The 129200-nt window shown below is 40.3% G+C and overlaps 1 protein-coding gene and 1 long non-coding RNA gene across 5 annotated transcripts; one reads left to right on the top strand and one right to left on the bottom strand.

Annotated features, from left to right (window-relative positions):
- The first annotated feature begins 64674 nt into the window (after positions 1 to 64674).
- Positions 64675 to 125457, top strand: PRKCD (protein kinase C delta). 3 transcript variants are annotated; one of them, XM_017819940.1, is made up of 18 exons: positions 64675 to 64811; positions 97470 to 97604; positions 101707 to 101906; positions 103171 to 103231; positions 111602 to 111758; positions 112409 to 112440; positions 113132 to 113217; positions 113560 to 113689; positions 114299 to 114399; positions 115602 to 115698; positions 116852 to 116979; positions 117628 to 117801; positions 118354 to 118445; positions 119941 to 120003; positions 122122 to 122260; positions 123072 to 123260; positions 123511 to 123639; positions 124918 to 125457. In XM_017819940.1, exons 2-18 carry the CDS (start codon positions 97490 to 97492, stop codon positions 125074 to 125076), a joined length of 2052 nt encoding a protein of 683 aa, XP_017675429.1. In that variant the 5' UTR covers positions 64675 to 64811; positions 97470 to 97489; the 3' UTR covers positions 125077 to 125457. The 3 variants fall into 3 exon arrangements, with proteins under 3 accessions (XP_017675429.1, XP_017675428.1, XP_017675430.1); XM_017819939.1 differs by having other exon boundaries at positions 116849 to 116979; XM_017819941.1 differs by lacking the exons at positions 64675 to 64811; positions 97470 to 97604; positions 101707 to 101906; positions 103171 to 103231 and adding an exon at positions 106256 to 106388 and having other exon boundaries at positions 116849 to 116979.
- On the bottom strand, positions 114863 to 123607 carry LOC108499764. 2 transcript variants are annotated; one of them, XR_001875644.1, is made up of 5 exons: positions 123467 to 123607; positions 120567 to 120670; positions 119233 to 119323; positions 115740 to 115799; positions 114863 to 114967 (listed from the first exon to the last, which is right to left on the bottom strand). It is a non-coding gene; the product is annotated as an uncharacterized LOC108499764 (long non-coding RNA). The 2 variants fall into 2 exon arrangements; XR_001875643.1 differs by lacking the exon at positions 123467 to 123607 and having other exon boundaries at positions 120567 to 120792.
- Positions 125458 to 129200: the final 3743 nt, after the last annotated feature.

Raw genomic sequence — 129200 nt, 5'->3', positions numbered from 1 at the left:
TAGCGCAGCGTGAAGGCGTTCAGCGCGAAGGTGACCACCCGGAACAGCACCTGTGGAAGAAGCCGCACGGGAAACACCTGCGGGGCACGGCCGAGCAGGAGCAGGAGGAGAAGAAGAAGGGTTGAGGCGGCCCCGCACCTGCAGCAGGGCGCTGGACGAGGCCAGCCGGGCGGTCTGACCGAGCACGTCCTGCGCCGCCATCCCCGGCCCCGCCGCAGGAAATGGCGCGGCCGCCGTCGCGCCGGATCCCGTCAGAGCGGGGGCCCCGCCCCGGCCCGCCAGCACCGCGGGGACACCGCCCCGGCACCGGGACGGGACCGCGGGGCTGAGGGGACACCGCCCCGGCACCGCGATGGGGCTGAGGGGACGGGATGAGGCAGGAGGGGAGTGGCCGGTCCGGCGGCGCTCGGGACAAATTGGGAACGGTCCAGGAGCTCCAAGCACCCGCCGGTGCCAAAACTAAGCGCCAGCCAAGCAGGTGTCCCTCCAAAGCCACCCCTAAACTCCACACTGGCTTAGGGGAGGAGATACCCTGGTAAACAGTATTTTCTGATAAATGCTATTTGTTTTTCCAGAGATTTCTGAAAAAAAATCTCTGCGCGAGTTCCATCAGTCCCTTTCTAACTTGAGGGTGAACCCTCCAGCCTTCCCTGGCTCTAAGGAGAAAGGCAGCTGAAACAGAGGTAAAACACACTTCCTGCAGGACCAAGAAAGGTTCTTACTTCATTCTGTGGAGAAGAAAAAAAAAAAAAAACAACACCACCAACAACGAAACCGGAAAACAAACAAACAAACAAAAACCCAAAACACAAAACCCAGCACAACCACAAAAACAACCAAACAAACCCACGTAAAACCCACAAAACCCCCAAACAAACAAAAAACCCACCACCCAAACACAAAACCCATTCCCCAAAGCCAACACACCTTCAAATGGCACAATGCAATTTAACCATAACAGATCAAATTTGGTAATATAGTGACTTGAACCCTTATAAGTAGACAAGACTTTAAGACTTCAGGCTCATTGTAAATCTGCACAGTTCCAGACTATTTCAGATTACCATTTAAGCAGCAAAATATAAAAAGAATGTATCTTTCCATGTTACAGAACATTCCCTTCAAAAGCACGGCGCTTCCAGCTCAGAGGTCACATTTTTCCTAGCAATGCTACAGTTGAGCTAAAACTTTTCATGTCTAACAGCAGCTGTTAGAGGAGGGGGCAGGAAGTATTTGAGCCCTACTTGATTCAGCTTCTTAGTGACAGAATATGAACAGCAACAGTTTAAATCATGGTCTTAAGAGAAACTAGATAATCAACTAAAATTCTTCAAGTTCATGCAAAGCAGCCATCTCTCAATCAATTGTCTTCTGCATGAAACCCCCTCCTTCTCTGAGCCGTTTCATGCACTACTTTTTTCCTTCAATGTTCAGAGTAAAGTTTTCCAGGTTTTTTGTTTTGGTTTCCTTTTTTTTTTCCCCTTTGGTCATTTTTCCTAATAACATTATTTAACTAATCTGGAAGTGATGTTTAAATGTAGACATATATGGTATCCTATGATAAAAACAAACAAACAAAAAATGCCACAAAAAAAAATAAAAAGGGGTTATTATCCCATTGTAAAGATCAGGATATGGGGACAGAGAGGAGAAATTAATCTGCATTGGGTAATTGCAGAGACAGATTTTGTCTCATAGAAGAGTATTGTAGCTAGAGGGAAGGAAACATTGCCATTCCTTTTTTCTTTAAGCAGTTTTCCACTTCTCAGATGGAAAAAGCAATTAAAAATATTGCCCTAACTCAGGCTGTGGAGTTTTCTTAATGACAGTAATGGTGACAGAAGAAATCAAAAGACTTCTAGCATGTTCTGGCTTGTGCAGCCTGATCCAATGCTTGAGAACCCTTTCAGTGTAAAATTTTTCCTAATATCCATCTAAACCTCTCCTGGCACAACTTGAGGCTGTTTCCTCTCATCCTGTCACTTGTTTCTTGGGAGAAGAGACCAACACCCACCTGGCTACAACATCCTTTTGGTAGTTGTAAAGACGAATAAGGTCTGTCCTGAGCCTCCTTTATAATTTTGATCAGTTATAAGCTGCCTACTTACAGCCTCTCCTCATAAGTCTTGTGCTCCAGACCCTTCACCACCTTCATTGCCCTTCTCTGGACACGCTCCAGCATCTACCAACACTCCAGTAAGAAGGACTCATGTTCTTCTCCGTCTGATTATGAACGTTTTCATGATAAAAGTAGGTAACTTCAATGAAACACGAGAAAACAATGTGCTAACTGGAGGCAATCGTCTGACCTTTTCAGGCATCTGCCATGGGCAGAAGTGACAACTCATTGATGTTTTGTTGGACAGTTCGGCTTGTCACCTCATAAAGCCGAAACAGAAGCAGCTGCAAAGCCTGGAGGTGGTGGAAAAAGAAGAGAAACAACTGTAACTTGAGCTGGGTTTTTATAGGAACCAGCTTTGCCCCTCGGCCCCTTCGGGCACTGACGCCGCTCAGCCGCCAGGTGGCGGCACCGGCCCCTGCAGGGCCTGAGGGGACGGGCCGGGGCCGCTCCCGCTCCCGCGGCGGCTCCAGGCCTGCCCCGGGCTGTGTCCGAACGACAGGCAGAGCAGGCCAGGTCCTGATCGGAATGTGGCACAGCACCAGTCCAAATCAGAGCAGGAGCAGTGTTTCACAGAATCATGGAATGCCCTGGCTTGGAAGGGACCTTAAAGATCATCTCGTTCCAACCCCTTGCCACGGGCAGGGACACCTTCCACCCCACCAGGTTGCTCAGAGCCCCATCCAGCCTGGCCTTGGACACTTCCAGAGATGGGGCATCCACAGCTTTTCTGGGCAACCTGTGCCACTGCATCACCACCCTCACAGTAGAGAATATTTTCCCTAATACCTCATCTAAACCTTCTCTCTTTCAGTTTAAAGCCATTTCCTCTTAGTCCTGTCACTCCATGCTCTTGTAAAAAGTCCCTCTCCATCTTTCCAAGTTTCCTTCCGTTACTGGAAGGCCACAATTAGGTCATCCTGAAGCCTTCTCTTTTCCAGGCTGAAAACCCCAATTCTCCCAGACTTTCCTCATAGCAGAGCTGCTCTATCCCTCTAAACAAGTTGGTGTCCCTCCTCTGGACTTGCTCCAACGACTCCTTATCCTTCCTGTGCTGGGGGTCCCAGAGCTGGAGGCAGCACAGCAGGTGGGATCTCACCAGAGCGGAGCAGAGGGGGAGAATCCCATCCCTCACCTGCAGCCCACGCTGCTGGTGATGCAGCCCAGGACACAGTTGGCTTTCTGGGCTGTGAGCACACATTGCCAGCTCATATCCAGCCTCTCATCCACCAGCGCCCCCAAATCCTCCTCAAAAAATAAATTGACCTATCAGTTAAATCAATTTTATTCAAAACCACGTGTGAGTATGCTTACCAAGTGAGTCAACAGAAAATGCTTACTTTTAGTAATATAATTTGAGAATGAGTATAACTTAAAGGAGGACCAAGTTACTGAACTGGCACACAGTGTCACAACAGTTTCATGAGAATATGAAGTCAAAACAATTGCTCTCCAATTCCCACATCAGGCAATGCCTACTTAGAGCATTCCTGCATCGTCTCATCACAACATATCTTTTGGTTGTCTTGAGGCAACTGTTTGTGGCAGGATACTCTAAAATAGTTCACTTTCCTTAACACCAAAGAAGGCAAGATTAACTACTGCAAAGATCTTGACTTCCAAAGTTAGGCTGCATCTGGAACTAAACTAGGCTGGATGTTCCTCCAGCAGTCCCCATACACTCCTTGACTTGGGACAATGGGATAAACATGTTATTAGAGGTAAGCAGAACCTCTACATCAGAGACAACTCCTTCGATCTACCCCAAAGTTTAATGAGTCCAAAAAGGCCCGACAGCTTTATATACAGGCCTTAGAATGAGTTGGGACTGTTCCTTCAGAATTTAAAAAATGAAAAATCTTTGTGTTTCAATAGCTTCAATCTGTGTTTACACCTGGGGAACTTGGGGTATTTAATTATCCTGTTAATAAGGTATTTCAAGATGAAAAGTGGACTTTGATTTCAAATCACACCTTTTATACAGACTGAAAATTTAAAACCCGTTGGAACAATTAGAGAACTTCCATAGTATCACCTCCCTCAGAGAGGAAATCCTCTTCAGCTAAAACATTATAGCTAATTTCCCTCAGGACAAAATTTCCCAAATTAACAACAAGGTGACACTGGAAAGCAGGAATCTTTTGAATCAGCAGTGAGTCCTTGAAAGAAGTCTGATCAGTTCTAACTTCTTATCTGTCCTAAAAAAAGTCTCATTGCAGAACCAAATTCCAATCCAGTATAAAGGATTGTGAGCAATTTTTTATATTATTAATCCAAATAAATACTGCAGTTTAGAGTTAGTAATATATTTTAAGTTCTTCATTTTTATTTGTGGCTTTCCATTCCCTTAAAGGTCCCATGAGGAATCAAGCTAGAAAATCAACTGTGCTATGAAATCATAGGCAGTTCTCTGCTGCTGCCTGATACCTCCTGGAATAGTGCATGATGTAACACAAAATGACAGACTAGGCTGTGAGCTAAAGACTGTAGATTTCTACAGCTGCTTAAAAAGCTTTTAGCTTTGGAGTCAGGACCAATTTTAGAAATGAGCAAAACAAATACTTAAAACCCCTGATGCTGCCTGAGCAACCTTCCCCCCTCAACAGCACCTTGCCCAATTTCTTCAGCGCAGAGAGACCAAGATCCCCAACATCCCCAGGGAGCAGCCAAATGCTGCTGCTCGTGCACCCAGCCCTGCTCTGGGCCTCTGCAGCTGGGGGGAGAGGCAGTGAAGGCAGCAGGCCCTGAGAGCATGGACTGCATTAACAGATGGATACACACTGCTCTTCCCATCCCTCTGGCCTGCATCAGGATTCTGTCTCATGGCTGGACACGTGGATTCTAGTAAAGCAGAGGAGTGGGTACAGAGCTGGCTCTGCACAGCTCACTTATCACAACACCCCCACCATGCTTTGTAGTGTGATGCTTAACACAACTGCCCTGCCTCTGCTACAAGTCCACACTTTGCCATTTAACTAACAAGGACAAAATACTTTTATTATTATTTTCCCTATTCTGCTCAGAAGTCTTTTGCCAGCACAAGACAAATTACATTAAGTGTGGGTTTAATTTTCTTTGGTTTTTTTTCCCGAAAAGAAAGCATAGAAGAGATCTGTCTCTTTGTTCCTGATCATATAAAAGCTTGTTCCTTCACAGAAATAAGTAGGAGGTTTGGGTCAAAGCAGAGAGTCACATGGAGACTTACCAGACTAGGCACTAAATCTCATTAAGATTTCTTCCCTCCTCTGAGGACCCCTCTTGGATCAGAGCAATATCTGGGCTTGGGGATGTAACATTTCCAATTCAGTGCAGAACTGCAGGAAGAAAAAGAAGAGAATCACAGGCCATTCACCAGCTAAGGACACATTAGGAGCTACTGCTGTGCCAGATTTTCTTCCCTCCAACCAAAGTGTCCCCAGAGGGATTTTTAGACTAATTCCCCAGGCCCTGTGGACTGAGTTAATCTCCCTGTGCATGTTAAATGGTTAAACAAAAACTTGCTTTTTTTTTTCTCGGCTGCCTTATTAGTTCAGCAAGGATTTCATTTATATCCTTTCTTTGGGATGAAAGAATAAAGGGGCTTTTTGAAGTATGCAGAGCAGTGTTTTTTCTGTGATATGCAACATTTGAAAACACAGTGTCCCAGCTTTACAGAGTAGCCCTTGACTTTGTAATGTTCATTTTGCCTCACACATTTTCACAGTGCCTTTAATGCACTGTTTATATGTAATTTGATCAACCAGTTTTTATTACCCTATCAATTTCACTTTTGAATTCAACTTTTATTTATTGAAATATTTTATGTATTAAGTATATGGAAGACTGACACTTTTTATACAAGTAAAATGTAACAAACCAATGTTCAACTCAAAGGAAAGGCAAAGAAACGTAGCAAATATACAAGTCAGATAGTAAAATATTAAGGATTGGATAGTGCTAAATTTTCAAAAAGCCTGCTAAGTTATTGAACTGCATACTTCACAGTATATTAGGCAGATTTTAAGAAATCCCATGTATTGATTAGAAGAGCAAAACCAAGTGTTTTGCTGTCTGCTTCCAATAAGCTCTACACTTTTCTTGGTCTCTTTTCAATTCAGAAATCTGTAACATTCAATAAACATTCTAAAAATCTACAAAAAACACCTCCTGGTTAGTTAATCTGGGGGATGTAATAAATTAAATTATTTTGTCGCAAAAACTGGCAAGCCTCTTGCTTAGAATTCTTGCAAAATTTGTACATTCCTTGAACATGTACATAATCAATTGTGCACCATCTTTACTGTCCTATGTGTTGTAAATACTAAACATTTCCTTTGTATGTATTTGCATATGTTCAACAAAAGATCATTTCTGTCTTGCTTTTCTTAAGGCTAGAAATTCCAGTCATTTTTGCTACAATCTAAGTCTCTGTCTTACCTGTCTCTTAACTGGCTTAGGGAGCTTCGTATCAGTCCCTCACTTTGAGCACTGATAGGCAATTTATCTAATTGCTGTGTGCTTTTGAAGCCTATCAATATATAAAATAAGAAAAAATATAATGGAACAGCTCCCGATCTTCTTGGAACATTTCTCATGTCAGCAGTAATCATTGATAAGAAGTTCTCTGGTGGATTGTTTCTTTTACCTTGTAAAACCTAACTGCCTTCATTTATTGCTCATGTCAGGTATGACAACTTCAACTATCACTATGATCAGCACTGTTTCTGGAAGGTAGGAGATCCCAAATCCTACCCTATAAACCTGAATTGTAAAGATGGTGGTGAGTAGGTGTACATTTTACCTCGTTCCTATGCATTCTGTAGGATTAACCTCACAGTAACACTTGCTGCTGCAGTTTTGGTGCTAATGCATTACTAGTGAGCAGCCAGCCATGTTTTCTGGACATAACAGCCACAGTAAAGTTACAGAAATAAGATTTTGCAGCTGTGAGCACTTGCACTTGAAAACCCTTCACTAACTAGTGCTGGGCATTTTTACACTACAAAATCATTCCATGAGCTCCAGGCTACATCCCTTGAGAAAAAAAATGTACTTGAAAGAGAGGTGCAGAAAGTCTGCTAGCTATACAAACACATATGTTCACCAACACTATTTGCTTTAATAGTCATATAGAAATAAGGCTCTGTTCATTAAAACGCTTCACAGCTGCCAAGTATTCATGGAGAATAATCCTGTATTTTAGAAATCAACAAGAAGTGTTATTAAACTTACTTTGACCTCAGCGTGATTTGTTTGTGCATGAAATAACCTTAAGACTTTTGAAATCAACAGTGACAATAACTCAGTGAACACAGTAAAATATGCACAGTGGAAGGACTCGACTGGCAAGTGCTTCTGAAATACACATCAGAGGAATCTGGATTCTGCAAATGCACTGAATGCAAGATATTCCTGAAAAATATTCCAGTTTCTCTTTCCTTTTCTTCGAGTCACTGAGAGACTTACTTTTGAAGTAGATGGTGACGTGCAGGAGTTACTTTACAACCAGGAGGATATCTGACGTGAAACGGAATCAGTGCTTTTGCTACCCTAAGTAATTCAGCATCCAGGAGGAGAAGGATCACTCAATGCAATGCCTTACAGAGGCTGAGAATACAGCCTTTGTGAGTCACCATACACTGCCTTCAAGTTACATTCATATGATATTATATAATATTGTGCATGATCACCTGTCTATCAGAGTTAATTATCAGTCAGGGATGTCTTCATGTCATTCACTTCCATCTCACTTGAGAGCTGACTTTCATTCTCCACTGAAATAACCCCTCTCAGCAAGACAGTGATTAGTGTGACAAATTGACAGAATAAAATACCTTCAGATGCTTTATGGGACGACCTCTAGCATTCATGACAGCTACAGCTAAGTGGAAAACATTTTTTGGATTCCTCTTATTCCTTAGTGCCAAACAAGGGATCTCTTAAAAAAGACAGTCCCAGCATATGTTTACCTATTCAGTTTCAGAAAATCCCATGTTATCCTTCAACAGTTAAACTTCACTTTCAGTACAAAACCCTGAAATATTAGAAAAAAAAAACTCACTAGCAATATGGGAAGCAGAACTTACACTGTGCACAGCAGAGTTCTCTCAATTAAAAATAAGGGTAAAGGAGAGCTCCCAAAAGGCCTGTTTACCTTTACCTTACCTAAAAATAACTTCTCAATATAGAGAAATAATATTGAGAGCCAAAATTATCTCTGCCTCTAATCCAGATGTCCATATAGTCAAGCTACTGAGCTTCATTGCCTCCATTTCAATCAAAAACATTTTATTGCATATCTTTCTCTTCAGATAAAAGCACAGCTATTCTCTTCATGCTCAAGGAGGCCCAAGGTCATAAGACAACTCACCTTGAAAGTCCAGCTGTTCTCAGTTCATCAGGAATAAGACTCTGCTCCAAGTTTAGCTTCACTGCCATCCTTGCTGGCTCAGTCTGTAGACTTATATGGAACAAACAAACATAGGATGTCTTCAGCTCTAAGGACACCAGCTGTCCTCAAACATCACAGTTACGGTGACAGAAAAACAGAAAAGACAAGTGAGATTAGTCATCACATGAGAGATCTTTCTGCAAGTCTTCAAACACAAGATCTCATGTCATGCTAACAATAGGAAGGGATTTCCCCAACCTTGTCCGTTAAGGAAATGTAAAGTAAAACTCTTGCTTCTTTACTGAACAAGCTGCTCTAAAAGACCTTTTTTTTTTTTTCCAGCTTTGCCAATCATTCTAAGTTTGTGTGCTAAGCGTTCAAGTAGAAAAAAAATATTTCCCTTTGTTCAGCCAAGTTGTAACTGTATTACAACTGAACCGTGATGTGTCAACAGTTTGTCTGAACTTGAAAGAAAGAGAAATTAATACATCCACTCTCATTACTGAAATTTGGTTGAGGAGGTGATTGAGGGGGTTTTTTTTAAGCAACAGGTATATTAGCCTAAATTCACAATTGGAATAAAGCCCCCAAAGATAAGAGCAGCAAACTGTTACCTCAACTGGACTATTCACTTTTGCTTCCTCTCTCCCTCTGAAGGCTCGTGTTTTAGTTGCAGAGGGTAAAAATTTGCCTATTACAATAGAAGATGTTGTCATCCATTAATGCATTCCTGACCTTGCCTAAATCCTGGTGAAAAGATTGCTGGTAGTGCTGTGAAGACACCTGGGCATAAATTATTAGGCAATTTACACATAAATAGTAAAGGTAGAGCTTTAACATGAATAAGAAGGCACTCAAGACACATTCAGTGGGCTCTATTTCCTTCCCTCATAATTGCATGAGGGCTGAATGGGCACCTTGATGCTCGTATTTCTATATTCACTATACTTTCCATGTTCCTAAGAATTTATGCTGTGGAAAGAGTTCTATTTCCTACCAGATATTACATTGCACCAGAAAATCTGCATCCCTGCATCAAGAGTCATGGTGTGACTTCTTGCCCCATAGAACAGAGGTTGGAAACAAACACAGTAAACTCTACAGCCCATAAGAGAACAGAAGTAACTCAAATAAAAAAAAAAAAACAAAAACAAAAAAACCCCACAAAACAATAATAATAGTAAAAAAGGTGGGCCTTCCCAGGTTTATAGGAGTTCAAAATTCTTGACAAAGATTATTGTCCTTTCCAAAGGGGAGAAACGGAATGAGCAGCTGACAGAACTGCTCAGATCCAAGGAGCTGGGTATCCCTCTCACAAATGCTGGTGTCCACACAGAGCAATGCACATGCCTGGCAAGGAAAGCCATACCCTGGCTCTTGTATTCTCTCTTGCATCTATGACCACTGCTCCCATTAAAGAGGAACACCATTAAATGGAAGAAGTTTCATTTTCCTGACTTCACAAGCATTCCATTAGAAAGCTAAAGGCACAGCACACAACTCCTACCAATCTGGAGCCTTAACCTTTCTGCAGCTTGCAGGCCGTGGTTCACACCACAGTTCTTTCATCAGAAGATTTCAGAAGCCCTGTGTACTTCACCATGTGTTTTTAGACCTCCATGTCTGTCCTACCTAAACATAAACTTAAAATTCTTTTCTTAGAAACCAGTAATATCAGAGTCTCACTGAAAGAGAAGTCACAGGAGTTGTTTCAGGTTTTCATGTATGGGAGAATACTCCCACTCACATCCTGAAGAATGTGGGGAGGTTCAAACAAAAGGATCTGACCACATGTCTGAGACTAAACCAGCAATGCATATCTTCTTCTGCCCACACCCTACTCCTAAAACTCAATCTGTTACAAAACAAGTTCCTTTCCATCTGCATGCAAAGCTCACTATTTTATGTTATCAGTCTCACTAAAAGTCCAATAGAAAGAGCCAGAAATTGCTAATGGCAAAGAGTTAGTAGCAAAATTTGAAATCCTTTCAGTCAGACACACAGAGAACACTGTAACATTCCTATAGAAACATCTAGAACACATGTCCCTTCTGACCATTGCACTGACACTGTATCCTCAGACTTTGACTTCAATCACTTCATCCTTTCTCAGATACTAAAATCGTAGTGGGCTTTGTTCTGTAAAACTGTTGATAATGTTTTCAGATCTATATACAGGGTTACTGTGGCCTGGGAAAGTGCTAGTCAGGAAATTATGTAAGAAATTAGGTTTATTTTGTTACTACAATTCTGGCAGTTTTCCATGTCTTTATGTCACTAATTGCATGCGATTATCAAGAAAGAAAACAGAGATCTTCTTATCGTGACTGTAATTAATTCCATTATTCAGGTACAGAATACATATTCTGCAACAGTATAGGCCCAAAACTTGAGGTACTCTGGCAATCTGTAATGACATAAAGCAAACAATCCTTTTCTTCATGTAATTCCGGATTTTTCACTAATCTTGTTTAAAACTGCTCCTTTCCTTGCATGTTGATTTTTTCCAAACATGCTTTTATTCAAAACAACACTTACATAAGCAAGATGGAACCTGTTGAGTCCAACTTAAAAAAAAATATCAGGCAATTTTAAAATAACTTCATATTTTTGTATCACCCACCCCTCACCTCCACTACCCAAGAAGAACTGTCTGCTTTTAAAAGACCATCACCAGTTGTGACTGCCAGTTGTATAATTACTTCTCTTTATGGGTAGAACTGTTTGCTTTCAAGTACCATTTTCCCATTTCTTCCCTAATATGACACCGTATATTTTTTCTTTACCAAAAGAAGTGAAGTGGTTTGGGGTGTTACAGGCCACTAAAACTGAAATCTGTGCTGGTGGAATTGCTTCTGAATACTTCTGTAATAAGTCATTGTAAATTTGACAATGGAAAGCACTGCCAAAGTGGTGACAGCTGTTCAAAACCTCAGATTTTGTTCTAAGCATATTACTAAAATCACAGGCTGTTTCCTGCTTTGTGTGTAGATAAAAAGCACATGAATATTTGTGGGGAGCAGGGGAAATAAAACTCATTCACTTTACTTGCTTTTGCACAATCTAGACTTACATTCAGTCCCTTTTCACTTCTGAGACAGAATCTTGCACCACAAAAGAGAATTAAGTCATTCATTTAAAGGTAATTCCATTTGACTACTTCAATAGTGCAGGAGCACACGAAGAAATCGCAGCTGGGTAGTGCAGTGTAAGAGATAAATGCTCAAAATTCAGCTAAGAAACCAGTAAATCTCTGCTTTGCTACTACAACTACTACTGCCACTGCTTTTGTTCTACCACTACTACCAAAGAACCAAGCACAGCTGTGTAAAAAACAAGCTCTGGGCTAATATTGGGGCTACTCATGCCTGGCTACTCTTCCAGTGCCAAAGGAATGTGGTCTTTGCTACTGTGCTTTTTGCTTCAAAACTGGAGATACTTCTCAATGTGCAGTAAAACAAAGAATGAAACGTTTTCAAAAGTGACTGTGGGGAATGGACAACACAAGAACACTCAATACTTCACTATATTGCAGAAGGAGAAGGAAAGGTCTTAAAAACAAATAAGACTTGTTGCATCAATAATTTTAAAAAGAATTACGATTCTATATTTAGAAAAGAAGTCAGACACTGGATTTCACAACCATATGTGGAAAACATTAAAGGGAAAACTGGGTGGGATTGCCAAGGCAGAACAGGGCCAAGAATTGCCCTTTTTTTTTTTTTTTTAACTCACCCCAAAACACTGGTGGGGGGTGGGGAAGTTCCACACAACTCTCCTCTACAACTAGTGCTAAAGTAAATTTGACTAGCAATGTGCAAAAACTGGCAGTGCTGGACTGCTACAGACTGAATTATGCTGACAGCACCAGAACCACTTGGGCAATTTTGGGACAGTTTCTGCTGTTACTGCCCTTTTTTGGCTGGTTTGTGAATAAATAGGAAATTTCAGTCTTCTTATTCCAATGCAATTTGTAAGACGAATAGTAGATGGAAGAGCAAGACTTCCCTTGGGAGTGCCCAAGAGGATTTCCAAGTCAATAAGGAGTGCACATTAGCCAGTATTTTATTGCAAGCTGCAGAAAATTTGTGAGTATATTGTCAACATAGATAAAAATAAATGGCCTGAACATGCAACGTTGGTGCTTTTTCTGAATGTTTGTACCAACAATAGCAAAAAGGGTCTTGCTCATAGCCCTCAAAAATATTACTTCATTATTAGTTTCTAACTTTTTGAGAAAAAAATTAACACCCAGTGAAAATCTGTACAACTTAAAAAGCCAAACATTCTTTCTTTGAGTCCATCCAGTTCTGCCAAAAGGCATATGGTCGTGTTGGCACTTACTCTATTCAATGCTTCACACATCCAGAGCATCATTTCAATATTGATTAATTGTCAGAATGCTCATATGAGACAAGCAAATAGAAATCTGACAGCCAGATGCTACAAACAGCACTGCAGTCAATCGGATCATTATATTATTATCACTGCTTTTCCCTAGTAATTCCAGTCTGAATAGTGTAACTTCAGTTGCATATTCTCAATAAGCATTACAATACAGTACATACCTACAGAACCAACTCCAAAAGTAAAGGAATCATGGGGCTGGGAGGGAAAGGAGCAAACAATTCCTTTGTAAGAATAAGAAACATCTGGGGAATTTTATTTGTAAACTATGCCATGCAATTCCTAAACTTCATTTTCATCCCAATGTTTCCCAGATACTTTGCCCATCACAAGATTGTATTTGCCTCTGGGGAAAACACAGTATTTCCACTGTTCAAGCACTACAACTTGGCAGGAGAGAAGAGGAAAAAGCACATCTAACTACTTGAACCTGAAAGTTGTGTTTACAGATTGAAATAATTCAGAGATCCTGAGAGTAAATGTCCTCTTCTTAAAAAAATAAAAATCACATAGAGGTTTTAAGAGCCACAGCTTGTCTGCTGTCTTCCTTTTTGTCACCAACGGATCATGCTGGCTCCTTAAAAGGATGTCTGTGTGATACTTCCCTTCTCCAAGACAAAATATGAGAGGGGTCAAATGACTCATTATGGATCAAGACCTCACAGGACCTGCTAAAGCTGCATCCCCAAGCAAAGAGTGAGCACATGTAGAACTCCTCACAATACTCCCATGGGAAGATCCATCCTGAAGAAATTGCGTGAATAAATTGGGGAGCAGACTGAAACCTGCCACCCTGGGAATCAGATTGAAAAGGCTCAGACTCTGAAAGGACAAAATACATGGGTTTATTTTACTAGTTTGCCTTCTCAGCAAAACAGCATTCACAGCTTGTCCAGAAATAAAAGCAGTTCTGGCACCAAGTCCCACTCCCACTACCTGGAATGAGGGTGTTGGGGCTTAGTGATCTGTGCTCATACACTGTTGAAAAATGGGGAGCAAACCTGCACATGTCAGAACCCCAACAAGATTTCACAAAAAGTATCTTGATATTCTCCTCAAAAATCAGCCAGGATGGTCACGTTTCAGAAATGAAAGCTGTCTCTCTCACTGATTTTTAGAATAACTACCCATGCAGTGACTCTTTAGCTCTTTTCTGTCACACTACAAAACTCTAAGTATTACATATCCTGTGTACGCCTGCACAGAGAAAAGTACCTCCCATTTACTTAAAACACATCAATACAGGATGTACTCCAAATGAGTCCTTACATCACCTTCTGAAGGCATTGGCTTTAAGAGATTACACAGTATACTCCTACACTGACATAAATGTAGCATTTATCTGGGTACTCACTTTAATTCTAGACTCTTTTGCTTGCCAGCTGTTATCCCAAGAGACAGATAATATAAATAATTAACAGGCAGTACATTCTTCCAGCTGCTAATGCTGTAAACTAATTTCTCAGAAGTTATCCCAAAATTAGATTTAATACTGATTATTAAGCACTTAATAATAATGCGTGGCAAAAGACAGACAACTGTAACAGAACAATCAGTGTCCAGGAAATGCTGATTTTTATCTGACTGGCTTTCTGCCTCTATTTTCACAAAGCATTTTTTGCATGCAGGCAGTAGTTTTCTGGCCCTTCTTCCTGCACTTCAGTCACATCTCTGTTAATAGTGATGTGTCTTCATTAACAACGGGGCATCAGTAGCTACTGTCACAACCAAGTGACATTAAGGTGTGCACTGCTGCTCAGGAACAGAGGTTTCCCTCGTACAGCAAACCAGGCAGGCTGACTGTTCTATCCAAGATCTGTTCACACAGCTGGGCTGACCAAAGAGACAGTCATCAGTACCCTCAGACCTGTTCCATGTACGTGGCATTTTTGTGAGTCACCACAGATTTCAGGGGTGGAATCAACCAGGATTTGTTTTTTTTACACTCAATTGTCAGAACAGGTGGACCCTTCCCTGAGGCTTTCTCAGCCCTGGGAGCCACAGGAACATCTCCTATCACTGGTCACAATGGAAGAGAAGTTATTTTAGCCCTTGCATGAGCCAAGCATTTCATGTAGGCTTCTGAGCAGGTATTGATACCAATGATGTTGCTGGTACAGACACAAACTTGGCCATGCCTGGAAAAACAAGCCTTCCACAAATGTTTCAGACATCAGGCACTCTGCAAGGATCTGACTCTCATCATCACTTGCAGTAAATCCAAGTTAATGAAGACTCACTATTTAGCAAAGAAATCAGTTCACAGTTAAAACTACACTTGTAAAATGGGAGTTGAAAATTAGCATTTGCTTAGAGGTTTTTAAGCTAGAGTACCCAGAAGCTGTAATATAAATGGACTGGAGAATGTTCTAGTAACTTATATAATTAACAAAGACACTAAGTTCTTAAAAAATAAAAACTGCAGCCCCATGTACTGTCTCCAACTTTGTCCAATCACCCTAATAATCACATCCACCCTAGTACAGTTCTGGACTCCAATTTTAAAAGCATTAAACTGATTCTAATCTAGTGACATACTGTGTTGACTTTGTTGAGAGCATAATTAGGCTACTGCTACTTGAAATCTTCACCAAAAAGTCTCCAAGTTTGTTTTAATGTCACTTGATACACTGACAAAGCCAAAAATATCCATTATTCTGTAAGAGCTAAGTGTTATGGATAGAGAAAACCTTAAGAGCTGAAGGGATGCAGTACTTGGATGTAACTCCTGGAAAAGTTTCAGGAAGCTCTTTCATTAACAGCATTAAATCAGCAGGTATCATAATTATTCGAGTTACACAGTTATTAAGCTGATTTTTCAGTACCTACAGAAGCTTCAAATGTCTTTAGTAAAACTGAACTACCAATTCTGACTATCACAAGGTTACTGGATTACATTTTTCTTACACAGGAACAAGTGCATTGTGTTCTGAGTACCTGTGCTATTGCAACTAAACCAACTGACCTCTACTGAAGTTCAGCTCTGCAGGACAGTATTTAAAAGTACTGTTCTGGGGCAAATGCTTAAAGATGAGGTAACTCCTGTCTGAACTTGACATATTATATGATAGCCAAGCCAGCAGAATGAAAGTGTTAGTAGGTAACAAACTCACTTTGCTCTTGAATGACCTCTCACTCCTAGCTGGAAGAATCCCAGATGAAGGTGTAGCAGCCCTAGGATCTGAGAGGTGGTTCTTTTCTTCAAAAGCCACTTTTGTATTATAATGCTGCTACCAGGGAGCAGCTGAAAATTCTAAAATTTATAATTACTTCCTAAACAGAAGCCAGTGGATGGCAACAATAGGAATCCTTCAACATTTAATTTAACAGAGTTTAAAAAAAACAAACCAAGAAACAGCTAAGTGATAGAATTTGTTGGAACATGAGAGGCTATGAAATTCAGAGGTTTATCCAGGCTACAAACTATCCAGTAGTGCTTTGCCTTCATAGGTTTTCTCTATATGACCTCCATAATGTAAAAAACCAAAACCACAAAACCCAAACAAAACCAAACCAACTCCCCACACAAAAACCAAACTGAGGAAAAAAGGACTCATACCCATCCCTCAGTGAAAAGCAGCTCTTACTTATAAACACTGTGAGGAACAAAAATCTCCTTCAAAGAAGCAAACAGCTGTACCTTAAGGCTGGGAAAAGAGAATGATATTTGCACATGATAAATCTCAGTGTGATTTCAAACATGTTCTGATTAATCACATTGCATAATTAAGAGTGTTTTAAGTGTCTCTATCAATTAAGTGCCTCTACCACGGCCTCATAAGGTGGTTCATATTAAACTGTGACTGGATAGAAGCTTGACTGTGCTGATAATCCAGTTATGTTTTGGGAATTACTGTGTCCCAGTTGATTAGATTAAGAGATGAAGAGTGAATTAGGTACCACTTGCCACAGCTACATCATTGTAAGCTCCTGGATGTGTCACAGGCTCTGCTGGAACAGACTACACAGAATAATGCCAAAGATACAGAGCCTTCCTTTGTTGTTTAGGTTGATCTGTGAATAAGCAAGGCAGGAATTTAAGGCAGAGGTATTACACTCCCTTTGATTAACAAAGAGAAACGAGCTGGCCTAATAAAATAAACACACAAGCCTCATTTTCAAAATTTTGTCCTGCTTCTCTCATCACTGGAACAACCAAAATAAGTCACATCATCAGGAAGTTAATTCTTTTGCCTTCTGTAACTGCACAAAATAAGCTGTGTTGGTGTTAGGGGGTATGTGTATACTTTTATCAGCCATAACTCTGCTGTCATTACCTAAGAGTACGTTAAAACAAAAGCAGCAAAAGGATGTGATCCCGTGATTAAGGGACTGGAGCATCTCTCTTATGAGGAAAAGCTGAGGGAGTTGGACCTGTTCAGCCTCAAGAAGAGATGACAGAAGGGACCTCACCAATGTACACAGGCACCTGCAGGGAGATGTCAGAGGATGGAGCCAGGCTCTGCTCTGTGGTGCTGAGCAACAGGACAAGAGGGAAAGGGCACAAACATGCACAGAAAGTTCCACCAGAACATGAGGAAGAACATCTTTCCTGTGCAGTGACTGAGCACTGGAACAGATTGCCCAGAGGTGCTGTGGAATTTCCCCTCACTGGAGATATTCTAGAACCATCTGGACACAATCCTGTGCCACGTGCTCCGGGATGGCCCTGGTTGAACAGGGGGTGGGACCAGATGAGCCACTGTGGTTCCTTCCACCATGACCCATTCTGTGATTCTGGAACCCATGCACACTGTCACACTACCAGACATTGCATTTGCAGTTTCTACAATTAAATAAACCATAGATAAATGTCTAGGTTAACACTGCAACTCTACATTTCTCTCTCACTATAAAAATCACAGCAGCTCTGCAAAATTTATAGTGGGAAAATTACATGCATTAATTGACTTTAAAAAAGACATACTTCTGGTGGCAGGACAGATATTTGCAGCTAATTTGCTTCACATCACATTTTTCAGAAGTCTCTCCTGAGTATTTTAAGAGTGATTCAGCAGTAATTCCAAAACAATTCTTATAAATTCTTTACCATGTATGGACATAGAAACTTCTCCCCCATTTTTTTGGAGCATGCTCTGCAACTTGCCAGATGAGTATAAGATTTCTGAGGCAACTTGAAACTGGACTGTGTTCTAGGTTTGCAAGTGATTGGTTATTTCAGTTTGGGTTTGGTAGTTCCCCATTCAAGAAGAAATGTTAATGGTTAGAGTGCTGCAAGTCAAGACACCAGGCTCAATTCCCAGTAATGTTTGAGACCTGACTTCAAGTACTCATCCACATTTTAAGTGCCTTATTTTCCATTGTACACAAAATACTCCACAAAGATAATGCAGTACAGGACAAGACATACTACATACATGCAAAAAAAATAAACAGGTTAATAGTAAAAATTCTGAGACTCACTGAGAAATATTAAGAACTGAGTTGTCATTATATTCTATAAAACATTCATAAATATGCATGGAGTTGTTTTGGGGAAAAAAAAGAACTGCTACTGAAACGAAAGCTCAGGGCACACAGCTCTTAACTCTTCACTGATGAATGAAGATAAGATGCAATTTCTTTCTAGGAAAATTGTAAAATGTCTGATTGCTAAACAATGAATTAAATTTTCACTTATGTCATACATTGCTGTTGGATAGCTTACTCTAGGATGACACAGAATCTATCTGTAACTAACCTCCAGTCCTGATATTTCTATAAGGTATATAAAAATTGACTGCATTAAATTAGTTATATTAAAATTGGGTTTAAAACAGAGTCTATTACAGACTTCAAAAAAAAACCCTAAAAAACAAACAAAGTTGTCTTTGCTACTGTTAGGAGACTGACTTTTAAACAACAAACCATGAAAACTGTGCTTTGTTTTGTGAAGGGAACAGTCCTGCCTATTCACTACCTGGGTGATGGTATTTCTTCTAGAGATGTGTATGGGTTAATGCCTTGAGCAACAATTCCACGGGCAAGAGTTATGGCTTTTAGTGGCAGTAACCCAATCATGATACAAAAAAAGCAAAAAATAACCTCTTTCTGTAAGTCACTGACCTCCCCAGATCCAGAGAGGGGGAGGAATTTAACAGATGGCCTCAAGGACCATAAGAATCAATAAAAGACATGAACCATGAATACTATTAAATGCTCAGTTTTGAGACTGGGCATTGATTTTTATTGTCAAACTGCATTATTGCTGCAGGCACAAGATTAGCTGCAGACTTCTGTGCTGCATTGATTTTGTTGAACAGCAATCAGAAGTTCAGTATTTAATGTCATGGAGCTCAAACTGAAATTCCTGCTTACTGCACAGAGGTTTTAATCAATTAAATCTTCCCATTACATATTCTCATTCACTCTGTGTAACTGCCTTGCATAAAAACATTAAAGAATGAGAATGTCATTTTGTTATCATTAATACTCTAGGAAATTCTTTTTATTAATTAATTTAGTAACATTTCTAGATCTTCAGTGTGCAAGGCTTCAGAAGCAGCCTAAAAACTCTGTCACAGATATTCTGTGTGCCTACTCATCTCTGCCACTTGGAATCACACAACTGTAATGAAAGACAAAGTGTTGGAGAGAATAATTCCCTTGGTTACACAGCTCTGACAGTCAACTTGACCTTATTACATGGGGTCCAATTAAGATCCCTTTGGCATCTAGAATTTAAATGACCACTACTGATCACAGCTACAGCACTGAAGATAATAAACCTTCTCTCCAATACTAGTGAAATATATAGTTTATCTTTGGCAAAGACAGTGAAATAACCAAAATTAATCTACCATAAAGCTGAAGAGTTACTACCAGTTACAGACTTTGCTGTATATAAACTCTTCAGACTGTGCACGAATACTCTGGCACACATAATTAAGTGAACAGAAATTAATTCTGTTTTTAACTGTGCAGCCACTTGACAGTGATGACTCCTGATAGAGACAAATTGTTACTACCATAAGAGTAAAGTAATGAAAACCTGAACCACTGCTCATATACTTTCTGAATCCACTACAAAACTAAAAAGAGATATAAAGTGTAATTGTGTGATGGGTTAGATTCTGAGGAGACATTTCAGTAATTAAGAATTACAGTTGATAATATGAAACAGAGGGAACTATTAAAATCCACTTGTGTGAAAAGCAAGTTGAAGAATGCTTAAAATATAAACAAGACATTAAATTATTCCTCATAAACAATATGAAGCAAAATACGATAAATCATGACATACTTCAAACGTCCAAAGGAAGGGAAGCAATGAGACTAATTAAGGCTTGGGCACCATAGATGAGAGTTATAAGCATATGAAGGGACAGCATAGCCTGAAATAAATCACATACACAGCTAAAAGTCAGTACTACAACAGCAAAATAACTCCCTTGATATAAAGTGAAGAGGATGAAAATCAGCCAGGTAGCTCAGGGGTAAATAACTTTTCACACCTTCCTATTAAAAGGAAAATAGGGATCACTTGGCAAAAAAAGGCTGCTGATAAAAACAACTAGTGGACTTTGGGTAGGTCTCAGATTAACCAGTCTGAATGTTAGCAGACAGATCTGATAGAAGAGTTTTGATGGTCTAGAAGTAAAAATTATTTCTGGGGGGAAAAAAAGGACTATGACTGAAAAAGAAAATTTGAACAATTGATCACAAAAAAGGAGAGAATGGTCTTGTCCCTTGAGTCTGCTCTGAAGAATTAGAAATGTGAAAAATAAACAACAAGCAGCTTTCTGACAAAACTAAATTATAAACACTTTCTGATGCTGAAAAAAAGGAAACAAACTAAAGCATATGTAACATATTTTCTGTTTAAAAATTCAAACCTGTTTTCCAGCACTGTTGAAACTGTTTAGTTCTTTCTCCTCTGAGAAGAGTGTTCTGTACACTGTATGTCAGGAAGCAGTTTTTGAAATTGTAGGTGGTGATATAAAGCAAGGCAGAGTGAGCTTCTGAAAAGAAGTGATAATTGGCCACTGTACTGAGGTGAACTCCTACCCAGTGCTGTGTGTTAACCACCAGAACTTATCATCTCTACAAACAAAGTTTTAAAGTTTTAACAAAAGACACGTTCAGTTGTTTTGCTTTGCTGTCAATGGAGTCAAAGCAGGAAAAACTCCTACCAAGAAGTGATAGCTGCAACACGCAAAAGAAAATACATTTCTGGAAAACAAAACAAGAGGGGGGAAAAAATTACAACAAAGATGAGAAGGAAAGGCAAGAAGTAGAAAAAGAGCTGCCTGTGAACTCCTGCCAATAACTTTAAGCTTCAATTAGTTGATCAGAGCATTGCCTGAGCTACTCCAGCCAATAAACATAATCAGTAGCACAGGTGTTTAGGTGTCCTCTATTGGTTCCCTATCCAAGACAGTTTGCCAAGATTGTTTATGCAGTAGCATTCCAGTGACAACTCCAGGAGATACAGGTACCAATGCTTCACATCACAAGGACTCCTGATTACATCAAGAGTAACCACTGTGTGGATGATTTGGGTTATCAGTCCATTTAGTGAGAAATAATAATAAACATCTCTTTACAGCTACATTGCTTTCTTATTCAAGTCAAGTCACAAACAGACAACTGCAAAACACAGAGAAAAGCTAAATGTTTGTATAGATAATGAAGCATAAATCCAACTCTGCCTCATCCCCTTCATGTCACTAAGCAGCTCATAAAGGCAATCTAATCCAATGTGCTACAGTAATGATCAAAACCAACCTGAAAGTACCAGGGAAAACCCAAAGCTGCACATGATTGTTCAAAACTTCATAGAAGAATGACTTGTTCTTAGAAAAGGTTAATTAAACAAAGGTTTTGGCAGATGATCAAGTATGATACACCTACAAAGGATGGAAAAAAGTCGTGCAACTGATAGAGATAAGAAGAAAGCAACACCCCCTTTTTAAAAGATTTAACTGCTCGTACCATCAGCAAGAAAAAGCCATCAAAATTTGGCCGCTCTTTCAGACACATTCCACTTCCTTTCATCTTTGAGCTCTCTTCAGGCTCCCATGGAGAAGCAGCTTTCTATTGGACAGGAACAAAAACAAATAAACTGTGAAGCTAATACAAAATTCAGCTCCTTTTAAAATCTCAAAATAAGACCTATTCCCTTCCTCCACCCACTGAACCTCACCAGACAAGAGCTAAGTAGTATTGGGTAATACCAAGCTTGGAGAATGAGCTTTTCAGGTGGGAACATCTTTGCTCTTACTTCCCAGAACCATGTTACAAGCTTCCTTTAGGAAAATGAGAGGATGATAGTTTAAGAAAATAAAAATTCAGCTTCTTGCAGCCAAACTGAAGGACACTCAAAAGTCAGTTTGGAGACTTTGCACCTGAGTCACAAGCAAACTGGGACTTTGCTTTATGCTGCATAGCACAAGATGGAAATTATCTGTGCTGTAGAGGTTGAATTAGTCTCCCTGTTATTTTATACAGTTGTGCTTTATAAATGAAAATTTGGACTCAGAACTCACAAAATCTGAGTGATTCTACTACAAGCCGTTCTTTATACTAAAAGAAATTACCTAAACCAGCATCCACACTCTCCTTAAAACAAGCAAAAAAAAGGCAGACAATATTACTCTGCACCATTTGCTATCTGTCACTACTCTCTGCAGATTTCTCCAATCGTGCATCCACTTTCACAAGAGGATAACATGTTATTCTCTTATTCTCTGTCCCTTAGTTTTTCCAAAACGACAATAGCAAAAAACATTGTCCAAATCATCAGAGATGTGGCAGTGCAGCTCTGAGGAATAATCCATGACAGCAAGCAAGATTTAGACATACTTTTTGGCTAGGAAAAAAGTGCCAAAGCATCCCTTACAGAAAGAAAAAGAGTCAGATTCTCAGATGCTGCTGTGCCTCCATTTGACAGTGGACCATAGAGGAGGGTGCTCCATCGTCACTGATATTTATTTCCAGTCGTGGGAGTGAAAGGATAAATGACACCTGGTGGGAAATGAAGCACAGAATGTCTCATTGCCCACCTGTGCTCATACTTACATCATGCTGAAAATGCTGAAGGACATGACAGCCTTGTCCATATTCGTCTTATAATCCCCAAAACCCTGCAGTCAGCAAGGACAAGCTTGCTGAGAAATTTATTTAGTCAAGTCAAATGCCTTTCCAAGCACACATGTTGCCATATGGTTTTCCATGTGATACATCTATAGCTCAAATTTTCATCTGATGCACTTGAAGACACAGAGGAATAAACACATGCGTTTTCTCACTGATGGATTCTGTCATTATTACTATTAGTAATATTATTGTCCCCAACAAGTAATTGTTATCCTCTTATATACACCTTTGCAAATGAATTTCTAAACCAACAAAAAAAAAAAAAATCTGACTGGTAGCTCAGGCTCCCCCTGAAACATTTCCTGTGAGGGAAAGACACAGAAGCACCACCGGTCTGACTGGTCTGCATATGGCACAGCAAGATTTTGGACTTGATCACTCACTGCTGAGGATCTTTTCCGGCACCTCAGGGCTCTGCAGTCTGTGCAGAGCATTAGCAAATCACAGCACTCTTTGTTTAAACCAGAGTAACACCTTAGACCTCATTTACCGTTCCTCTACATTCATCTAAATGACAATAAAATGTGTATCATCTGAAGATGGGTTTCTAGAGGGAGTTAAAATAGAGGAAGGAAGAACACTGAAAACCATTAGGAAGGAATGAAGACACTGAGGCCTTTTTTGGCTTCCAAGAAGCAAAGAGGATATTGGGAAGCAATGAAAACACACTTGAGGTAGAAAAAGCAATGCTGGGGGCACTCAATGGTGAAGAGGAAGTATTGGATTTGTACTTTATATTGAAGGAGTATTTAAAGCTGTATTTGCTCTGTAAAGAACGTGAAACCCACATAAGAGATTCACACCTAATTTAAACAGATCTCATCACCACAGATGCTGAAATAAACTGCAGAATACGTAAAGCTGGTATTAATGGAGAAAACATTAATGTCATCACTAAGACTCACAGCAGGTGATTTCATGAAGGCTGAAGCAAGAGTACCTCACGTTGTCTAATATCAGCTGCAGCCCCCAAAAGTTCTTCTCCTACAATCGTGGTTTGCTGTGGGAGGATGTGGGGGCTGTAATTGTCCCACTGAGGGCTTTTGATGGATGATTGTATTTCAGATATCTGGACCTGTGATTTTGTAAGCCTTACTTTGACTTATCATTACACTAAAAATAAAACAAAGCACTCAGCACTCTGTGAAAAAAAATTGTGAAAATGCCTGGTCCTAAAATGATGCACTGCACTGCAACAAAACAAAAAAAGATCACTTTTAATTTCTTCATGTAATTTTAAATAAAATTAAAGACACTAATTAAGTACAGTGAATTTTACAGAAATTTTGGATTCAGGGTCACTTACTGTGAAAATTAAGTGGAAAAGTCAGTGGATTCTCTGTGACAGGAGGAGTCCAGGAAGTTTCTTTCCATCTTTCTTTGGTGGATTTCCCTAAAGTAATTGAAAAAAGGACTGTCCCAAGATAGTCACACCAGCCCTTTGCCAGAGGTTACAAACAAAGCAGCAAAGCCACACACACACCTGTGTCCCAGCCACACTGTGCAAAGCCTGCTACACAAACTGAAATGGGTTTGTTTTCACCTAAAGCTTTCAGTGGGTTAGTCCATATACGGCAAAGAGCAAAGCTCAGTTACAAAATTTTAAACAAGTACATCTACTAAAGCTCTTCTTTCTGAGCCCTTGGTCTAATCTGAGCACCCAGGTGATGAGCTGCAGGTCCACAACAACCTTTCAACCTTTAATTTTAGTCTTAGTGTCATAATCTGTGTCATCTTTTATTCTTAAAATGTATTTAACCACCATAAATGGGAAAAAAAAAACAAAACCAAAGCAACAAACCAACTACCCAAATCACAGGACCTGAAACTATTTGATGACATTTTGCTAACTCTGTTAACTCCACAGATATCAATAAATGTATTCCTTATTTTCAAGTCAATCAGTCCCAAGCTACTTAAAGTTGACATGATGTGCACAATTGAGCACTTTGTGAGAGAAACACATCAATAAATTACCTGAAAATGGTATTTAGGGGTAGAAGTCTTACTTGCAGAGCCGCCCTATTGCAAGTCTCCTCCTTCAGTAACATTAGGGAGCACTCTGACTACTTACTGTTTACACAAAACTTTCTACATTAAATGCTGAACTCACAAATCCACCTACTTACCATATGGAATTGGTAGCACACAAATGTCGAGCCACTTAAGGTGCTGCTGTTTTTTTCAGCAAGTGACATTTTCATGGATCCCCACAACAGCACAAAGATCACCTCTCCAGAATTCAGAGGTTATCATTTACCAGATGATAAACAGAATGGGACTGCTCTGTGCTCGTTGGGAACAGGATGTGGGACACCCTGGTGCCCACCCAGTGACAAAGGAAAATATGCTGGTTTGTAAGAGCATTTAAAATACACACAACTGTATTTTAAAGTTTCAAATGCTTATGTTATACACTGTATATAAAGGTGAATATTCTTAAAATCCAGGCCTCCATTTTAAAGCCACTGTTTTGGCTGTTTCTCTTTACAGATACTCCCATTACAAAACTGAAACCAACCAGCTCTAGATACAAATTCATACCAGTCAGAGTGACCCACATGTCCACTGAGTCACTGTTTTGGTTCATTTTGTTCCTACTGTTTTGTTGAGCATCAAGTAACTATTTGATGATGTTACATATGTCATACATATGTGCTCCGTATTAAATTTGTACCCAAAAACAAGAAGCCAATAAATTTTTTTAGATTAAACTTTGGAAGAGGAAATGAAGTTGCATTCTTGGCCTTCTTCAATAGAAGACTTGTCCTTTTTTGAAATATTCATAAGGCAAGTCAGTTAGCTCAAGACAATGCCATATGTTCAAAGTGAAAAAACACTTCTTCCCTAAGGAAGCATGTTGGGACTACTGGGGTTGGAGAAGGAAGAAATGTTTGACTCCCTGCCAGTCTCTGAACTCCCAGAACAGTCGAGTTCAGAGAACAGTGGTGGTCGTGGTTCTGAGAACTGAGCTCAACACCAGAGCAGCTAGTTATTTTTGTTAACTTGTTCACAGTTTCCCAACTTTTCAACTCACCCCAAGTTATATATATAAGCTTTTATATATATAAAATTTTAGCCTTCCCATCTTTCACAGTCTGGGTACACCTTTTCCCCCAGTAGGAGTAGCATATGAGTGATATTCAGAGTTTCAATATTCATTTTGTAGCATTAGCTTGAGTATCAGAACCCACAAGCCCTTATGTTTAATGAATGAGGTAAGTTTTTTATTTACAATTCATTAAGTCTTTAAAACATTCACGTTTATATCTGCCATGAAGTTAGGGACCCCAGATGGAAGCCTTTAAACATCTTTAATCTTCCAGCCCAATATTGTGATCCGTAAAACTCCTTTTTCATTCAAAATTTCCGTTACCTTCCATTGATATTCTGACATGTGAGTTCCAGTCACTGCAAATACTTGAGGGCCGTGGAATTCACTGTACAGCTCCAAGTCAGTTAAGAGAGTGATTTCTTTTATCCTGAGGATAGAATATAAATCATAAGTGGGTGCTCTCATATTGTAAAAAGCTGCTAACACTGGTGGTAGATTTGGGTGGCCAACATGGACTATCAATATGGCACTTGAGAGCTTAGTTTGTGATCAAAGAACAGAATACACCAAATTAGCTCTGGGCACACAGGAGGCTACATTAGTCTGAAATTTCTCCAGTGACAGGCTGAAACTGCTCCATTCACAGAGCACACAGTTGAAATCAACAGCTAATCCTTTCTAGTACTCTATACTAGAAGATAGTATATTTTCATAACTGAAATAATACACTCTGATTTATAAGGTACCATTAATGGTATCATTTGTGGAACTCCCTCAAAGTGTTTTCCTAGGATCACACACACCCATCAAGCCTGGGATCTTAACCTTAATCCTGTTTAGGAATAAACAGATCGTATCTTTTCAGTCTTCTTTGGCAGCCTGTGCACAGGCCCCTGAACTGAACAGCATAAGGCTCCCTCTGATCCACATGGAGCAAATCTAAATGCTCAGCACAGCTGACTGTATCGTTCTGTTCTACAGTTACTCATCCTACCCCGTAAAGCTTCTGCTTCCAGCTAAAAGCACATTTCTTATTCATTTTTCCAAGACAGCTCCTGGGAAAAAACAACCCTTTCTTGCTGTTGAGATTTTTAAATAAAATCCACCAAGCAACAAATCCAAGATGGGAGGCACACATTTGACAGTGCTGAGATATAAATGAAATTTATACTTTCTCATTCAGGGTAGGGTAGAAAAACCCCTTAAGTGCTATGAAACAGCTTGTCTGAGCACTTTGTATTTTTAAATGTCTTTTTGACATCCCTTATTTGATGGCATCCCATAAAAACCAATAGCACATTAAATTAGCATATCAGAAACCAAAAGATGGCAAGAACTGTGGATTGGAATCTATTCCCAGTAAAAATCATTGGTGTTTAGATACTCAGTGTCAGGCAGTGTCACCAGGATTAAAAACCCTGTTACATACCCAGGAACTGTTCTGAGCTGTGAAGGAGATGAACTACAGAACCACATCTCTGCTTGCCTGGCCCTAAGGATGCTGCTGGCACCTGGGTGTGACCTGAGCTCTGAGCCACGAGAAATCCCTTCAGAACCCTCACTGCCTTCTCTTCAGCTCCTTTTGGAGTTGGTTTGGTGTTCATGAAAAGGCACTGAAATCTTACATTTACTGTGTAAGGTTTTTGAAGATTCTGAGAACAGCCTTGCCTTTCTCCCCCTCTCCACTGTCTGATGATCTCTACAGAAACAGCCACACTGGAGAGTGGCAAAAAACTACTCCTTGAGGCTTGGCAGGCCCCTCACCTGTATCTCTGCTCTGAGATGCTGCTTTGAGTTCTGCCTCAGCCCCACAGCAAATATTCCTTCTTTTTCCTCCCCTGTGTTATGAGGAGAACACCAAAGGGCTTTGTGATAAACAAGTGTGGGTGGGAGCCTGGGGCTCTCCTTTTCGCTCCCAAGATACAGCCCAAATACACAGCCAGCTCCCATGCAAAATTAAAAACATATTATTAAAGTATTTTTGCAGGCTGCATCTGTTTTCAACACCCACAAACTTGCTCCTGCCTTGATACTGCTGCCCAGTGATGTGTTTGAGCTTTAGATAGAAAATACTTTAGGGAAGAGGGCCAGCAAGGTAAATGACAGCTTTAATTATTCAGGTTGAATATGGACAGAGTTAAGGAACTTTCTTTGCGTAATTGTAAGATCTCTTGGCATGTACATTCATATCCAGTTTTAATAAATAAACAAGCTCAGCCTGTGGTACTAGATAAGTTCATTACTGCAGAAGAGAACTGTCATGGGAGCTTTAGTGACTCTTCCAAGATTGTGCAGCACCTTCTGCAAAAATTATTGGTTTGTTAGTTCTTACTGATGCTGTTTGATGTCTTTGGGAGGGCTGGATGGTTTATATCCCAGGGTAACTCTGACACTAAACAGATCTGAACTTCTAAATCTGACCCTGATCCAACCAAAACCTTGAAATGATAAATTTCTGTTTCTGTAGCTCTGCTTCTTAGACATATTCCACCGAGTCTAAACATACCAGTCAAATTTTCCTATTGCCCAGGCAGTGGTGCAATTATTAGAAAGTTAATTCCAGAACCACTGTGCTGAAATTGTTTTTAAGAGTTATTGACCTATGAAAATGTACATTGTCAGCTTGGATTCCTTACGGGTGTTGAATATGTAGTATGTGTTTTCTAAACCGTGTTGACTGAGTTTTATAGTCAGCTTGGAACTGGAAAAATGCCAAGAGGTGCTAAAGTGTAAAGTTTTCTACAACTTCTGCTATTTACATAATTACTTTGAACTTTCCCTTGTTCTGGTTCTTTCATTATTTACATAATAAATAGAACTGTTGCATTCTCAAATGCACTCGTTTAAAAACAACGGGAAATACAAAAGAACATAAAAGCCTTCAATCCAACAGCCTCTCTCACTAACAGCTTCTATTACTGTTGAAATGAAAAAGTTACAGCAATCTGGACAGTTGTAGTTAAACATCTTCTTTGATGTCAAGCAAAGTAAGAGAGTTTGAACAAGAGACAAAATGCAGCAAGGGGAAAACAGGATAAAAGCTGATATCATTCTAACAAAACATCCAAGTTTACATATGCTTCCCACACAAACTCAGGAATGGAAAAAAAGCAATGGATTTTTCCCCACATCCTAGATACTTGAGGTTGGCCCTGCTTCAGCTGGGAGGTTGGACCTGATCTCTCTACCAACCCAGTTATTCCTATGCTAATCCCCTTCTCAAATCACTTCAAAATGGCTGGAAACTGCAGGATAAGAAAGGACTCATATGAGTAAAGCACCTTTCCTACAGTAAGAAGTTTATTTGCTCCCTGACACTACAATTTCGTTTGCTCACACCCAGATTCTACTGTAGGAATGGGGGGGACAGCAAAAGCCACACTTCCACATGGTGGCACAGCAATTGCAGTGGGCAGTCAACTGGGATCCTGCTTCCAGGGGTCAGAAAAAGGGGAATATCAGCCTACAAACCAGCCACAAGCTGAAAGTGCTTGTACCATGAGACAAACTGCTGCTTAAATTCCTAGGCCAAGTGTCAGAATGAAGATACACTCGCTGAGAAATTGCCTCCTCTGTTGAGCATCATGCTATCCAAGAAATGGATGTGAGCAAACAGTGAGCAAGTGATTGCCAAAGGTTATGTGATTAAGTGGATTTATCCATTTTGTCCTTTAAGGATGCTTTCCCACGACGTAGAAGAATCTCAACCATGTCAACCCCCTTTTATGGAGTGTTTCCTTAAACTCTTAGGTCCTGGTGTTCACAAGGAACACCAAGACAAATTCAGAAGGACAACTACAGTTAAAGATAGAGCAAAGCCAGCAGGTAAGAGCAGTTTCATTGTTACCTGGCTTAATAAAAGAAAAGTCACCTGACAGAAATACATTTCTTATCGTTTTTCCTCCTCACAGCACGACAAGAGAGAGTTCCATTTATTCTATTACTCTGGATTTGGACAAGAGTAAGTAACTCTATTAACATCAGTTGAGTTATTCTGGCTTGAACCCAGGGTAAGCAAAAGCAAAATTTAGTCTCTTGTTTGTGCTTTATAAGGCTCCTGACCCTTAAAAGCATCAGTCTGTTTGGAAACAATCCCATAGCCTTCAAGCTAGGAAGGCAAAAAATCTGACTTACATAAAAAAAATACAAGTATGATAAGTAAAGTTGGTATTGCTTTACATTTTACTGACCAAAAAGATGCTGAAACATTTGTTTAAAAAAAATAATAACACAACCAAAAGACAACTGTATATGGTCTAGCAAGAAAACATCCCTGCTGGGTGCATTCTACTACTGAATCTGTTGCTTCTCTCCATAACTTTTGGGCAAACTGCCTTTTTTTCTTAAATGGAAACCACAGTTCTTGCCTAAGTGCTTCATGCAAGGATTAAGAGTTTAGATAGCTATTATAAATGGTCAGATTTTATGATAGATAAGAAAACATCTCTTTCTGAGGTTTCTTAAAGCATGGCTCTTGCAAGAATAACAATACAGACATCCTGGTAAGCTCAGCACAGGCTACATTACATATTTTGTAGTCTGAAAGTAGCACAAAGTTTGTTGGTTTTCAAGTAAGGACTCAAAGAGGGACAAGCAGAACTCCCTTTGTAAAACTTTCCCCCCATGCTGCCAATCATTGCCTCAAATTCCTTTTACAGCTTACTGTCTTGAGCAGATTTCTTTATAAAAGAAATGGGAAGAGACAGCAATGGCACCAGTGCTGGATGAAGCATAAATGATCCACAAAGCCTCCTGTTTCTCCCTGGGGATCGAGCTCATTGACAAAGATTGAATTTTCATTTACAGTCATATTCCATTTGTGAGGCTTGAGAACATCAGAGATCAGTCATGCAGTGTAATACCAGAAGAAGAAAGAAAATACTATTTTCTTCCTCTTTCTCCAAAGGAAATAGGAGCAGTATAGTAGCTATCATGGTTCTCAATGCAACCACTCATTTAACTGCTTATTTGAGCCTATTTGGATCCAAACTTCCCAGGTTTGAAAGTGTACAGAAACTGTCTCTGGATTTCAGACATCACCTCAGAAGTGAAACTCCTGCTAGAACTGAAACTGCAGAGATCAATGACCTCAACTAAAAGAACACTACCAGTTTCCTTCATCTTCTCAACTGTTTTGTGCAATTCCTTGTAGACACATATTTTATGGCTATTTTGGCTGAAAAAAATGCTGTAGAAACAGCAAAACGCCACTATCAGCAGAATCCAGTCTTTACAAAACAAATAAAAAATTCATCTTCCAAAAAAGTGCAAGAAATACTTAGAATGAGATAAACACCACACCTGAACATCCCAGAGACACCAGAGAAAACACAGGTTCCTAATTTCACGTAACTCAACATTGTAAAGTCTCCTTTCAAGCAGATATTGATAGAGCATCCTGGCTACCTGCTGCTCCACCTGTCAGAGGTGTGCAGAGCAGGCCTGGTTACAGCAGAGCAGAGTTATCACATACCTGCAAGATTTGATAACGTGCCAACTTCAGGAATCAGGCAGCATCAATAAGCTTTATGCAGAGAGATTTCCCCATCCTGTGGCAGTGACATAGCTATCTATAGACATAAAGGTACCAAGTCCTAATAAAGTATTACTCAGTAGACACCAAAGCTGCAGTCAGGCACTACTAAACTGGTTTCTTGTTTTACTGAGGGGCTCTGAGCTACAATCCAAAAAACTGTCAAGCACACAGCTTTAAGAGTGGCTCATTGATGCTGCTAAATTTCACTGACTAAATGTCTCCAGCTGTAGCACATGATGACTCTGCATTGCATTCAATCTGATAAAATTTAATCAGAAAATGCTAAAGAAGCAAGAAGATAATGGTCCATTTTAGTAGCTGTTCACCGTGTCTTGATAAATACTTGCACTTTTTACCAAGTTCCTCAGCACTGTTCATGACTGCAGTTATTGGGACCTTCTTAGTTTTTCAGCTGGCAGTATCTTCTGCCTAACAGTCACTCACAAAAAGCTCACACCCTTGCCTGATAATCAGGACTGCAGCATTCTTGCCTTACCTCATACCATCAACACTAATCAAGTCTCTGAATGCATATTAGGGATTTAGCACATGGTGATAAACTGAAGGTAATGAAACCAAGTCATTGTGTTTCTTCCTTTACAGTTATTTGTATGAAATGCTTGTAGACTCTTGCAATAGTAAGCCCTACAAAAACATACTTTTTAATTATTGAAATTAGAAATCTTTTTGAGATGCTTTCTTTGTTACACTTTTCAAAATCTCGGCACATCCCAAGACAGCCTCCTTCCTGTGGGCAAAGTTGGAAGTGAGTAGATGAAATAACTGTTCTAAGAGTGCAACTGCACCAGAAGAGGACAAGATGCTTCAGGAGATCAGCTGTTTCCCTCAGATTTTCACCTCTCCATGGTGCAGTTAAGGTCAGAGGGGAACACTTTTCAGTCCTGAAAAGTCATATGTGGACACATGCTATTATGAAGTCACGGGCAACAGAAACGCAATTATATTAAAACCTTAAATTGCTATAAACATCCAAAGAACATGGGCAGAAGTGATCAAACACAGGACATGTGCAGAGGCCACACCTTAACCAGATCAGTCTGGGCCAGCTCAATGCTCACACAGCAGCCAAATAGTCAATTTTAAGGAAAGATGTACACTTGCTCCTAAAAAAAGCTGGTCTTGCCACAAATCTTTAGTTGTGAACAAATAGAAAAGTTACTGAGAGTTTCAACTGGCATTTGTATAGCCCCACAAAGATTTCTATGAAAACCAATATCTGAGAATAGTAACAAGATGTAAAACCTCTGTTTTAAGGAAGGATGATTTTTCTCAGAAATAACTCAGCTAAGAGCTAAATTAGACTATTTTCCATGGAAGCAATTGGTGAAATGTTGCCAAAGTGCTCCACTGTAACCAGAGTGGACTAAGAACTACTGACAATACACCCATCCATTTTACAGATAAATTAGGGACAGAGACATCCAAAACATAATAATGTCACAGTCAAGGCAGTATATCTGTCAGTATTAAAGGCCACATAGCCTAACACAATGTTGTTCTAATGAGACTATAAATCATTGCATCTCAACCTTCTCTCTGCTTTGCTACATTTCTGTGGAGAAGTTTTGGTCCCTATGCCCCCAAGCAAACAAATGAAACATTTACTGTTGGAGTCATCAGAAATATGAATTAATATATTTTTTGTAATTTCCAGAAACTGGAACACTCACATAGTATTGCAGCAGAAACCTCCTCAGAATTAGGGGCAACTGTAACCAAGTTGGAAGCTTAAAGTAGAATGCTGATCCACTCACAAGTTTCTCCAAGCTGATGCTGGCTCCTTAAAAAAAAAAAGGATAATTAAAATGAGGTTTTAAAAAGTTGAGACATAAGCAGGAAAGAATGGCATAGAGCACAGCAGAAATAAGTGTGCTTCTAAGCAACAACAGGTTCCTCCACACACACTCCCCACACTCCCTGCCAGAAGGAGACGAGACAAAAGACAATAAAGTTCTATAGAGACAAAAACCAACAAGAACTTCAGTAAAGATTCTGATCTAAATAATTCCTGTATGCACAGCTTAGAAGTTAAAAGATCTATTTTTATACCTTTAAGAATAAGAAAGACAGATGGAAGATTTAAACATTTTTACAAAACTGTAGCAGTAAACAGCTGTATTTTTCTCAATTGTGTTTACATTATCTATCATTTTTCTCTCTCCAGTTCATAGAGATTTTAAATATAGGGTTGAGTTAGTAGCTTCTAATTGCAATTGTTTTGGATAATATTACATGCAGTGATAATTACAGCGTAAGAGTTGTGCTTTCAGACTTCCAAGCCTTCAGTTTACATGAGAAATAGCCAAAATTCCATTGTTTTGTGTGTTTGGGTCCATTACAGTACAAAAATACCTGAATATGCAACCAAAAAGATAATGTGCATCTCTAATATATAGCTAAATGAAACTAGCAGTAACCCCACACTCAATGCCCACTCTCTAATTATGATTATTTGCCTGTTTGTTCTTGAAATCAAAGTTTTAGTCACAAACTGGAGGAAAGATTTTATTTTTCTCCGCAGAACTTAAACCCATATAAGAAAGTTTTAATGCTTTTGTGCTGTGGTAATCCTAAAAATAAATAGTACACATTGTAACAGCTTGTAGTCTCATGACAGGAGATGGAACTCACCAGCAGATTCAAAACAGAGTCATTTGAAATACTTCTGCCTTGTTCCCAACCAACACTTGTTGTTTTCAAGTGATTGTTTGGGTTGTGATTCTTCAGGCTTCAAGAAGAGTGTCAGCCCTGTCAGCATCACCCACAATATCTTTGGGCTGGAGTCTGCCACCATCCACAGGGGGATCAAACTGGTACTCGTTGTGCTACCTCACCTTCATGTCCAGGCTTCTGATTTTCCCAAGGGCTTGAATTAAAATCAAGCCTTCTGTTTTCCCCTTGGGCGACAGAGAAGAGCATCGTCTCATTCCAAGTAACCTCAGGGCAAGAGAGTGAAATTTGTCCTTCCTACACCACGTCTGCTGTTAATGATTATCTAGAGAAGCACAATTGTTATTCCAGCAGATATCAAAAGACCATGACTATTTATACCATCCCAGAAAGCAGTTTCCTTAAAAAGATTGCTATCCTATCTACTTTTTCGTGAGCCAGACTTGCTTTTTTTAACCTCTTACCTTTACCAAGCAGACCTCAGCCCTTTCACCCATGGATCTGTGATCCTCTCCTTCCCAGCTCTTCAGTAACTACTGAAGGACCCTAACATAAGTGATGCTTTTGCATCTGCACTGGACCAGAAACCAGACACAGCTTTGCTGCATTTTCTGGAAATGGGTGATTCCTTTGCCTCAGTTTTGCTTCCATGAATTGCTGTCTCCTTCGCCACACTCACCTGCAGCCTCAGACTGGAGGAGCTTTCTACTGTCTTTGAACATCTTTATAACAATGCATTACCCAGGTTTATTCTCAGGTTATTTCACTATAACTTCACCAATACCTGCTGAAGGCACCTTACACCTGTGAGAAATAAAAATATGGTTTTTATTACAAACAAATTTTAGAAAATTATAGGCGTATCAGAAAGTTTTAAGGTATTCAGTTCCCGTCTGGGCTTGGTGCCATGGCCCCTTTGTGGCCAGGATAAAGCCCCCAAAAATGAAAGCCTTTTGGGCCATTTGGCCAATTTCAAACACAGGGGTTTTTTCTCTCCATGGGCTAAGAACAAAGGAAGATCCATCATTTTTGACAAGGGATGCCTCGCAGCCAATCGGAAGGAGGGGAAAGCCCCTCTTCGGAGAAAAGAAACCTTTTTAGGCAAAAATGAATATATTAAACTGACCTGAAAGGGTAGGATTTTGTAGAACTATAAAATGCATGAAATTTAAACCCAAGGGGTCTTTTCTCCCCCGGAGCTCAGTGTGAGATGAGACCCAGCACCTGCTGAATAAACCTTTCCTTGATGATACAAGTTCCTTTGTTTCACAGCTAATTGAATCTTTCTAAATTAAATAACGAGATATTTCTTGTGCACACCTGCACAAGACCCCTTTGACCCTTGGCCATTCCCTCTATGTCCTCATGCCTTTTGTGAAACAAGGAGCAGAGTGATGCTGACACAAACAACCGACGGCACCGAGACACCAGCAGGCTGGGCTGGCCTGTAATTTGTATTCTTGCACTGTTACTCCAGGATGATTGCATAGCTATTTGCCATGCCATAAAAAGGTACAAGAGACCAAGCCCTGCCCTTCTTGGTCAGTCAGGACCCTGTAATTTGTGGTAGAAACAATCCTAGTATAGCAGGAGGGGTGTGATGGCCCCATGCTTTAGGTGTTTTGTGTGTGCCAATAAAACAGAGGGAATGAAAACCTTATCCTAAGGCAGGAAGGAGAAGGGCTGCTGGCAGAGCTGGGCTCTGGCAAATCTTCCAGCTCATTAATCCTGTGCTCTCAACTCTGCACTAAAGACACATTTTCTCCACAGTTACTCTGCTTTTAAATACAGCCTGGTCCGTGCCCTGCTCTGTACCACAGCACCAGGGACTGTTCAGTGTGACAGAGGCTGAGCTGCTCTAAGGGAAGTGCAGTTCTAAGACATTTAATTCAGCCAAACCATTAGCAGAATTCCTAGAAGTACTTACAGAGAGCTGTAAGATAAATACAAAAAGGCTTTTCTTAAAGAACAGGTTTCATAACTAATTCAAGATGCTTTTTAAAGCAATAGAAAAAAAGTAATTAAATACATAAGACAAGTAATGAAGTAATAGAAATGAGTAATGAAGAGCAATCTAAATCTACCTAGAGATGATTCCTGTTTCAAATAACAGATTAATAACCTTCCAATCATACATCCTTTTATTCATCCATGATTATAACTTTTTATTTTCTTCTTTCTTTACTATCCTATTTCTTCAAACCTTGAAAAATCAGTTGAAAGTGTTGGCAGCTGAAAACAAATACAGATTGCATAAAAGATCCACACCAAGCCATCAAATATATAGGACAAATAAACCTAAGCTAATGCAGTTAAACCAAAGCTAAAATCTGTCCAGAATTCTATCATTTTTAGTATTGTTCATCTTTCTTTATTATGTGCTTGCCCTAAGCAAATAAAAATAACATAGTTAGGTGTGTGACTCTACAAAGAAAATATAATAATGTTCATAAAATACATTGCTATCTTAACTGAGGAAGTTAATCAAGCAGAAGGGTGATTTATGAAGGAAATTAAAAGGCACCAAGAAAAGTTTGCTGGAAAAAGCAGCTTGTGAAAAGGTAGAAAAGAGTTTCATAAACTTCATTCTGTGTGTATCCAGAGATCACTGAAGTAGACTTTAGTCAGAAAATTAAGTTACAAGCTTTGTCCCAGCTATCACCCTTACTAAACACACCTATAACATGACCAAAAGTGATCAGAGCTGATGAGAGAATATTCAGTATCTAATAAGTTCAGTATCTCATAACTGCTCCCTAATCATGTCATAATCAAGGCATTATCAGCACTAACACAGGGCAGAATCCAGAAAACAGAACTGGATTTTCCATTCCTTCATGGAAACTGGTTGATAGTCTCTCAGAGTCACAAGCCAAGTATTTTTGCTGCATTATTTCTTATTACCATCATTAAGTATTTAAAGTCTGTTAGGGGAAAAAAGTTGTCAATATGTCAGTACCATAAAGTACAGCAAGCAGTTTTGTTTCAGGGCAGGAAGGGGAAGGAAAGAGAGAATGAATGAGAATGGTAAAACTTATTCCAGTGAAAACATAAACACAGCACAGAATGAAGGGTGGGTGATTCTGATCCACGTTGCAAGGAACGGAGACCCTTTAAGAGGTGAGACTACAGCTTGTAAAGTACCAGTATCAACTTGCATTATATGTTTATGGCCTAAATCAGAAACTAAACACTCCTGAAATGCTGGAGATCTAAGACAATACCTCAGCAGTAGCTGATAAGGTTCTATGAGAAGTAAAATATGGGGTTTTTTACAGGTGTATCATGAAGCTGTAAGGTATCCAAGTTTCAAACTGGACTGGGTATCAGGGTCTTTTTTGGCGGTGATATAAAGTTCCTAAAAATTAAAATCTTTCTGGGCCATTTGGCAAGTTCTGAACATAGGGGTTTCTTTTTCTCTCTGGGCTAAGAACAAAAGGAATCCATCATTTTTGACAGAGGACTCCTCACAGCCAATTGGACGGAAGGGAAAGCCCCTTTTCGGAGAAAAAGAAACCTTTTTAGGCAAAAATGAATATATTAAACTTATCTGAAAAAGGGTGGGATTTTGTAAAACTATAAAATGCATGAGATTTAAACCCAAGGGGTCTTTCTCCCCGGAAACTCGGTGAGAGGAAGAGCCAGCGTGCTGAATAAATTCTTCCTTGTTGATACAGTTTCTTTGTTCCGTGAGTTTATGCCATCTTTCTAAATTTAAAAGAGGAATTTTTTCCCACAGTTCCGAATGATTTTGAAAACAGTTCAACTTCTGCAAGTGTTCAACTGGACCTGAAGTTTGTTGCCTTTTTTTTTCCAAAGAAGAAATAAGTAAAGAAGAAATCCTCACTCTGAACACACCACTCCTAATGTTCTCTGTGCTCCTTTTCAAAGCAAACTTTGTTTCCCCAGGCAGTTGATCTATCGGGCTTTGTAATCCTTAACTGCATTTTAAGCAGACAGACGCTCTGTGATGTGCTCTCTGTGGTGAAACACAATGCACATCGTGACATGTTCTCACTATATGTAAGAAATGCTGTTCTAATGTAACCCACTGATCAGTGCCCCCGCAAACAGCAGGAACCTTTCTCTAATGCCAGGGGGAAAGGGAAGAACTAGATGACTGTACAACAGAGAACATGCAGAAAGGCATTAAGCCTCTTCACAGCGCTCTTGAAATAGAAAATTCACTCACAAAGAAGAGATGCCATGGCTTTCAGATACTCTAAAAACAAAAGGTCTTTTTACTTGTGCACCTAGGGCTATTTGGTATTCTACCTCCTTATCAGCTTCTCATCAAAGACTGCCTACACAAATGCTTTAATAACAATAGGATCACAGTGATAAGAGTATTCATCATTCTTGCTCAACAGGAAACTAAAGTATAATATTGAGCAGAAACTGCAGCCCAAGTTCTGCCCTCAGTGTGTCTGGCTCAACGCTGCAACAGCTGCAGCCCACGTACTCCTAGTTTATACCTTTGGAGGAGTACAACTTATTCCACACTTTCGTAGTGGAACTTCTGCCAGTATGACTTGTATTTTATGGATCTGAACTGTCAGGCCAGCAGGGGCAGGTTAGCTGGGAAGTACAGCCAGTAGAAAATATCTGTGTATGAAAAACACCATGGTGAAATCAATTGTGGCATACAAGAACTGAGTTAAACTGAAATCCCAAAACAACTTCCTTTCCTGTAGAAGGACCTTGGAAGATTAGTCTGTAGACAATAAGGAGTTAAGCCTTAGAATTTCCAAAGTGGCCTTGAAGAGGCTGTTTCAGAACAGGGGTTAATTTGGCCTCTGTCAATTAGCTCTCACTGTTATAATAAACCACCTTCCACAACAGAATCTGACCCTGCCCGGTAACACAATACAGCTGCAACACATCCAATTATAGGAGAAACTGAATGGTATTCACTACAAACACGTGAACTTTTCCCAGAATTCACTCTGATGGATGAATTAATTCCCTTAAATATTTATCCACTATTCAAGGAGAAACAAAAAGCCCAAACACTCAAAGACTACAGTCATGAGCACGCTTTGTGTGTCATTTTAGCTAACATACTGATGCCATTTATCAACTCAATATGAAAAATGTTTGTATATATTAATGTTTTCTGTAATGTCAGATTCTCAATAATTGGTATTACTTGTTAATTTATATCTTAACTAAAGCGTCACAAGCTTTCCTTCTAGTATTTTGTAATCTGTATTATTGTGACAGACACAATATCCCTCTTCAAACAGAAAAGCTCAAAGCTCTCCTTTAAAATACAAATACTCCTCAAGCTCAGACCAGTACAGGAAGATGCTGCAATGGACACAATTACCATGATTTCTAGATGTCTTCCAGCAGCTCAGGAGACAGTTTTCCAGTGATTGAATGAAGATACAATGAGAATCTTCTGTGAAAAATGGAAACTGAAACAATACCATGAACTGTCAGTAAAGGCCCCGCAGTTTCATGACCCATTAGCAGCAAAGTCACTTTAAGCCACATCTCCTGTGTCCATATGTGGCAACCAACAGAACTTGTCGCTAAAGCAGATCAGTCAAAGCATCAGAGTTGGTTTTGGTTGGGTTGTGTGGGATTTTTTAACAGGAAACCACACACATGGTTTTTGTGGTGGTCTCAGCAGTCTGGTATAAAGCAACACTACCCAAAGGGTCCTGCAACACATATGAATAGTTGCTGAACTGAGGTGAGAACAAGCAAGAGAACTATTAGGGCAGGTCTGCCAAGCAAGTCAGTAACTCACAGAATAACTCTGTTCTTAGCAAATGCTGATATTATAGCAAAGGCATAAAGCAGATAATACTCTTGTTCAAAATTGTGACACTAAATGTTCACCCTACAGTTCCTCCACTCTGACAGGGAAGATAAGTCTTTTATTTTAGTTCATAAAGACTCTGAGAACTGGAGTGGATCCTGGGGGTATGAGGTCCTAAGTCATGCAAAAGAGAGAAAGCAAGGAGTTTTTTTACTGTCTGTTTCTAACAGAGGGTATAAAACCCCTTTCCAGCTGAGATTTCCTATCTTAGCTGCACACCATTTGCAATATGTAGAAATCTGATTTAAGGGAGGAAGGAGTAAAGTCACAGTAAAGTATGTCATTTTATAACAGGAATCACGATCTCTGCTGCCCAAGTCCACAGCCTCACCTGATCAGAAAGTAGAGAATTTGCTAAATCACATTTGATTTTGTGCAAGACAATATTCTTGGCAGAGAATGAGATAACAACCACCAGCTCGTCCCCACACTCTGACTAGACCTCTGCAAATGACAGGCTCCATCTTGCTCATGACAAACCAGCCCCTGTGACTTTGGTAATATGGAAAGTTTCCAACACTCCAATAATTCCTTAATTCCTAGCTTTAAAACGCCCAAACTAACCATTTCACTAATTGTGTGGTCTGAGGGGCAAAACACAAAATGCTTCCCTTTTGTTTTGCTTTTACCTCTGTTGCTCCAGCTAATAGTGCTGTTGAATGTGGTTTGTGACAATGGCACTTTATCTCAGAAAACTGTAATTTAAAAGCAAAGTGGTGTCTGTCATTTTCTTCCCTCCTCTAGGGATGGATTTCTGTGGAGAGCAGAACCAAAAACTGCTTTCATTGTGTAACTCAGAAAGGTTAAGGCCAAAGGAGAGCTTTGGTGCTCGAGTAAAGACGTTAATTTCTGGGAAAATTTGGGTTTGGTTCCATGTGTGTATGTCCCTCAAGTAAGGCTAATTTCTATCCCTTTTTTACTGTATATACCTGCTACAGTATTTTTCAGTCTTGCCCTGCTCATATTTTGATGGCAAGCAGCTGCATTATCACGAAAAATATCTCTACAAAGAGATACAGCAAAGAGGGCACCATGAATCCTAAAGATAATGATAGCACAGAAATAGCTCTTCTTGGAATCCTGAAGTACAGGCCTTCAGCAGAGGTGACAGGGAAAGCCTTTCTTTCACCTTATAAGAACACGAAGAGTTTCAAATATTTTGTTTCAGCTACTGCAGAACACAAGAAAAGGTAGGAGCCAGAGAGAGAAATTCTCCCACCCGGATTTAAGCTGTCAGAATAGAAATGGAGAGAAGAAATCAAAGAAAGAATAAGTCCTGATAACATCATATGACTCACAAGCTTTAACAAACTGCCTTCAGAAATACTGTTAGGCAGGGTAAAGGCTCCCTTGTCTTCCTCTTTTCCATTCACACATCCCAAGATTTGCTGTGAAAGCAAACACTGATATTTTTTTCCAAATCTTTAGGGAGAAACAGCTTCATGTTTTTGCAGCTGCACTTGCCAGAACACTGTTCCCACCAGTCCCTTGGCTCTTTCCTCAAATGTCCCATAGTTCAGATTCCTTTAAGGGTAACTGTCAAATCCTCTTATTAGTCCCCAGGACACAGCGACATAATCCCTGTCTTAAAAGGCTTCAAATGATTTTCCCATCTTGCAGTTGGTATAGCTCCTGATATAATAACACTGCCAGAAAGAACCCGACACAGCAGTGACCAAGTCAAAAACATGAAAAATTTGCTGTTTCTTTTTCTGTTTCAGGACCCAGAAGCTGTCAAAGCCATACACAACCTGTTCAGAGCAGCTCACATGCCTTGAATTTAGAAGCTGCTCACCTGGATCTGTGTTGGGGGCTTTCAGGAGCTCCTTCACAAAGCCCAGAGCATCAGAACAAGGCTGAACACCTGCAAAGAGAACATTGTCCTTTGTTCTCCTTGGCAACATCAGCATGTTAATCCTGTCAATGCTCACAGAATGGCCTGGCAGCATTCACCCCAGAAGATTGTACCTCATTAAAGAGAGCAGTAAAGACAAATCAGCCCCCTAGACCAGTTACCTCCCCTGTGCCTTTTCCTTGACTCTGCTGGAATAAGCAGTCCATCCAGTAAAAGGTTGGGAATATGAGTACAATGGGCAAAATTTAAGGGGGGAGTAGGAATATTACAAGATGACAGCAAATCATGTCTACTTCAGCTTTTTCCCCTTGTAGCTATTCCGACTGAATTTCAAAAAATTAAAGGACCGTGAAAATAATACCTAGAATACCTATAGAGTGCTACCCCTACATATTAAATTTAGCCAAGGTTAATCTATAATGCTTGCCTAACATACATCTGTACAGTCACTCCAACATCTAAAAAAGACTTGTGTATATAAACTAAAAAGTTCATAAAAAGTAATTGGTATTTTGCAGCAATTAAGACCACACACAATAATACAATGCAAAAAACAATAATATTCTTCCCTGCAGGTCTGTTCTTCTTGAAACAAAAAAAACTGCTGGAAGCACTCAGTCTCCAGAATGTGCTGAAGTCTTTTAGAAACTCTCACTGGCTCAAACTTGCCCTAGAAGCATCAACTTAAAAATTAGAGTAGCCTTGGTTGCCTGTGCAGCATTGACCTGCACAGGGATGTGGTTCAGTAGAACAGTGCCTGTGACCTACTGGCAACCTCAAAACGGGTGGCAGACAGGAATCCTGCTCCCATGGCAGAGAACTTCCCTCTCCGCTCCATTTCACAGGTACTGCAACAAAAATAGTGCACTCTGTATTTATAGCCCCACAAAGCACTGCAAGAGGTTTAGTCATCAGTGTGTGACCATGGACACACCCCTCGGGGGCTAAAACTGGAAGACTGTTAAGGGCTCCTGAACCAGATCTGGTGAGTGATGCAGTACCTACTCTCCATCAGCAGAGACATGAGTGGCTCAAGGTTTCCCTGCAGTTACTTACCCAGTGTTACTGAGTCCTCCTTAACTACTTGCCTTGAGTATAGCTAATGATTACATGGTTAATCTGTATAACCTTTGTCTCAAACAACTCTTGTCAACTCTTGACAAGAGCAGTTGACAACTGGTTTCCTGGCCCCTCCAACACAGAGCAAGTAATGCAAAACAAATTATTAGAAGGCAGTGGCAAGGTCATCTGAGCTTTTTGTACCATTTAGTTCCAAGTATATATATATATATTCATTCTGCCACACTAACAGAAAATATGTTTGCTTGCTTCAAAAAAGAAAGTGAAACTTGACCCTTGCTTCCAATAAATGGCAGCAGGTGACATACCTGGAAAAACATTAAAAAATTAAACTTCAAATGGTAATGAATCCTGAGTTTTACATGGAATCATTTACCACGCCAGGTTTCAGCAGAATCAAAAGGCTTACAAAAAATAAAATCACCACAAACCAAAAAGCCCACCTGGTGGAACCCCCCAACCCACTTTTAAGCTTTTTCATAAAATTTACGTGAGACTTCTCAGTGCTGAGAGCACAGACTGCATTAATCTGAGCTTCCCTCTGTTCTTTGAAAGGGTACACCAAGATGGGATTTCCAAGAAATCACAGCTGGTGTGTGCAAATGAACAGCCAAAACACAAATGAAGAGAAAGATCCCATTTAATCCCCTGCATGATATCTATGAAATTTATGCACCACACCTAAAACTGGTGGTATCAAAAGCTCCACTGCTTGGCTGCAATTAACTGTGATTTTAACTGCCCCAAATTATCCTGAGGGTAAGTGCTTCACATCCTGTTCTGATTGCCTCCCCTACTTCTGTTTATGTGCCAATGGATAAAGAACACTGGTGAGCAGCAAAGGGGAAAAGCAAGAAAGAAAACCCAAAACCAATTACAAATAAGGAAACAGACTCATCACCTATTTCCCTGGAATACTCGTATTTTTCTTTTGCATCTCTTGCTATAGAAAAATATTAAAGTGTAATTAAATAAAGCAGCATGTAATTTGCAGCAGTAGTATTAGTGAAAAAAACCCCACTTATTTCTAAGAACCTCTCTTTACCAAACCACTACTTCCACACAGTGGTACTGTGGAACAGCTTTAAACCAGGACAGTAGAATGGAAAAGTAGATAATATAACTAAGGATTATCCCAAAGCATTTTGATTATTTTCCTAGGCAATGCTTTCTTCAAGAGTATCTTTGTAGAAGTCCCTAAGACAGAGAGGTCTGTGTTTAACTTCCCTCGTACAAGAAGCAGGATAGGGTGATACAACATTAGAAAGGTACGTAATTAATATCCTAAATACATTTTCTGACAACTTACCTCAAATAAAAAGAGAAATAGAATAAGAATATAAACAAGGCTATTCCATTCTGTGGATTAGTTCTGATTTTATTTCTTAATGGCAAGACTGCTTAACTATCAATTCGTATTTTTACTGCTGATAGAAGAAGTTGACATCACTTACAAGAGAGGCTTGACAATCCACTTTTAGGTATTTATTTTCATAAATGATTTAGCTGGATGCTAAATCATGGTTGCACTGAATTTGCAGCTGTCCACAAAGATCCAGACAATATTTAATTTTGAATCCTTTTCTGGTCTACACATACCTAAATGCATTTTATAAAAATTGTTTCTTTCCTTTTTTTTAAGCACACATCTTCCTGCTACTTAATTTTGATCTACACATTAAAATTCTAGATGCTGCCTGATAAAGATTAATTTTTCTTCAGCAAAGAACTCTCTTTGAACTCTCAACATCCAGAAAGGTTTTCTGGGCATTGCTCCACTCAGAACAGTGTCAAAAGGGCACAGACTTAAAGAATCCTCTCCCACAAGGTGTGTCCCTTCCCGGGCTGCCGTCTGACAGACACATGAGAAACACCCAGTGACCACAGAAGAGAATAGCTTAAGGGACAAAGGTGACAGCTGTACAAACATATTTTCAATGCCAGGTTTGTGCAGGACACTGAAATGTTTGGTTCTTAACCTTCTGAAGCCATCATATATAAAGCCTCCCTGACCGTTTCCAAGAAAAATCAAAGGCCCAGAGCTCCAATATGTGACTTCACGGAAACATCTTGTAAAACGAGCGCGTCAGATTTTGCCTGTGGCAAATTGCACAGAAACCTCTTGACTGCTGCTTAAAAGGCTGGTTTGGTTTTCTGAGTTTCTACCTCTTGGCTCTTGCTTGCGAAGGCTTGGGCAGATCTCAGTTTTAGCATCCAAATTACAAAGCACCCGTGGTGTGTTTGACACGGCTCCAGGACAGAGATGTCACCGAGGCTGCCCCGTCCTGCCCGACGGCACAGGCACCGTCCTCTGCCAGGACACAGTTTGCCACTTCCCTCCAAACTGATTCAGAGAGAAAAGTAGGAGGATGTAACCTAGAAGGGGAAGCTTTGCCTGCTGTACAGGAGAAAATAAACTCCTTACAAAAATGAAAATAGAGGGAATTAATTTAGCGCAGAAATGAGGACTCCCTTCAGTGCCTTGCTCCTCAGTAATAAAGAAATAGATGAGAAGTTAGAACCAAGTAAGGCCAGAAAAGACCCTGATTCCCTTGGCTACTTGTTCATCAGTGATGTGTGTTAACGTTCTGCCTACAGCAAGATTGATTTGGAAGCCAATTGCTTGTAAGAGAAGGGATTTTTCAGCCACTTGAATAGAAACCTACCTTGTCCTCCTCTACTTCTCTTACCTTAAAGAGCTCCAGGTTGTCTGCGAACTCAACTACAGGAATCAACAGAACTGGAGCAAAAAATCCTGCTGCCTTCCACTTAAACAAGCCCAGGATGATTTGTGGGTACACAGCCAGTTTTACCAGGCTGATGGGAATGACAAGAACACACAGCACAGGACCACAACTCTGGTTCTGCTGCAGGCTTTTCCTGATGTTGTTTTAACCAGTGCAATTCATTTCCTGTAAGACTTTAGGAAAACCAAGTAGATTTGAACAGAAAACAAAGGTACACAGCAGAGCTGATCAGGAATCCCTTGATGAAATATTAAATAAGACTTTTAACCCAATGTGAAAAAAACTCTTCTGTGTGGATGATGGGCACTGGCCACCAGTGAGTCACTGGAGCCCACCTTGAGGCACCACCAGCAGCTTGAATCAGCCAGAGGGGAAAAGACACATTTTAGTGTGCAGTGAAAGGGAAGCCCAGGCACGAAGAAGTCTCACAGAGACCTAAGGAGTTTGAATCACTGGGTTTTTTAGGTGCAAGGACACATCTGCAATATCCAATGGCCAGACCATTCTAGGCAAAGCAAGCACCTGAGCAGGCAGCAGGAAGAGAAACATTGCAGGTATAAAACTGCTTTAGGTGCAGCAGCAACTGCAGCCCAGTGTGAGCATTCACTGACACAATTTGTTCCTCACCCCAGATCAGATGTCTGAATACTCCTCATTTAGGAATGTGGTCCATTAAACGTGGTGTGACTGTTCCTCAGGTGAGAGGAAGCTTTAAGTCTTGCAAGGCTTAACATTTGGCAAATTTTCCAGATTTCTCAGCTGAAGGAATCAACAAAATATAAATATCAACTTACCTGATACTAACAGGTGTTTTCCTCTAATTGTCACATTGCTTGCATTGCATCTGACTCACAGTATGAAAATCCCTTACCAGAAGAATCAGGTGAATAGGAGTATCCACATGAAACCAGGAACATAAAGAAAAAAAAAAAAAAGAAAACCAAGATTTACACCTGAGTCAGCATCAACCAGACTGAATCACTCTCAGACAAACAAGGAAGTTTGTAAACTCTCTATGACAGGTATTTTGTTCGAGAATTTCCTCTTACATATAACTTGAGGTATTTTAAATCAATTTTTATTGCAGAAACTGCTTAAAGGAACAATGGTGGAAAATTAAATATTCTTCGAAGTTAAGTATTATATTAATAGCATTAAGTGACAGTGTTCTCTAAATCCAGTCTCTTGACTATTGACAAATATAGTGATAAAACACTTTCATTCTGGTAACCCACTGCATTGGGCAGGACTCCAGTTCTACACATTGGGAAACCTCCATTTGGTCATCATATTTTGCTACTAAGATTTAATGGCAATAAATAAAAATAATTTTCAGTGCTACTGAGTTAGTTTCATTAAAATTAATTATTTCTAATCAAACTTATTAATCTCTTTTGAAGAAATGTGTCCATGCACAGGAACAGAAGAAAATACAAAGCTTTCATGGCAATTTAGACAGATGGGAGGAAGAAAATATAGTTATTAATTTAGTCTAACTAAAGCTCATAAAGCATTCTGGCCAATCCTAAACATTGAAGGGAATGAATAACCAATTTCCTACTGACTTCCCCTTCAATAGGATATAGAAACCAGATGAAAACATTGGTTTTTATAATCATTGGCCTAATAAAACATTTCTGGCAGACTCTGCAGCAAATGAAGGACTATAAAAAGAATATTTTAGTCTACTTTGAAAAGTGTGTGAGTGAGAGAAGAAATGAGATTTTTAGTGACTCACTTAGATATTTGTGTAATATTAAATAAATTTTGTCTAGGCAACACTTAGGAGGAAAAAAGCTTTTGTTACTCCACACCTTTGTCTTTTAAATGGAAGTATGAGAAATATCCATCATTCACAATCTATTATTGAAGAATCCCAGGGCTGCCACTTTCAGTACTAAGGAGTCTGAAGTAAGCAAATGGACAGGTAATGACGAGAAAAAAGGGATTTTTTTTTTCCCTTTTAAAAGCCTTTGCATGTAAAAGACCAGATTTGCATCAATGATGTCCAGGCCTGTGGTGTTACTGCACAATTTTCTCCCATAAAAGAAATTACTTCCTTGCCTGGAAGAAACATTTCAAATATTCAGCTGGCAAAATCCATTAAAGAAGGGCCACAAAACCAGCCCAAATTGTTGGAGCTTAAGCTCGATTTTCTCTGCCCTCATCTGCAGATTTATCCCAAATCTCCCCCTACACCCTTATGAAGATATTGAATAAACTTTACTTCTCTCTCGCCTCCCTCATCTGTTGTGGTCACTCACCTGTTCCCTTAGCAAGGGGCATCCCTCCCTTTCCATTGAGGGGAACCTCCTCTAAATAAACTTGCACCTCCAGTTCCAGAAGCTGCAATATTAACATGCCCACCACATTCATCTCAGATTCCAGAAGCTGCAATATTAACATGCCCACCACATTCATCATCTCGGTCACTCAGCCACACATTCTACTTTCCTGCCCCCCTTACAGTTGTTACATCTTTTGAAATCACGGATTTCCTGAATTTACACAGGATTGGATGAAAAGGAGACTCCTTTATGCACAACTACAGTAAACAACATTACCAACTGAAGATTTTTTCCCTCCCAAAAACTTAGGTGTCAAGTTTAAATGACCACATGACAATGTCAGCTGTCATTGACATGAAGTTTCTAGCTACCACATTGCAGGATAAAAGCAAAAAGCTGACACAAACATGCTCCAAAGGTTCCAAAAATAAGTCCCTGCCTTTCAATTTTTTTTAAATAATTCTGGTTTAGTCTTGGTTTCCAATAATTTGAACGGTAAAATTATCAGCTGTGATATTGTGCCTGTTTCAAGCACAAATTTGTCAGTCATTTGGCAATAAGCAAATACCACAGGGAAGAGTTATATAATAAAAATATCTTCTTCCACACGTCTGTAAAGGTTCACTAAGTTTGAATGTAACATCATGGAACAGCCTGATTTTTTTTTTCCCTTTGCTATTTCAAATGTATTTCTTTTGCCTTCAGTAAAGCACAAACAGAAAACAAGAGGGTCCACATGAGTGGTTAGGAAGCTAAGCATACTTTGCAAAGAACATAATAGGATTAGGGAAACAGCAGCATTTCTTGTTAAAGAGAGAGCAAGGAGACTGTACATGAGGTTGGGGGTTTACTTGAACTATTCAGGAAAAGCATCTTACAGAGCAGCAGCTGATCACAAGGGCTGGGGCACAAGGGCACATAAAACATGCCCTAAGTACAAGAGAGAGCAATTCACTCCATCTCTTCTATGCTCTACTCAAAGAAAAGAGTAATATTTCAATTATTATTGCAAACTCACTAAAGGAAAATATTTCATCCCATTCTCCAAAACCTTATTCAGCAAGTAAGGAAAAAAACCCCAGTAACAGATCATCACCAGAAATTTGGAAAAAACACAGGAGAAGGAAAGGGAGCACAATAACATGGATGCAAAAGCATTTTCACACTTAAATGAGATTTAAACTTGTGATTCATTAACATATCCACTCCACAAGGACAACTTATCTCAAGACATCTGACTACTTTGGCACCCTTTAAATGGGACATAAATACAATTCCTTGTATTACATTGCTGCTGTCAAAGACAAACTCGGTGTGGTTTTGGGTTTTGTTCTTCCCCTCCCCACAGTTACATTTTCAACAACTACATAAGGCAGCTTTCACTTCATGGAAAGAAAGCAACAGAATTCTTGTAAACATAAATCATTCTGTGAGACAAAGATAAGCAGCTTCTGCTTCACGATGGAAATCATTATGATTTTGCAATTGATGATTTGTAAAGTTACAAGCCAAGTGATGAAACCTGACACCCTGGACAAGCACCAGATCCTGACAGAGAAAACAAGTTTCAACAGCTATGGAACTGAATTCCTCGCTATATTTCCCTTTGCTGTCCAACCTCCTTGTAGATAAAAGCACTAAATGCATTGCAATGTCTGCCTGAGCACCACTGTCTTACACCATTTTCTACAGAGCATCTCATTTTAGATGTTTCCCTTACAATGCAAATAAACAACAAAAAAAGGTCACTAACACATGACCTTTTGCCTTGAGATGTTTGCCTTCACCAAGAACTGCATTCCTTTAAATCCCCTGGGGACTATTTACATGAATGATTTTGCATCTGAAGGTCCTTACCTGTACTTTCACCTTTGAGCTAACAAAACACCATCCTCTGGAGTGAGTTACTCCGGGTTCCAACACTAGGAAATGAAGTTTGCTGCAGAACCAAATGGGGATACAGTTCACTGTCCTCTGTTCTAATTGCTCTTTATCCTGGTTTTCCCCAGTGAAGAATGGTTCTTTTCCTCACTGAGAAATGAATGACCTTGAAAGCTAAGCCTGATCACAAACTTTAAGCTCTTCACCTGAGTGCTCTGCAAGGTTGTCAAAAATGGAACTTAAATACTGACATAGAAGTAAAATCCCTTCCTAAAAAGGTGTGCTTTTCAGACCCTCTCCTGTCTCATGTAGCTGATGGATTCAAAGCCTGGAAACCCTGGTATTTCAGGACCTCACTTAACACTGGCTGACTTTCATCAGAACTTGTTTTGGGACAGTAAGTGGTCCAGGACACAGTTTGAAATTACCAGAGTTATAAGTGACAGATCACTTATTAGGACTAAGTTGAGGACAAAGCCACAAGAGTGCAGGATATGAACACCCTCTCCATTCTTGCACTCTATACAACATTTAACAGATTTCACTAATAAAAACAGATTATAACCTTTATAAATAAATATATACAATCGTGTTAATGAAAATTCAATCAGAAAATGTCAAGATATTTTGTGCTACATATGCAAAGGTACTCCATATGTAGCAAACTATACTGAAATGCCAGTTTACTGGCAACTAGACATAGCATGTCCTGCAAGCAGGGGCTCTATGGACGAACACTTCTGAACAGCAGCAGCTCAAAACTTGAGCAATTCCAAGCCATTGCAGACCCCAACGTGGCTTCTTCATCTTTGCAGTTCATTCCATTTGCCCTGCAGCTGAACTTAATCTATTAATACATAACAGTAAGGAAAGATTTCCTCTGGAGACAGCAATGCACTTAAAACAATAGGCAGCTGGTATTATTTTCATCTTACAGAGAAAGCAAGTGATCACATAACAGCTCTCCTGGACTCCAGATACCTCATCCTTTAAAGCACATTTTGTTTTATTTGGCTCACAGAAGACAATTTCTCCCAAATCAGGCACAATGTTGGTGCCACCAGCACCTTCCTCATCTGCAGCGTTGAATAAAACATGAATCAGAACCTCAGAGAACAACAGCTGCTTCTCTTAGATACGTTCTCAAGTACCAAAAATTTCTATAGAACAAGGTAGAAACGTGATATGAAGATGTACAAAACCAGCACAAGAACGCCAGTTAAACTACTACTATGGTCAAGTCAATAAACAGTCTCAACAATCCTACAAATGTCAGGTTGGTTAGAAACACACACATCTAGAGCTACTGGTCTTAGAGTCTGGAGAAAATATTTGGTTGAATAGTGTGTTAAAAATATTCTTTTATAGAATAAACTAATGTGTTAAAAATATTCTTTTATAGAGAGGTTTGGGGCTTGATGTGGGTGTATTAGTCAGCTACAACCAGTCCTAGGGGATAACAGCACAAGCCATTCCTCTCAACATTTTAGCTGCACCATTATTCTCACACTGATATGACACTCTCCTGTCACCCTGACAATCCCACCCCCCTGATTTATCTCTGGGCACCAATATATGCTTAGATAAAAACACCCACCACCTTCAGCAAACAGGACCACTTCCTCCTTGCTGTGCTAACAGGATATTGAGCTGGAGAGCTGAGAAAAGATGAGTCCAACCCTTCCCATCTATTCCATGGGGCAACTGAGAAACTTCTTTCTGCCAGCTCGTGCCAGAGAGATGACAATGAGACTTACCCTCGACACCAGTACACACATTAATTGGAATTGTAAAGCAAAATGCAGTGGTGCCCAGCTCAGAGCCGCACTGGAGCTCAAACAGGCAGCTCACCTGCTCCTCTGGATCACAGCAAAACTTGCAGCAGCCTGCAGAGTAAAACTTGAAACTGGGGAAGTGATGTACAGTTTTATACACCCACACCTGAAAGTCATAACCATCATTAGGGCTCATTCACAGGGATCTGGAAATAAGGCAGATTTTCAATAGAAATCTCCATAAAATTAGGGTGCCTCTGTGCTCTGGTATAATAAGATCTTAAAAATAACCCTTTGAAGACTCCCTGTAAAGTAAATTTATCAGTCTATATTAGTTTCCCTTCACAATAATATTATATTATAGATGTCACTAAAATCTAATCAGCTGTATGAACACCCACATTACATATTTCAATATCACTGATTTATCTCGTTTTTCAGAAAAATGTACTTGCTACTGCAACTTGAGCCAAGACTTGTAGACCAAGTGATATTTCCAGGATCTGAACAACAGCTTTGTACTCACAAGAAACAAAAAAAGCAAAATGATCTGGAATGACTCTCTGTCAATCACGAGTTGAGATTTAAAATTATAATTGCACGTTGTCAAGTGAAAAGAGTTTTAGCCCAGAGTTTCTTTAAGTCTTTCTGCTGTGGGGATTTTTGTTTGAGTTTTTAAATGTTTTTATGTTCCTAAACTATCTTCAATAAAGATAGTTTAATGAAACTGCAAAGAAGAAAGCAGAGTACATTTCCCTGGCAAAAAATCACAACCTGGCAGGACTCAATTTATTGAGGTTTTTTTCAGCTGCTGTATTATAAAGGTGATATTAAAGTGCTAATTACTCCTGATGCCCAAAGAAGTAGCCCTCAGTCTGCAGAGATACAGAAAAGCTAAAAGAGCTATCAGTCAGATTGTGCTGAGTAAAACAACATTCCAGTTGACCTTCTCATAGTCATCAGTGATTCGCTTTTCTCCAGAACTCAGAATCAAATAATTTTTCCCCCCTTCCAATATCATCAAAAACACATTTCTGGGCCAGTTTCATGAGCTCCCTTAGAAGCCCCTATGCAAGATGTGTCAAAAGAATTTCAGCTGTTAAAAAAGATTCTGCTTTTATCCAGTAATTTAATACATACAATGAAGTAAATTAGAACATCCTAGCAGATACCATTATCACTTTTCCTTTCAATTTTGTTATGGCTCAGCATAACAAAACAGCCAGAATTCTTGTTCTATGCCCCTACATGTTATTACAGACAACGCATTACTACTTTCATAAAACAAATAAATCCCTTGTATGTATTTCAAAGACACAAGTTTCAGAGCGTATCAAGTAATTTCTGTTGACAAATAATGTGGTGAAATGCCAAGTTCCCTGTTAAGAACTTCACAAACTAATGAATTGTGTCACACTGACCAGCAAAATACTATCATCTAAAACTATTTTACATAGTTTGATGTAATACCCTGAAAAGAGAAGCCTCTCAAAACCATCACACGTTATTGCTTCAGAAATCTGCAATTACATGGTTTTTTGACTATGTAGTTCACATCAGGTAAACACAGGTTAAAACCATACCAAATATTCTCAGTATGCACACTGAATACTGTTCTAAAATTACAATAATAGCAGGAAATTTGTTCAAAGTTACCCAAACCATCTGTTCTTGATTAAAACCAGCCCTGCCCCTCCAATATCCCAATCACTCGGAACACTTCTAGAATTTCTGCCAATCTATGATTTTAAAATAGACAGGAAAAAAAAGTCATTTTGAAAATCTCAAACACATCACCACAGTTCTTTGGTGCAATAAATGTGACTTCATCTCAAGAAGGAGATGTAGCACTTCCTGTCATATGCAGACCCCCTGACCTAAATTAAAATATACACAAGCTCAATATTCTGGACAAATAAAAGATGTTTAAATGAGCACCTATTAGACAAGAGGTGAACCACAAGTTCAACATACAGAGACCACAATGAACACCAGAACTCCTAAGAGCTACAGACAGTGGCTTAGGCATATACTTAGTCCCATGTTTTACAATAACCTGCCAACTTTTTTATGCCTTGGCATTTGCTGCACGCTGTTAATCTTCTGAATGATCGTGCATGCAAGTAGGTGGAATATATAGTTCCAGGGGAATTCCATCAGAACTCATCATAAATGAATCTTACCACCTACTATACCACCAAGTTCCTGTTGTGCCCACAGATTAGTTCACTTCAATTATTTAACTTGTTTCTTATTAAAGCATTTGAACTCTGAAAATGTACATTTTCTAAAACTTGAAAGGCACTCACGAGGCATTAATTTGAAAAGAATCAGCCATTCTTGCATTTTCAGTTCCAACGACTGTATTCACGTGCTTCTATTTTTATTAGGGTATTTTGTAAGTTACTAATTACTTGCACACCTTCCCTGATTAAATGAACAATTGATAATTCAAATCACAACTGTATGAAAAATAATATGGTTCAAGCATCGCAGTATTAGAATAATATATTTACATTCAAAAAATATGCCTCAGAGCACACAAAATTTCTTTTCTGAATATCTTGAAAAGCCCAAAACAAAACAGTGACAATTTTCATATATTGATTAAAACAAAATTCACCCAAGCCTTGCTAGAGATCACTCAGGACTGATTCCTTCAATCAGTTCAAGACCATTTTGGCACAATAGCAGTTCTTTAACAACTGATTTACAGATTAATATGGCAATGAAAAAAAAAAAAAAAAAAGCTATTCCCAGGAGACTTCATTTCTCCTGAAAACTCTCAGGCTGAGATTAAAGTAATGAAACGTGAAAAAGAGACACACAAGCCCCACCCCTCCCACCCACCCCCCATTCTGGCAATCCTCCTCAGCTCCAGAGGCACAATGTCTAGCAGGAATTCAGGATTTAAATACTTTGACAGGAACATCTGTTTAAGCCATCTGCACATTTCCCTTGTGGCCATTTGTCCACAAGAAGCTGGGCCAAAGCTAAAGGTACTTTGTATATCAAGAAATACCTGTAAAAGAAGGAGAAAAGAAGAACAGAGTAAAAGGAAAAGACAAGGAAGAAAGGGAGGAGAAGCATAGAAACAATAGCAGCAGAAGAAATATCCAACAGAAGGATATTCCCAAGGTGACAAAACCAGCAGAAGTCGTCTCAGAGAAGAAAATGGGAAAGGAAAGAATAAATGGATCCAAGATGGAAGATTCAGACCCATGTGCGAACAAAGTGAGTTGAAAGCACATGACTCTGCCTGGGGTCAGACCTCAGGGCTTGAGTGTCCTTTTGATTATTATTTCCTGGAAACAAAATAGGTTTGAGTTCAGATCAGGATGACATTAAAGCCTTTTGCTGTGTTTTTATAATTCCATAACTCACTGCAATATCACCAGTCTATCAAACAAGTCCTCAGTTTCAAAAGGTGAATTCTTGGTACACTCAAGACAAGAATGAAGATTCAAAGAGTGAAATCTTTTCCATGTGAGGCAGAAGGTGGACGTGACCATTTTCTCAACAAGTATTTTTAAATTCAAGACTCAAGTGTTTCTGAACGGGAACAGCACTTCAAAATCCTCTCTTCCTCCTATCTCCACATATCTGGAGTCAGAATTCACTTCATGAGAAAAGCAAGCTGGATCCTGAAAACATTTACTATTTAGGATAAGTCTGGTGTTTACAGCTGGATGAATGAAATGCGCAGTCAGCCCTCTGAGCAGCTCGGAGACCCACACCCAGGGGCACACAGAGGCATTTAACTTCAAAGAAGCAATTGCAGAGTATATATTCTACTTTACATGCATGGCTCTACTTTGGGATACATTTACATACATCAGGCTTAAAATTCAGGCATATTTGCAGGCGCCCAAAAAGTAATGGACCAAATGCAACTGAACCCCTTGAGCTCTACGTGTGACTAAAATCCAGTTTAATGGAATCATCCAGAGCCATCATAACTGCCCCAGGTGCCCAAAGGGAGACATTTTGCTGCCTTCCTCCTGTTGTGTTCTGCACTGATCCCACACGTCCCTCAAGCACAGAAACCCTTCGTTAAGTCGATGTTGTTCCGTAAAGAGGCAGAAAACTGCCCATGTTTGTTTGGGGTTTGGATGGGGGGGTGGTTTCTGGGATAGCTTGCTGACATTTTGATGAGTCCAACCAAAGCACGAAGCATTCCAGCAAACATCAAAGCTGGCACAAGGTACTCGCTGAGAACACGTGGGCAGGAAGACAAGAACAAGGAGATGGGGGATGATATGATTCCCTGTTTCAGCAGCTGTGAGCTGTTAAGTGTGTTCACCATGTGTTAAGAACCATGCAGATAGTGGGCAGATATTTAGCAGGTTTTTCCTTTTACTTCACAGCCACCTTAAGATAGTAAAGTACCCAAAACAGAAAACAGCACCTACGTGAGTTAAGAATCACCTCACCTTCACCTCCAAGTTCTGTGTAAGAAGGAGGTGTGCACACAGAAATAACTCTGGACAAACTTTCTGGCTATTCTCAGTTAAACTGAATGAAACTGATATTATCCATATTTGTCATCAAACTACTCAAGTTCTCTGTAGTCAGAGAAAAAAACCAGATATTTTTTTTTTTGAGACTTAAGTAAACATTCTAAGCATTTACTTTAACAAACTACTTTCCCTGTAGCTAATGCAGAGAAACATGGTCCTCCATAGGGCACCTTGGAACAGGGATCTGGGTCAGGTGCTCTGAGTTGCTGGCAGAAGAACATTGCTTTCCAAAGAAGCCTAAGAAGGAACACTTTAAATTATCTGTATGTTTGGGAAGAGAGATCCCACAAAATCTGAAAAGGAAATTACTAAATTACATTATCTCTTTCCAATTCAGTGGAACTTCTTTCCCAGATAAATAAAGACTAAAACAGTACATCTAGATTTTGATCTGCACTTCCCTAAAGGACAGCTATAAATACATGGATTTGACCCAGGACCATCACTAATTTAATTTTTTTTCTTTTTCACAACTAGTGACAACTACTACTTCTTTTACAGAGTGCATTCATCTACATTTAAACAAAGAACATAAGGTCTTCAGTCGACATCAACCTGGATTTGCCCTACTGCTATAAAGGAAGAGATATCTGATATATCTCCCGAGGAGGAGGATATAAAATCATTAACAGAGAATAAACAATGGTTCTGAAGACCTTAGATTGCTTAGGAGTGGCTTGGTATCTGTACTTTTTCCTAAAAGCTTGAGCAGAATAAAATCTTATTTAACTAGACTAGGAATTACTTTCTCTCCTCTACTCTGGGCCTACCTGGAAACAGGATGTTTGGATAAACTTTAAAAAATACTATTGCCTCTTCTCTCACCTCTTTCTCCTCCAAATGATTTATATCCCTGGCATCCTCTGTATAACCAGCTAACAAAAGCTTCCCCACAGTTCTAAATCTGCATGTAGAACATATCGTTTCCTACAGCTGAAAGTAATGTTAAAAGAAATTGCCTCCAAACCCATTCCTAAAATTTTTGCTGAGTGAAAATAATTGGAAACATGGCAAACCTGTCCCTCCAGAAATTTCATTCTTGACTTCAAGCAAATCAAAACCAATGGAGGAGTGTGACCAGTAAAGAAAAACAGCACCTATTTGACCTTAGCAATAAAATTTACTGTACAGCCAGTTAATATTTGAACATCTGAATCGTTCTTCTGTTTATCTTTCTGTCACCAAAAAACACAGGCACCTTTTTAACCATGAGGATGACAAGCAGTGCATCATATTTAATATCAGGCTGACTAGACAAAAAACCCAAAAATCTGTGGTGATCTAGGACATTATGCCTACTAAAACATCCTATATATTCAGGTGTGTTATAGAACATCCAGGCATAAATGATCGTATATATTCAGGTATGCTGTAGAATGTAAAATATGCAAATCATTAACTATTCAATTATATGTAAAATTACGTAAACTGCAAAATATTTACTTATACATAAAATAATTAGTTTGCATAAATAAAACGGATCATAGGTCAGCTGACTTAAATTGTATATACTTAAACATGTTTCCAAGTGGCATTACCTTCAAAGATATACAGAGACAGATCGACACTAACCAGAAATCTGGGTGTGACCCCATAAAAACTTTCCAGATGAGGAAGAGCAAAGCCACACACCAGAACTCAGCAGACACAAGACACCACTATCACCTGTATCAAAAAGCAGCAGCTCTACAGCCTCTTTTAAACAGAATTTTAACATCCCCCAAATTAACATTTTTTGACAAGTGACATAACAGCTTGCTGAGTAAAATCAATGTCCCAGTTGCAAAGAGGTCAGACATAGCTGATTTTATTCAGGAAATGTGTCTGCATTACTGGCTCTAGTACTTCTAACAACATTACCCTGTCTTCAGACATACATTTGCAAAGTAGCTGTGCTGGAGATGGACTTTTCAACTCTGCTGTTAGCAGCCTCAGTGTATTTTTATACAGCCAAGTCCTCAGGAAATAATTGATTTTTAGCATATTACTAAAGAGTAAATAGTCTCAGTGTCTTTATTATTTCACCAGCTTTTAAACAGCAATATCAAATCCTGCCCTTCACCCTGATACCAACAGCACAAGAAGTAGGAGCCTGGTTCACCCATTATTTGGCAAGCTCTATGCAGAACTGCTATTTCCCCAAGTACTATCTCTAACCACCATGCAGTGTGGGGAGGAGAGGCATGTTGCCATCTCTCTCTGAAGCTGCATGACTCAACATCTCTGCCGTGACTCCAGAAGTCAACTACACCAAACTCTCCCTGTGTGGTTCCTCAAAACTGTGACGTTCCTGGAGCAGGTGACTCCAAGCCTCCACCCTCCTCCTGTGCAAACACACTCAGACTGTAGTTTCATTATTGCTGTTTGCTTTCATTTGAAAGGTTCACTAGGACTGATTTTGCACACTAGCTTGTTTCACTGATACCATGTTTGGCTTTTGATAGCAGCACTGGCTGTACCAATAAAAATAAATCCTAGTAAATGACTACTATAACATAATAATGGTCTAAACAATATGTGCCCCAGTACAGGCAAGAAGAGCAAACCCACCATTATTAATCATAACTTGAATAAGGAAAAATACCCAATCCTACAGCCCAAATAGAAAAGGATACTTGAGAATTAAATGTTAGGTAGTAGCACTAGCTGCCAAAAGTTGTCCATCTGCAGTATCAAACTGTGCTTTAAAATGATACAACTGACCAAGGAAATTAGGATTCAAGTACTCCAATATCCTTGCACCAGGTCATAATAGGACATGTTCTTCTTTCTGCAAACAAAGCCTTGTTCCAGTCACAGCATGAGAGACCGATCCATGCAATTGTTTGCACAGTCTGATAGTATAGCTAAAGCATTTTAAGCAGACAAAAAACCAACTCCCCACACTAATGCCACTGCAGTTTGCATTTCTGGATAACCATTAACACCAATAAAACCTTTAGTCAACATCTTCTTACCATCTGACAATAATTTGAAAAATAACACTAGTGGTTGCCCTAGGGATGGGGTGGTCCACGTTCCACAGCTCTTATTGCTGTGCCTGGCATATCCTGCTCCTTCACGGGGGGGAGAGCAGGACAGCACTCCTGCCCCTCTCTGTGGAGGTTAAATCGTGGCTGGGGCAGAGAGCAGAGAACAGCCACACCCTGCTGCCACGTGAGTGACAGACCAGCACCCTTAACCTCCTGTTCTAATCCTCTAAGAGTCACAATGAACACAACAGCCCCTGGAAATATCCACAAATCATATAGGTTTTGTTTTGATTTTAACCCTATGTGCATTATCCTATTATCTTTCCATTTCATCAGATAATATAATTTGACAGAATAATTCCCTCAGTGTTGGAGCTCTTGATACCTGAGACCTTTAAAACATCACTTTTAAAGCAGAAGCACCTGTATACCTCAGGTGATTGCATGGTAGCTGCTGAGATTCTTCATTCCTCTCAGGTGAGCAGCAAAAACCTAAAGTACTACCAGCTGAAGTCATGTGATGGACTAAATTCATTGACTTGATGGCCTTCAGCTTGTTCTTGTTGATTGATGAGACAACTTCAGCTGCTAATCAAAAGGGATTTGGGAAAAAAACCAACTAAAGTCTCCCCTTGCCCAAGCCAGTGCACAGCAGTGTGAGTTGTCTCTCTCTATGCTGCCTCTGTTCTGTGCACAAACACAAGTTTAATCTCCTGGTGTTAAATGAACACTAAAAATTAAATGGAATTTTTTCAAAAGAGAGCTTAAAAACCAACCAAGAAATCAGACAATGTGTTCTTTCACAGTACAGTTTTCTTCAGTGCTCACAGGAATATAAAACCAACTATGAATAGGACTGTGGTGAGCAAGAAAATTGCATCAATTCATACACTTCCTTGTTCTCCCATCTATATTAACTCTGCAAAGCAAAGCTATCACAAGGGGAAGTAGAACACTTACATTGCTCAAAATCCACACTGGCAGCTGGCATGTTGAAACGCAATATAAGGGCACATGTGCAATAAACACCATAAACCCCCTTTTATTAAAACTGAAATTCTTCTGAAAAAAATAGGTGAAACCAGCTACAGTCTCAAATGTTCAAAATGCAGGAATCAGTCTCCTACCCTGAACAACAGAAGGCAGCAGGGGGTATTTGTAAGACCTTGAGAGATTTTGAGTTCCTTTTACCTGTAGCCCAGATATTGAAAAATCTTTTAGGAACTCCGAGATTACAAGTGCATGTATCTTCTATAAAAACACGAAAAAGGGATTCTATTTAAGAAAGAGGATTTTAATGTAATTACTTTCTCAAGGGAGTAGGGCTTTAAAAGCACCAAACATCACAAGAACTGACAATGCTCTAAGCAGGCACCTCAGCAAAACTGTCAGGAAACTATTTACCTGTCTAGTTTATAAATGAATCATACATAAAAGTTCTTTCAAATGAGCAAAACTGCAGAGTGGTTGGGACATAAGCTTATCTCACTTTTTAATCTTAAATTCTTAAGACTCATATCTGATAACAAAAAAACCCTCTGCAGTAACTTACTTATACAAATGTAGAAATTCTCACGACTGCATCTGACATCAGGATCTTCCCCAGCACAGCTCACACATCTCATCCTTCAGGAAAAACAAAATAAGCCCATCATTTATTTAAACTAAGCACAGAACATTATGCAAGTGCAAGTTCTAAAACACAATGAATTAAGCACAGACAGGATAGCTTCTCCTTGGTGTAGTGCCTAACCACAGTCAACCACCAGCAGACAGTCCTGACTCAACTACAGCTCTGCACAGGCACGTGCAACATCCACAGAAGCAAACCCTTAAAAAGTATGAAAAAACAACTCAGCTCCAAGTTACAAAAACTGGCAGGTGGACTAATACAAAGGAGAAACCCATCCTTAGTCAATATAAAAAGACTGCAAAGATAAGCAGTAGAAATTAATGCATATCATTATCAAAAGAATCTCCAAAGTTACAAGACTTCAGAAAAAGCAGGATAATTCCAGTTTCTCTTGGGCAGCAGTCCAAATGTTTATGGCAGCCAGACCTTCACATTACCAAATTCAGTATCTGTGTCATTGCTAATCCATAAAGAGCTCATGTCCTTCATGGAGAAATGTATGAAAAACTGGAGGAAAAGCATGACAGAGAACCAAAGTCTCTCACCTCAGCCTTAAGGAAAAGCAGAATAAGTGACAATACACAATGTTCAAAACACTTCAAAAAGTGAATTTACACAATAGACCACAGACCCCTGTAGAAGGCAATGGGTGGAAACTCCCATCATGACCAGACTCTTCACACCTCCCACTGCTATCAGAAAAGAGGAAATGAGAGCAGGCATTCGGTGGTTAGGCTTGGGACTGAGGGACCAATGAAGTCCTGTTACAAAGTGGGACTGTGAAAAAAAAATGGCAGCAACGCCACCATTGTTTTCTGTTCCGAAACGACGCTTTTGCAAAAGTAATCATTTTTGCACAAATCAAGTATCTGCCACAGAATTGAAATCAGGTTTGTTTGCTCAAGGTAACAGGTACTGTAGATACAGCTTCAGCTCAGAAAAAGTGATTACAGGCTCCTGGAAAGTTGTTTTGTACCAGTCTGGCTCTGAACTCTTCAGGGAGCAAGTTCTTAACTTCCACTAGGATTTTTTCACTTACATTTGCTGCAGAAAGTTTTTTTTTATCCACACACATCAAGTGCTCAAAGTCACATCACCCTTTACTGCCATCATGTCATATGGCACAAGTTAAGTGGCCCCAGGTAAAACAGGCTTTCTGGTTGGGGAAAATACAAGAGAAAATCAAACTAGCAGGGCCTCCTGCAGCTGATCTCCCCCTTAGAGATCCCCTGTAACAAAGCAATGCTTTGCCATTGATTTGGGAGTTATGAGGTTGTCTGTCCAGCTACCCAAGAGATGAAATGTTTCAACCCAACTTGAGACTGTTTTCTTTTTTACAAAATATGTAAAGGCACATTTCAGAAAAATGGATCACAGACAGTAATGTCCATGTCCCTGTGCCCCTGTCCCTCTCCACATCCCTGTTTTTGTGACTGACCTTTCACTTTCCAATAGTTACCCTGTAATCCTATGACATCCAGCATTCCTTACTATTTACCTAGAAGCTGACAGAAAGAACTGCTAAAAGCTTTTCACTATGAACTGATTTTCGTCCCCTTCTCAACCCCACTGCCTGTAAAATGTGTTAATAAAGCCTTCTGAGCTGCATTAGAACCTATTCTGATGAAAGACAATCTCCAACTGTAAGAGCATTACCACGCTTTTTGCACGGCTGAGTTGTAAAAGCAAAATTACAGAAAATAGACATCAAAAAAGTCTCAGTACCAGGAAACACCTCAAATTTCTAAAGACACATTACTGTAATAGTTGAGAAGATCCTCCATTTCATTTCCTGTGGATCAAATTTGTACATGTTTACTCAGTCCTAATTCAACTTGAACCCATTGACTGAACAAAGGCATAAGAGGCAAAGCACTTTAGGCCTTGAAAAATTTTCCACAGTCCAAATGAGAAAAGACTATTTGTTTAAGAAAGACTTGAAATAAAGTGGTGCTCTAAATAATTGAAATGCAGCAATAGTTAACAAATGGCTTGCTGCAATGTTATATGGTAAGGTCACAAATGAAAATGGACTGTCTCTGACCACTTACATGCCATTAAATATCCAAATAACATGAAATTAAATTAAATGTATTTTAAAGCAGTGTTTTGCCAAAGTTCACTGGAAGTATTGAAATGAGGAAAACTCCTTGCCCACAAGTAGCTTCTGCTTTTTCTCCTCTCATTCAAACTAGCTTTAGTTTTGCTTTTATAATACAACATTCGTGAACTGCTCATGCATATAATGTTCCCCTGAGTTTAGCATAACAGCAATCTACACAATTTTAAATGAGGGTCCTCATACAATTTATTATAGCATCATAGCTGATCAGATTACATTCTGTCCCAAACCAGGAAAATATTATTTAGATTTTCCAACTCAAAAAAAGAAAAAAGATGCATAAGAATATGCATCTATACAAAATATTCCATAGCTTAATTTGCAGCAGAAGTAAAAAGGAAATGACTCCAGACAACTCTGTTCCTTTGCTTTCACCCAAATTGTGATTATCAATATGTCTACTAGAGATCTCATCTGATGGCAATTTTGTTTTAAAATTAGTTACTTCAAATTAAACTCTCCATATATAAATCAACTATTGACAATGCTGACTTATATATGGATTATAGCCTTTCCAAGATGATATCAGACAGAACAGCGGAGGAACTTTGACTTTACCTTACGAATACCAAGTGAAATGTTCTGTAAAGAATCCTGACATCCAATGGATGGAATTTGGCACTTCAGCAATGTCTCTGCAGCCATCTAACAGCTGGGGCACAGCCTCTGCAATGCCCTGACACCCCCCACTGCACACCGGGGTCTGGCATCTGCCTGGAGAAATGTCCACAGTTACCACAGCATCACAAAAAGCCTTGGGGAATTTCATCACTGTTTTCAGCTAGAGCAGAATGAGGTCATTTAAAACAAAAACATGAGAGCAATTATACCTGGCCTGTATCAGTTAAAAAAATTATGACAAAGGTCTGCCTTGGATTCCTACAGGAGTGTGGTGGTGCTTTCTCTGGTTCTTACACTTCGCACATTCCTGTTCTGCAACCCCTCCCTACGACACCTCATTTTAACACAGACAATTACAATACTTCAAAAACTGAGTCCCATCCCTTAGAGCAGAGCATGGACTGGAGGCCCAAGCTGGGACCCAGAATGTCCTGTGAAGGCCCTCAACTTCGAGCACATCAGCTAAGGCCACCTCTGCAGTGAGGTCGCTGAGGTAACAGCAGCGCCCACAGAACCACAGCCTACCCAGCTCTGGCCCCATTATAAAACAACAACCGTGATTTTTAAGCCACTAAAGAATATTTTCATTAAAAAGCCCAGACAAAAACCGTGGCAAAGGGGTGAGAACACCTGAGTGCTGCTCCGCACCGGGCAAGGGGCTCACTCCGAACTCTGGCTCCCCAAACCCAGGTGCTCTCAGCTGGTCTAAGTTGACCAGAACACCAAAAAAAAAAAAAAAAAAAATCCCAAAAGCCAACCGAGCCCAAAAGTGCTGCTCGGGCTGCAGCCCCATCACCGCGCCACGCCGCCCGCCGAGGTGAGGTGCGGTGGCCAGCGGCCGGCCCGGGCACCCCCGGCCACAGAACGAAGGCTTACGGCGTTCCCACAGGCAGCCGCCTGCACGGGAGAGCAGGGGGTGAGAACAGGGAGGGGAACAAGCCGCAAAAAGGCAGAGCAGCGACAGCGCCCACCCGCCTCGGCACCTCCGGGGCGGGGCGGCCGCAGCAGGTGAGGCGGCCGGAGCTGCGCCCCGTGGGCGGAGCGGAGCGCGGGGCGGGGAGTGCCGGGCTGGGCCGGGGACACACTCGCTCCCTCCCTCCTTCCCCTTCGCCCGCACTCCCTTCGTTCTCTTTCTCTCTCTGTCTCTCTCTCTCGGGACAGCGCCCGAAACTCGGCGGTGGCCGCGGCCCCCGACGGCTCCCAGGACGCGGGTGAGTGTCGGTACCTGCCCCCGGCGCGGGGCTCGCTCCGCTCGGCAGTTCCTGCCCCGCCTGGCGCGGGGTGAAGGAGGAAGCGAGACGGGCTCGGCTCCCTCCGGCCCGGGCGGCTTCCGTGGGGCGCCCGGCGGGCAGGGAGAGAGGGAGAGAGCGAGGGGCTCCCGGGGGCTCGTCCCGGCGGGGCGGGCGCGGGGCCGGGCGGTGCCGCCGGAGGGGCTGCGGGGCGGGAGGTGGCGGGGCTGCCCCGGCACCGGGGCTGCTCCTGCGGCCCCTCCATGTTGGGCTCCGGGGCGAGGGGCTGCGGGCTTTGTCCTCCCAAACCTCCCCGCTGCCCCCCTCGAGGGCGCCGGGCATGGGGCCGCCTCGCTCGGTCCCGGGGAAGCGCGACCCTGGGCGGGGAGAGTCTGTCCGGCTGCGGGAGGGACGGGACCGTGCCCCGTGCGAGGAAGCAGCGAGATCCCTGCCCCCGGTCCTTGACAGAAACATGGAGTTTCCTCTCGGCAGAAATGCCAACTTTGGCAATGCCAACTTCTTTTTTCCTCCCCGGCCGCCTTGATACTCTGTTTCAGTCTCCGCGCGACAGCGAGTTAGGAGATAAAATGCACAATCTTTTACACGCTCAGGTTTCCAGCTGAATGGCGACAGACAATAAGGAGTGAAGGAGCAGGAATGCCTGATGCTTTTGTGTACGCACATGCCAGGCGTGCATCTATTAAAAAAAACAATTTTCAGTTCATCACTAGAGAATTCCCCGTTTGCATTAGGGTATGAAATATTAAAATAATTGGATCATGGCATTCTGTGGTTACATTTGACATCTGTTTACTTGTGGGCCCTGACTGTTACACCACTTCACTTCTAGATTGTTCAAGATAGCACAGAGCAGAGTGTTGATCTGGACATAGAAGCTCTTTCAGGACATTTATGTGCAAGGATAATATTGCCCTGTATCCTGTCTCTTGCCTTTATAGGGCAGAACTGAATGTGCAGAGCAGACGGGTGTGGGAGAATCAGTTCTCGTATTAAATATTTTCCTAGCTTTAGAAACTCATTTAAAGACTGAATTGCAGTATCTAATATATCTACAAATAGCCAATGTCAAAATCCTGGATACACTTGTGTGTTTAGTGCGTTTTAAATCTTTCTTGGTGCTTGGCCTTGAACAGTCATTACTCTATTAACAATGTAATAGCAAATGACCTCTTTGGCTTTCTATCTCTCAAATAATGCAGTCCAGCGTTGTGCTAATCAAATAGGAAGCTATAACCAAGCAAAAACCAGAGTAGCTTTCTGAGCATGACACTATGAAGAAGTGCTTCTTAAGTGGTTAAGCAATAATCATAACCATCTTTTTTTTCAGAAAGTGTATATGCAGTATTTCCTGTTTATTTAGTTCCTGAAAATGGCTATATTAAAATGTTAGCTGTTTGTCTTTGGACTGATAGATTTTGGTCATCTCAAGACACTCCTGTCGGAACCTGCAAATATGCTTCAAAGAGAGAAGCAAACTTAAGGCTGCAAAACACAGGATTAGGTATCTTTTTTTTTAATGTTTCTCACCCTCACCGTGGGTTTCATAATAAAATACAGGTGTGTGCTTTAGTTTAATAAATGATGAAATGCTGGAATTTTCAATTTTCTTGATCTACATAGTTTCACTCAGAGTTATCTTTTTGTAAAACTGAATATAGCCAAGTTTTAAGGATGTGTGATTATCAAAATAAAATATATTACTTTTGAAATTTTGACTGTTTAAAAATCGAAACGTGTAATAAAGGTATTTCATTAATTGTTATTGTTTGCATGTAGTGCTAAACTCGAAAAATTTAGAGGCAGCATGAAAGAATCAAGAGTTAGCAATACTTTGAAATTTTCATCCTACATCTCATAATTCAGATTTAGGTATAAAGGAATTGCTGCCACTCAGTGGCTGATACAAACACACAGAGAAATATATTCAGTTACACAGATGTTGTGTTTGTGTGGTTAATGAATAAGTCATATGGTAATTCTGTTCAGTCAATACCTGTGAGATAATTGGTCAGGAAGATGCTTGTATTGTTCTCGCTAGAAAAGAGCTGATTCTCAATTTTTTTCCATTCTGTATTTAATGAATGATAATCCACCTTTTCATTAGGCATAATTATGCAGTAGGGTCATACTTTTCTTATTGAATGGAATAGTGAAATAGCATAATAATTTTTACTTTTTGTCACACAGCATAGGCAAAAAGATACTCTGTAAAGAAGGAATTATTTATGAACTAGAAACTATTTCCGAACTAGAAAACTTGGGAAATTTAGCTGCTTTTCTTAAAGAGAAATATTTAAAAGAATCTCTCAAAGGGAACTTGGCTATTTGATGCTATATAGATCAAGGAAATAACAACAAAACTTGGAAAGATGCCATCTCTTATTAAAATAACTGATTTCCTGTGAAAAGCATAGAAGCTTTCAGGCCTCTGAGTTTATTTTGATGTCTAAAAGCCACAGTCATTACAATCAAAGTTCATCTCAACCTGAGTCCAATCCCTGGAAGTGTTCAAGGCCAGGTTGGATGGCACTTTGAGACACCTGGTCTAGTGGAAGGTGTCCCAGCCTATGGCAGGGGGATTGGAACTGGGTGATCTCTAAGGTTTCTACCAACCTACAGCAGCCTGTGATCCTATGAGTACTTCAGAGCCTAATAGTCTAAATTAACCATCCATCCTTGTTTCCATTTGAAGGGCTGCACTGTCACCCTGCCACTGTGCAGAGGCACAGATCCTCTGCCCTGGGGACATACTGCCCATCCATAGCTGGAGCTGCTGCTTCCAAAAAGAGGAGCCCCTTCATCACCTCTCTCCAGAGGGACTGGAGGTGGGACTGTAGCACATGTGGATGTCTCAAAGCTCACTCAGTGGGCTGATCCGTGTCAATACTTTACAGGTGTCAGCCAGCACTGAGGTGTGTGCCCATGCTGTGTTCATTGACACAGGTATTTGAGGTCCCCAAAGCTAACTCAGGTGTGTGTCTTCACGATGCAGTCCAAATTCATTATGCACCTATAGTCCACCATCCCCTTCCTTGCATTTACAAAGCACGTCCCTAACCTACGGTAAAAAGAATGGAGGCAAAAAGAAATAGACTGTGGATTGAAAGGTTTGTTGCAGATGAGTCAGAGCTGAATGTGAAAGATGACAAGAAGGGATTTACCAGTGGAGTCTGGGGGCTGGCTGACTTCATTAGGAACCAAATTCCTCTGTTAATCATCTGCTGATGAGAAAGATTATGTGACTTTTCTCTGGGTTTATCCTTGCATTAAATGCATCTTCTCCGTTCTGCTTATCGGGTTCTGTCCAAAAGCTGCCTGAAAAGCACCAAAACAGTTTGTTCCAGTATTTTTTTTGAACTATTGGTCCATGACAAAACTTGTCATTTTTCTCTGAGTCTTCCTTTACCTGCAATAATCTGAGTGCAGAATTTGGTTCTGTAGAGCTCTATGTAGAGCCAAAGGACAAGGAGCGGGAATGAGGAAAGGGGGAAAGCCACACCAGCCATTCAGAGCCATTGGGGTAGCACATTAAAAGTAATCATTCTGCATCCGCTTGGCTGCACTTTGCAAAGATGCAATTAAGAGAAATGAGTCTGGGAGAGCTCTTTACAGCCTTGGTAAAATAGTGCTGAAGTGGCTTGTGTTGTGTTCTCATTTCAAAGGCAGTCATTTCCACCCGAAAGAGTTTTTACACTTTCTTAAAGAGGTATTGCCTCTCTAAGTCAGAGCTACCCCAAAAGCTTTTTATGGTGTTTGAGTACTTTTGCAAAGTCTGCTCTGTATGAGGCAGTGCATTGCCTGTAGCTCTGCAGGGCCGCCTAGATTATCCATGCTGCCTTTTTGACTGGAAGCTGCACCAGTGGGCTGCTCCTGTACCAGAGGCACCAGAAAAGGTAGAGAACTGAGGGATCTGGCACACAGGAACACTGGGAACTGCACAAATCTGACCTTGGCAAGTGTCATGCAGGATTTATTTCTGGTCTGTTCTAGACCAGGCTGTGTTACAAGTGACATTGATACAGAAAATGGAAATCTGATGGGTGTATCTGTAGGTTTCAAGTTATTTTCTGGGTTTGGTTGTTTTTTTTCCTTTCAATTACAATTTATGTTCGTTATGTCTGCCTTTCAGTGATAGGAGGGTGCCCTGACATCCATGAAGTAAGCTGTGTTTTGAACCTGTTGCTTTTTTTCTGATTTACAACAGAGTTGACAGTTTCTGACTGAAAAGATGGGAGCGATGCAGCACAGATTTATATCAGTAGCTGCAAATCCAAGAGGCAGGCCATAAAATAAATTCTTTATGAATATTTCTCAAGCCAAGAAAATGCATAAAACCACAGAATACTTTTTATGGTATCCTCTTGCAGAAATTATGTGTTTCCTGGTAATTGCTTTGCCATTGAGGGTAATACTCTCTCTGGAAAAGTTTATTTAAGGATATTTAAGCATAGTTGGTACTCATATGGTAATAATCACCATCCATAAAGTCTGGGAATGACTATCACAGATAACTTCATGAAACTGATGCACATAAAGCTTTTAGCCCTGTATGATACTTGCCTGACTGCAAGGGCAGGAGGGTGTGTGCTTGCCATCTCCTCCCATTTTATCAGCCAACCATCAAACTTAAAAAAAAAAAAAAAGGGAGCAGCAGCTCTCTATGCCCCAGAACGAGATTATTTTTAATTCCAAGGTGCTACCCGCTTTTGAGAACAAAACAGTTATGCAAAGTGTATATATATGTATATATATATATCTCCTGCTGTTTCTGATACTTTTCCTTAGAGTTGTGAGCAAACCATGGTTTTGTTTGGTTGAAATGTAACCAGGTGGTTTCACTTTTACCCATTGGTAGTGAGAGTGGAGTTGGGATAGCTCCTAAGAGACTGGCTAATAGGTCCAGGTATCATTGCAGTGAGCACTTCTGTGGCAAAGAGACCCTTCTGAAAGAAGCTGTTCCCAAACAGCTTAGTGAGAGTTCCCCTCCTTTCTGCAGAGGTGCCTGTGGGCTGACTTCCCTTCCACCTCACTGGGCTCAGAGGAGTTGTCTGAATTAGTATCTTGTTTCTCACCTCCTGGATGGCTGAAAACCTCTGAAATGTCATGTAGATTTTGTGCATGAGTGGCTTTGCTTTGCATTTTGTTTAGTCTTTTGCAGTCTCATAAATGATTTAGGTATTTATAGACTTGGTTTAATCCTGGCTACCCGCTATCAATACAGCGTGTCTTGAAACATATGCAGTAAATCTAAACTTCAGCCTCAGCTTTTTTCCCCATGAAGTAATTCCTACTACTGATTTTGGAGCTGGAAGCCTAGACCTCTGTTGGTTTAGCCTCCTTGTTTGCTGTGTGACAAATTGCTAATGATGAGATGACAGAGAGAAAACTTCATGCATGTTTAGCACTCAAATGTCAAGTTATTTTCTGAGTGTTTGATTTTATTTTTTCCCATCAACACCAATTTATTACAGATCTAATGAAATCCTTGTTGTATACTTGACTCTTTATCATATTCTCTGGTTTCTTGAGGAAGTGCAATTTAAGCCTTGCCATAGTTTTTCTGCTGAAGGAACTCATGAAATCTGAGTGTTTGTCAAGACCACTTTGTTCCTCATTATACCAAAGATACTTAATTTACTTCAGTGCATTGAATGTATCGATCTTTACTATGAGGACGAGCTTAAGGGAAGAAGGATTTTTGGTTGTGATACTGGATTTGTCTTTCTGTTAGTAAAGCTTTTCTTTTTTTTAACTTATAGCCAGATTTCTTTTATAAGATTTAGGTGCTTGAACATACAGACAGATACTTGATCAAAACTGTCTAGCAGCCAAACTCAAGGTTAAGCTTGGCTTCTGCACTCTGCCTCTGTGTGGGAAATTCTGAGTACAAAGCTATTGCTAACACATTGTTTGATGGCTGAACTATGCTCTTCTAGGATGAGGCTGTATTTGATTCTTGTTTGAACAGAAGGGCAATCTTGTGTTTCTTTCTTTAAAAAAACAGTCCCTCCTTTTCCAAAAGTCCCCTGTGTGAAAGTTTGTTAGAAAGTTATGGTCCCGCCAGTAACAAGTAGTGCTCATCATATGCTTTTAAGTTGTATTCTCAAGGAAAATCAAGATAAATAGATGTAGTACAATAGTGTTGAAAGACTGTCATGTTTGAAATATGACACTGACTGCCCTGTATGTTTTATCTCAAGATAGTTGTGCTATGTTTTGTAATGCCTCCGGGTGACGGTGTTTTGTTGGTGTAACTGTGTGACCACAGTGGGCATTTTGTACCTCACTGACATCGTTAGGGCCTGTTGAGAAAATAGTTCACTTGCTAAAGAACACGGTTGTGTGTCAGAATATCTTGCTGAAAAGGTCTTGTGAAAGTAAGATTTCTTCCTGATTTATTTTTATAAAATGTATTTAATGTATACTCCTGTAAGAGAGCACAGATGGCTGTCTTACATCAAGCAGATGCTGCCAGGATCTTTCATTTTGATAACGAACTCTGGATTTTCAGATTAAATTAAAATCTAGATCTGAAACCTTTAGTCATACAAGTATCTCTGCAGGTGAAGGGGTAGATTTGATTATAGATGCTTTCAGTATTGATAGATACCTGGCTTTGGTTTTTTAAATAGTCTGGTTCCTGCAGTCCCTGAGCAGTGATGATCACATTTCTTCCCATCCAGTGTGCTGGTCTGTTAACGTTGTGTTCATGCTGAGCTGGGAATTGCTCAACAAGAGTTTAGCTGTTTCCTTATGTGTCTGTTGGCTGATGACTGTGGCCTTCATGAACTCACATCTTCTCACTAATGACTTGGGGATGCTGATTGCCAAACATCCAGAGGAGATTCGTGTGTCAGGGAATTCGTGGGAGCACTCTCAGATTACATTTACTCCCGTTCCTCGGTAACAGAGAGGAGCTGACAGTTAAGATTTCTGTTTGACAGAGAAAGCAGCATCCCAGGGGCAAGAGCTTCTTAATATGGACCTGCACTCTTCCAGGTAATTTGAGAGCTAAAAGGCATCCATTTCTGCTTTGGACTGAATGCAGTGAGCCACTGGCACTTGAAAGTGCCTTGCTCTGTTTCTTAAAAGATTAGGTGATTGGATCTGTGCCACAGACACCCGTGTGTCCATTGAAGGGGATATGGAGGTTGCTGATGAGGGAAAGCAGGAATGCCAAAGCTGCCATTTAGGCAAGGCAGTTGATTGATTTCTGCTGTAAGGCAAGAGCAGGTGGGAGAGAGAGCAGCAATAAGAGTATGGAGATGGACCTGGAGTGCTGCAGGGGCATCACAGCCCAGAGTGATGAGGAGAGCCCGGCTGTGCGATGCTGCTTGTCCGTGTGTGTCAGAGGGTGCTGTCAGTCCTGTTGCTCTCCCTTCATCTTCATGAACTCCAGCTCCTCCCCAAAACTTTTGTAATACAACCCCATTGCCCACTGGCAGGAGTCAGGGTGGGGAGAGGAAGTAGAGCTCTGATTTGTCGCTGCACTCTTTTTTTGTTTCAGTTTAATTTGCAAGCTTGCTTATTTCTAGCAGTGCCACTAAGATTTTCAGGGCAACCCCAGAGTTTTAATGTAATCTGTACCAGTATCTGTCAGATTGGTTTTCCTGACCTGTTTTGGGTCTTGCAAATTTGAATTAATGTTGCTTTCCTTTTCCAGTGGGTGGCAGTTGAAGCAAAGAGAAGTGTTTATTTGCTTAGAAGTTTATATAGATATGTATTTAAGGAGTGGAGAAGAAGCCAAAATAGGTCAGTCCTTCGTTGTCTCTCCTTGAGTTCTGTTCTTTTTTTATTGCAACTCCTAGCTGTAGAAAAGAACAAATGAAAGGACCTCTTGTGACCAAAATCTGCTTTTAGTTTCAATCTCCTACTTTTGTCCATTGTTCTGTTGTTTATTTCTTTATTCTCTTACTAGTTACTAACTGTGAACCCAATCTTTCCATCACTAGAACTCTGCATTGCATAAGCCTCATTTCCAAACTTTGAAGGAGGGAGCTGCTGACTTCTTGCAGCAAAGTGTTCACCTTCTCAAAGCTGCATTTTGATTTTGAATATAACACTTAGTAGCATTTCTTTCTTCTTTTAAAAAGCAAATCTTGGCAAGAAGTCTTTCATACTGATTCATAGAAATTTAATGTATATTATAACCCTAATAGCTATTTCCTGAAAGGGCAACAAATCTGACTGAAATGTACTTTCATGCACATTTCTTGTGCTGAGTTCAAGGATATGTTTTTAAAATAAGCAGTGATTGGAATCTAGTATGATAACTAAAGTACACATTAGTGCATTTAGTAAATATATAATTATAAGTAAAACATAAGTAAAATACATATAAATATATCTTTACTGTATAAATTACTGAAGTTCTAAATGTAGTAAAGATCAGGTTAAATCTATTTTTAAAAATTATAAGAAGTATGTATATCAGTGCTGAACCCAAAAATCAGACTGAGAATTGTTCTTGGATCACAGAGCAGAATGTAACGTACTTTAAGAATCAAATTTTACTTTCCCACCTTCCCCCCCAAACACTGAAACAGTGAAAGGGCTTTTCCAGCACTTTCCACTGCTTTATTTTGTGGGAAAACACTTAATGCTGCATAAAAAGCTGGAGAAGTCCTTTATTTTAATGATTTTTTTCCTAGGGATGAACTAGCCATTCGTCTTCCATAATATGTGATTATAGCAAACTTAGCAATTAATCCCCATCATCCCCATCTTTTCTGTGAAGAAAATGAGCTCTTACATAGGTATTTAATGATTGAGTCAGTTTATCATAGCTAAGCCTTATCTAAGCATATGTGGCAGTCCACTTTAAGTCTGCTCTTTCATTGGTGCAGTTAAATACAAAAGCTTATGCAAACACAATAATTCAAAATGTTTATAAACTGATTTGCCACTTGTGTGGATACAAGTGCTGCTGCTACAGCAAGGTTCAATTTGATTGACAGATGAAACTTGTAAAATGATTTAGGACTCTAAATGGAAAAATATCCAGGAAGAAATTTCTGTCCACATGAAATAAATGATGAGGAATTAATTACCAGAACAGCAACAGCTTTGTCTGAGCCTTGTCTGGTTGATAACAAAACTGATTTTACTTATCAGCAGCACTCAATGGCTGCGATAACCTAAAATGGAAATTTTTCGTAAGTAAAAAATACTCTGAAAGCCATGACATAGCATGATTTCAGTTTGTCAAAGGGACACTCAAACAGAAAATTACTCTTTTGAGCGTCATGACTCTTTTTTTTATTCTTTTTTTTTTTTGTTACAAGACTTAATAATCACATATGTGATGACTTTATTGCAAGTCAGTCAGTGGAAAAAAACAACCCGCTTTTATTTTCAGTTCCTTAAATTTAACTGTCAATTACTGCAATGTCATTTGCTGGAAAATGAAGCTTCTATAGATGGTGAAGAAAGAGCTCTAAATTCTTTTAAAACATTTTGATAGACACATCATCTGTATGATGGCAAGCTTGAATTCTGGAGGTTTTTATACTTTCTTGAAGGCTTCATCACATTGACAAACAAATGTTGTTTGGGGGCCTATGGAAGGATTTTAGCATTCTTTCTAGTCTAGATTGAAAAAATTATGTACTTGTATTATGGTTCTGGTATTTTTCTTTCTTTTAATTTTTTTTTATAAATCTGATTTTCTTACTACTACTTCATGCTGCTTTCCAGTAAGTAAGCTGATCCTAATACTAAAACATTTTTGAGTGAGTCTCAAACAGAGGGATGTTTTCTTTGTTTGCTTTAAACAAACCATGCAAGTTACACAGCTCTGTTTTGAATTAGCAGCTCTCCAAGCTGGGCTGTACAGTTAATACTTCTCAGACACTGTGGTGAGGCAGTAGTATGAGCATTCAAACACTTCAAAGGAAAGACAACCATATCTAGTGTTTTATCCTCTTAACAACACAAAAGAGGATGCCAGACTCATGTAATTGAAAACGTTTGCTGTAGGCGAGGTGTCCCAGGTTGGAGAATGTATCCCTGTTCTGCTGTATTTGATTTTGCTTTAGTTACTAGGAGCACCCTGCTGTCTAATAAGTAAGAGTTAAAGGCAACTTAAAGCCATGCCTGTTTGTGTCTCTCTGATTTTGATATTATTCCTGTGGTCCTTTAGCTCTTATTTGGACTTTTGGTGGGTGAAGTTGCAGCGAGTAAATGAAGAGCAGCATATTTACACTCTTCTGATCGGGGTCTTATTTTCCAAAGTCCACTTAATACCCCTGCTGACTTGCTTAACCATTCAGTCTCCCAAAGTAATTTGTTAGGAAAGCTACAAAAGAAGTACACGTTGCAGTACCTCGGTTTCTGTACCGTAAAACCTTTTAAAGCCTGTATATGAACACTGCAGTGTGTATCTGTCCACCATCTGTGCTCAGTGCTTGAGGGACTGGAGGGAAGCAGGGGCAGATGGGGGGAATGTTTGGAGCTGGATGTGGGACTCTGAAGAGATAGGACAGCAAGAGCACTGTTGTACTGGATAGCAGAGTTGTTCTGCTGCTGCTTGACCCCTGACGTGTTGTGTAGTTTGGGTTACTGGTTGCTTGCTGCGTGCCCAGACAAACATGGGTTTTCTTCATTTTCACCATGTTTTCTTCATTTTCTTGCTGGTTTTTCCTATTGCAACAGCCCGAGTGTGGGCGCCTGGTTGGGGGACCCCACTGAGTGCTGTCACTCTTCCATGGTTTGCTGCCAGCCCTGTCTCACACAGGGTGAGCCCTGAGCTGTCCAGCTGGGAAACATCCCTTAGCTCTCATCCAGCCTTACGGGACTGATGGTGCTGAGCTCAGCTGTGTGTGCTGCAAAGCAACACCCACTTCTGTCCTTGCACAGCCCGAGCCCTTCCCTGGTAGAAACTGGAGAAATTTCCATGTAGCTGACACTGTACAATATTGTATCAAGGCTGGAACTAAGATGAGGTAAATGTATCTGCCAACATCTGGGAGAAAATACTCTTGAGGCTTGCGAGTTTTCTTGTGCGTTCATTGTGACTTTATGACTATAAAGTTTCTGAGAGATTTCTTTTCCTCAAAGTTAGGTTTTACATGGAGAACCCACATACTTTTTGCCTGTGCAGGTGTGTTAATAAGATGGGGATGAAATGAGTGGAGTAACAGAGGTTTTGTCCTTTGGGAAAAGAAGCTGGAAAAGCCTTTTTACTTCGTTGAATCTTTCCACAGATTCCAGTTAGACTTACTCAGTATCACTTGGAGCCATGTTCTGATACTGACTGCTTCTCTCTGGAAGCACTTGCAGAAAACCAGGATAACAACACTGTACTGTCCTCACATTTGCCTGAGAATATGGTTGGCTGAGCTTGCAAATCTTTGCACTCAACTAAACAGAATTTATCTTTTTAAATCTTCTGAATGTTTGATCTGATAAGCTGCAAGAAAGGCATATTCTGGTTGCCAGGGAGCAGCCTTCCCATTGGAGACAAAACGTGGTGACAGGGAAGACAGAAGCTATGGAAAGCTCCTGTTGCATGTTTGGTGCAGACAGAGGTGGGAGTCACAGGTTGGAGATCAAAGAATGAGAGATGTAAGCCTGTCCTTTCAGCCTCTCAGACTTTGTATGCAGTGCAATGACTTCAGCTGTTGCAGCATTTTTTCTTAAACTCTCAATATTCCCATCCTGTATAGGATTACCAACCTGGTAGTTTATGTTTAGCTTGGAATTGGCTGAAGGACCTTGGCACCATGTTTCCATCAGTTGCATCTCCCCACCAATTCAAACAGGACAATTGGTTTTTTTTTTCCTTGCAGATGTATAGTGCCATATGACATCAGGTGCATATGATGTTCATCAATAACGAAAATGTTTGTTCAGCTGAGTGATAATAACAGCTACAAATAATAATGTCATTAGCAAACAACATAATAAGAGGGAGTAGGCTGGTTGCTTCTGTTCCTTTAATGTGGATCCTGGAATACAGAGCTTGGTTGACTCTGATTATGCATAAACACATTTCTGAGCTGGTTCCCACATCGTTTATGTGTTAAAATTGTCCATGTTCTGAACTGGCCTTTTGGAGCACAACATTAGTGCTCTGGGCAGGGTCTGAGTTTTCAGGTGTTGCTAAATACTAAGAAAGAAATAAAAATGCGAGCTTTGACTTTGAAACAGTGTTCCAGATGTTTGGTTGTGTGTTCCAACTGTGCCAATGAAAACACCGCGTTCTCTGTAGCTCAGGAGAAAGGGCTGAAGTGGTAGCAGTGAGGTGGCCACGGGCTACTTAAGGATCTCACAGCAGCGTGAGGGGCTTGCAGCCGCTCTGATGGGAGATGTCGAGGGGCTCAGGAGGGGATTGCAGATGAACTTCATCCTGTTAGTTACATCCAGTGCTAACAGTGCTAGGAGTAGCCCAGCAGGGAAAGCAAAATGCTGTTTTATTTCCATAGCCCAACCAAAAGCCAGAAACCTCTGTGCTTCACCCTGCCTAGAGCCTTTCCTAGTGCAAAGACATCCGAGTTTATCTGTTGCTGTTAGACTTTGGTTTGCCTACACATACTCAAACACTGTACAGCCCATCATATCAGGAAGGAATTAGATAGTGAATGGAGTTACTTGGGCTCACCAGACTTTGAACAATGTTTGAGTAAAATCAGATTGAAAGCAGTATAACCAGTTTTCCTGTTGCTGTAAATGTGCTCACAAAGATCTCAGTGTGGTCATAATTTAGGTGGCTTGGTAGCACTATCACTGGCAGAGAAATAAGTGAGCTCTCACATTCTTACTTCATGCATGCAGGATTGTGCTTCAAGAATTAAATTTCCCTGATTTTAGCCAGACAACATATTTGATTAAAATGTCAATGAAGACGATATTTTTTTCTTCTCCTGCAACTGTTTTAACCAGTACCATTGCACCTGTTGAGTGGTGTGTGGTGTGTGTGTATGTGTGTGTCCACCCCCAAGACAAACCCTGAAAAAACCCTGCCTTTTGTTGATAAAGTGTGAAAATAGCAAAACATAATTTTGATACTGCTTTAAGCAAGAGAGAAATTAATTTGAGACCTCAAATTCTGTACTTTTAAAAGACATTTTCACATGAGACATTCTGGTGACATCAGTCTTAATAGAGCATATTTCACAGAACTGAAACTCATCTTTTACTTTTTCACTTTGTATTCCTGTGCTCTGCTTTCTTTTCCTATACCTTTTCTGTGCTTTGCTGAAGACAGATGCAGTTTAGTACTTTTGTTTCTAAAAGACAAAAATACAAAGAAGTTCTGCAGTGAAACCTATTAAATCATGAAACTTCAAAAAGCTTTGTTTTTCTGTTACCCAGCTCCCTTTCTTCCTTGGCCTTTGGTTTCTCTGATATATAAGATACATAAGTAGCAGTCAAAAACTGATTTTAAGAGACTTTACTGTGTTACTTTGATTCTCTCTTATTTTAATCCTTCCAGAGACTCATGGCAGTTCCCCACTGCTCCTAGGAAACGTCATAGCAAGTCCATTATTAAAACAAATAACCAGTTCCAGTGGTAATACTTGCAGGAAGCATTATACTGCAATTTAATGAATTTCTGAGATCAGTGATTAAGTCATCTTTCTGTATCCATAGTTTGTTATGTGGAAACTGCTGGTTTTACAGGTATCTGAGATTTGGAGAAAAACCAAACCAGTGGTCTCTGAAAACGTGTACAACTTCAGTATCTAGTTTATTTAGAAATGCCTGGTAAAGCTCTAGAGAAAAAAGTGGTAAAATATGTTTTGCTCAAAACTAAGTCTCTCAGTCATCCTAAAAGACTGGGAGTATTTGGGTGTTTTTCCCACTTTTTTCTTCTGAACAAAATCCATTGTGTTGCTGTCAAATCTTCAGCAGTTTGCAATCAGATGTTTTCAGGATCTGTCACAGTAATCAATTTGCTTGTCTGAATCTCTTCAAAGGAGCAACTTAAAACATTTTTCTTTTATTGTTGAAATTCGGTACTGACCTTCCCCATGGGTGTTTTTTCAGTAGCAGGCAATGGAGGGGGTAGGACAGTGAGCTGGCATTCAGAATTTGCTTATAGCTGGAGGTTTTTGCCTTTCAGAATGCTTTGTAAAATCAACAGAGCAGTGGAAACTCAGTGTAAAATTCAGAGCAACCTTTACTGTGATCAAACAATTCTGCAAGTGTGTACAGCTCTTTGCTCTGAGTCTCTCCCAGTTCATGCTTGTTTTATTTCGTGAAATACTTTGAAAGAGCTGATATGACATTAGTGTGAAGTGTAAGGTTATACAAATAAAGTTGTGGGTTCCTATAAAACCCCACCTTTGGAAATATGTTAGGCCACAGAAAACTTTTGGTTCTTTCACAGTAGCTGATTTGTTCTTCTTAGTTTGATTTTCCCGTGTTTGAAAGGGTCTTTGTTACACTCTTTGGCTCTTCTTGCCATTGATATACAGGGTTGAGGTTTTCCTGTTGGGGGAAAATTGGCTACACTCACTGTGCTGCTTCTAGTAAAGCTCATAGAGCAGTCTTGGAAAATGTAACAGATTGGGTTTTATTCAGCTGGTATGTTTTGGACCTTTCCCATGTTCTCATTTATCTCTCACTCACAGAAACACTGTAAAATGGCAACCATGTAATCTTTTTTAGATTATAAAGCCTTTGTTATGGCTCCAGAGTTTGATGGCTGACGCTTTACTGTGTGCTTTGATCCTCATTTTCTGGGTTTTGGTTTTATTTGCTTTGGGGTTTTTTCCCCTGGTGTCTCTGGAAACATTCAAACATCCTGATTCTATGGAATTTTATGGAATCAAAATGAAAAAGGTCTTTGTTAGATTAGTGAAACATACACTTTGCTTTGCTTCATTTTGCAGTTGTGTTTATTGCTAAATCCTAACTCTTCTCTGCAAAGGCACAGCTTTAGTAATTTTACTTTCTGCCTCCAAGCTGGCTCTTTGTGAACAAGGAAAAATTCCTGGTGATGCTTCATCTGAGACATAAGGGTTCCTCTCGTCTACCCCTTGACTTAGTTACTGTCTGAGTTCAGGATATTTAGGTGTGATAAACTGTAGCAGTTGTAAGAAGCTTGTGTCTCCTTGTCAAGAGCCACGTGTAGGATTTCAAATAATTATTCTTGACTTCAGTATGAGCGCTCAAGAGAGTGCCTTTCAGTCTGATTGCTGCTCCGTTTACAATGTGGAAAGCTTGTCTCCTGTGACTCTGCCCAGTTTATCTGGAAAAGCAGGAAAATTTTTCAGGCTATGAGACTCATTTAGATGGATTTTTTTCAGTTTCAGTTGTCTGCTGTTATTTCCTGGCAGGTGTAAACTCTGCATCTAATCCCTGAAGGACTTGGTCACTGTAATTTAGTTTTGCCACAGCGTGGGTCTTAAAAGCTGTAGGTTATCTAGAAGAAAACTCATCTGTCTAGGAAGATACTACCAAAGAAAAATCAGAAAAAGGAGTAAACAATGAGTCTGCAAAGTATTTCTTTCGGTTTTTATTATTTAAATTAGAGTTAATAGAGTTTAGCTCAGTAGAGTTAGATTTTTGTGGTTAGGCTGTGCTAGGAACAGGTAGGAAGCAGAGATGGTTGTGCTGGGCTTCCTAAGGAAGACAAACTTGGTGACTTGTCAGGTTAACACATTACTCATGGACTACCTTGTGTATTCAAGGAAAAATCCCAGATACTCTTCCAATGATGTGACTGTTTCTGTCTTGCCTGAGTGTAGTTACGGCCAAAATCCAAGAGGTTTAGAAGACAGAATGAAATCCTTGCCAAGTGTGAAAGACAGGTATGACAGGCGGGTACTGCTGGCAGACAATTTCATTTATTATGCAGCTATGTGAGGTGGCAGGCTGCCAGTGTTCCACATATGAGGGAAGATAATTGCCTAACAAGGTCACTGGGAACGGGGAATACAGTGGGATAGAAATTTTGTCCTGAACTTTGGTGGAACAGATCATTTTACTTCATTACATGCCGGAAGGACCCACGGGGCCTAAATCATGCCAGTTCCAGGCACTGTGTGTATACCATGTCTCCCATGGCCAGCCAGAAAAATGGGTTTACAAAATGCTGGAAAATGCCCAAATGAAGATTAATATGCAAAGTAGAACTGAGGCAGTCTATAGTTACGTGGTAGCTTTCTTAAATGTGTAAAGACAGGAGGAAGATGGAGGTGTTTTTGTTGTTCTCATCCTTTAATTCTGTGGGAATAGTGTCTTATTTCTGATTTTTTTTTATTTGCCTAAACTGCTCTGAAGATAGTGTCAGTAGTTTTCTTGTCCATTGTATTGTGTTTGTGATTAACTCAAGTTTTTTTCAGGGTAGCTTCACAGTGTCGTTGAGATGGAATTATTCTCATTTTAAAGGGGGGAAATTGTTATAAGAAAAGTAGAAGATTCTCATCTGTTTAAGATGCTAATCTCATATTTTGTTTTTAGCTATACCTGTGTCTCCAAAGTAAATTCCACGTGATTTATAGCCATGTCTTATTAAAGAGCTGAAATCCTTTTGGATGAAACCTAAAAACTCCTCTGGCCCTTCGAGGCAGAAAACCTGCAAAGTCTGTGGAAATTCAGTGTGATGATTAAAATTAGACATGCTTGTAAGTAACCAAAACCACATCTACTAATCAGAGAGGTTAAGCAATGTCAGTGGAGTTTGTTAGCAGTCATGCCTGTAGTGCATGTCAGACTGTACTTGCTGTTTGGAATGAGTCATTTGGGTAACAGAGATCATAATTTAATTTGTAGTTGTGTACATAAGTACACAGAGCACGGGAACCACCTGTTAAATACTTCTGAGTTATAATAATTTTTTTACTGTCTGTCATTCAAAAATCTACTTTTAGAGGAAGAGGAGCTATCTGAAAGAAGTGCGTGCTTACATAGGTTAAACTGCACGTACTCAGGTGGAGCTTTATATCTCTGATGCCACACTGAAATATTTATATGATATTCAAATAATTCATGTGGAATAGGCACAATTAAGTGTTGGTCAGCTTCCAGAAAAGATGCTCAGTGTTTTCTCAGAAGGCACCATCCTTCAGCTTCCTGGCAAAAGAGGAACTGTTGTTTGAAAATGAGCCAGTGATCCTTCTGATGAATTTCCATTGCTCAAATAATGATCAGCACCCACTGGAAGATTAAAAAAACCTGTAAATAGATGGTTTGCTGCTCGTGGTGTTTTGTTCCTTCTGGAAAAAAAAAAAAAAGACCCCAGCTACCCTCACAATAACAAAAACAAACAAAAAAAGAGGAGGAAAAAAAGGAGGAAAAAAAAAAGCTTTGAGTAATGTCCTGAACTGGAACATTTATGGAAGAAGCAGGTTAGCTGAAAAGATTAATAGATATACTGCTGAAGTGAGCTTGTCCATGCAAAATTTTTACATGAGCAACAGACTACAAATGTAATAAGAATGACTGGTCCTGATATTCCTGACATCCTCCACAAAAGCTTCAACGTCACAGAGTTTTATTCTAACCTCTTCTCCCCCTCACCCCTCCCACCACTGACATGTCTTTCCAGTGGCACAGCATTGTGAGTCATCAAAATGCTGGGCTCTGAAAACTTTGAACTTGACCTTGCCACAGCAAACGGCACAGTCCTCCAGGGGAGTGCTGTGAACCTTTAAATTTAAGCTTCCCTTAAATTGTGGAGGTTTTGATTCCCAAGTTGTAGCGCAACTGTTTTTTCCCCAGACTACTTAATTTCCTAGGTCTTGAAACCAGGAATTATCAGGCAAAAAAATTCAGTGTCATATCAGTCCACTCATGGTGTTGTTGCTTCTTGTTCTTTGCTATGTTTTTTTTAGTAAACTGTGTGTTCCCATGTATTCCTATAGTTAGTTTGAGCAGGAGTGTTTATGTCTGTAAGCTGTGCCAAAAAGAGGGATTAAACCACTCCAGAAGTGATAGGAGCTAACTGAGAAGTGATGAGAGGAAAAGAATTCTTCTAAATATATATATATATATATATATATATATATATATATATAAAATACTTAATTAGGGCTTGTCACTTGAAAAAAAACAAACACAAAAACCAACAAACCACAAGCAGACTAAAATCTCTGACAATCCTGAACTCTGTATCTACAACCTGTTAGTTTTCTGGAGGAGGAAAAAACTTCTGTGTGCTGTCTGTATCCTCAAATCCTGGCCATCAAGGTCTTTCCCATGGATGATTAATACATATGTGAAAGCTCGTAACAAAAGTAATAATTTTAAAGTTCCTCTCCTATTTTTAGGCAACAGGATGCAGTTCTCTAAACTCTTCACACTTTTGGCTTTTTTTGAGTTGTTTGTTCCACATCTACATCTCTTCTCTTTGCACTAGGGGTTGGCTTTTACTGACTTCTCTCTGCACAACATGTGCTCCAAAACATTTATTTCACCTGTTAGATGCCTATGAGGAAACAATCCTGAGTTCTTCAGGAGCTCTGGTTATTACTCTTTGGTGAGCTTTAGTCATATTTTGCATTGCATACACTGTTGGCCCCCAATGTCATGTTTGAGTCTCTCTCCTGTTAGATGCTTAAGCGTTATTTATGAAGTGTTTGTAAACTTACAGGCAGAGTGTCTGGGAATGTTTGGTGTGTTCCCATGGAGCTGAGCTGTATTTTGACAGCTGGTTAATGCCACAAAGCCTCCAGAGGTTGCTGCTCTCCCTGTGCCGTTCCTCCACCAGTTAGATGACTTGTGATAGTTGTTCTGCAGACACAGCTGTGATTGACAATCTAGATTTTAAAATATAGCTTTTTCCTTGTATCTGGTTTTTGTAGGATTAGTTCAGCCCAAGTAACTTTGCTTTCATCTGTAAACACAAGCCATTTTTTCAAAATTGAGTTGGAAGCTGGTGTTAACAAATTGTTAACACCAATATTGCAGTTTGTGTCATCAGTCCTCATAATTAAAGCACTTTTCAAGTACATATATATTGTTTTATTAGAGCAAACTAAGGAACAGAGAAGTTAAAGAGTTTCTTGGGATCATAGTGCCTTCAAGATCAAATTCAAAGGCAAACAGTACAGTTCAACTTGAGACCTTTTCTACATTTATGGTTACTAACACCTCTCCTTGTAGCAGCAGAAATCACCAATTGCTGCTGTGTAATCTAATCTCTCCTCATTCTTTTTTATTTTTGGGTGTGAAAATGAGGTTTCAGTCATTGTTTGTAGTGAGTCCAACGAATATTGAAACCTGAAAGAATGCTGTTGTTTCCTATTTGAGAGGTGCCTGCTGAAACTAAGGCAAGCTGGGCATTAGCACCAGGAGGAAAACCAAAAAACCTGAGCAGTAGTGTTCCTCAGGTAAAGGATTTTTTTTTGTTTGTTTTTGAGGTGCTGTGAAACTTTCATCCAAATGATTCCTCACTTGTGTGTAAGGGAGTGGATAAAAGAATGAGCATGTTTTAAGCCTGGTTTTACCATTTGTCTGTTCTGAATTATGACTGTCTTTGGATACCTTCTAGCCAGGTGGTTGAGTAGATAACATATAAAACTCTTGCTAAAATGTACTTTGCTAATGCTGGTTAAAAAACCAGGAAGAGAACAGGATAAATCTTTCTATTTTAAGTTCTCTTTTTTCCCCTTCCCTGGGTATTCCCATACTCCATCATTCCTTGTATTTAGCTTGGTTTAGTTAGTAGTATTTCTTACAGGGGAAGCTTGGGGTTTTGCAGGGCAGTGGTTTTGTAGAATAAATAGGTTTCACTTAGCACAGTGTAAGTGAAGTTCAATTAAGAACTTGCCACTTAAGGTGCTATTAACATCTACATCAAGCCTGGCCAATACTCTTCTCATCCCAAACTAAAATGCAGTTATGTTCATCTGCCCTTCAGCTCTTCAACAGGTTGTTCTTTTGGTTTATTCCAACATCCCACTTGTTGCAGGGCCTTTGAAAGGAAAAACTTTTGGAAAAAAACCCGTGTCAATTATTCTTATGATTTTATAAATAAGTATCTCAAAGGTTAGTAGAGACAGCCTACAAACTCCTTGAGATGCCCCTTGGATATTAAGTTTGGTGATTTTGTTTCGGATTGGAAAAAGGACTTTGAAAGAGAGCTTTAATAAGTATAATGCTTTAATAAGTATTTGTAATGGCAGATTACCTGTCTGTGCAATTCTGAGCTGTATACTTACTCAGCACTCTTGGTCCTTGGTTTGTGAGTAAGTGAGGAAGTTGGGACTTTCCATGAGAATGACTCATATCGAGGAGGAATCCTAAGAGCCTTCTCCCCTGTCTGATCATGGAAGCAAATTAATTAACCTGCATGCGTAATGCATCTTTCCAAAATTACAGGAAGACAGATTCCCCTTGCTGTGGGGGACAGGGTGAAAAGTTCTGGGTATAAGTTTGGTAATGCATTGCCTCAGAAGTGGGTAGAACTGCTGTTAGGAACCTGTAACTGGCCACCTTGCTTAAACTATAATATTGACTCTTCCTGTTGATTGTTTTTAAAGAAATAGTAAAACTGTTAAGACTTACAGTATAATCCTTAGATATGATGTCTTGCTACTATTAGACAAGCCTGTCTCTAACCATTTGTTCACCTTCACTTTCTGGTAGGTAGGTGGTGATAATAAAAGGGAACAGAGGCACAGAGGTCAGCAGTAAGTGTGTCACGAGCCTGAACCTTGTTCTTTTGACTCTCTCGTTCCAAGATCATAAATGCAATGCTGTGTTCCACTGAACTCTGTACAAGTGCCTGGAATCACTGTTTCTTTGTGTAGCTCGTGTAACTGCACTAGAAGATGCTGGAAAAATTTTAACCGTCTTTTGAAGTTGCTCCCGTAAATTGTTTAGAGAATCCCACCAATTTCTGTTTGGGGAGCAGAAATTAATGTTTCCATTGTACAGCACACTGAAAGTTTATTCTGAATTAAGCAAGACGGCAAAATATTTACCGATAAGAAAAACCAAACTGAACAGTGTTTTCTCTTCTGTAGGCAGAGTTTATTGTATTTACTTGTCCTAAATTTCAACATGGTGTTGGAAGTTACGAGCAGTGACTGTGGAAACCGCTCTACCTCAGTACTGTTTGAGTCTCCCAAACTGCTTTTGTGTTATGCAATAATACAGATTAATGCTTGAAACGCTTCTACTTTCATTTTATGTTCAGAGATTCAAAGTAAAACTCAAGAGCATCTCAGATCTACTTTCAAAGTGGCTGAAGAATATTTCTTAGGCGGTGCCCACGCTATGCATCCTTGCACCAGAACAGTACTAAATACTTGGAGTATTTGTTACTTGTTATATCTGAGTCTTTCAGAGGCAGCAACATGGGAAAAATTTAACAAAGTCCAGAATAGCTAGGGATTTAAACTCTTCTTCCTCAGGACATCAGATCTTTGTGTGCATCATATGTATTTGCACACCTCAGCAGATACAGTTTCTCAGTACACATCGTAGATGAACAGAGGGCACTGACAGCTGCAAGAGAATCATGAGGTTCTTTTCTCCTTTGACATCTCAGGTGAATTTTAAGTGCTGATTTTTATCATTCTGACGTTTTCTGTCAGATATAGGTTTCATAGCTTTATTTTCAGAAGTGGATTTAGAGCAGTTAAGAAAATGCTAGTGCTCTGCTTGGAAAACTGTACCTTGGACAAGGAGATACATTACAGGAGCATAAAAATTATATTTACCAAACTGCTTTTTAATTAAGACTCTTCACAATACAAGCAGATACATTTTTCAATATAGCTGTACTTCAAGACTGAGTAAATTTTTTTTCTTTTTAATAGTCCCACAGAGGCAGAATGAGGTTGTCTATTAAAGGCTGTAAATGCAGCTCTCTGCAGCTCTTTCCCACAGAGTTGAAATTCATTGGACCAAAGTTGATTTAACTTCTGTTTACTCAGTACTGGAGACTCTCAAATTATCCGAGATGTGGAGTAACTTTTCATAAGAAGTGGGTTGTGGGCATCTATTTACCTCTTCCTATTTGTGTGAATTGCCTCTCAGTGTTGGTCACAGAATATGTCTGTGGGTTCAGCAGTAATTGCTAACATGGAAAAAACTGTATTAGAACAGGATTTATGTACTTAAACTGCTGTAGTGGAAGCAAATATCCAGACCAGTGGGGAAAAGCCAGCATCCTGTGGCCTGGGGAGTGCTGAGTGCTGTTAACCATGAGGCAGAAAGGAATCTTTTGGGATAACTTGTGCTGGGGATGTGGCTTGTTGTAAATACCAGGAGAGCTCCTTGCCAGCACTCATTCCTTGCTCACTTGAGTGGTGTGGATGTGTGAGACAGAGGACATGGCGCTGCTGGGTGGAAGTGAAAGGTGTTTCAGGTACACAAAATGCCAGGGTGATTATAATTAAGCAAGCTGCATAGTGAACAGCATGAAAGAGCCTCTTGGCATTCAAAGAGGGAAAGAATCGAGGCAGTGTGGATAGCACTGATACACAGAGGAAAGATCTGGAGGCAGGACTGGGCAGACCATTAAGGGTAGATACACCATGTGGAAAGAGAATTTCCCACTCAGCTGCCTGGGGATGTGCAGTCTTTCCATGCTGAGAGCTAAGAAAGGGATCTTCTGTAACTGGAAGTGGGAATATTTGCATTTGGAACTACCAGGAGCATTTTCCTGTGGGCTTCACTCCTGTGCTTGCAGTCTGTTACCTGCCTGCCCCCTTTGAAACTGGGATTGCACTGAAAAGGTTGGGAAGAGCTTTGTGCACAAGGTGTGTGCTGTTGCCTCAGGAGAACTGGAGTTTACCTCTGTTTGGTTTTCCTCTTGAGTTTTTCTGTGCCAGTAGCAGCCATACACCATCCTTTTAAACTGAATGATCTAATAGCAATGACTTCTCCTAATGATGTGCTTCCCAACCAGTTCAGGGTACTGGAGGTACTATTCAGTGATAGCAGCTTGTGGTTATGAAAAATTGCTATAAAAATGGTTGTAAAAAAAGCACTTTGATGGCAAAAGAAATATGTGCAGCAAAAAAAGTCAGAAATAATTGGAAGATGCAGGGAAAATGACCAAGACCTTAACTCATTTATCCATTTATTGATGGAGAAAGTGATAGGCCGTAATGAGCCAGGAAAACTTGTCTGTAGGAAAGTCATTGAATACTCTGTTGCTTCCGTGGGTTAACTGGAACACAAGAGTACAACTGTAATCAAAGGGTTTGTCTTCAGTTACTTTTTGGGTAATCTAAAGGTACCCTGGCAAGTTCATTGCATATATTTTCTTGAAAGTATTTTTAGGGCAAGTAATGAAGTTTGTGTCTTGTTTAGCAGTGTTTTCATCAGTGAAATGACCCAATAAAGTGAAAAAACAGATGCTGACTCACAGTGTTGCAAAGTGAAGTTCTTGGGTGTAGGTTCATATTACTCTATGCGTGTAGTGTTTTGCATATGAAAACCAAACATCTCATTTTTAAATGATTCTCCAGTTTCTTATGTTTTTGAAAGTCTAAGCCTGAACTTTGAATTTACACCAGGAGCAAACGCTGTATTAATTAAAAGTGAATTTTGGTTATGTTTCTTTTTTTCCAATTTCTCCTTATCAGTGGCCATTCATTATTTAGCATCATCCTACACATCCCTCAGTGGATCTCAGTTGTGTTTGTTTTCTCTCTTCATTTCAAAAGTGAGAGATGCCTTCACAGGTAGTGATGCATGTAACTGTGTGTGGATTCACTGTTTACTTTCAGTTAATAAACCATGGAAAAAGTCTTGATTAAGTTGACTTATATTGGTTATTTAATTTATTTTGTGGGTTTTGGCTTTCACATTCCTGGTAATGAAAAAAACCCCAAAAAGGATAAAAACAAAAGGATAGAGGATGATTTCTACCTACCCTGAGAAGCCTTTAAGTACCGAAAAATAGCAAGGAAAAGCAGCATCAAGCTCAGGAAGGCAGATTTGGCCTATGTTAAAATCATAGAATGGTTTGGGTTGGAAAGGACCTTAAATGTCATCTAGTTCCAACCCCCCTGCCATGGACAGAGGCACCTTCCAGGTTGCTTCAAGCCCTGTCCAACCTGGCCTTGGACACTTCCAGGGATGGGACATACACAGGTTCTGTGGGGAAAATGTGCCAGGGCCTCAACACCCTCACAGAAAAGAATTTCTTCTGTGTATCCAACCTAAATTTCCCTTCTTTCAGTTTGAACCCATTGCTCCCTGTCCTCTCTCTTGCAGTCCCTGATGAAGAGTCCCTTCTCCAGCTTCCCTGTCGGGCCCCTTCATGCACTGGAAGGTGCTGTGGGGTCTCCACACAACCTTCTCTTCTCCAGGCTGAACAGCCCCAGCTCTCTGAGCCTGAGGGGTCTGACTGAAGAGACTGAAGGTTTGTGCTCCCCAGGGGAAAAATGGCATCTCAAAAAACCAAACCAAACAACCCCAGCAGTGCTGGATGCAGTCAGGAGGCTGGACAGGATCCACTCCTACAACTTGATACACAGTTAATGAGCAAAAATTTTGGTTCACGGCTCGTGTCCTTTTAGTTTGAAAGGCTTGGATGGAATGAACTGTATTCCCTCTGATGAGGTTATCTGAGCAGCAGATTTCCAGCGTGTATGAATGATGATATAGTTCTCTCAGCTAATGAATATTCTAGTTTTCCAGATACTTGGAGGATTAGGTCATGGTGCTGGCAATAGTATAAATTTCTGGCTTGAAGACCTGTGCTCTTTGAGAGGCACTTAGACTGCATAATCTGCTGATGTTTTCGAAAGTCCAAAGTAAAATCATTTTCTTACTGGAGTATTTTAGAAGGCATTTTTTATATTTCTGTTGAATGTCCAGTTTCTCTATTTCCATTTTTTGCCTCTTCATTGTTTATATAGAGACATTAACCCAGTACATTTAAAATAAGACACATTACAAATCTCTCTTTTTTTCTTAAGCTGTGATTAGCATACTGTCTTTATGGCATTTGGCTTTTTCAGTGTGAAGGGAATTCAGTGGAAAATATAAAATTAAAAAAAAATAGAAAACCAACACAAAAACCAGCACAAAACCCCTCCAGTGTTTTGAAGAAGAAGGCAGTATTTTCTGTTAGGTTTGAAAATATGTTGTTGGCATTTTCTATTATTCTTTCTGGGAAATATATCTCAGTTTCTGGGAAGCTTATAATTGGGAAGAAAATTGTGGAATTCCAGAAGGGTTTGTGTTGGAAGGGACCTTAAAGATCATCCAGTTCCAACCCCCTGCCATGGGCAGGGACACTTTCCACTAGACCAGGTTGCTCAGAGCTCTGTCCAACCTGGCCTTGGACACTTCCAGGGATGGAGCATCCACAACTTCTCTGGACAACCTGTGCCAGGGCCTCACCACCCTCACAGGGAAGAATTTCTTCCTAATCTCCAATCTAACCCTGCCCTCTGTCAGTGGGAAGCCATTCCCCTTTGTCCTGTCACTCCAGACCCTTGTCCAAGTCCCTCTCCAGCTCTCTTGGAGCCTCTTTAGGTACTGAAAGGCTGGAAAATGTTATAATGAATCCTAGATAAAAATACTCAGCAAGAGTAAGGTGGAGGATGAGCTTGCTGTGTAACTCCTCTGTTAAAGGATATTGCTGGAATATGCCTGAATGTGGATCCCTCTGTGCTTGATTATGGTGGTACCTAAACAGGTATTGTACAAAATATTGGATTTTCTTTGGCTCTTTTCCTTTGGTTTGGTACTTCTGAAAGCTGTGAGTAGCTCAGCTTTCATAGTGTAGTGATTATTACAGGAAAAAGCTTTGCAGAATGGCTTGCTTCCTTCAGAGAACTCCTATTCACATGATAAACTTGATGTACAGTTTTGCAATTTAGTCATGCTGGCTAAATACTGGCAAATTTCCTGGCCATTGCTAAGGAAGTGGGAGCTGAGAGCTGCTCAGGGGCTCAGACTCAGCAGACTTCCAGTGCTCTCTTTAGTGACACAGAGTATAGCTTGGCTATAAGGTGTGTTGTTATAGTGGAAAAGAGATGTAACTTCATCCCTTTCACCTAATAGGTTTTTTCATCCTCACTCAGAAGGGATTGTGTTATTCAATTGCAGAAAAAAAAGCCCTCGACCTCTACTTACTCCTCATGTCAAAGAAAAAACAAAAGCGTCCTAATTATGCTTAAATCGTGCGTGGATAGAGAAAAACCAAGGTTTACCTCCTACCTAAGTATTTTGGACATTCTCCCACTTCATAGTGTAATTTGATATTAATGAATTCTTCACTCTCCTAGAGGTTCATAAGGATCTGGCCAGCCAGCCCTGTTATATTAAACCTTCATGTTGTTGCAGCTGCTATTTAACAAAGATATCATTTGTGCTATCAGAAATAATGAACAAAGTCTTTGGGCTCTGGACAGTGTTTCCTCTCTTGTATGCTTTTAATGTTGGATATTTGGGTTTGAAGTTGATGAAGAGGATTCATTTGTACTTTTGTTTCAAGCTTCATTTTGGCAATGGTAACAAACAGCAGCTCATAGTATTATCATTATTATCATGTTTAGTCCTGCGTGTTCACAGAGGAAGGAGAACTCGGGGCTCCTAAAGAAAAAACATCTGACAGTACTTCCCCCTTCTTCCCACCAAGTAGTGGTTGTGGAATATTGGAAAAGCCAACTTTGTTGCTCCAAATGTTCTTTTTCCCCTTCCAAAAAAAAAAAAAGGACGTTCAGTGTAAAATGCTTTTTGGATCTTGCAGCATATGCTGTGTGACAACCTGTCCTTCTGCCTATTTCAGAGCCTAGAATTTCCTCAACTTGCTGATCTTTTAGTGTAAAACTCAGATTTGTCTTCCTCAACGCACCTGAAACCACTTTAAGAACAGTCAACTGTTGTTGCTGAGCTAATTGTATGTTTTCATGTGATCAAATAAATTGGGCTGCACATCTTCCAAAAAGAAACCCCACAAAATCAGGTCTGCTTTAGCTCTCTCTTGCCTGCAATCTGCTTTCCCCTCGAGCCTCCCAGGAGTTTGCACTGCTGGGATTGAAAGAATTGGCCTGTTCAAATAAAGGCTCCTGGAGCTCATATTTTGAGTTTCTCATTGTAATGATAAGGGAAAGTATCAGTACATTTTTTCCGGCCTTGAGAGTGTTGGGGAAATACCAGCAATTCAGGCAGCAGCCACAAAATTGGGCAGTTTGGGGGTTGCTGAATGCGCAGAAAAAGTGTGGAAACTCAGAATTATCTGTGCTTCTGGCCAAGTGGGATGAAACCAAGGGACTTCTCTTGCTGCATGGCTTATCTAGATGGATTCTTCTCCAGACTGTTGCAACAGAGTGACAGATTTTATTATGTAATTGTTTCTGTTTCTGGCCTTGGCCTAACCCAACAAAAGCAGAAGTATCTGAAAGAAAATACTTGGGGGAGGAAGGGAAGGAAATGGTAACTACATTTTTTCCAAGTTAGGCTTAGGACTTGTACTATTAAAAAAAAAAAAAAGATGAAGTAAACCCCAAAACTTGCATAATTTACAATAGAATTTAGTGTACAGAATTGTCATTTTGAAATTATGAACAACCAAAAAGAAATCATTTGCAGTGAGTTTAACAGCAAGTAAATTGAATTTTGGTGTTAAAATTTTTAAAATTTTCACTGGTTTAGAAATATTACTGCAGAAACTGTAGTTAACTGGGCTGTTTTAAAGCTGCTCCTTTCATCCTTGACTTCCTGAAGATAACTGCACTTTTTAAAAATATTACCTAATGGATATATTTTGCTTTCATAACTGTATAGTCCTACAATTCTAATTTTAAGGTTTATTTTTATTTTGTTTGTAAAATCTTCTCCATAAGGTAGTTTATTAAACCTGTTGCTTTGAAGCTTCATTACCATTATGGAAATCCATAGACAGATTAATCAAATTAATAACTGGAGTAAATTAAACCATTCACAGGAGATAGTTGCACTTTAATGGCTAAACCTAAACAAAAGCATGAGTGATGCTGCTGCAGGGACAGTACTTTCTGTAGACCCCTCCTTTTCCTGCAGGGACCTACATGCAACGTGTGAGTTTAGCCCTGTTTTGTGGAGAACACTTTTCAAGTCCTTCCGTGGATTTTAAACTCTCAAAGCAGCACCTGCAGATGATGTTTTTTTGCCATCTCTGGCAGCTGTGAGTGTTCAGCATCATGATGTGCAGTGATCTGAGGTTGGATATGTTTTTCAGGGTTTCCTTGGGTAGCAGTAGTGCCTAGGGAAGTCCAGCTGATGAAGAATGCTGCTGTGTGTCTTTTTGACATGGTTGATAACAGCAAATATAATAATCTCCTTTTAAACTGACTTCATTTTTGGATTGACTTCTACGTACAGAGCATCAAATAGAGACCAGGGATTTTAACAGAACATGCTAAAAGTCTCTGTAGACTAATCATAGGTGTGCAGAGTAGACAGTGGTTAGCACGATTGTTCCTCTGGTTCAGTGAATTTTCCTGCAGCACAAGTATTGCTTTTCTCTCTTGGATCATCAGCTGAAAGAATACATGTGAAGGGAGTGTGGGTTGTCACACCTGGGAGCAATAAAAACACGGTTTGCACAGGTGAAGGATGATAATCACTCTTCCAGCATCACTATTTGCAGCCTTCTCTCGTATTATTGCCAGGAAAGTAGCATAAGCACCTTTGTAGGCTGTACATAAAGAGGAAGGAGGACTTTGTGCATGTTTTTGGAAGTGCTGTGGGGGCAATTAGTTGGGCAGTAAATCATTGCTGTCTCTCTTGTCCATTGCCAGAATGGAGGACAGGAAACCCTTGTGGAAAGAAAGGATATCTGCAAGTTGGAAATAAACTATACTTTTGCATCTTAGAAAAGTTACTGCTGCATCTTTTCAGGGAAGAACACCAACTGGTCAGCCACGTGAGGTGCTGCCTGCCAGTGTTGGTGTTTCCCAGAGCAGTTGTGTGGCCTTGGAAGCAGCCTCAGAGGGAGCTAAGCAGGAAGCAGGCATTTCATGCCACCCAGAGCAGTTCTGTGAGACAGCATGGAAAAGCCATGATGTGTGTGCAGCTTTACATCTGTTTGCAAAATGTTTGACAGACTACTGCAAAGAAATCAGAGGGGGAGCTTTCTCAGTTGTGTTTTTCTTGGATACATGGTCCGTATCAATGATGGACCAGTCTATGCTCTGCTTGTGCCCATTAGTTTTTTAGTCTCTTCAGTGCTCTGTTGTCGACCAGTATCAGCGTTTCCTCCAGATGATCCACTGTTTTTCCTCCAGATGATCCACTGCTTTGATGTTACTTCCTGCTTTGTGTAGCAGTTACAACCGTGTCTTTGTTTCTGGGTTGTGTTAGAGCTGGTTTGCCCTCGCTGTTTATAACCAGGCAGAATTACAGCAACAAAGGAACCCTGGCAAGTGCCGCCTTGGGTTGCAGAGCGAGTCCCTGATTGCTGCTGGGCACCATTGGAAGGAGAGAAACTACAGAATTTACCCTTTGTCCCTTCAGTCTGCGTGAAGATTTTTAATCTAATGTGAATCTCGCGCTAGCAAATCTTGATAAAATTCTTCTTGGAATATTTAAGATTTTAATTTGCTTTGAAGACTTCTTTAAAACTGCATGTTACATCCTTGTGAAAACTGAACATTTGTTCATCCAGCAGATGTTGACATTTGATGATGTGAAGATTTTTCCATTTTTCCCCCCTCGCTCTGTAGCTGATAGTAACACTGTTGATTCTCTTTCAGTATTAAATAGTAGAAAACTCTCAATTTTAAAGCTGCATGGAAAGTACTGTGGATTTCATAGAATCTATCCCAGAATATAGAACATGGGTTGAGTTTGCAATAGAGCAGATCAGGGATCCTTGACAAAATGAACATGATGCTGGACAGCATCCGATGGTGTGCTCTGAACTAGTGGGGCCACCACCATGTACCTCATATATGTTACTGGAAGATTTTTCCCTTAGTTTTTTTTCAGATAGCACGTGGCTTTGGAACTGTTTGAGATACTGAACCTGTCATTTAGAATAGCAATGCTCTTGGAGCTCGTGTCTCAGTTTTTCCACCATTTGGTTTGGATAAAATCTGGCCTTTAGGGAAGCAGTTTGGCTTTAATACTTCATAGCTGCAATGCAGATTGTATGAGTAGATTGTAAAATCTCCCTTGATTTTTTTTATAGCAGTTTCAGTTCCTGACAGGTACAGCTCCTAAAATAAGAGTCAGTGCTTGTGCTGTCACATCTGTGACAGTCATGGAGACTAGAGGGGGACTCTTGTCTAAAGTGCAGCAAGCAAAGCTTATGTATTGCTTTCAATGTTTTTGCTTTTCAAATGTGAGAACACTTTTGGATGAGTGTATTCAGCAGGGATTTTGAGAAACTTTGTTGAATTAAAATTAATCTCTTTCACTGAGTTTTGCTGCCAAAAACAGTTTTAGTGGGGTATGTTTTTGTTTACAGCAGTGCAGCTGATCCTTGTCAGCGATCTCACTGCGCATCTTAGCGTAGACAATGGCTGGAAAATATATCTGAGGAGCAAATTCAAACCCTCCTTTCTCACTTAACCTCCATGTGTCACAGTAGAGTCTATAACATAGAGTGAGAGTTTGCATGCAGACATTTTAGATCTCTACTTCTGTGAAAATAGCACAATATATAAGAGTAGAGAAACTTGGCAAGAACGAGTAGCTGTTGAGTTCATTGTGGTTTGGGTTTTTTTTTAAAGCTGTTGTTAAATGTAAAAGCAAACAGTTTTCTTCTAGTTTTCACTGTGACCTTGGACTTTGAACATCATCAGAAACTCTGGGATATTGGTGTTTTCTCCTAACTGCTCAACTGCTTGTCTTGTAGCATTTCTGAGAGAGAAGAGAGCATTTGAGATGTACTGAAGCTGAGTACAATGAATACAACAAATACTCATATTCAAAACTACTAAGCAGAGTTGAAAATGTGGCCTTCACATGTATTTGGCCATTGAAAATGAGAAAGGCTGTGGGATTACTCAAGATGCATATGCATTGTACCTGTTCCTATTGTATCTTAATCTGGAGTTAAAGAACTAAATTGCAAAGCCTTGTATTCTGTTTCAGGACTAACGTTGGCTTGAGTCAGATGGGCTGAGTGAACTCAGTGCAATTGTTAGTTTAGCTTTGTTAGTGTTTTCCAATTTTTTGTTAGTATTGTCCCAGACTTACTGGAAATTGTGACTTCTAGCTGGGCTGTCCCTTCCTGCCAGAATTATCCTGTAATCCTGCGATTCTGTCAAATAAACTTTCCAGTGGGAGCTACAGGCTGACCTACCCGGCTTGTTGCTGCCTATGGCTTGGTTGGACCTTCGAGCTGCTTCCCTGAGGTGAACAAGGATGAAATCTGGTTTCTTTTACATCCATGTTGAGTAGTAATGATATGTGATCTGGTGCTGGCAAGTCGTGGCTGATCACTTGGGGGTAGTTCTGAACACAGTGAGCACGAGGCCCCTTGAGCAGCTGAAATATGTTCCTCATTACAGCTCTTGATGAGCGTTGTGCTCGTGTTGCCTTTGTGAAAGTGAGCTATCAGATGGTATTTGTTAATTTTTACAAAAGCTGTCTATTTTTCTTGCTTTGTGAGGTCATCTCAATCTCCAGTCTCATCAAATGGTGCCCCAAGCTGCAATAACCAGCGGATTAGTGTGGGAGGGTTGTTGCTTTATTGTGAGTCGGGGTGACCGTTCTGCATGAATGTGAATTACAGTCCTGGCTTTCAGTTCTTCAGGGGGATGAGCAGTGGTGGGTGCCAAGTAATCCTAAGCCTGTTTTCTAGCTGTGTCTTACTCTTACAGAAAAGAAAGTGGAGAAGCAGTCAGTTAATAAAAACTAGCTCAATAAATGTTGCTCATAAAAGTTCTCTATTTATTATAAATGGTCTCCGCATGGGGAGAATGTGTGATGTGCAAATGCTGGTTTGCTGCAAAGAGTCTTCATTTCAGTCTTTTATCTAAATGACTGTATGGGCCTTAAGAGATAGAAGAGGAATGGTAATTGTTTCTCAGGTCGATGTCTGTACATTAAAAAAATGCTGGCATGTGCAGGATTGCTTGAAGTGTCCTTCCTAGTGCTGCCTGACTGAGCTGGTTAACAATCTGCAGTCAAAAGGCCAGCTCAGCCCGGTTTCAGGTCTTTATTTTTTTTCATCATCTCTTCCTGTTACCTTGTGAACTCTTTTTTCCTAATCCCTCCTTCCCTGCATCCCTCCTTCTCTGACTGCACTAGAATTGCCTTGCTATCTAATGACTGTTTTCTCTTACCTTTTGAATAAGTAATTTTTGCTTCACAAAACAATATTGACATACAAGCTACAGGGCTGACTCTGTTGCTGAAGGTGCTGTGAGTCGTAAACTGAAATTGCTCTGAGTTCAGAAGCTCTTAAGAATGAGGGAAGACTGTAGTGAAACACCTGTTTGCTGACTTAGATATTGCAGGTGTTTTGAACTTCGGTGATTCCTGGCACTTTAAAAGAGGTGACACGGTGGTGCTGGTGCTTTTTCTCTCTCCCTCTTCTCTTTGCCTGGTATGTGCAGATATGGAGGCTCACAGTTGGATCAGTAGCTCTGGATGCTTCCTAGGATTAGTACACTGCCACCTGAAAGCAGTGCTTGAATAGGAGCCGTGGGGTTGTAGCCTCAATAGAAGCTCTGATGGCTGCTGGGAAATGTGTGTCACTCTCTTACAAGTCTCAGACCAGGTATTTTATTGAATGATTTTTATTTATTTATTTCCACTTAGATTGTGCATCACTGTGAGCAATGGCCCCCTTTTTGCGGATATCCTTCAACTCCTTTGAGCTGGGACCTGTGCAGAATCAAGGAGAACAGCTACAGCCTTTCTGTGCTATCAAGATGAAGGAATCATTGACTACAGGTGAGGTTACAAATGGGGATGCTTTCCTGAATATGTGTAAGTTTTGAGAAATACTCTAATCCTTCTTAGTCTGTGAACAGTAGTGAGTCCTGCTGTTCTTGTCATGCCAAGCACTTCAATATGAGCTTTTCTTTCAGAATGGAAGAAATAACAATGGTTGTTGTCTCCACCTCCACCTTAAAACAAAACTTCTTTATTAATGCTTTCTTGTCCTGTGGCCAGAGAGCTCAGCACTTGGTAGGATGATGTCTAAGATTTCTAATTTCTTACTTCACCACCAACGCAATTATTCCCAAAATATGTGGGCAAGCAGGTGAAAAATCACTTTGGCTTGGGTTGAAGTGAGTTGTGAATTTTGCACGAGCAAGGTTTGCAAATGTTAAATAAAGTGATGTCCTCTCCAGCTCTGCAAGTGCCAGGCATAACTGAGGCATTCTGGCAGAATTGTTTGCTTGAAATTACTTGCACCCAAGGTTATTTTAGCACCTCTCTATTTACTCAGCCTTCAAAGACCTCATCTTTACAGACACTGGTCCAAAGATAACATTTTGTGACATTTGGCTGGAATACACCACTGTAGCCAAACAGGATAAGAGGGGATTGCTGTTTTGGGTTAGACTGAGCAGTTTAATCTTGTAGTATGGCTCTAGAGCTTCACAAAACATCAAAGAATGCAGGAAAGGGTGAATTTTCTTCTTCCTCACGATGTGATTGGTCTTTCCCCTTATTCCTGAGGGTAAAAGCTGCCTTTAAACTTTAAATACAAGGCATGGTGCCCTTTCCAAAAAATGTTGTCATCAAGCAAATGTATTCAGCTCCAAAGTAGCAGTTTCCTGGCGTGTTAGGAGAACCTCTGAAGAAATGGTGTTGAAGGTATTGCAGCTGCCAGAATGTGTGGAGAGGTGAAAGTGATCTAAATAAATCCACCTTCTTTCTTTTTCCCCCCGGCCATTTGCTTTTGAAAAGTAGAGTTGTGCCAACATTTCCCCTCTTTGTTTCCATGTGTCTTTGAGGCATTAAAAAACAGGGGAGGAGAGGGCAGTGAACCTTGGAGAAGTAAGTGATTGAGGTAATCAGGAAAACAATGTGATCCTTCTGTTGTCAGTTTGACAAGATAGCTTTTTGTTGGATTTGCCTGCTGAAGCATGATCAAGGAAAAGCTTATTGTATAGGAAGAAGGAAGTCATATTGCCTAATGATTAGGCATTAAGCCAATTTGCAAACATGTGACATGTTTTGGAGCCAGTAGTATTAACAGAGAAGCAAAGGAGGCCTGAACACAGGAGGGGTTCTTAAAGGCTGTTCTTTCCTGAACATTTAACTGTTCATTTGCAGGCAGGCAATGTGGTCCATGACAGATCTTGATTAGTACAATTTTAACTGCAAAAGCAGCATGGCCAGGCTGGAAGTTGTTGCCAGTAATTCAGATGCCTTCTTTATGGTTTTACATAGGGTAAAAATTCATATAGTGACTGATCAAAGCAGATCTTAACTGGGACGTGGGAATAGGCAGAGTCCTGTGAACAGACTGAAATAGTTCTCTGCCCATCTAAGAATCTTACAAAGAGTATTACCAACTCTTCTACAAACTGCTGCTGTTCCTGCAAACCCTGAATTATTGATAAAGGTTCTCAAATAAGTGCAATTTCTTCTATTCCCAAGGCTGCCTCCTGAAGTGTGCCTTTTTGGTGAAGGGGTCTGGCTTTAGCAACCCAAAAAGTAGGCCAGTGTAAAAGCCTTGCTGTGCAGAGAGCCTGCTTTTAATCCCCCCCTTGCATTCATTGTCCATCCTAATATTCTCTAAAATCTTGTTTGTTTGAGCTCTCCCTGTGTGCTTTCACCACAAACAGGGAAGTGGTTGTGCCCCTGCTCTTGGCACTGGAGAGGCTGCACCTCAAATCCTGGGTTCAATTTTGGATCCCTCAGAAGAAGAAAGACATCGAGGTGCTGGAGCAAGTCCAGAGAAGGGCAACAGGGCTGGGGAAGGGCCTGGAGCACAAGTCCTGTGAGGAGCAGCTGAGAGGACTGGTGGGGCTCAGCCTGGAGAAAAGGAGGGAACCTTCTTGCACTCTACAACTCCCTGACAGGAGGTTGTGGCCAGATGGGGGTCAGGCTCTTCTCCCAAGTAACAAGTGACAGGACGAGAAGAAATGGCCTCAGGTTGTGCCATGGAGGTTTATATTGGATATCAGGGCAAATGTCTCCACCAAAAGGGTTGTCAAACACTGGACCAGCCTGTCCAGGGAAGCAGTGGAGTCACCATCCCTGGAGGGATTTAAAAAGACGTGCACATGTGGCACTTGGGGACGTGGGTTAGTGGTGGCCTGGACAGTGCTGGGGTAATGGTTGGGCTTGATGATCTTAACACTCTTCTTCAATCTAAACGATTCTGTGATTCTGGGATAATATTTTCACATTTTTCCATAGTATGGGGCTCTGGAAGTAGGTTTGCACTGTGAAGGATTCGAGGTTTTTCTGTCTGCAGAGTTTCCCAAATTCAAGAGAGAAGCTTTTGACTGAGGAGGAATGCTTTGCAAGTTTGCTTTGCAATGGAGGAGGTCCTCAGGTGGCCATTTCTGAGCGTTTGGGAATGTCCTTTGGCAGGCAGCTCAGGTCTGCTGTCCAAGCTGTGATTTGCAGTGCTGCTGTTGGCAGGAATTCCCTAATAAAGCAGTACAAGGACATAATTCCCTACTCTTGTTTGCAGAGCTCAGCACGACTGAGTGGAGTCGTCCAGCAAGCTGTAAATGAATGAACACTGAATTTGTCTTGAGTTTCCAGGAAGATTTTAAAATATTAAGGTTCTAACAGACCACACTGCAGCTTCTTGTGGAAGGGTCCAACTATTTAATCTGCTTTTCTACTGCCTTGCTATCATAACAACAAATGGATCATTCAGAGCTGGAAAGGCACTTAGAAACCACTTTTATTGCAATGAATGATCTTGATAAATAGGAGAAATTGTGTAGAATGTAGAAAATAATATTCATTTTCCTGCACGCAAATGGAGAATAATTGGCTTGGCAGCAAATCACAGAGAAAAACTGGGAGGTGCCATTTGTGTGCCAGGGTCACAGGGAAGAGCTGGATGTGGTTGCTTGGAAGGCAACATCATTTTAGATGTGTTGATGGGACTAAGAGACCCAGATCTAGAAATATGCTTGTTACAGGTTGTGCAGTCACTGGCTGTTTTCTCTGCCTGAGGTAAGGACAGGAAGAAATTAGCTTAATGGGTAGCAAGAGAGACTGAAGCTCTGTATTAGAAGCATAGAATACCAGGCATGAAAGGACTGCAAGGATCATCCAGTCCAACCTTTGTTGGTGAAAAGAAAAGAAAAATCCATCTAATAAGAACAGTGAAGCACTGTAAAACTCCTAACAAAGGAATCTGCTGAGATATTCTTGTGGGAGATTGGGTAAATGTTACCAAAAAAAAAATAAAAATACTTTTTTGATGTTATTTCATCTTTTTTTCTTGTTCCCTAATGACACAAGGTCTGCATGTGCTAGAGAGGACAGATAAGGCCCTGAAATGTCCTTTAAAAAGTAGCAGTCATGGTATAGACAGAGTACAATGTCAAGGAGAGTGACTTATCCCAACATTTCACTTGTATTCATAACTTGGAAGTAGATTAATGAAATGTGAAGCCTTTCATCTCTCAGATGCCGGTTTCAATTTAAACTGGGTCAGTGTAAGGTGTTCCTTAATTTATCTTAGAGCAGTAGGTATTCACTGTGATCAGATGACACATCATGGAGATTTATACCAGAAAGGAGCCATGAAATATTCCCTGTCCAGTTGTGACTGACTAAACCAGCTTCTGAAATTCCTCAATGGAGTTTGTACCTCCTGGTCTCTGGCTACATGTTAACACCTTCACTGCCTTTGCATGCCTGTTTGTCAGGCTGAGATTTGCCTTCCAAGTCATGAACATTTGAACTGAGTATTTAAACTTCGTCCCAACCACAATAAAAGAAGTAGTAAATATGCTTTTAGTATCAGTACAAGTATTTTCTCTTTTATTTTGTTGAGTTTAAGTACTTGATCTACATTATTTGATTTTACAATTTCTGTCCTCTTTGGGGTTATTTTGGCTTTCAGAGAGAGGAAAAACTCTGGTTCAGAGGAAACCAACCATGTATCCCGAATGGAAGTCGACATTTGATGCCCACATTTATGAGGGACGGGTGATCCAGATTGTGCTGATGAAAGCAGCAGAAGAGCCTCTGTCTGAGGTGACTGTGGGTGTGTCAGTCCTGGCAGAGCGGTGCAAGAAGGGCAATGGCAAAGCAGAATTCTGGGTAAGGGAAGAGGTTAATTCCTCAAGTTTTCTTCCAAGCTGAATGAATGCCATACGCCTTTTAAACTTGAAGGGGTTTAGATTTTCCTGGGTCGGTAGGATCTCACTGGTTTGTATTCACATGTTGCACTTGGTTTTTTTCCACACCTTAAATTGAATTCTGAGACAAGAATAATTATTCAGAAGAGTAAAAAACTAATAGTGGTCAGTTTTAGCCAATTCAGTGGTCTGAAATCCTCTGCTTATTATCCATAGAACAAGTGCCACATAGACATCATCAGTGTTAAACTTTCTCTGTACAACCTGTCATGACTTGGACAGACCATCACGACCAGCAAGGAAATGTTAGTTCAGTTAGCATAGAGCCTGTAAGGTTATTTTTGTGTGGAGAGACAGCCCAGCAGTAGTAGCTGTAACTGGGGTCTTTGCCTTCTGGGAACTTTGTTGGGCAGATGTTCTGAGTGCCAGACGTTGCCTTAAAGATGAAAACTTAGTCATTATCCCAGTAGGATGATGGGATTTGTGGGGATATGTTCATGGGTGTATCTAATCTAATTGTGGTTTGGTTTTATCTGGGGGTTGGGACTTTTTTTTTGCAAAGTTGTATTTAGTGTAACCCAGGGATACTTTGCTCTGTGCTGAAGTGAAGATTGAATCACTCTTTCATGCTTAATGGTTTCTTATCTTTTTTAAAGGCAGCATTTTAAGAATTAGTGGCTACTTTCTGAGCACAGGAACTGACCTCAGCTATTGGCTCAAAAGACACTTTTTTTTTTTGGTTTTGCTGGTCTGTAGAATTTGCCACAGAAACCACATGTAATGGTTTGAGGGGGAAAGGAAAACAAATTTTGATGATACCACTCTTTTTTCATTACAGGCAGCAGCATTTGATATCACTATGGTTTGTACTCTCTGTAAACATATAAAGGATTGTATAGACTTTTTCTTTTAAAACAGGGTTCCTGTGCAGATTGAGTTTACTAATATTAGAAACAGAAGCCAACAAACTTCTTTGCAGAAAGGGGAGAAGGACATGCACAAACAATGTGAACTCTGTGCTGAACTCTTGGGTAGACATCAAAGCAATACAGAGTAAAAGCAAGAGAATAAAAGCCCCTGACTCAGCTGCAACAGTGAGATATGGAAGATGATTGTAAACAAACAGTTATTGAATATTCTGCTTTGAGTCCCTAGAAGGAGCTGTTTAAATTCCTAAGAGATTCAGTCAACCACACACTTCACTGTTGGTATCTTTCTTTCCATAGCTTGACCTACAACCTCAGGGGAAGGTGCTGATGGCTGTGCAGTATTTTTTGGAAGATGCAGGTAATGTCAACTGTTTATTTTTAGTCACTTGTGTGAAAAAAGTTACAATATTTACAGTCCTTTTGCAGAACAAAGGATGTAGCTCACAAAAAAATACCACCTGGTTTACTGAGTAGAATTTTCTGATGTTATTCATTTGTTTTCTAGGGGTTTCTTTGTTGTGTGGACACGTGGTTGGATTTGTTCATTTCTAAATGCCTTTGTGCCTCTAAATGCTGTTGGATTTAGGCACTTTTGTATCTTTGATATGTCTGTCCTCACGTTTTGATGTGATAAAAAAGGTATCAGTTCCTTTTTATATGCAAGGAAGTTAAATCTGTTATTCTAGCTTATGTGGGAAACTTTTTTTGTGGATTGGAGAAGTGGGTCTGAGTTTCCTGGGATTCAGACACTAATCACCGGAAACCTGGTTGTAGCAAAGAATGAATGGTTTAGTGTTCAAATGCAAATCTTGTCAATGTTCTGACAAACGAGTTGAAAAAGTAAACAGGCTGTTTATGTCAGAAGTATACACACACTCTTTGGAAAGCAACTAGGAGGGAAACTTTAAGTACAATAATAAAAACAAGTATTTTAGCATGGATTTGTGTATCTGTGGGATCCTTTTCTAAAGAAAATGCTGTAAACTCACAACTTGCTTAGCTAGTGGCTACAACTTCCCCATACTAGAAGTCGTGACACCATTGTTTCTTGGGAATAATATTATAACATAACTGCTCTGCCATATTAGTCTATCAGTCTTACAAGGTTTATTACTATGTGTTTATAAATAATAAGTGGAAAGAGTAAGTTTTGAAGCATTGGTGGTTTCTTTCCCCACAGATACATACAGGGAGCACAGTTTTGCTCTCATAGAACAAGTTAGTTGAGAAGGTACCATCCATTTTTGTACCATATGGGCAATCTGTGTAGCAGATACTAGAAAAGCCACTGAAGATAGAATGTGATGTACAGTACATGACATTTCAGAGTTGACATTTTATCTCTGTGATGGCAAAAAAACCCCAGCCTGTATGCTTGTTATTTTGTCTCTGAAAAGTTGACTCTATAAAGCAGAATTTCAAAAAAATGTGGAACTTCTAAGAATCATAGGTAAGAGTGTTTCTTTGAAGATCCAAAGCTCTCTGTTTATGCTGCAGTAATACTCTGGTTTGCATTCAAACTGTTGTGGACCATTATATTAAAACACCTTAATCTTGGTCTTTGCCATGGTTTCCTGTGCAAGGCTGTTTCAGAGGGCAGTGGTATTATGAGAATCTTATCAATTTAACGAGACATACAGAAATCCAGCTCTCCTGGAAACATAAAAGTTTCTCAACCAAACCAGTACAAACCCAATTTCTGTATTCTCAGTTGCTTGTTTGATGAAGCTGAAAGGTATTTCCTGCTCTCCATATAAACATGAGGAAAAATAGAGATGTAAATGTGTAAATCTTCCATAATTTTTTATTAGCTGTTAGTAGGAAGGTAATATACTCATGTGCTGTAAGCACTAAAATAATTGTACTTACTAATCAAAATCATTTAAAAATAGATGCAATGTTCTTGCAGTTCTTCTCATTGCCTTTATTAGGGATTGCAGATGGTTGTGGATGAAGCCTGCATACCAAACAGATCATTAATTCATGCAATCATACCTTAATTGGCAAGTTAAGATTCAGCTGTTATTGCACTTTTTCATCTTTAATTTTATATAAAGCAGAAGGTAAATAGGAAGTTGTTGCAAAGTGGTCACTAATATCTTTTTGGTAACTAACCCACATAGGTGGTGGAAAACTGCCTTTCAAGACATTTCAGTACATTTATACATCTACATTTTGTGAAGGAAAGTTACTCCATCTGATACTTGATGTGAACACTGCAAATATCAATACACTTTAACATACTACTACTCAAAATTATAAACCTCCCTCATGTTACTGCTAAATAGGCAAACACTGATTTGTGGCTCATCACTGCACTGCTGTAAATGTTTCCTCGAGTTAAATTTGCAGTTACCAGTGTTAGATGAGAGAGGTTTGTTAGTGCATTACAAGGATGTTTGTATTAACCTCCATTCTTAACATTGCTAAAACCCTTAGTTAATAGTTGAAGGCTCAGAGACAGTTCACATTCCTTCCTATACAGATACCAGTTTGTTCTCTCTCTGACCTGCTTTCCTATACAGAACTTTATGGTTGCTGAGTTTCTAAAATACTAAAAAAGGCTTGTTCTGAAACTGGTATTGCAGTTGTTCCCTAGTTTATTCGAAGGTATTGCCACCATTAGTATCTTTGAGTTATAGGAGCTGCCTTTTGTTTGAAAATCTCCAAGCACTTTGCAAAAGTCACTAATTCTTTCTGTGGCTTGTTTTACAAACTAAAGCTGCTGTTTTTCAAACCTTCCTTCTGAGTAGAAAACACCCTGCCATCTTTAGAGAAAACTGCTTTCCTCTGCTTCAAAGGTACAGAGCAGTATTGAGAAATGAGCATGTTATCACTCCACTAATAAGTATATTATTAGAGAAGAAAAATCATGTAATCATGATATTAAAATTTCCTCCATGATAAGCTACACTGAGACTTTTCATTTGTATATTGTTTGTGCAGACTGGGGCCTGGCCAGTTAGTTTAGGGCCATGTCTGAAAAGTCTTCCAAGTCTTAGAGGTCTTTTTGCTTTTTAGACCCTGTAAAATGGGGACTGCAGAGCCTTGACTTAGAGCTGTCAAAGAATTTTTTTTGTCTTCTGTCCTGTGATTTGAGTATAAGCTTGTGCTGGTAATTTTGAAGTTTTTTCTTCTGGTATGTGAAACGTGAGAACGAAGGTGTTGACCTCAATTTCAATTTCAGAACATTGTTTTCCTTCTGTCCCTCCTTCTCTAGTTGTAGTATTGAAACTAGGTTATAATTCTCTAAAGCAGCTTTAGTTTTAATAGGTGGGAGTTGCAATACGTTTAATGCTTTGCTTGATCTTTGTTTATTCAAATGTAGTTAATGACCTTATCCAGTAAGAAAACCCAGGACCTCACTCTGCTGAGTGTCTTGTGCAGTGTTAGCAGCTTTGGAAGTGTGCTTGTGTCTTGGGTTCAGTTTCTGAATTGCTGTTTTGCTGGCTTTAGCTTTCTGCAGAAAGGGTTAGTGAGTTCTTTCCTTAAAATGCCGTTGGAAGTGCCAGAAGGTGAGTAATTTGTGTGTGAACTTTTGATATCTCAAGTGTCTGACTTACGGGAGAGGAACGTGAGCCATAGATTTTGAATGTGTTTTTGTCTGTGTGTCAAGATGAATGTTGGGGAAGCATGAGATTTCAGAATTTTTCTGAGTTACCTTTGAAAAATAATAGGGTAAATAACAGATTTGCTTTCACAGTCTGTGTATTGCCTAAATTAAGATTTGAAGAATCTCTATGGATGAGGTGTATTGTAGAAGGATTGTCACATTATTAGTATATAACAGTGATGAGGGCTGAAAAGCCCTCTTATAATTGTACATGGGGATGTTGGTATGATTTGATTATTTAACTGAGAAAATACTATTTCTAGAAATTTGGCAGACGTGGTGGTTATTCAGTGGCACCTAGCATCTGCTTTAACCTGCTCCTGGAAGTGCAATTGCATGAATTTAATAAAAACATCTTCTGGCTTTATTTTCTGATTTTCTTTAAGAAAACAAGACATTTGCAGACGTGGTGATTTCATGAACACCAAGTTGGCAGTGTTTGTGGTTGGTAAGGTAGATAACATGCTGTGTGGAGCAGAGAAAATTTGATACAGTCCATGTGTTCGGTAGAAATTTGACTTAGATGCTGTATGTCTGAAGGTTAGTTTTACTGTGCCTTTGTAATATGAAAAAGAAAAAAGAAAACTTATTTTCTAGTTTATTCCCTGTTTTACCACAACAAATGAGATATCAGATGTCTCTGCAGAAGGGTTATATAAAGCACTTACTGAAGTGTAAAATAAGAAGTGCTCTGTCCGCTGAGCGCAGGCCGTGTTCGCACAGCAGCTCTGAGCGGGTGTGAGCACTACAAAGGCTGCAGTGTGGGGGTTTTTTTATTCCTGGATTGAAAAGCAGGGCTTGTTAAAATACTCTGGTGTTTTGTTTTAGCACTTTTCTAGAAGGTTACTGGTGCCATTAATGCCTTGGAAAGGCTGGTTCAGCAGAGACACCCTAAAGCAGCTGCAGAGCAGCCCCTCAGTGCCCTGCGAGTGTCGGGCAGGACAGCGGGAGGTGCTGGCTCAGGGGCCAGGCAGGACTTCTTGAATTGTGCAAGGCCAGGCTGGAGAGGGCTTTGAGCAACCTGGTGTGGTGGAAGGTGTCCCTGCCCATGGCAGGGCAGTGGAACTAGATGGTCTTGATGGTCCCTTCCAGCCCAAACCATTCTGGGATCCTCTTCAGAGGAGCCGACAAGAAGCCCATGTCCCACGGGTGTCCCCGGCTCTGCAGAGCAGAGTGTAACTTATTTGTCGTGTATCTTACAGTGGAAATGTGCACACTGTCACATGGAGCACACACACATCTCACCAGGTGCTACTGAGAGTTTGTAACAGCGTTTTTGACCACTTGTGCTGAAGTTTGTAGTGTAACTGCTTGGGGCCAAGATAGGTAATTTGAGATTATGTGCCAGCCTTCAGAGACAATAGTATTGGCCTCTACAATATGCAAATTATTGGTATTTCTACTTAAATATCAGCAATGTAAAATCCACAGGTACTGAGAATGAAGGAGGAAGTTTTGTTTCGTTAAAAAAAAAAAAAAAAGGAAATACAAATCAGAATCAATACTCTGTAAATGAAATGTTGTGATGATCACAGAGACCACAATCATTTAACATAGCAAGTTCATGTCACAGAATTGTAGGCTTTTGGGAAAATTTTATTTCTTTAAATGTTTTTTTTTGGTGGGTTTTTTTTAAAGATGATCTTTAAAGCAATCCTCTCCAGGACCAGGTTAAAGAGCAATTTTCCCCTGAGACACTTCATGCTAAGAAAGTCTCCTATGTGAGGAACAAGCCTTCCCTTTTAATGATTGCTCTATGAGATTAATGTTTTTCTTGACCTGAAGGTGCACTTAAATTTCAAACAAAGCCAAATGCAAGGCTGTAGAACAGCAGAAGGAAACAGGCACTGAACTGAAATGTTAGTTGGTTTTGCAATTTATTATACAGTTTCAGGCAAATCTCAACCTGAGCCATCAGTTAGCTCATAAAACGCTTTGCCTGTCCCTGTTTGAAGTGAAGTCCCAGTTCCCAGTCTCTGGCAGTAGCACTGTTATCTTTCCTCTGCTCACAAACAGCACCGTGAAATGAGCAGGTTAAAATGAAAAATGAACTCTGAAGACGGTAAATATTTTTTCAATTCTTTCTTTTTAAATAACTACTGGGGTTATTCCGAGGTTGTTTTCTTTTGTCCTTGGACTTTTTGAGGTTCAGTTGAGACAGTTTGACATCTCACCTTGAGATTTATTACAGTTCAGCAGAGCCCTGGCAATATTGCTTTAGTAAATGTTTTCCAGGCGATGGGTTGGGTGTTGTGTTAGTGGCTGCGAGGGCTGTGAAATGTTCAGCAGGACTGCTCCTGCCGTTAAATAGTGAATACAGTGGTCTGTTTACAGCATGTCTGGAGAGCTGCACTGTCAGTTCACAGCCGTGCTTAATGGTTTCTTAATGAATATACAGCATGGAGGAGTTCGGGGGGCTTTTGTCAGATCAACTGCAAGTTTTGAGAAGGGACCTTGAAATACATGAACGTGTCAGTGATAAATATTAACCACAGCTCTCAATAGAGGAAATAGATTATGTTTAATGGTGTGTGCTGGGTTCAAAATGATTAATTTCAAGTCCAGGCCATAGAGGTCACCTGGATTCTAGTTGCTGATTCAGCTGTTTTGTACATGACTCTTCCTGACCATGTGCTAGTTCATGACACACATTTTATCTATGGGAATCCTGACTTGCTTGGAGAGGGAAGCAAAGTTTTTCTCTTTGTGTTTCTCCCTCTCCCCCATCTCCACCCTGCATCCATACAGTTCTTGTGAAATTTACTTCCCTGCAATTGTTAATTGTCTCTGCATCTTTGAAATTAAACCTTTATTCCCCAGTTGAGTCCATCGTTGGCTGAACTGCTTGAAACTGTTCTGGAGCAATACACATTAAAGTTAATTTACACTTTAAAGATAACTTGTTAAACATGCCCATAGCAAATTGGAATGAGCTACACTATCATTTCATAACCACCTCAGCTTCAGGTGCACTTGACTTACAGCTGCTCTCTAAACCTCTCAGCTCCTTCTGAACCAAAATACAAAAATGTCTCCAGCTATAATTGGATATATTGGTTGGTTTTGGCAAAGGTATTTAATAAGGCAGCTGGTTGTGAAGCCTGTGTGTTCTCATGTGCAGATTTTGAAGTTTTGCTGTGCTCAAGGATTCTTCCCTGTTAAAGTATGTGTGCAAAGAGAAAAAAAAAAAGAGGGAAAAACTCAAAGTGATTAGTTTATTAATTGCCCTCTCAAAAAAGAAAGTGCCAGTCTCACATATTTCTCTTTAAGTTTGGTATCAGTGCTCTAGGCAGGGAGGAAACACCACTCTTTCCCTTATCTTGATCAAGTTTTGTCAGAGACTTCTGCACACAGTATTGGCAATTGCTCCAAGCATTTTAGCATGAGAAGCCAGTTTAGCATGAACATCCAGTTCACGTGTAAGTTCCTCACTAAACACTTGGTTTACTTGTGTTATGGAATAGGTGCCATAAAGCAAAACGTCTTTCTCTGTTCTGTTGCTGTTACTGATTAAATCTTCCTTACAAAGCCATCTTTTTCATGCAGCAAACAGTACTTAAGCATTGCTGACTCTCAACCACCTTGTTTTCCTTAATCACACACTTCGGAGTGTGGCTTCCCTGAAGCATTTGAGGAGCAGTGGGTGAGGTCTGTGTATTTGCTCAGCAGGATTAAACAAAGAGATAGGACTGTTTGCAGACTTCCACAAGCCGAAGTGCAGCAGCTGACAAGAGTTTTTGTTGGGTGAACTCAGTAGCCTGTTTGAACAGCAAAACTGAATCCTGTTCCTGCGGGGGCAGAGGTAACTCAGGGGCATGCACAGTGCCAGGGTGTCACAGTGCACACTGTGAGCTCCTTTCAGAGGGTGTCAGGATGGGTTTTTCTCTGAACCAGGTTGCCAGTTTCTCAGAAAAGTGCATTAATACCTGGTAGCAAAGCTCGGGGATCTCTTCTGAACTTTGTTCTCACTAATATGCCTAATCTTCCCTTAATCCCTGAGTTGATGTTGTCCTTTCTTTTCTAAGGCAGTACATGCTGCTGCTGTCTGGCTGCAGCTGGCTGACAGATAAATTAGTTTAGGACGCTCGGAATGGTGTCAAATGATGGATTGTATTCCAGGTTCAGGGGTCTGATGAAATAGCAGTGGTGGCAGCCAGCTAATAAAATGGCAAGAACCAAGTGCAGCCAGCAGCAAGAAAGCCAGAGCTCCTGGGTAACTTCCTAGTAAGCTCAGGCATTGCAGTGAGTGTGACTTGGCAAAGGAAAACAAATCTGCTTCTATCAGTACAAAAAGCAAGGCTCCCACTGATTTTGATAACAGGCAGCAATGCGATGGAGCAAAGTAAGAAAACTTTTGTACTGACAATGGGAAAAATGCTCTTCTGGCTTTTTCCTTACTCTGTTGCTGTGGCAATTCCCAGCCTGCAAATGGCAAGATCTCTTTGCCCTAAGCTTTGCTGCTGGGAGATGAGAGGGGAGAGGAATGGGACTGAGACACATTGACAGATCATCAATGTTATGAGTCAGCAAAATCTAAATGTCTGACTGAGAATCTCATTTGTCCTCATGGTTTACTGCTCCTGGAGGCTGGAAGAAAGCCTTCTTCCAGTAGTATGGTCTGATGGTGACTCAGAAGGTCCTGCAGCACTTCACCTGAAGTTCTGCTGTAGTCCTGGTTCAGGAGGGCACGTGGAGCAGCAGAATGGAAAGGCTTCTGCTGCCCCTCCTGCTTCCAATAAAATGTTTATTTATCTTAAACATAAATCACATTACATATAGGAGCTTAGATTTTTTTCAAAAAACAACTGTGGTTGTCATTTCTCTAGCAAAACTGTGCTCCATTCCTGCTTTTTCCCCTCAGCTCATCTCTGAAGGCTTTTTGTGCATAGGCAGGAGCTGGGAAGTGCTTGCAGGCAGGGACATGGAGACACCTTAGGAAGCATTGTGTGCATGTGTTCCACCCTTGTTGGGCTGAAAGTCTGCAGAATGCAGGTGTAAAATAAACAGAAACACTATTCTGAAACAGAAAACCAAACTGAACGTTTGGGAGAAGCAAATATTAATCTTTGTAATGCCTTTAAGTATTAAAAGTGTGTCTTCTTGTCTCCCCCTTAGACTGCAAACAGTCAATGAAGGAAGACGAGGGGACAGTAACTATTAACAGGAGAGGAGCCATCAAACAAGCCAAAATCCACTACATCAAAAATCATGAGTTTATTGCCACCTTCTTTGGACAACCCACATTTTGCTCTGTCTGCAAAGACTTTGTATGGTAAGAAGGAAAAATTAAGTTTCCTCCACCCCCAAATAACTGCAAAATTCACTTCAGGTACATCGAGACAAAACATGACACATAAATTCATATGTGTTTGGAAACTACAGTTGTCCCTTTCACATTAAAAAACAGAACTTGAGTATTTTTGCCACTGAAATGATTGAAAAAATTCCATCAGCATCAAGTGAGATCTGGCCTATAATCAACAGCAGCTCTGTCACAAGGGAAGGGGGTGGGTGGATCTGAGAAAATAATGCTCAAACTTTGAGATGTGAAGTGGGTGATGGCAGAGTAAAGGCCTGTAGGGGGCCAGAAGTTGGATCCCTTTAACATTAAAGCTGTTTTTGTCCTAAGGCAGATCAAGAGGATTTCCCATGTGATTGAAATCTTGTCATTTCTGGGTCCCCCTCCTAATTTACTGGTCTGTCAAAACAAAGTACCTTACCTTCTAAACCTTGCTTTCCTAAGACAGAGGATTCTGATTAGCAGAATTTAGACCACTTTATTAATAGGAAAAAATATTCCCATAGACAAAGGATTAATTGATTGACACGGTAAAAACAATAATATTTTTTTTAAAAAAACCCTATCTTTTATTCCTGTAAATGTATGGGGTTTTATTTCCTTCTTTAACATTTGTTTTTCAGGGGACTCAACAAGCAGGGATACAAATGTAGGCGTAAGTTGATTTTTTTTTTTTTTTTACGTTTTTCTTCTACTGCTTTCCAGGTGATTCTGAAGATCTAAAAGTTACCATTGAAAAAAATCTTCTGTAAATATACACAGCACAGTGCATCATTACCATAGGTGGTAGTAGTAGATGTTAAATATCAGTTTTGCACAATAACTGAAGGAATATAATTGAGATTCCTGCCTTGGCTTTTAGTATCAAGATTTAGACTCAGCTGTTCTCAGAAGAGTTTAATGCTGTTGAAAAGTTGCACTCATTTATGACAGCAGCTTTTGTGAAACCTTTTCTAAAATGAATTACAACTATTAAGGGTTTTTTACAGCTGAATTGAAAAGCTCTTTTGACTGAGCATAGATCTCTGTGCATTACTCCAGACGGAGAGGAGATATCAAAGGGTGAAACACAAAAGCATAATATTATTCTTCTGTTATCAAATGCTGGTAGCATTGTGTAATGGAGGCTGATTTAGCTTAGAAATAAAGTTTATGATAAAAGAAAAGGGGAGGTGTGGGGGAATAAGCTCAAAAAAGATCATCATCTTGATGGAAAAGAAGTTTTTGGGGTTTGTGGTATGATGGAAAGGTGTGTATTTTTCATATTCTGCTATGAAATGCAAACACCTCATCCCATGTATTTATTATCTGAAGGAATCCTTTTTTTTCTTGTGCATGTCTTGAAGAATGCAATGCTGCTATTCACAAGAAATGTATTGATAAAATCATTGGGAGGTGCACTGGTACTGCAGCCAACAGCAGGGACACAATGGTAAGAGCTGGAACAATATATTTATATTGTAATTGTGTAATTAAACAGTCCTGAACTAACAAAAAGCTTGTATGGAAACTGCCAACTCCATTTGGGAGATGCTTGGCTGTACAACCCAAGTGACTGTCTTCTCCTGGAGTGGACAAAGTTTTCAAGCATGAACAGTAGTCCAAAACCCCCTGAGCAGCTGGGTGCTATTTGATGGGCAGATCCTTTCCCTGCTAGATGAGGGATGTAAGGCTAATGTAAAATAGTTGTAAGCTTGTAATATCCAAGCAGTTTTGTGTCAGAAGCTGGTCCTGCTCTGGGCAGTGCCTCACCCCTGTCTCTCCCCGTGCTCAGTTCCAGAAGGAAAGGTTCAACATTGACATGCCTCATCGCTTCAGAGTTTACAACTACATGAGCCCGACCTTCTGCGACCACTGTGGCAGCCTGCTCTGGGGGCTGGTCAAGCAAGGGCTCAAATGTGAAGGTGAGGATGGGAGGGGAGGCAGCTGGGACCTCTCTTTGCTTTTTCAGGGTTCCATCCCCACGGCTACACACCGTGCATTTCTCTGTGTTGTGTAGGATGGGATTCATCTCATCCATGCGGGTTGGAAAGGCTTCTGTACTAGAGAGAGACAAAGAGGCACTTGGCTCATGTGACAGCTCAGCCAAGGTGAGCTGCTAATGGAGTCAGGGAACACACTGTGGAGGTGTAACCTTGGGTATAATCAAAATTACTACCTTGGGAATAGCTGAAATTTGGTGGTTCCGACTCAAGGTAGCAGCTAAAAGTGTATTGAAAGCGTTTACTGTAAATACTGCTTTTATAATTCTCCCACAGGAAGGCAGGATGAGCCTTATTGTAACAGATTTTGAGAATAAAATAATGGTGATAGGAGTTTTTTTCCTTGTGAACAATTTTTGTAGCCTTCACTGAGTTAAAGATAAAAACTGCAATTTTGTTAACAATGACAGGCCTGTGTCCAACCTGGTCTTACAACAAGGTTTCTGAACTGCACAGAGAAACAGCCTTTTTGTTCCAATGTCAGACACTATTTTCCTGATGCTTGTATAACCATCCTTACATTTCTTTCAGAATGTGGCATGAATGTGCATCATAAATGCCAGAAGAAGGTGGCAAACCTATGTGGAATAAACCAGAAGTTGCTAGCTGAAGCTTTAAATCAAGTTAGCCAGGTATGCTTTATTGCCATTTCAGGTAATTACTTGTTTTCAGAGCATCTTGGGGCTTTCACATCGTCTTTTCTGTATCACTTTTATGGGGAACTGAGTTTGGAATGGAGGAAATGCAAACAGCTTTCTCTTTTTTAATTTGATAGATATAGAGACTAACAAAGATACCAATAGCCTAAAATGGGAATGGGGGGAGGAGGATCCCACTTAAAGAATTTTTTAAAAGGTTCGTGGTTTCCTGTGGTGCCAAGGTTATTCTCACCCTTTCTGTTTAATTGATTAAACAGTGGCATCATAATTGTGAAGTCTTTTTTTACATGTTTCAACTTTAAAATTCCACCTGAATGATAAAATTAAATGAATAAAGAGGAATATACCTGATATTCTCAATTTTTATTAATCATATATATATATATATATGTATGTATGTATGTATATATACACACACACACATACAGAGAAAACTGCTTTGGAATTAACACTGGCCCCATAGCTTGTTCATCTCCTGCTGCAGCATGACTGTCTTTTGTGGCTGACTTCTGACTTGCAAATAAAGATTCAGACACAAGCCCTGAAATAAAACAGAAAAATATATCACAAAAGCCAACAGAGTGTGTTCTGTTGGCTCTCAGCTCTCTGAGCTGTGTGTTCCTAAGCTTTCACAGGATATTTACTTTGAAAACAGGGAGAGCTGTTGCACCAGCTCTTTCATGACCCAGAAAAACTTAATCTTTTCCTTACTAAAATTTGATCTTAGGGATCTTTCACACATAAAATTTGTTTCTATGTGCTAAAGATGGATGTCATACACAGATATGACTTAAGCTTGTCCAGTATGACACCCATCTCCTCATTCAAATGAACATACATCCAAGGGGACATTTTCCCACAGTTTAATTTGTTCCCACTGTGAATCCAAACCACTGTACCTTTAATAATTTTGCAATGAACAATACAACATAGACTGTCCAGGAATTTCATTGACTTTATTTTCTTGCAGTGAAGGAAATAAAGCAATTGGCTGATCTGAAGCTGTAAAGAAAGTGGCTAAATAGTCTGTGAACCAGACTTCTTGAGAAAAGATGTGTACTGGGAGTTAATAATTAAAAAGAAAAGTTTATACTGCCATCACGTTACATTTACAGATATTACTGTATTTCTAAAGTAGTAGTGCTGATATAATTTCAAGTGTTCCTTCTCCTCAGAAATCTACACGAAGGTCTGATTCTGGGTCTGTAGAAAGTGTTGGTATTTATCAAGATTTTGATAAGAAACATAAAGCTCCAGGAGGAGATACAACAGGTAAGAAAAGGGAAAATGTTTCCATACGGCCATTTACTTACCAGAGAATTTAAGTAGTTATTTATTCTTGCCTTGTGTTAGACAATCTTTTTTAATAAGCACTGTTAAAAAAAAAAAGGCAGGTATTTCTTTTTACCATCTCCTGGCTGCACAAAATTCTTACATAACATTTGACAAATGCCTGGAATCCCATCTCTGTGAGTTCAGAGTAAAGTTTGTTTGGTGTTTGTTTTCTCACTATTGCTAAAGGCTTCAAGCATTGTATAAGCTTATTTCCATTACTGCTAACTTATGATAATTTATGCAAAATTAAATGCAACAGCAGAAGTAATGTTTTAGCAGATGGAAATGACCAGACTCAGTAAGAGATAATGTGTGGGTTTGGTGTGTACAGGACTTTATATATTCATCCATACATTGAATTAATTCTGTTCAAATGCCCAGTAATAAAAAAATATTTTTATGTCACTTAGCATACTTGTTTTGTTTTGCCAGAATAGAGGGATAAAAACCCCAAAACCTCTTGCAAGTGCTACGTCCGGGTGCAGCCCCTGTGATTCCTGCCTGGGTTGTCCCAAATGCTGGGCAGTTACAGGGCACACATGGGATCATCTCATGATTAACATCAGTGTCTTGTTAGTGACCCAGCGAGTCTGTGCAGCAGAGGGCAGGAAAAAAGTTATTAATTTTTGGATATAATCAGGATTAAACTGTATGATCGTGCTACTTAGCCAGCATTGGGCATAAATCAGATCTCTTTATGTGGACAGGCTGAGAGACTGTCCTGTTCTGCTAAGGGAAGATAGATAAATAGTTTGTTTACAAGCAGTCCTTGTATCTTTTTCTCCAAATTATGTCCTATATTTTAGTCACAGGAAAAAGTTAAGGGTCTTGATTTTTATAATACCCAGGTATTGCTTAAACCCAGCATCAGAAACAGTCACAGGTTCCATTCAAATCCAAATCAAGTACGCTCGAGTAATTTAAACTTTTGCTATAAACCACAGGAGGTGACCCTTATGTTTAGGTTCACCAGTATTCCAACAGCAGATGCACTGAAATGCTATGCCAGCACCTAATTCCTATCCAGGGATCTGAGTCATGCAGTGTTTCTGCACACACTGAGCATGGACCTCCCTGTTTTGATCAGCAGATAACAGCGAGTACGATAAGCTCTGGGAGGGGAGCACAGCCAAGACAGCGGCGCGAGCTGCAAGGAGAAAATTCAGCATAGACAGCTTTGTCTTCCACAAAGTACTGGGGAAAGGAAGCTTTGGAAAGGTATGTAACAAACTTGGAGAGCTTAAGGTGTCTGCCTCGCTTGATCTCTGCAAAGTGACGGGCTATTTCCATTAACCAGAAAGGTCTTACAGCTCCTTGGGTTGATAATCTTCCTACAGAATTGCAAATAGACATCTTTGTCAGAGACACTAGAAATTCATCTCCTGGATCACGTCTGAACTCAAGTGTGATTCATAATGCACAGCACTTTGTGGGCTGTTTAGTATCCAGGCAGAGGAATCGCCCTTTATGCACCACAGTGCATATTTTAGGTTCATGCCCTCTGTACAGAAACAGCCTCATAATGCCCCAGTGCAGGGGCAGGGGGATATTTGGGAGAGCAGTGTGACCTCCACGGCCTCTGTCCACTGCTCTCTGTGAAACTACAGCTCCAGGGAAGGAACAGGCTTTACATGGCTGTTGTTTATACACTCACAAGACATTGACAGAAAAACCACTGTGCCTGCATCTCCTCATCTCTATGTCCAGCAGCTTCACACTCCCAAATCTCCCTTATCTTTCCCATTTAAATGTATTTTTTTAATTGTCACTGCACCTCCTATGAACACCTTTGACTTTCCCTTACTGATACCATCAGTAGGAAGTCTTTCCTAGCCATGCTGTAACATCACCCTTTATTCTTTGTAGGTTCTGCTTGCTGAGCTGAAAGGGAAGAATGAATTCTTTGCTATCAAAGCCCTGAAAAAAGACGTGGTGCTAATCGATGATGACGTGGAATGTACCATGGTGGAAAAGCGGGTCCTCGCACTTGCATGGGAAAATCCATTTCTCACACATCTTTACTGCACGTTTCAGACAAAGGTAAGGAAAAGCCCAGTAGTGACAGTAACACAACAGGTCGACCCTTCTAATGGATGCTGTTATCTGCAGTCAAATGAAAGTAACTTAGTGGTGCAGGAATTAAGTTTCCTTTTCTTGTGCTCTGTGCAATAGTTCATGGGCCTTGTGGAAAGTAAATATGAGTAGGACCAAACATATGTTGATGAGGACAGAATTAGATCAGAAAAATATCTATGCTATCTAGAATAAGAGGCAGTTTAATTTAAATCCTTGATCCAAACTTTCCCCTAATGAGGGGAGAAAAGATGACTGTCACAGGTAAAAGTCAGTAAGTCTGTTTAAATGTGTATTTTTATAAAGTTTAGAAACCCACAGAATACAAGATTAGCTATTTATCTTTACAAGACCAGGCCACTCAACTCTGTAGGAGCCTTCCAGGCTCTCAGGGTGTGCATGAAACAGAGAAATCCTTCAGCAGAGGAAGCTGCTTGGTCCCCCATAGGCACATTGCTACTTCACCTGTGGTTGGAACAGCATCAGTAATTGTTCCATTCCCTGGTTATTTGCAAACAGGATCATCTGTTCTTCGTTATGGAGTTCCTGAATGGGGGAGACCTGATGTTCCACATACAAGACAAGGGGCGTTTTGATCTCTACAGAGCAACGTAAGTCCACAACCCTCCGTTCCCCATCTCCAGGAAGGATTTTAGTCTCTGGGTTTACTGCTGCTAGTTTTGTGCCCCTTACTTGCCCTGGAATTTCAATGGCTGATGATTGAAAAGGTATTTCTTAGGCACTAGTTTAATACAATGAAGAAGTTCACTTAATGATGTGTGGAGTTAGGCCTTCTTAATTTACATAGTGTGATGTTTTACTTTATGGGATGCTTGCAACATCAGCCAGCAGTGAAAAGAAAAAGGTACAGCCTCAGTGTCCTTTGGGACAGTATTTTGATGGAAAAAAATTGCAAAAATAATCAGCACTTAGGTTATTGTTATGATAAGTTGTCATGACAGCACAGGAACACCTGTACCTTTCACAAGATACTAATAAAATGGGTGCTTTGTTTAGCAAGTGCAGTTGTGTCAGTTACCTATGGCTGAAGTTTTCAGCTCCAGTGATCTTTAAAAGATGCAAAAATATTTTATTATTGTTACTTTATGTACTATTTTTAGTTTGAGGTCAGTTTCTACTTCTCTCACTCAAAGCCATGAGAGATTTAATTGTAATATTGAGTGGGTGCGTGCAAGACCTAAAAAGTAACAGTGCAGGGTAGTGAACCTACCTATATAAGCATCAGGAAAATGACCTGTTACTGGGCACTGTACTAAGGAACATTGGATGGGATCAGGTCAAGGAGTCTGGCATAAATAGCAGCCAGCTGTATAGGAAAGGGCGAGCTCCCTTCCCACTCCCCCCAGCAAAAATCTGGATAAAGCTCCTCCAGCTTACCTGCATTCCAGCAAACATCTCTGCATCTGGCAGCCTCTCCTGGTATCCCCTGGGCCTATTTGTGAAGTTTTGGGTCAACATTCATTCTGCTCTACAGAAGCGGAAATAGTTTTATAATTGTTCAATTAGAAAAAAAAAAAAAAAGCTTTTAATACTTCTTGGGGCATGGGGAAGCATTCTTTTCATGTTTTCCTTTATCTCCTCTGGATTATCACCTCTGTTTTTGAGGAGAATACCCCTGAAGTCCTGCTACTTTTCTGTTTACAGTCTGTTCCAGCCAGGCAGGTGCAGAGGCAGAGAGGTGATGCCTGCTTCTAACCTCAGCATTAGTGCCCAGTCCCTCCTAAAGCAATCCTTGAGGACTGAGCTCCCAGTAGCTGTCTTTCAAAAGGCATGTGCATATCACTATAAACACACAAAGACTATTATTAAAGAGAAGAAAAGGGACAGTGTTCCCCGTGGGAAGTGGAATGAAGCCTTATGGCAAGTTGCAGTCGTGTCCCCTCTGCTGTTTGGTATTGGACACTGCCGATGTGTGGTGAAGGGATTAACCTGCAGCTTTACAGCATCTTGTCTACATAAAGTAGGATTTAAAGGCTTGTACGGTGCTTGTCACTCCATGAAGAGATCCTTACAGCAATATCTTGGCTATCTGCATTGGCTGTGTTTAAACTGAGAAAAGATTAAAATATGTTTTGGTCTTTTCAGGTTTTACGGAGCTGAAATTCTATGTGGGCTCCAGTTTCTTCACAGCAAAGGCATTATTTATAGGTGAGTACCAGGCAGCTCCAGGGTGGGACCTGGTGTTTGTCCTAGCACTTTGTGCATCTTTGAGTTCCTGATTGATGTAACAAGTATAAGCTGTCTGTCAGTGATCTGATGTAGTTCCAAGGCCATTAACATGCTTGACACGAATCTCTATTTGTGTGGGTTTTTTCCTTGGCAACTAGAGTGATGGAATGATATTTGTGTAACACAAAAGCAGTTTTGTTTCAGTTATTTTTAAGCACTGCCTTCAAATCATGAGTCTGTTTAGTTTGGAGGTGAGGGAGAGGGTCTTTGAGGCTTATCAGTCCTCATTGGCCTTGTGCAAACCACTGAGGTGAAAGTTGCCTGGTTTTGCCTTCTGGTGAAACCACAACATCGATGCTTCTGCCACACCAGGTTGAAGCATCGGAGGCCAGACCCTGATCCACTGCTTCTGACTGTGTATATCCACACTACAAGAAATCAGAAGTTTATTTTAATGTAGTTTTCCTCTCGATTTCAGCCCTTTCACCCCACCCTCAACTTGAAAGCACTGTTTGGTAACTACTTGCGCAGACATCTCTCACCTATGTAACAAACAGGTCCAAAGAATGATGTCTCTGTGCTTCAGAGCCTTACAAAAGGCCTTAGGTGAACAATGCTCCAAACATCTGGTATTGTCCATCTCCCTCTATAGAAACAGGAAACATCTGTTGGAGCATCCATCCTTCAGAGCAATTTTCTGAAGTCTAGTTAAAAAGCATTTGTAAAGGGGAGGAACCTTACAGGAATCCTTGGTAAGAAAGACAATTCTTAAAAGCACATCTGCCTCTCAGAGAAGACAGCCATAATCCAGGAAAGTACATAACATTCCCAGCTCTATTCCCATAGCCTCCTGCAGGTTTTTATACAAAGGATCAAACTGTTTTCAGCAGCATGAAATCCTTCCATCCCAGATTTTTTAAAGCATTTTTAGGCTTGCTGTTAAATTTCCCTACCTTAAATTAGACTGTTCCTGGGGGGAATTTCATAGTATGAAATATTTTCAGAGAGATGGTACCCTTTTCCAACAAGACACCAGCAAAACCAGTGGTACTGGTTTTTCCCATCTCACATAAGATTTCACCAATATAATCCCAGAGCCTGACTCGGAGCAATTTTAAGTAGGTGTTACATGTAAGCGCACATCATACAAAAGGTTTTAGGACTTGCTGTAGCTGGGTGAGTGCAGTGCCCTGAGTTTACTGTGAGTATTTCCCATCTCATATATATTCAATTTGCTCAGGTGAGCAGCAGCTGGTGTCCAAACATGGAAGGATTTATGGAGCACTGCGTTAGATCAGGAACTCTTGCTTTGAGCTGCAGCTCACGCTCTGAGCAATGTGAGTGAGTAGCTGATACTGGGAAGTTCAGCTACCCAAGAGAAAAGACTTCCCTGTTCTTATGTTAAATTATCTGCTCTATTTCAGTCTTTCTTGGTAAGCAGAGGGCTGTACAGTTTTCTCTTCAGCCTGCCCTCCTTGGTATGTGCATTTGCAGCCAGATGGACAAAAAAATGCATCCTGGTCAAAGGGAGGGAATGTAGCTTTTGGAAACTGCTGGGAAAAAGCTCTTACTTGATTGAATAGTGTTATTCTGAAAAAAAAAAGGCATGAATAGGACACTTCACAGGCCGTGGCCACAACACATGAGCTGATGCTGTAACCAGGAACAAGTCACAGGTAGTGTTAAGAGCTGGGCAGGCTTCAAACAATCACACTCCTGCCAAAGGCTCTCAGAATCCAACACAATCCTTCTTTTGAGCTCCAGAGCTGGTGCAGCACTGCTGTGTCAGCTGCTGGGGCATTAACTCACACTGCCTTCCAGAAGCAACAGAAGCACTGGCTGTGCTTTTAGATCTGAAAGCAAATGTAGAGGATTATAAGGTCACACTCTATATATGTACCTCAGCCTCTTATTTTGTCTGACCAGAAAATTCTTCCCTTGTCCCTCCTGCCTCCAATGCACAAAAGTATGGGTTGTGTTGATGGATGATTATTTCCTTGAAAAGCTTCTGTTCTGCTGCAGGGAGGTGTTTATCAGTGCATCTGAATACAAAAATGACTCACTTAAAACACAACTCTTTTTAAACACTTTTTGCAGAGACCTAAAACTGGACAACGTGATGCTTGATAAAGAAGGCCACATCAAAATAGCCGATTTTGGAATGTGTAAAGAAAATGTTGTTGGCGAGAACAAAGCAAGCACTTTCTGTGGAACTCCAGACTACATCGCTCCCGAGGTCAGTAAGGCACAGCCACACGCTGGGGGATGGATTTAATGCACTCATGTTAGAAGTGGCTGCTGTGATTAATCATCTCTTTGTAGACTAATAGTTCAGAAAAGTCGAAGTCTAATTAGCGCAGAGAAAAAAATTATACCTGAGTTCTTTATAGAAGGTACTTGAAATTCTTAAATATTTTACAGCTGCAAGTTTAAAAACATGGTTTTGAAAAGTTAAAATGCTCGGTTTTTTAAGAGTTTGGGTTTTTGTAGCCAGCACACACAGAGGGCTCCCACAGAATGAATCTATCCATGTGCACTGCAGATGGAGAACAGACTTGTGCCCCTGCAAACAACTAGAATTAAAACAAAAGCAGCTTCTAAGGGGAATCTCACTGAGTTAAATTCCCTGTGTTGTATTTTTTTTTAAATCTTATTTGCAAAGTAGCCCAACTAAGGTGTTAGGTTTTAAAGCTATAAATTATGTCAAAGTGGTAAGTTACTTTTCATCACTACTTGCTTCTCCCTTCATCTTGTAAAGACACTAGAGAAGATGTTTTCCAAATATATGGTTATTTAAAGTTAATGGAGAAAACTTCTGAATGAGAGCAAAGACCTGTCCACAGAGCTGGCCACGTTCCCACAAACAGCAGCCAAGTATAAAACCGCACATGTGCATCAGTGTCCACAGTTTCTCAGAGAGATGGATTTCTTTTCTTTCCCTAAATGCCCTAGTTATTAAAGATTCTCTCTTAAAATACCTCTCCTGGTTTTTGGGCTATATTGCTTCCTTTTACTGACTGCTTGTACTTCTTCCTCTGCGGAACAAGATCCTGCAAGGTTTGCGGTACACGTTCTCTGTGGACTGGTGGTCATTTGGGGTCCTGCTGTATGAGATGCTGATTGGCCAGTCCCCTTTCCACGGGGATGATGAGGATGAACTGTTTGAGTCAATCCGAGTGGACACCCCTCACTACCCACGCTGGATTACCAAGGAATCAAAGGATATATTAGAAAAGGTAGGACTGATGATCAACGTGTGGGTCCCGGTACTGTCTCTGTCCAAGGAGGGGCAAATCTAGGCTTTGGAGAGGAGCTATTTCTCAGCAAGCAAATTGCTCTTACAAAGGGAAAGCCAGGTCAGATTAATTACTAATGAACTGTTTACTGTCAGCAACCTCAGTTCTTTCAGCAGCGTATCTGTTATTCTTCCCCTGCCACGTACCTTTTGAGCAGATGAAAGGCTTTACCAGGTGTCTTCTCTTGCAGCTCTTTGAAAGGGATCCAGCAAAACGACTTGGGGTCACTGGGAATATCAGAGACCATCCTTTCTTCAAAACAATCAACTGGACAGCACTAGAGAAGAGGGAGGTGGACCCTCCTTTCAAGCCAAAAGTGGTACGTGAGTTGTTCTTTGTTCTGTAGCAAACAGCAGCTTCAGGGGAAGGGGTGACTTGCTCAAAGTATCCTACTGCCATCGTCTCCTCACATTTACAAATGACAGAGTTATATATATGTAACCCCCTTGTTCCTGGATGGTTCAGTTATAACAAGGTGCACTGTATGGCTTTGACTGCCCAGAAATCCTCCTATTAAGACTTGCCTTCCTGTGCACTCTCAGGGAGCTTCTTCGTGAATAAAATCTTCAGGAAAACCAACGGATAGTTCCGATCCCTGTTCTCCTCTGGGTTAGAAATGTTCATAGTTCCTTGTGGTTTCCTTTTCTGCAATGCCACATGGGAGAAGCACAAGTAACTTGAGGCTGCTCACCTGCCTGCAGGCGTTCTGTGCAAGCATTGCATTTCTGCTGCTTCAAACCAACTGGAGAGTCTCCAAGGGGGCAAAAAGATGCATTCTCTATGCTACTGAATTTAGAATTAATGTACATGCCTGATGTTACCTGAAAAAAAACATCTGAAGAACAGACCGTGTGTAACTCACAGTCTGTAGCACTGTGGGATGCTGCTGCTCCATCTCACCTGGCTAAAAATGCAAGTCGATGTTCCTCGCCCCTGTTACTGGAACAGGTGAAATGATATGGAGGTAACAGTCTCTTTAAGTTGGACTTATGTACTCGATGGAGGAGAGCTGGCCTCTTCAAGAACACAAGGTTTCACATTGCCATAGAAGTGGGAACTCTGGAACCCTAAGGATCCTACAAACAGTAACCTTTGGAGGTTCACAGTGTCTTCAGTAATCTTTAGGAATGTGAATTTTTGTGAAACACACACACAAATATTTTATCCAGACACAAAGCAGCTGCTATAGGACACTGCTTTTTTTTCCTCTGGATAAGTACAGACTGTAAAATGCTCTCAGGAATATAAATATTTTGGTTAATGGCAAGAAATACTGGGTTTACATATAAGTAAATGCTGCATTGTTATTGCCAATAGATAATATTTGGGTAATTGTGCAGCATTGTCACAAATCCATGTGGTTCTTCTCCAAAGCAAGCTGGTGCTATTTGGGTTTTTTTTTTGTTTGTTTTCAACTACTAATAAGCAATCACTCAGTTATAATCTTACAGTTTTGTTAAAATAGGCTAAAATGAAATTATTTTTTTTTCTCTAAAGCAGGGGAAGAAGGGAGGGAGCTCAACCTTTTGTATTTAAGTAATTTGTTCTGGAATAAATTAAAAAGTTTGTCTCAAACTATCTTTCCTCTCTAACACAGAAATCGGCAAGTGACTACAACAACTTTGACAGAGAATTTCTGAGTGAGAAGCCAAAATTGTCCTACAGCGACAAAAACCTAATCGAGTCCATGGATCAATCTGCATTTGATGGATTTTCTTTTATTAACCCTAAATTTGAACAGATCTTGAACAAGTAGGTCTCTGAACAGCTGGACTTCAAAGCAGGGTTAAACATTACAAACCCACACTCCCAAGTGTTAATGCATTCCAACGACGTTGTCGATACTTCAGAATAATACACAGTAGTGTGACGAATTATGTCCAACTCCTGATTTATTGGCAGTGTTTTTATGCATGGTTGGGTTTAAGGTATGTGAATCATGTGCATTATTTTCTCTGTTTGGGAAAATGTAAATTCTGTTTGGTACTTGAATGTAGTTGTTATATATATATATATATATATATATGTGCTGTATATTTTGCTCGAGAGAAGACACTGGGGAACAGATGTCTTTTTAAAATGTGTTTGAGCCCTTGGTTCTTTTATTTGTCTTCAATTAAAAGAAAGTTTAATGTAACTTTCATTCATGGCTCTATGATTTTTAACAATATACAATTAAACTCCAGTTGTCTTTAAATTACAGTGGAAAAAAATAATACTTTGTAAGCCCTGGTTGCTTTCCTAAAATATTTATGTTGGTTTTTATGTGAATTAACCAATGAAGAATCAGGCAAAAGCAGAGATTCCTAGTGTAACACCAGCTGCTGTGGGAAACTGCTCCATGCTGCTTTTGAAGAATAAATGCTACACATTTATTCCAAGGCAGTCCAAGCAGGCAACAGAGACCTAAGCATGCCAGAGCAGCCCCATCCTGCCTGGGAATGTGGGGTTCTGCCATTAAATGCCAATTCCTATTAAGAGAAAGAGGCACCACGATCAGAGCAGCTGATCCCAGCAGGACAGAACTGCCAGGTAATGACTCTGTGGAGCTCTTGAGTTACTTGCCTGCTCTGCCCAAGAGGAATTATCCTGCTTTACTGCCAAACACAAAATCCAGTTTTGTTTACTTGTTTGTAACACAGCAGCTGTGCCTCCCACTTGCTATTAAGGGCACCAAACTAGATCCTGCTTTGTTGCAACACCTACTTCTGAATATTGATTTTTTTTTTAACCATTAATGAGTAAGAAAAGCTAATGTTATTGTTGTAAAGCTCCTTCTAAAAGTCTTCTCTTTGCAATCAGCTCCTAAAATACAAAGTGAGGCAAGGTCCCTTGCTTCTCAGGAGCTTTCTGTATCTTGTAACACTATTGCAAATGATTTAATTTTCTCAACACTGAGCAGGTGGAAAAAAAAGTGTCTGGGTGTCAGTTCATGCAGGAGTTATGCAATGCTCCAGAGCTCTTAGGAGCACTGTGGAGCTTCTGGGTAGTTTCAGACTGTTAATCCTGCTGAAAGAGCGGGAGAAAGCTGTAATACTTTGTAGAGGCTCACAAGAATACAGTGCTGCCTTTGTTCTTCTCCTAAAGAACAGCTTCAGTAATGCCAGCACGACTCGGATGCCATCTGAGATTGAGGCTGGAAGGGGCAGCACACAGCTGGCATTTCCAAACAGCCGGGGTTACCACCACACTTACACAAACCCCTGTCCAAGGGGGAACAAGCAGCGAGGTGCCCCAGGGAGAGCAGAAAACTTGGGTTTTTTTTCCTTCACCTACCCTACAAAGTAATGTCTAGTTTGCTGTTTTTCACCAGAAAGTGATTTCTGCTTTCAAAAGTGAGCGCCAGGCACTTGCTCCTGAGAAGAAATGCTTTTCTAGGTAAAAACTTACAAATGTGGGTGCCAGCAGCAGGGGGTAGTTGGATGGCAAAAAGCTGTGATGAATTACAAGTAGTAGTAAGTGTTGTTTGTGGGAACAACTGCTCCCTGCACTTACCTTCTTTGCTCTGGAGTAACCAGTGCCAAGCCTGCTCAAGAGAGATCACGGTCTTCACACAGCAACTCTTCCAGCTGGCATTTGACTGACCTACCAGGAGCAGCTCCTGCTGCCACAACTGTGCCAGCTACTCCATCCCTCGTGTTCAGCCACTGCCCGAGGCCCTGCCCTGCACCACCAGTACCTCCTGACAGCGCAGACACAAAAGCTCCACAGCCTGTACAGCTCCTCAGCCCTCCTGGCTGAAGTGCTGCCCCCCAGGGCCACCTGCCAGGCAGCAAAAGTCAAGAGTTCAGTCACCCATCAGGTCTGGGTCATCCTCATACTACAGGAAGATGGAGGTATTAAAGCATTTTGTCCAGAAAGCTCTAAAACAAACAAAAAAATCACCTCCTCTCCAAACGGAAATACACGGTGGAGTGAAAAACAATGAAAAGACTCCTCCCACTTAGCAGAGAGGATACATTGGTTACCTACCCAGGGGCATACAGCCATCCACAAGACATGAAAATCTGAGTATGTAACTCGAAACCACAAAGCAGTAATTAATTTTGTCCTTATCCTTCAGAATGACAAGTACCTCTGCAACTTTAATGCCCTCCACCTAATCTCTGCATGCAAACTTGTACTGACAGGCAGCATTTGGAAGACCACATAAGAACAGTGTAGCTCTGAGGGCATGGATCAGATCTTAATACCCGTGACCAGGTAAAACTAATAAAGTCTTACCTTTCTCTTCATTGCATGCGAATCTTGGCTTGTATTTATTTAATCAGTTCTTCCAATTCCTTCCTCCATTATTGAGTTTGTTACTTAAATTACCATTATTCGCAGAGCAAAGCAATCAGTGGGGTGAATCAATTTAATTCTCAAGCTCATGGATAAGCTCTCTTAACCCAGCTGCAATTCCTACGCCTGTGGAAATTGTGGAAACCTGCTGAGGTGCAGGAACACTCACCTGGCACTTCAGCCACCAGAACGGGACATGGAAAGGAACACACAGGGGTGCACGTTGTAGCATTTGATCTTTATTACTTGGATCAAACGTCAAATGATTACATTTGTCTGAAACATCACGACGAAGGCCAACAATGTAAGACAAGACAGTTTAATCCCATTCAAGAGACTGGATCTGAGCCAGGCAAGTGCAGTAACAGTCAGAGGCAGTAAAGTAAATGGGTACAAATACAGACAAGGGCTTTCCCCTCCCCTGTCAGTGACCATTCTGTCAGGAGGGGGGGACATACACTTTTAGAAAGTGACAATAATCTGCATTTCTCAACTGTGCCTTCCCAGAAAGGCAGTGAGAACCAGGAGAACCCATCACTCACTCCAAGTCTACATTCACCTTAACTCTACATTCAAATACAAATACAAATTTACACCTGCTCTTGCCAGCCAGGGTCAGATGCAGTCACTGATTTAGTACCTTCCTAACACAGAACAGACAACTTCATTTTTTTTTTCTCTTCAAGTATCAGCACAACAGTTTATTTACACTTGTATACAATTGTTTTTACTGAACACCCATTGTAGTAAAACACTCATCACAGTATATTTGAAAGCAGGCTATAAAAATACCTACTGTACACAGAACATTAAGCCTCGAGGATGTTACAGCACCTCTTGACAGTTCAGAGAGGTAAAACAAAGGGAGAGAGGAGACACTTCAAGCCATGCTCTCCAGCAAAAAGAAGCAGCCCCTGGGCTCAGCTCTCACTGGGGGAAAATTTTCCTTCCACCAACATTTCTTCAACCAGGTCTGAGCTCAAGAAGTACCACAATCTGCTGGTAAAATCCTGCTTTTTTTAATGCAGCCTCCCGGGATTTGTGCTCTGTAGCTACAGATAAACCCTGACATTCTCTGTGTAAAAACTGTTCAACCACTCCTGTCACGGCCAGATGGTGGAGGAGCAAGGGTTGCCTTTCCCACGCCAAACTGGGGCGAGGAGGGGGAATTACTCCTACAGTTTTGCCACAAAGGTGGCCTTGTTAACTCCACATCAGTAAATTACTCCTCTGAGCAGCGCTGTGCAGGCTGTCTCCTCACCCCATAACTACAGACACAGCTGAATTAATAAAGGTCTGAAATGGCATTACCAAATGCAGGGCTCTCTCTCTCTCTCTCACACACACACACACACACACACACACACAAAAGCTTTAGACAGCAGCACTTGAAGTAAGTCTTTCTGGTCACATTCCTCTTCTGAAACAGAACCCAGCGATGCTCTATGGCTTACTTCCAGAGCTGAATATATTGCTGAATTTAGCTTATTAAAAAAAATTAATCACAACAGCAGCACATTATTTTATAAACCCTGCACAAACAAAAGACAATGTAGCCCTTGCCTGCAAAATGATGTTACGAGGGCCTGGTATTCC

The sequence above is a fragment of the Lepidothrix coronata genome, unplaced genomic scaffold (genome assembly GCF_001604755.1).
Source record: "Lepidothrix coronata isolate B3197 unplaced genomic scaffold, Lepidothrix_coronata-1.0 Scaffold78, whole genome shotgun sequence".
NCBI classification, from domain to species: domain Eukaryota; kingdom Metazoa; phylum Chordata; class Aves; order Passeriformes; family Pipridae; genus Lepidothrix; species Lepidothrix coronata.
This window is presented reverse-complemented; position numbering and strand designations above follow the sequence as displayed.

Coding starts and splice junctions, on each gene's coding strand:
- PRKCD (XM_017819939.1), top strand. CDS start 97,490: ATGGCCCCCTTTTTGCGGATATCCTTCAACTCCTTTGAGCTGGGACCT. Junction 113,218..113,559: donor CCAACAGCAGGGACACAATG/GTAAGAGCTGGA, acceptor CCCCGTGCTCAG/TTCCAGAAGGAAAGGTTCAA. Junction 116,980..117,627: donor GGAAAGGAAGCTTTGGAAAG/GTATGTAACAAA, acceptor TATTCTTTGTAG/GTTCTGCTTGCTGAGCTGAA.